The 144,179-nt window shown below is 38.4% G+C and overlaps 1 protein-coding gene across 2 annotated transcripts; it reads right to left on the reverse strand.

The window, feature by feature from the left end:
- Positions 1-3,232: 3,232 nt before the first annotated feature.
- On the reverse strand, positions 3,233-117,479 carry VPS41 (VPS41 subunit of HOPS complex). 2 transcript variants are annotated; one of them, XM_048297075.1, is made up of 29 exons: positions 117,412-117,479; positions 113,625-113,663; positions 96,234-96,341; positions 93,103-93,180; positions 70,943-71,017; positions 65,307-65,369; positions 64,090-64,155; positions 53,478-53,597; positions 49,576-49,722; positions 48,314-48,380; positions 41,820-41,917; positions 39,298-39,427; positions 37,482-37,597; positions 36,003-36,059; positions 33,752-33,813; positions 32,820-32,901; positions 27,832-27,924; positions 27,202-27,329; positions 26,145-26,289; positions 24,834-24,875; positions 24,676-24,726; positions 23,294-23,431; positions 20,378-20,432; positions 19,165-19,305; positions 17,531-17,667; positions 10,410-10,509; positions 9,573-9,617; positions 8,042-8,121; positions 3,233-6,467 (listed from the first exon to the last, which is right to left on the reverse strand). In XM_048297075.1, the coding sequence occupies exons 1-29, from the start codon at positions 117,430-117,432 to the stop codon at positions 6,387-6,389; spliced, it is 2,565 nt and encodes an 854-aa protein (XP_048153032.1). In that variant the 5' UTR covers positions 117,433-117,479; the 3' UTR covers positions 3,233-6,386. The 2 variants fall into 2 exon arrangements, with proteins under 2 accessions (XP_048153032.1, XP_048153025.1); XM_048297068.1 differs by having other exon boundaries at positions 117,403-117,447.
- Positions 117,480-144,179: the final 26,700 nt, after the last annotated feature.

Below are 144,179 nucleotides of genomic sequence, written 5' to 3' on the forward strand. Positions count from 1 at the left end.
TTTCTGAAGAGTGGAAAAAAGTAAATCTCACTCTTCAAGGCTCTAGTTCTCATTTTAACCATATCATCAGCTTTAGAGAGCAAGTAGGATCTGGAAAACCACAGGCTTGTTAGACTCAATCAATCCCTGGGAAGGTGATGGACCAACCTGGAGCAGGGGAACTGGATTAGATGATCTTGAAAGGTCCCTTCCTATCTCAATGATTCTCTTGGCACCACTGAAAATGTTGTCCTGGAAAGTTTGCCTCTGAAGGAAAATGTTTTCCGTAACTTGACACCAGGCAATGAACTCCCCCAGGAACTAAGGATGAACAAAGACCTGTATATCCCACAGGATATACAAAGTACATACTTTAACACATAAACAGCACAGTGTGTTTGCAGATAATGACCGAAAATCACTACACAATTCAAAAAAAGGCACTCACTCCACTGCACATATTCAGAGGGGAGTGGTGAGCGGAGAAGGGTAGAAGGAGAAAAGAGAGAAAAAATGATTATGAAACAATGTAAATGGAACATACTTCCCTTAGCATGTCACTGGGAAGTTTTTTGATACTGCAGAGAGAATGAAAGTCTGCATAGCATAGAACTAAGTTATGCCAGAAATGTATTCTTGGCTCAAATGTTCAGGGAAACACAGGGAAAATGCTTCCCAGCTTTGGGTTTGCTTAACTAAAGGTCTTCACGATTTTGAAGAAATTCCTGATGAAGACTCAATAGAGACACACTAGAGTTGGACACTGAAAAGTGCTTCAGTCATTCTTGTGCCAGCATGTGCGAAAATAGCTGCTACTGAATGGGTTCTACACAATAAAAACACTATTGTCATCTGCACCTTCCAATGCTACTACTTCATTGTAAACACAAAATGATAAAATGTGAGACAATTACTCATTTTTAAGAACATTCCACTTAAACAGATATTTTAAAAATCCACAACTTATTTATTGTGGCTCCCATCCATCACTCTCACCAGAAACAGATAAATCTGTATCCTATGAACACTGTTTGGAACATGTCATCCAGCTGACATCTTTCTAAATGTCACAGCTATCAGACACCAAGATATCATTACCTTGTCAACCTACCTGGACTTAAATCCTACTGGGATCTGACTAAAAGCAAGGGGAGAAAAACCCTATCAACAATTAATTGCCCTCTGCAGCTCTGGCCACTTCCTAGCCCTTAATTATACTACTACACCTCCACCTCTGGCAGCTCCTTCAGGCTGGAGGGGTATCAGCCTCCACTCAGCACATTTCTGACTCCTGCATCATGACTGGTCCTAAGCACAGTCCAGGAGCAGATGCCACTGGCAGCCTTGTCCATTCAGATGGCAGACTCCTGGGTGAATGTTGCAGTCAGAACATACCAGAACCCCTAAGATCTGCTGCATTGCAAAAGCTTATTATGATTCCCATTCATGGAAGGCTTTTAAGGCTAAATTTAGGTCATTCCCACTATGACTCATTGGCTTCTCTTAGAACTTCTCACACACTCTTCTACATTTGATGCCTCAGACACTTCAGATGTCCTGTCTTCTGCATAATTTAATATTTGATTACATTAAAAGAAAGCACACATTGTCTTGAAGAACAGAAAAAACCATCATCTTGGGATATTTCTAATGCCAAAAGTAAATTAATCTTTCACGGCCCAATAGAATAGGAAGACAGTCCCAAAAGTATGTAATTAAAGAGTCATTCTCTAAATGAGGTACTTCTTTTCTTACAAGTCTTGTTTAAATTGTTTTGAAAGTACAGCAGTTGATTTATAGCAAGTCTTTGGCAAAGATGCACTCAAGGGGGAAGCTTTCTAGAGAGGAAGAGACCCTGATGTTATGTCTAGCATTTATAAACAAGGGTAAAACTTACACTGCCTGAATAAGAGGCCAGAATTGTACAATGGAGAGGGAAAACTGGCTTCTCAGAGAGATTTTTCTCATTCAGATAATTCCCTTTGTTCAGCATTAGGTAAGAATTTTCCTGCAAGTAGTTTTCCAAACTGCTATCAAGTAAGATAGGCAGGGACCAGTGCAACCAGCCTGCAGAGATGACACTGTATTTCCAAGGTGACGAAAGACGAACAATACTTGAATGCTAAATCACAATATTTCAGAAGCAGGAAATCCACCATGACTTTTTATTTAAGAGATTATTTCCAGTTCCCTTGAACTACAGTAAGGACTCTACTCAGCAAGCAGAAAACCACTGTGGTAGTGTATTCAATAGCAAAGAGTAAAACTGTGCCTGCTTAGAAGATTCCAGCTGAATAAACATTAAGCCTAAGATGGAAAGTGATTAAATTCCCTACAATGAAAACTTGCTAGACCAACCTGTGCATTCTATACAGAATATTGAAAGTGTCTACCCAATTATCAGCCAAAATGTAGAAAAACGTGTTGCAGCATAGTCTTTTACTAAAAACACATTTTGAAACGTAACAGACAACTTGCTATTTCTTGTTAGTTGCTTTCCAGTAGTGCTTGACAAATCCTTGGCAGTAACTGTCCATGAAAACAGTTATTCCAAATATGATATGGATCCAAAATATCGTATTTTGATATGGATCCATGGAATATGATACCATATAGAATATGATACGGATCCAAAAACAGGGAAGCCAGCAACGAATTTTGTTTTTGCTCTTGCTCTGTAACACAAGACCAGTGTCAGACACTGAGCTTATTCATGTTCCAACATGTAATACCCAATGTGTTCAAGGTTTCCTGTAGTGCAGCTATAGAGAACATATCTTTGTATATAGAATGTCTTGAAGGATTAACTGACCCACTGAATCATGTCAGGGTGGGCAGCAGACTCTTGCCCAAGCACCACATACAGCTGATTGAATGTATTGCTGATCCAGTAGAACAATTAACCTCTTCTTTTGCAGAAGTCAACCTTTATCCTGACGCTGTCCACTTTACCTGAGCTCTCAGCAGGACTAAATAGCCTCATGCTCAGCAGGCACCTCTAGCTTCCCATCTCTTGGGCCCCCCAAAATCTTCAGTGTATCCCAATATTTTCACCAAGCCTATCACATAGCATTAAAGGTTTAAAATAATGAAACAAGGAGAGATGAGAAAAATCATCCAAAGACTCACTTTTAGCCTGTCACAGGATGAGTGGGAGCTTCAAACAAGCCCTGCCTTAGCCTCAGATTTTGTCAACAGTTTAAATTTAAAAAATCACTTTGGCCCGCAAGTTATAAGGATGGCAGATCAGGTCTATGTATAAAAATGAATTTTTTATTAAACAGACAAGAGATAACAGATGAAACATCTTACTCAGAATTACTTACTACACAGTATAAAAGTAAAGAACTACTAGTAGATTACAGCATAGCATATAATAACACTGCACTATATCAAGGTACCTATAGTTAAGCTAGCAAAAGAAATAGTATTGATTAGGAGTCGAATGTAACTTACCACTGAAATGACGATAATGTACACAGATTCCTTTATTTAAGCCCTGGAGAGTAACTGCAAAGCAGGCATCCCTACTCATGAGAAAAGCTCCCATACATTTTCAGGAAAATGTATAGAAGATTTCTGCTTTGTTAAAGTTTGGTGAGGTTTTCGTAGTTTGTGAGTGTCTGTCAGTCAGACAACTTACCGGGCCAGATCTCACTTCAACAGCAAGATGTTTATCGGCAGCTGGGAGATTCCAGACCAGTGTTAACCCCATGGCACCAAAATAACTCACTACAAGACAGCTTGTCTTGTTTGAGTTATCTGACAGGTTAATGAGATAAGTTCTTGTGGGGGTGAGATGTCCTGCTACAAACCAAAATAGTTTTCTGTCTTTTGGTATGACAAACCAGTATGTACTTACTTGATACATCACAAATCCTTTCAGTTGGCTTCATTGGTCAAGAACTCACACAGAACAGGATGTATCAGAGAAAAAATAGCTTTTAAGTTTATTTTAAGTTTACCTTAGAAGTACGAGAACTTTGACATCTGAAGTAAGTGCTGGTGAAACTGATTAAGTGCTACTCTACTTTTCTGAAAGGCTCTGCAACTTTACAGTTATTTCTTGGGCAAAATTATTCTTCAGAAGAAAAGCTCTTGGGTAGCTGAATATTTTAGACTCTAACATCAGTTGTTTTCTACGGTGTAAAGGCTTCTTAGGAAGAAGAGTGAATCAAAGTCAGGTCTGTACATTTCTTGCTGAATCTTAACAAGCAAATTTGGACTTCAGGAACATGAAAAGGGTAGTCCCTGAAGCCCAAATGAAAGAAGCTTTGGATTTAGAGAAGATTTTGATTAGATTTTCATTGAGTGATTTAAAATTACTTGCATAATGCAAAGAATATGCCAGGGTATAATGCAGTATTGCTGATGATGGCAGACTAGCAAACTGAGTCACAGAATGCTCAAATGCTTTAGGGAATTTAAGGCCAAGCTGAAGTAAAAAATACACCTTCTTGAAATTATCACATAACTCTAAGCTACAGGACACTTTGCCATATACATGTATAGAAGCAATTTGAGTTTTTCCTCCTGTAAGCTGACAGCTTATTGCATTCTCAGGATATAATATAGAAAAGCTGCTTAAAGCTACTGAAGAACGGGGGTTTAAAAAAGTTTTTAAACTTTTACAGGCATGGCATGCAATAACTTAAACATCATGGTGAAACAACCCTTGAGCTCACTGCAGCATTTAATTTACTAGGAATCTAAGCAGCTTTCCTGATCAGTATAGTGAAGAACGGATAAACGAACAATATACCTGAGAATGTGTACTACCTGCTGAAAACGAACAGCTGCAAAGCCAGTCACTAATTCTTATGAGTGAAGCTTGATGTGTGCAGACTATGCTCAGCACTACAAACCTCCTATCCTTACGTTATGCCACCTACTCCATGTTCATTAATAATTTGCACCATTTAAAAATTTTTCCTCAGCTGTCTGTATTAACACAACAGATTACTATACTTTTAAGAGATCTATTCTTTTAATGATTGTTTTGCCTATGTAATCATGCAGAGTAAATCCTAGCATTTCTAAACACATAAAATTTTATTCCAGTATTATACAGATCTGCACAGTGGACAACAAAAAATCATTATTCAGATTGCAAGACCAATTGCCCAGAGGATTTAAAAAGAGTATTATGAGTATACATAAACCAGAAATCCAAGTTTCCACAGTAAAAATTATTTTAAAGTGTACTTACATGGGAATAAAGTACAGAAGAAGGTACTTTATTAGAGGTACTGTATTTTCCAGTTTTACAGATAGACCGCAGTATCCCTATACCATTGTTTTAGAACTTAGTATGTTAACTTGTTTAAACTGTACAATTTGATGGCAAAACAATATATTTTTATTTTCAAACCCAAGTTATTAAAAAGCAGAAAGATAACTGGGGAGTTCTGATTCACTTTTCTTAAGGAAAAGACGCTTATATTGAATTTAGTCAGCATATATTATAAACAGATTACATTACTGTGAAGACATTCTGAAAGATCACTTCCTTTGGATCAACAAAACAGAATGCAGTTCAAATGAAAAGTATGGTCTTGTTAACATCCGATTGACTTAACTTAGCTGTTAATTTTCTAAGGCCAAAAGAAACTTCTAGAGATCTTACCTTTGAAAGGTCAGATACACTTTTCCCTTGCACTTAAATGAAATCATACACTTCAGTCACACATAAAATAAGCATAAAGACCTACTGCTGACATTTAAAAATATAGTTTCTGGATGAGTTGAACATGAGAAAAGCTCACTTTAAACTATTGCATTGTGAATATGAATTGAGAAATTAACCAGTTTCTAATGAACTATGAATGTGTAACCAAGGCAAATTGCCAATGTATGGAATTCGTGGTTAACAAATTTGTTAACTGAAGATATAAGCTGGCACACAGACAACTTCAAGTTCTGAAGCAATTCCACTGAAAGGAGTCAGACTCCTATGGGTCTCCAGGTAAACAGGTTCCTAATAGACTAAATCAGGACTGAAGTAGTCTGGTGAGCTGAATTCACGGCAATACATTTTTCTTTACAATATCTAACCATAAGTCTGATGTGGATCCAAACTGTAAAGCACATTAACTGATAGCAAACACAAATCTCTAAATTGTATGGGTTTTTTCTTCCCATTTTATTTTTTTTCTGTTCCAGTATGAAGTAACAAGCTGAGCAAAGGAACCATGACATATGAATTGCATAACAAAGACTTACCAGAGAAAGGTTTTCACATTTTCTCTTTCCCCAAAATATTCAATAAACAGGATAAATTACAGGAAGCACTTTTAAATCACAATCAAAATTACATACAGAAATGATGTCTAATGGAAAAATACAGTGGCTCTGCATGGTCCTAACAGATCTGGTGTCACTGACTGACATGGAGAACTAGGTAACTGCTATTTCTTCATCTCCAGGATTGCACTTCCTGGCCCCCGGTGTTTGGCACTACATATATTGCAGAACTGGACAGAAGATACCTAAATCAAAAAAAGAAAACAGGAAACTCTCAGAGAAATGTAGTCACATCAGAATGTGTGAAGATGAATGAAAAGTGCTAATGCCCTTCTCAAAATTACTGCTCACAGTCAGGCTGTTCCCTGTCAACATAGTCATGGACAGGTGAGGGAAGACAATATAAAAAAACATAGTAAGGCAGGCTGTTTTGGAGCCAGAGGGTACAACTCGCCACTCACTCCAAGGGCATTACCACCACCTGCCAGGAGAGTAAGGTCAAATTTCCTCCACACCAAAAATGAAAAGTACACAGTAAAAAGCATCACTGATTATCTCAATATATAAAGACGAGAGTAAAGTCACTTGGTCAGCTCCAATAACCACTGGATGCCTTAGTCACAGCTCTGTCTTTGGACAGTGCTCCACAGATTTCTGACAATTGAGATCAGGGCCCAAATACTGTCATTTGACATCAAATATGTATTTATTGTTGCTCTGTGTTTAGCTCTGTGTGTTTTGTGCATGCACTATTTTCCTTTCAGTATGTCACCAATAACCAAATATCAGTAACATGACTGATCACCTAAGATCACAAAATACAATACAACAGGAGAAATTTGGCTCTTTCACATGCAGACACCCATGTATTCATACATACTGTCTATGAATAGATATCATATAATATCAATGTAACATTTAAAAATCCCACCTAACCAGTCACTGACCCCAGAAAACTGAGAATGCTAGATAAATTTTAAATTATTTCTCACAATAAAATTTGGGATAAATATTGAAGAAATATTTACTAGTGGGCTTTCTCATACAGATGATCTAATACATTAAGCTTTTCATAACATATTTAAGTATACATGCTGTACCATATGGCTGCAAGCACTTTGTTTACTTACAGAAGAAGTGATTCACTAAAGCTATTTTTTCACTACATATAAATTTTCAGAGACAGATACAGAATCTTAAAAACTTAATTTTCTATGTGATTTTGTTACCATTTGAATGACTTCGTTCCTAAATTTAAACCCTGTTATATCTAGAAGTTATTTTTTGCTTTGTGTTAATTGAAAAAACCAACCAAGCCTCCCAAAAACTTATAAAGAAAAACATGTTTTGAGCATAAGGATGATTACAAAGATATTTAAACATTCACTCTGAAATGACTGATTTTTGTCTTCCAGGTCAGAATCATTTAATATGGTTCACTTGAGAAAATACCTTTATTCTTGTCTTTGAGTATGTTTAATTAAAGTAAAAGCTGGAATGGAAAAGAATTAATTAAAAAATTAGACAGACTGTATTCCCTGTATGTCTCAGAGCTGGATTACATATTCAGGTTGCAGAAAGTGATAAAATACTGTTCAAACAGCAGTGATTTCTTTCCACATTGGATGAACTTTAGTGGCCATGTCCTTGAATTCCCTTTCCTTAGTCACATACTACTATGTGGTATCATCTCAAGTTATTACTGTAATCATATAATTCCTCATAGACCCATGTCCTTCCCCACAGCTAAGGACAAAAGAAAATAATGTATCACTTTATCTTCAGCAAAGGTGTCAGACATATTAAGCTGATTTCTTACTGTGTTAGGTACAGGTAGGCACTCTTTGTGAAACATGTGTCTGCAGTGGAACACTACCACATTGAAGGACTTGGATGCATCTGGGAAACAGAAAAGAAATTCATTCAACAGGGCAATGAAACAAATGATTTAGTGGCTACAGCAATATATGCCCACATTCTATTATACACAGAGAAACTTCGAGTAACATCTCTCAAAATCGTTTCCAAATTATTCTGGCTCATTCACAGAAACCATGAAGAGTGATGGTTTCAGGTAATGTATACCAGTGATGGAGTTACAAAACAATTTTATTCTGTGGCTTAAATGCTGTATACCCTTCCACCAGGAATTTTTCATGTCAATAAATGCTACATGCTAAATTTGGGCAGGGACAACAGTAAACTACCACCAAATAATTCAGCTGCTTTGAAGAAAAGTTAGCAGAAAAATTCTTGCACTAGTGTGAAGAGAACCAGAATACTGAGCAGTTCTAGTGCCTGCACTGCATGGCATGATCCTGAAATTTGGCACCAGGCTGCCTAGGTGCATGATGTGGGTTTTCATTCCCACATGAATATTTAGCCAAATTAGAACTCTAAATACAACATCCACATATCTAAAGAATAACCACCTTATTCATGAACATCATTCACATTCTACTTTGGCTCTTTTTTTCCTCAACACACATACCTCAAAGCACTAGCACGTTCAACTCTGCCAGGTTTTCCTGTTCTGTATATTGCTGCACATGATCCCAGTATAGTTGTTTTTATTTATTTATTTAAGTGAAAAATAGTAGAAACCAGATAAACTGTAACTAATTCTATCAGGTTATTAACATTTAGAAAACAAACAAATGTCTGTACATATGCTTTGTCTTATATATTCTTGTTTGAACATGCCACGACAGATATACTCTTAGTAAAATTACTTCTTTTTAAGACACCCAACAGCTACATTGATATTTCTGGACTATAGTTGCCTTGCAGCACATACATCTCCAAAATAACATCCTGAATTTCTAGTTTCAAAACTAACTTTAGAAGGTGTTTTAAAGCTAGTCGGTTTTAAGATGTTTCAAACATGGCAGCCATGACTGAAGCCAAGAACTCTCCACCATTCAGACAAAAAGTACATTCCATAAAATTTTATAATCTTCGAGTTCAGTCTAAATCATCGAACAGAGGAGGACAAGATTTGGTGGCAGCAGCTTAGTTTTGTGGTTCTAATAATCTTTGAGAATACGTATGTTGATGGAATTAAAAGTTGCCTTGAATTCCATGTATTCAAAACAGAAAATAAGGAATAAGTGAATAAAAAGAGGTGAATAAAAAAAGAGTATCTGGGTTTACTGCAACAAAAAATGTCCAATTAGACTCCACTTCCATGTCACAATTCAAAAGCAAGCTTTGCATAGGAGATTGAAATTTATACAGTGATCACCAAGGGAGATTACACATTTTTATGAATAAATGCAAACTGTAGCTCCTCTTAAAATACTAATTAAAAAAATTTACAACCTCTTTTTTTTCCTAGAAAAGCATCCTACCTGAAGGAAGTATTGGAGACAGACATGATTCACAGATATTCTCCTCTGAAAAACAAAACAAAAGAAAACTAAGAACAGCTTTGTTAACAAACTCCATGTTTACTTTTTTATAAAGCAGCCATGAACATACTGCCATTACAGAAATGGAGCTTGGTCTTAAAGCATTTACTTAAGATGCCTAACAGAATCTATTAAAAATTGAAGAGCAATATTGAAGTAGCATTTCTAACAACAACATGATAAATATTTAGATCTGATGATGGCAGAAGTGCAGGACTAAGGCTGCTTAGGATCAGTGCTGTAGAGACAAAAGGCAAATTGAAAAAAAGGAGCATGGGATGGGTGGCTGTTAACTGCAGCATTTTGGAGCAGAAGCTCTGGTACTCTGTCCTGTCAGCTTTTGTCTCTTGCTATTAACACTCAGCTAGTGAGAATTACAGCGCTGCTCACATGCATCATTAGCACCTTGCAAAATATTTTCAACTGTTTCTGACAACCACCTTGTATCTTTTGCTTTGGTTGCAGATTATTATCGTCTGACTGTCCATGTTAGCACCAAACAACATTTTCGCCTTTACAGACAAACTGCAGGACACAATACATTACTGGCTTTGCAGAGATTGATCAAGAGAAACAGCTGCATGCTGGGTCTTGTAGTTTTTGAGATACAAGTAATTCCTTTGCAAAGGGGAAAAGCATCTAGTATCCTACCACACTCCACAGATAAGGTAAAAAACCTCAGGCTTTTGGGCAGCTTCCAAAGCAGACAGTCAGGGGGTAAATAAACCAAGCTATAGTCTTAAACCTTGAAAGTCATCATGTTTCCTCTGTACCCACCATCCACTAGGACACCCTTCATCTGAGTTCGATGCATTTTCTTCAATAAAGAAAGAGAATCAGCAACGAGTATCTTTTTGCAACCTTCCCGCAGCAAGATCTGTTGGTGCAAAGAACATAAAAGACAGTGGTTGTTGAACAGATGGGCATATCAACTATCTTGACAAATCACCACTGTGTTTCTCTGCTGCCACAGTGAGTGCAAGGAATGTTTAAGACTTTTCAAGGTATTACAAAGGAGGCAAAGGAGGAACCTATTGTTGCCATCACCTCTACCTAAATGAAAAGTCCACAATAAAAAAACCCAAAACCCCACAAAACAAGAACAAATGTCAGGAAATAAAATCCTTTACAAAGATACTGTTACCATAAATTATGAACATCTTTCTATGAGATGGTGTTAATAAATTACAACAGTGAGGAATTTTTACAGTGCCCTCAGAATTAATTTCCAAACCATTTCAAAACAACTTCTATGTATATCTTTCCTGTCTTCTTCAGAAAAGATATTTGATAATCATAAAACCTTCGTAAACAGAGCAATTCAAAATATATTTTGTTCCAACATATATCCTGCTGAGGTGTCATTTAATAAGCAGTATTAAATGTCCATGCAACTAATCAAAGGTCCCTAGTTCATTCCTCTTTAGCAGAAGTCTCAGCTTCCTTTTGACTTATTTGGTATTTTTCATTAGATTGACTTGTCATTGCCTGAAACTGTTTTGAAACACAGAAGAAGCAAGGGCATAGAAATTATACAGAGCCTTATTTCACAATACTTAATGAAGCAAGTTTGGAAATATGACAAACCCAAGTAAGTATTTTGGAATTTTTTCTTTCTCCTCCCAAACTGATGTTTGGAAATTTCTTTTCCAAGACAACAATTCCTTTGAAAAGTGCTTTCCAAAGATACTCACAGTCAATTATAATGTGACCAACCCTACTAAAAGAGAGGTATAAAGAAGCAATGTTCCTTCCTTTCTTCTGATCATTTGTATTACAGGAAATATTGAGCATTCTAAGATAGTGCAAGATACAGCGAATGCAAATACCTAAGAAGAAATACAATAATAGATTTTATAGCCACGTGGACACGGTCCAAAACTCTACCTTTTTACATACACACTATGCAGTAATAAGGCCACACTACTAAGAATGACATGCAGATAAGACCACAAATCTGAAGTACATTGAAAAAATTAACATTGAGTAACACTATGAGCATTTAAAATTGGGCATATCAATAGGTGAATGACAGTTTTCCAGTGTTAGAGACATTGAGCTATAAAACATTTCAGAGCACCAGCAACTGAATGCAGATCTACGAGACAAACACTTAGAAAATTAATCATTTTTATCTGTTGATAATCTCAGGAACAATCTGGCTATGTCTTTCCCCTGCTAACTTTATCCAAAGGCAACAAAGAATGTAAAATTTTGTTCTAAATAAAGAAAAATGTTGCAAGGTTTGAAAAAAACCCAAGAAACTTTTAGCAAGGACAACTGAATGAGACTGTTTCAGAAAGACAGATGAAACCCCCCCCATGCTGAAGTAAAAGGAGTAAAACAAGCATAGAGTCATAGAATATCCTGATCTGGAAGGGACCCACAAGGATCATCAAGTCCAACTCCTGGCCCTGCAGAGAAGAGCGCCAAGAATCACACCATGTGCCTGTGAACACTGTCCAAATGTTTCTAGAACTCTGACAACCTTGGTGCTTCAACCATGTTAAATGAAAGGAGCAGAACAAAGATACAGTGGGAAGATGGAAGTGTGTCTTAGCCTTTTCTAATTAAAATACAGTGTGCCAATAGGAAAATTTCATTAAAAAAGAAAAATGAAGAGGGAAACAAAAGACATCACTAGATCACTGGAAAACCTCAATACTGTTTGATGCCTGAAAACCCAGGAGTAACAGAAACACCTGATAAAATGCATCTTTTAAGAAATATGCACTTTCTGCCATTATTTAAACAACACTAAGATCTTTCCATACCACATTTAATGACTGTCAGACCTTATTTTGCTAGAAATGGAATACAGTAGGTAGCTATTATTATAAAAGGAAAAATCACAATGCATAATGTAAAATGTCAATTCTCAAGGTAATATATCTCAACACTTCTGTAGAAACTGAAAACCTCAAAGATGGATAATTTAAGAGTTACAGAAAGCAAAGGAGAAGGAATTTGGAGTCAAGAGAGAGGGAGCTTCATTAAAAGGGAGGAGAAGTAGGTAACTGTGGACTAAGATTAAGTTGAACTAGTTAAAACTGACATTGGGCATAAATCTATAATGAAATCACTTTCCAAGAAGAAACAGAATTGAGAATGAAACTGAATTTTACTTATCCTTTAAAAGCATATAATTGTGAGCACAAGCAGGACAGCATCATGCACCTACAGAAAGAAGTTTTGTGCAAAAATAATGCCTTCATGAAATTAATGAAAACTGCTAAAACCAAAACAGCTATTGCAAAAAATAGTTTGTTTTCTGGCTTTATTAGGGAAGATATTAGGCATAAACCCTTCTATTTAATTAAAACAGTCTTGATTTACAAATGCCTAACATTAAAGAAAAGCACTGCAGTATGCAGTTAATTTGAAAGGGTATATTCAAAGCTCTGGGAGTAAATTCAGGCCTTGATTCAGCTTAACCCTCAAACAAGTCCAACTTTCTCAAGGCCACTCACCAAAATTCTTTCAAACAGCATCACTACCACAATTAAAAGCACATTATTTTTAATCTTTACAGCCTTGTCCCCCTGTGCAAGCTGCCACCTGCCCCCTAGTGCCTCCAAGGTGTCTGAACAGCATTTTTAGTTACATTCAGGACCATAACCTAACAATTTTTCCAGGTGCTATTTCAAGCAGCATTCATTGGATTATCCCTGGGTTCTGCTAGTTCATAAACTCTATTATGAATGGATATATGTGGAGTCTGTGAATGGATCAATGTCTCTTACCCATCAGAGTTACTGCAGGTTCAAGCAAAGTGCAAACTAGTAAGTCAACATTTGACTAAAATGCCTAATCCACAAAATCTATAGTACTATATCTAAACAAATTGCTTCTGTATTTTAAAGCTAGGGAAAAAGTAGACTTAGAATACCAACATCTTTCAAAGTTTTATTCTTACAAATGCCACAGGGTGAAAAATGAAGCATTTCTTTATAAAACAAAGAGGTATTTAAGCGTCTTCCAATACCACAATAATTTGCTACATTTCATTCAGATACAAACCAAAGCTGAAAAGACACCTATTTTATACATTTGGAAAGCTTAGCAGGCTTATAATTAACTCACAAGTCTACAAATAAGGGGATTTTTCTCCCAGTCTTCTTTGTGAAATGTGTGATACAATGCTTTAGAAACCTGGAGAACGGTGATTTAATTGCACTTAAATAAAAAAAGCACTAGGAATGTGTAATTTCTAATAAGTAAGCAGGTTTCTCTTTAAGCCAACATGTCTAATTTATCTATAAATTTATGGTAGCAACGTAGATTTCAAAAGCAATAAAAAAGCTTCAGACTACACTTTTTTGATAAATGCTCCTATTAAAATTCAGAGAACTATAATTTTGTTCTCATTGTCTATGTCTTCATAACTTTGTTGTTTGTGAATGTTACTGTGTATAAACACTAAAATCAGTATTATTTCAGCAGTAAATAAACTTTCATCACTACAGTCAAACAGTGTCACTTGATTATGTACTATGGCTTTAATACATGAACTCAAATGTTGACAAAGAGAAAAAACCGAAATAAATCATCCTCAGGGGCGAAAAAACCAAAAAAAATCACTTCAAGTTTTAATCCCAATTCAGAAAACCACTTAAATGAGCACTTAAATATTTCCCTGCTTAGGGGAATAGTTAGGAGTGTGCTCAGTTTTAAGTTCATGGCAGAATTACATTTCCTGAAGTTGGAAAATAAAAATGGGTATTCTGGAAGGCAGGTTAATAGATCCCTACTTGTAAAGCAGAGCTGTAATGTCAGAGAAAAAAGCAAATTAGTAGCGCTTACTTGAAATAGTAATCTAAGAAAAAAATTGTACATGATCTATGTTTTGTTTTTGCCCAAAAGAATATTTAATTCTGCTTTAGTGCTATGCTTGGTTGGTTAATAGTGATCAGATTTTAAACGTTAACCACACAGCTGAGGTGAGCTTATAGTAGCATATAGAACAGTTGCAGCAGTTCATCTAGTGGGTGGCAATTTGTTAAAGTGATGCAATCAGTCTGCAGTCTGCCAATGTTAATAAAAATTATTCAAGGAAGAGTCCGTATTAAAAAAAAAAAATTACAATCAAATTTGCATTAGTAGACTTTCTTGTTGGATTCTCTAATGCATGCTGTGAGTCATACATCCTTTGGCAGCCACTCAGTTTGATTTACTTGGTTTTGCTGGGACGGAAAGAGTGGTTTTCAAAAAGACAAAGTCTGTCAAAGGCCCTGCTTCTAACTCCTACTCCTCCATATTTCAAATCACACCTAAGTACAGTTTACTGGTATGAAAAATCAAGAGCATAATAGGAAATTTGCATTTGCATGCTTACATAGGCATAAAACAGTCTTATCAGGGCTTGCAAAAGGAACCCATTAATTAAACAATATAATGGCACAGTGGTAACATTGTTTGGGAAGCCAACATTATGAAAAGACCACCACAGTTTTTGTGTTAGGCAGTGACTTGCAAGTCAAGGAGCAGGTTCTCTTTTCGCCTGTGCTCCTCCATGGATCTTAGCACAAGATTCTTTTTGCCTTTGAAAATGAGAACAATGAAACTTACATGCGTACAGATTTCAAGATCCAAAAAGATGAAGTTATAGAAAATCCTAGCCAATGAAATCTGTATTTCTGAATGAGTTCAAAATGTCTGGTAGGTTTCATGCTACGTATCAGGAGGTTTCTACCAAAAGACAGAGTTGTGCCAGGCCAGAATGAAGGCCACTGACTTCTCAGCATGAACCTACACAATGTGTAGAGGTATGACCAGGCATTATACAAACACACCAAAGACTCGTTTTAAAACAGCTAATGAGGCAGCAATAACAGTTCCACTAAGGCAGAACTGCCCTCAGCAAGGAGAGGCTGCTTAGACATTCACCTGAAGTCCCAGCCATGTCCTGGAGCACATGCCGAATGCAGAAACAGTCCCTTTATAAAATCTGAGCTTGCCAATTGGCTACTTAGGCGAGTGTGCAAGACCAGCAATAAGACCCCTAAATTTCAATGTAGATATACCATCTGTTCATAAACAGTGCACTTTACATTGCCAGTAACACTTAAAGAATACTTATTTTAAACTATAACTTACATTTCTCTAATGAAGTATTGCCTTTTATTCGGCTATACTTTTTTCTATCATACAAGCAAGCCAAGCACAAATTACATTAAGCTTCCTTAATTTCTATTATCCCTATGAAATCTAAACTTTAGCCCTAGAGCTATCCAATTCTACTTTACAATCAATTAATTTGAAATCCATTAATTATTTCAATGCTAACAGCAAATCATTTTAGGTATCATTCTCAAGGTTAAATACACCCTTTCAATTCAAAAGTAATTCTGTTAAAAGGTATTTGAAGAAAAAAATTATACATTCATCCCCAAAATATGACCAAATGATGTCATCAGCCTTGTCTGAAGCCACACAATATATTTTGTATATGTGTAAAGCTATGCTTACAGCACTTTCTCAGTCTGCCTGCAAACACAACAAATACTACATTTTGATTTGATGAGAATGCAGGAACAGGAAGATCAATGGTGGTATTGACAGCAGCAAGATTAACATGCAACTGTTGAAATGCAGCATGGTATTTAGCTAGCATCATTTTGGAAGGACACTAGCACCCAATGAAGTCAAAACCTGGAAGTAATGTTACAACATGCATTATATGCAAACATGTATCTATTTATCCGGGGAGGTTCCTTGCATATAACAAGAATTGAGAGATGAAGAAATGTAAAATGCTCCTTTGAAATAGACAAGGTTATAATCTGAAGTTCATATAAAAATAAAATAATGGAAAAGCCTTAGAAAGGCTTAAACACTGCCCTGAAGAGAGATACGGGCTTTTACTGGCCTGGCAAGACACCAGCCGTGACCTTAATGCAATCATCAAGCCCATCTATTTGCTCAAAATGTTGAAAGACTAATAGCAGATGTGGAACAAATGTTTGAGGCTCAGAAAATTGAAGTTTCAGCTGCCTACTGAGCTATGTTTTCTTGGATTCTGCATAGTCATACTGGAGGCATTCAAACTCCTCTGTAGCTTTCTTTCAGTAGAGAGATGCAGAACAGCATGACAGAGAATTCAGGTTTGGGACTCCTTTTGTAGCAGGGAGATTTAAAATATGCAATGCAATACACCCTACTGGCTACTTTCAGGGAACACTGAAGGGTATGCTTCTTGTAAGTTCTTACAAACATGTCTCAGAACCAACCATGTAGGGAACTGCACATATCTGTATAATTATCTAGGATAAGAACTCCCATAATCCAGTGAACAGTCCTTTTTTTTTATGCATAAACAGCAACACATGCATAGAATATTCTGAGTTGGAAGGAGCATTGAGTCCAACTCTTAAGTGAATGGTCCATAATACAGGGATTGAAACCACAACCTTGGCATTATTAGCACCGGGCTCTAACCAACTGATTCTGCACCATTGACATAAATTTGATTTTAGAAGTTCATCTTCCTTCAGTTAGTATGACACTTAACATATAGCTCTAACACCTGGTGAATGTTTCAGTGAGGGCATGTTGCATTCTGCCTCCATTGTGCCTCTGCATTCATGTGAGAGAATGAAAAGTAATCGTCATGAAACTGTCCAATACTGGACAGTTGGGTAGTGTAAAATCACTCAAGATGCTTCCATTTCTACTTACCCACCAGGCTTATGACAGTATGAAAGACATTTAGAAGGGCTAGAAGCCATCAAGAGATCTTGGCAAATTTCCACTGTTTCTGTCACAGCTTTGTACTGGCCCATAGTGTCCATGACTGATGACTGAACAAATCATGATAGCCATTTCTTGTGCTGTTCAGTGACAAAGAGGTTTTGCTGTCTCTGTGAAAATTAGTATCACATGAAGAATGCAACATCTACCTGCAAGTTGTAGTCCTGAAGAATTTTCACTAGTGAGTCTCTCAAATTAGGAATCTCCATGCCTTCCTTAATGCGGTGGATCAAAAGAATAGGATCAACATGGGTTCCAATATTGTTCAACAAACCAGTAATAAAAGCTGTGAAAACCAAGAGGCAAAGAAATTAAGAAAAATAATCTGGCAAAATACCTGATTAAAGGCTACTTTGGTGACAAGCTGCAGGCTTTGGCTTATTCCTTGACAGTTCTCTACTAAGTGAAAACACTAGGTCTCTTTAAGAGTCTTTGTATGTTTCTCGCAGCTGTGTTTACTTGAATACAAGCCTTTGGGAAAGAGAGGAAGATACAGTTTGGCAATTTACAGAACTTCCAGCATATTCAGCAAAGTGGTAACTGAGTCTCCAGCCCAAGCTTACAAGCAAATAATGCATTTTGATTCAATAAAAAGAGCATTCAAGCAAACAGAGTGAGAAAATTAACTACCTTTTGTGGGAATTCCATTCCCAGTTCCAGGGTTTAAAACCAAATTTTCACGCACCTAACCTGATTTCAATGTGTTTCTAAACACTGGTGAGAGTGACATGATAGAAGTCTTTTGCTTTTTGAAGAGCATCTGGCTAAAAAAACACACTAGAATGATGACTCAAGGCTGTGTTTTTTCTTTAACCCCCACAACTGAGGAATATCACTAGAGTTGCTCTGCATATAGGCAGAAACTGTAACATATAGGAACTGAGAGAATTCTGTACGTTTTGAATCCCTTTTGCTCTAAAGATGTCACTGATTGTAGCATCACTTCTAGTGATGCATTCAAGTATGGGTAATTTGAGAATGCCATTCTTCTCAAGGCTTAACAGATTCTGGTAACTTCTTCCTGTCAAAATTAGCAGCCAAGGGATGAAAAGATATATATTCTCACACTAATTCAACAAGACTTTCAATCCCCCAGAAAAGAGGTGCCAAGAGAGACTTTAAAGTCTTGATTTAAAGCCCTAGAAGAGGTTGCAAAAACTAATGGAGTAGATAGTTAGGAAAATTCTCTATTTTCTTAGTCATTTGAACTTCTTTGAACCTGCCTCCTTGACAACACTGATGCTTATGTTTCTGAGTCTATCCTTTTAACTTGGAGTAGCTGTTAATATAATGGATGAAAAGCAAAATGCACTCATTATTACCAATCTTACCTTTATAATCCAGAAACAAAATAAATTAGTTGTTTTGCTGAGGGGAAGAAAGGTGTGGGCTCTTCATTTTCAGAATCTCGAAGGGAAGAAGTTGTAGTAACACAGTACGCAACATTCTCATCATGCTTGCAGACTGTGTTTTGAGGCTGTCTAAAAATAAAGTCTCATTCTGCTAGATTAAAAGCACTACTGTCCCCTTGATTTGTCATTAAGGGCATAACTATGCAGAGCTTATTCAATGTTAAGCCTCCAAGTACTCATTGTGTAGCACACCCTCATGCTGCCTTGCTGCAAGTTTTACGGACAGTAGGACAGCTATGTTGTGCTTCACAAGCCAGACCACCTCCCTGACCATACATAAACGCCTTCTCTAACATACATGTGAATAATTCAGTCCTTTAATTGCAACAGCATTCCACACATGCAAGGCTTCCAGAAACTATCCTACTTACGTGGTTTGTCAATAGAATATAAAATAAGATCTTCCCAAAGTTCTCCATCATCTTGTTCCTTGGCAAATTCAATAGCTTTATCTACATCTTGCAATTCTTCCATTATCATCTTCAAGGCACTGCGGCTATTACCCATTCTGCCTGGAAGGAAAAATAAGTAAAAGAGATTATAAATGCTAATTGCTTATCAGTGTTCAGTGCTCCTTCAGTAAGAATTTTGTAAGTGTGAAGTTGACTCAAACTAATTCAACTAAGACCAAATCTAGTCTATTCAGATGTAGGAATGCAAATCAGTATAATCTGAACAAATGCTTGGAGCAGTTTGCTGGACTGGGACATGGAGGCTTTCTCAAGGATGTGTTGGGTCATTTGTGGGGTTCTGAACTGCAGCAACACCTAACATGAGGGGGAGTGTGTGTATGTGTATGGACATAAACTATAACATGAAATACCAGCTTCAAGGGCCCACATGGGCCCTCTTAATTTGCCTTAAGTATAGTGCAGCCTACACTCATGAAAAATAAGAGGAAACAGGTGGACGTAGGAGAAATTATGAACTGTTCTTTTAAATAAATTCATTTGTAAATCCTACTCTCCAGTGGAATGGTCCACAAAATATCTTCTTACTAAACCAGAGATTGTTTAAAAAATGCTTACTATTCTGTTCATGACTAATACATAAACATACATATAAGTCTTCCGATGCCTCTCATTCAGAGATAGAATTCTTAGTCTGCTGAAGGAGTTAATTTACAATTAATTTCAAGGGGAAAAAAGATAGAAAGCAATATAAGCAAATCTTTCACCTTAGCAAAAGATAATACTAAGCTGCTGAGATGTACTCAGAAGAAAACATTTGTTTAATTTCTCCTCTCTTGTCAAAACCAACAGTATTACTCTTCTCCTGGAGATTGTATCAAAAATACCTCCCCGCCCAAGGTGTTCCCCATAGCCTCTGCAACACTTTCAGAGCCCCAGAAGAACACCAAGTAAGAAACACAGTAACAAAATATATAAAGTTAAGACATCATATCCATCCAGTGCTTTGTTTTATTTTCTAAATCATGTTATTTGGTTGCACTGACTGCATACAAACTTTGTCTCTGTGAAAGCATGTAAAACGATACTAGACAATACATTTTAACATCATAAACTTTATTAAAAGTTTAAAAGTGGTGTAATTTATCACAGTTACTTATTCTGAGTTACTTACTCAGAAGGTAGACTGTCTCTTCTACAAAGTTCCTCTGCTGGCAGATCTCAAGAGCCTTGAATTTAAGAGAAGAGAGGAGAGAAGAGAATACAGGAAACCATGTAACATGAAATTTTATTGATCACAAATGCTGCAAGTGGCTTAAAGAGATTTTTCCACAAAGTTACATTATTCATTTTGACAGGAACACAGCTCCCGTAATAGGCATTGTCAGGTCCTCTGGCCTTAATTAAGAAGAGAAACTCCATGACTTCCAAGACTCTTTTAAAAATTCTTCTCTGAAACTGAATAAATCTGGGGACAGACAGGTATTTCAGTCTGGACTATGTCAATCTCTGCCTTTAATTCTACTGGCAACTTCTTTATTCTGCCTCCAAAAGTTGGTTAATAAAAAACATTAAGGTTATCTGCTGTCAAGACTTGCTTCCTGTGGGTGGACTTATGTGGTCCCTAGTGATGGAAGTCTGCTTGACATTCATTAACAACACAAGGCTGAAGATCTCCTCAGGGTAACCAAAATGGTTTCAGGAGAGAGAGTGCCCTCTGAATTTTGTACCAAGAAGACAATGCAAAAATAATAAATATGAAAGAATATGAAGGAAGCATTTCTTGTAAATTTGGTTTAAAGACCTGAGGGCTAAGTATCATTAGCAGCTACAGAATCTGTGTGTAGTTGGAAACCAGCACAATTACCAAAACTATCAAACTGATGACCAACAAGTTAGAAGTAAAAGGAAATCGGCAGGGCTGGTATGCCATGAACGATGCCATGTCTGTTTCCAGTTTGGAAACAGAAAACAAACTCAAGATTCATAGCATTCCTGTAAAGACAACTGTTCACCAATAAAGACTTTCACACTCAGAAATCAAAACTTTAAATACATGAAGTACAACTACAAACAAAGATGTAGGTAAGAATTAACTTTTCCTTCCAATTCTCATAATTTCAGATGGGTTACTATGAAGATTAGAGATATGAACAATGAATTTTGGGCTAGGGGTAAGTCAATTACCAACCAGATACTTCAGGTGAATAAAGGTATGAATAATACTAATAAGTTATATACACAGCTGACAGCCTTCTTTTTCCTCTCCACTTACAAGGTAAACTACAAAGCACCAGGTATTCAGTAGTTGTAGATGCTGCACATTTCCTGACTGTCATGCTCCCTCTAGAGGGAAACAGGAAACATTCCTGCTTCTCTTCCAGCTTATTTTTAAAACGTTCTCTAAACTGCGCTTGAATAAAAGTGGCTTACTTCTAGACAGCACAAATTATTTCTTCTTGATGAGTTTATAATTTCATTAGAGCAATAATGAGTGGATTTTTTCAGACAGAAATTGCTTTCTGCAATTTATACACTGTGTTGGAACTTGCTTAACAGGAACTGAAAATATTGGTAACTGGGAAATTCTTAGTCCCCTTTTCATTTTCTTAGAACAAAGATCTATATGTCACAAGAAGCATTACTATATGACATGCATGGTAAAAAGTATAATTACAGAATTATTAGTAGTATCTTTTCCTCTCTCTCTTAGCTTCTTACTGAAAGAAGTTAACATTTTAACATTAAGGTTAGAATGACACATTTTTTCTAACATCCTTCTGTCTTGACTTTGGTGATTACTGCACCACACCTTCCAGAAGCTGATGAGTCTCTGACCTGTTCTCACTCATAGCCCATATCTTCAGCAAAGCAGTGCCAGCAATGAGCATCAGTTTCACACAGCATTTTCTGCACCACCCATCACTAAAGATAGGAGGATGGATGTGCAATAACTAAAACTAATTTGCCTCAAGATTAAAAAATAATGCTGGTAAGGTTTTATACATAAAACCATGATCACATGAATAATACATAAGGCAGAAACTAAGAATCAGAAAGTTAAAAACAAGTAAGTCAATACTGTAGATGAAAGTTTCTGGCTGGAAACCTCTCAGTCTCACTGCCTAAACTAGTCAATCTCGTTTCAAGTAATGGTTTCAACAAATCCTAATTCTCCAATCCTAAGAAAGTATTTTCCAGTAGACAAAAAAAATGCAAAACGAGAGAGCTACCAGGAACAGTACTGCTTTTCTTTGGAATGTTAACCATGTAAAATACAATATTCAATATTACACCTGAAAACTACTCCACTGTGTCATCATTATAGCTGCATATGGATGAGCATCCTTTCACAAGGTCTGCTCTGCTCAGCCATTAACAGCAATAAATAAAAATAATAAAATACTGACCCATCTAAATGGGAAAACTTAGAATTTCCATTTGTTTCACAATAATTCAAGCAGGGGAAACAACTCAATATTGGCCTTACCTTTATGCATTTTGTAATTTAACAAGAAAGAGTAAGGAAGGAAAATAGAAAAAAAATATATATATTAGAAGGTGGAAACCTGGTACTCTGTAAAACCCAAAGCGTATTAGCCAGAGTACAAAGACAAAATACTTTTAGCCCTGTTAGTTCAGTGACTTATATTGTATATATTATTCAAGAGAAACTTATGACCTTAGAATAAAAAGATAGAAAAACTACAGTTACAGCTACTGATTTTTCAAGATCTAACACTGACAGCTCCGAGATTTGGCAAAATGCTTGTCAATTTCTTGTAACCATAGCCTATTGTTCAGTCAGGCTAAGCACTGATGAGTAGATATGCTGTAGCTACTCATCAAGTGTGAATTCAGAACTTCTGCATAAAAAATACCTGTCAATTCCTGCCCTGTGAGCTGAGAGAGGAAAGTCTCAGCTGTCATCAGCTCCGCAAACCAAACTGCAGGCGATGGTCACAAACTCAAAGGATCCCTCATATTGGCAGTAGAGGGCAGTACCAGACACAGCTAGAAATTCACAAGACTACAAGCTGCAGACCAGACATAAAAATCAAGGACCTGTGCTTAGATTTTTGGGGCTTACCTTCTCCAGTGGGCAGTGTGTGCTGTCTCTGAGAAATGGTAGTAAGTTTGGTCGATCATATTCAGCATAAAGGCTGATCTGTTTCTCATGATATCGTTGGCCTTTATGGTGGTCTCTTTTGAAAAGCTTGTGCAAATACTAGGAATCAAAAAAGAATCAGAATTCAAACCCACTTATTCAATATTATTAATGGAATAATAGAAACTCCTGAATTGGAAGGGAACCACATAGATAATCAAATTCCAGCTCCTGGCCCTGCAGAGGACAGCCCCAGGAATCACACCATGTGCCTGACAGCATTGTCCAAATACTTCTTGAACTCAGACAGGCTTGACACTGTGACCACTCCCCTGGAGTGGGAGCCTGTTCCAGTGGCCAGCCACTATAGTGGGCAAAGCTTTTCCTAATATCTAACCCAAACCGCCCCTGACACAGCTTCATGCTGTTTCCTTGGGTCCTGTCGCTGGTCACCAGAGAAGAGATCAGTGCCTGCTCTGACTCTTCCCTTGTGAGGAAGATGTAAATAGCTATCAGGACTCCGCTCAGTCTCCTCCAGGCTGAACAAGCCAAGTGACCTCAGCTGCTCTTTGCATGGCTTCCCCTCTAGACCATTCACCATTTTCGCTGCCTTCCTCTGTATGCATCCCTGCTGTAAACTGTCACTCTGTCTCTTGCCTTTGCAAAGCTCTTGGGCTGTGGACTGCACTTTTCATAGATCTGCTCCCCATAATCAGATCTCTAACCCATAAATCACCTCTCCACCAGATGAATACCTGAGCCCTATCTGTAATGAGCACCAAGTTAAACTTCCCTCCCTAATACAGCCCAAGCCCACAGTCACACATTATATACTCCACTGACAGCATGTTCAAACCAATGAGGGGTTTTTGGAATAGCAGTGTGGAGCCACAGCCTTACAGTGATACTGTAATTTTGCACAAACAAGAACAATCCAACAGTGTATAGAAGTTACAGCTCCAGAAAGACAAGCAATTCACTTTCTCTATGGATCAGCAAAACATATTTTAGAGCTGCACCCACCAACCAACCCCAATTTTGGGTAGGGAAAAAGGAGGAATAATAGCAAGAAGTTATTGACCAGAAAAGACAAGTGCCTACAATGCAGTAAGGAGGAATATGTTAATAAGGACGCAGTATGTTATCAAATTCTCACAGGTACACATTTTAAGATCATTTAACTACTGTAAAGATTCTATGGCCATGCTAAAGGGCAAATTGGCAGAAGTAGCTACATTGGCTCTGATGACTTATGACATTTGAGTTCAGGTGCACTTTGACAGGATAAACACACCATAAAAGAGATTTCCAGCAAAGAGTTTATTCAGCTCAACTTGACATCAGCAGAATATAGGAATACTTACCACGTGCTGTAACTCAGGCCTGTTTTCTAATTCTTCGACAACTCTGTCAATCTGAAAGAAAACAAACCTGTGATAAACATCCCATTTACAAGACTGAAAGAAGGACAGGTAATACAAGCTAGCATTGAACTGCCATGCCATGAATTTTTTATACTCACAGAAATTTTATCTTCATTATCCAAAAGCATGTCTACCGCTTTCTACAACAGAGAAAGAGAAATCAAGTAGGAAACAGGTACACACATTTTCTCACACTCTATATAGTATTATGCTTATCCACTGATGGGTGTCAGATGGATATTGCAGACCTACTCTTTTCAGCAACAGAAATTCAGAGAGCAATTTACATAACATCAGCATACCCTGAAAGTACAGCATTACAGTATTCTTCCAGAGTATTTCTCCTAAGTTTCCTCACTAATAGCAATAAATGCTGTGCACGTACACTGCAGGTGAAGTATGCCCACTGAATCATCGTCAGTCACAAAAAGCCACTGCCAAATGAGGTAGAAATACTATTTTTCCATTTCAAAAGGGAACTGCAGGGTGATGGCTATGCAAGAAACACACAGTTCAACCTGCCTTACAACTGGATTCCTCCAAACTACCTGCACAGCAATACCTTTAATCAGGAAGACAAGAGCATGTAAGCCAAGAAGCCACCAGGATTCAGGTTCTGCTTCCTCTTTCAAGAGCAAAATTTTACTTCACTTTCAAAAAATAACACAGATTCCTGATATGATTTATTCTGTGGGATTAAAAAAAATTATACTTTTTTTCTCCATGTAGTTTAGAATGGGCATACTGAAGATCATCACATACAGTAGAGATGGCTCCATATTTTAGCTCCAGTGCTTAAACAACTATTGCACTGAAAAAAGAGCAGATCTACTTGGTTATCTTCCCAGTGATCATACCAAAACTCATTTGCTTGGGTTTTATAGCCAGCTGGAAAGAAAGAAGACAGAATTCAGCACGGAATAAATACTTCCTGATTTTTGGAACTTAGGTTAATAACCTTGCAAACTTTCAGTAGCAGATTAATTGACTGTGGTGAAAGGAAAATGGCAAGTACATTTAATATATGCCTAAATAAATTCATTATCTCCTTTCTTTGACTTATTAATACTACTATTTGATTCAATATACGGAAAGAATAACATGGTCAAATGATACTCTGTGTGAAATGATATTTAATGTTGTGACTGGAGAATCACAACAATGATCTCGAATCTAGCACTTTTCTCACTGAGAGTGACAAATGGAAACGGAAAGGAAACAGAAATGGAAATACAAAGGAAAAAAATAATCCTTGGGTCAATTACTTTGCAGTCTAGGCAAACAATCTTTCTTATCTCAGAATGTATCCAGAAGCAGCAAACACACTCTCTGCCTCAACACTAGCTCATTTATTTTTAATCTGTTAAAATATATGTAGTGGAAAGTGAATATAAAATCATTAAGATCACCTCTGAATCAAAATCCATGAGCAGAACAATTTTGTCTCTGATAGAACTGAAGAGATTGTGCTTATGGATCAACTGGAAGACATCTTTGTGCCTCAGAGTTAGGTAGATTTCTAGGGCTCTGCCATAGCGCTGATCGTAAGTATACCTGATAAAAACAGATTATAATACATGTAATGTTACATACCTAAGTGTAGAAAAATCACCTATGAGAGAAAATATAAACATACTCTAGTATGTGAAACATTTTAGGATACTACTTGATTTTATAAATATCTAAATAGAGCTGTGATTCATTTTTGTTAAAGGGAAATAAACATCAGGCAACATTAATTTCACCTCCATTTATATTGGCCTTCATTTGTGTTCTGACCTGTGGTTTTCTGCATTTTTATTTTTCATTTTCAGCTCACGGGGAAGACACACAAAATGCTAGCCTTTCAATTCTTGGAAACTGATTGGAACACTCTTCAGAGCTAAAAAACATTGTTCTTTTAAAACTTTGGGGCAGATTGTAACATAGTAATAGACAGCAATTCTTCTTTCTTCAAACAAGCAGTATGAAAATAACACAGTGATCAGGCTGAGAAAATCAAAGAGCTTTATTCCTGTACAAAGTGACCTAGAACCAGATCAGTTTTGGCACATTTTCCAATCACTTATTTCCAGCCATGCAGTAAACCTAAATGTACTACTACTTAAATAGTGGGCAAAACCCCTCACCATTTTATTTTCCCGTGGGTAACTCTGAAATGCACACTTCACAGAAGAGGTTTCCTCTGACAGCATGAAGAGGAATGCTAGCTATTTACTTTGGAAAGAGGAGTAGAAAATCCAATCTCATGCTTAACAATTTGCTTTCATACTCAATGTGAACTTTAAAAAGAAGGGTAAAGAATTGCTAAGGTGTGCAATCAACAGAGTGGAGAGGAAAGAAAGCCAATACTCTGTAGACTACAGCAAAGAAGATTTCTGTTAAGAGAGCTAAGCAAATATGGATAAACTACAGCACCCTATTTTAAGTGCACTTTTTGTAACAGGAAATGAAAACTGTACTCACAATTCTGCAAGTGTTTGTAGCAAAGTCCTGTTCTGTGGATCTTTCTTCAGGTGATCCACTACAGCTTGAACTATGATTGTGTTGTTGTACAGATCTCCAGGCCACTCTTTTATTAGGGTTGCAAACCCCTAAAAATATAAGAGATTGTAACAGAAATAGAAAGAATAGCCTAAGGAGCATTTCAAAACATCAAAGCTTCAGCTAAGCCTCTGAGATGACACCTGCTGTGCTTAACCTTTAAGGAACTTTCATGTGCCCACAGACATGTACAGTGCAGAACACAGATTTTTCCTTCTTAGGGCAACGTTATTAAGATTCATGAAGCTGAGTCTCTTTCAGGTGCTGTAGGCTTTGTGCATCACCTCAACCACTTATGCTACATTAAACAAACTAAAAGTAACAGTCTAATAAATAATCAATCTCACAGTATTTTCATGCTCTGAAGAACATTCTATTTATTCTCTTAAAATTAATATTCAACTATTAAATATTTTCATTATTGTGGAACTGTCCACTGATAATCTGCTTGAATACATCTGAGAATTTGCTGTCAGAATTCTACATTGCTAAGGATATTTGGCTGGCAATAACTATTGGACACATTGATGTGAACACACCAGGCTGCAGTACCTCATAGTCACTTTCCAAAAATTCATGCAGGACCATTTCATAGATCAGAGGTTTCAAAACTGGATCTCGTCTTGGCAAGTAACGACTAATTGCCTATTGGAACAAAGAGAACAAAGTGTCAGACAGGGAATGACATGTAACATCCTGGTATACTGATAGAAAAAAAAATTGTTGTGAAACAAAAGAATAAAGCTATAAGCAAAACATGGCCCCTGGTCATCACCTGGAAGCCTTATAAACTCATACTTGTAAGCAGCAACCTGAAATGATTTACTTTAGGATTATACACATTGGAATTGTATAAATCATTTGAAAGAACTTTCATTTGAGAGACAGGTGGCAAAATACTAATTAGAATGGGAGAATCAGCCATTGTCCTTAAGAAACCAGTAGTCATTTAGAAAACAAAACCCATATAAGACCCCTCTAAATCCATCCATCCATTTCAAAATCCATTTTGTTAAGTCTTGGCCTCGTAAAAAGGTATAAGGATTCATTAGCTGAAAAATGCGTTGTAGTGGATGGACACCAGGCACCCAAAAAAGCCACTGTCTCACTTCCCTCCACAACTGGACAGAGGAGAAAAAATATAACGAAGGGTTCGTAGGTTAAGAAAAGATCCAGGAGGGATCACTCACCAAATACCATCACAGCAAAACAGACTCTCATTTGCAATAGTAACTGAATTTATTACTAACCAAATCAGAGCAGGATAATAACAAGTAAAATAAATCTCAAAAACACCTTCCCCCATCCATTCCTCCTTCTTGGGCTCTACCTCCTTCACCCCAGAAACACAGGGAGACAAGGAATGGAGACTATGGTCAGTTCATCACACGTTGCTTCTCCTGCTGCTCAGGAAGAGGGGTCCTTGCCCTTCTTCAGAGTGGGCTTCCTCCCACTAGGAGATAGTTCTCCATGAACTTCTTTAACTGAGTCCATCCCATGGGCAACAGTTCTCCACAAACTGCTTCAACGTGGGTCACTCTTCCATGGGATGCAGTCCTTCAGGCACAGCCTGCTCCAGCGTGGGCTCCTACATGGGCTGCAGAGGGATCTCTGCATCCCCTTTGTCCTCCATGGGCTGCAGGGGCACAGCTGCTTCACCATGGTCTTCACCATGGACTGCAGGGGAATCTCAGCTCTGGTGCCTAGAGCACCTCCTCCTCCTTCTCCACTGACCTTGGTGTCTGCAGAGTTGTTCCTCTCTCATATTCTCACTCCGTTCTTCTCTGGTTGCAATTACAACTGTGCAGTAACCTTTTTTCTTTCTTTTTAGATCTGTTATCACAGAGGTGTTCCTATCATTCCTGATTGGCTTGGCCTTGGCCAGCAGTGGGTCCATCCTGGAGCTGGCTGACATTGGCTCTGATGGACATTGGGGAAGCTTCTGGCAGCTTCTCACAGAAGCCACTCCTGTAGCACCCCCACTACCAGAACCTGACCATGGCAAGCACATTATATGTGTAATTGTGCATTATGACTTACTTTGGGGTCACTACATTCTATGAAGGGCTATTTTTACATACCCAATTGAAAATTAATTTGAAAGTATATCTCTCCATTGAAAGGGTGAAGACGTGATCTGTTACTGTATAGAAGGTGTTAAGGAATTGCATTCCAGCAGGCAGAAGATGAGAAGTTGCCAGAATAAATCAGCTCATACTCTAGAATTTCAGCACAGCATCTAATTAGCACTACTATTCCACGCAACTAGAGGCCAAGATTATTTCCACTCACCAAAATAAATCCTACTGCTACCAGCCGTGTCGGGATTGTAGGGTTTGTAGCTGAGGGACCAGCACCAAAGAAATTCCTCCAAATGCTCAGAGATGTTGCCTGTTCCCCACTACTGTCACATGGTACAATAGCATTTTATTACTGAAGTTGCTTGAACAAAGCAGGAGAAAAAACATCTCACTACATTTTAGACCTCTCCTCTCCCTGTGCTGTTTAGGCTTGGCCAGTTTTTGAAATGTAGTGCTGCCAACATCAGCTCCCACCAGCTGTCACAGAATTTATCAGTTAACTCAGGGCATAGTCTTGCCGGCTGCTCTGGGGAATCATATTCCTGATCCCTTCATAAAAAGTCTCTTCAGACCATAGAGAAAGCAAACTGGACATTAGCTGGAGACTCAAAGGCAGAAGACAATCTCCAATGGCAGTTTTCACTCCCACTTTCTACCTTCCTGCTACCTTCTAAATGAACAACCTCCCCCAACAGACTGTTACAACTCTTGGCTGCAGTTTGGCCACACAGTGAGCTGTGGAGAGGTGCCGTTGCCTTGTTGTGTGTGAGCCAGGCTGCTTTGTGAAGGAAATTTCTCCTGCCCCATGTCCCATTGCTTTGAAGAAAAAACATGGCCACCTCTTGCAGTTTGACCACCATGCTCAGCAAAGACTAAGCATACAAGAAGCACGTAAGAAGCATACAAGTTATTTAGTTATTTTTAAGCCTTGGCACAAAGGTGAACTAAGACCCATGCTGGAGGTTACAAACTCTTCCTGTTTTATGTTTAAGCTGCAGTTAGGGAGCAAGGTCCGACAAAAAGGCTTCTGAATCAGACTGCCTTTGTACCAATTATTGAACCATGCAGTTAAAGTAACTTTAAATAAAAAAAGGATACTATACACAAAAATATTTTCTTCCCTTGTTTCTTTTCAAGGGAAAAGAAACTGCTTTCAGACTTTCATCAATAAATGTTAGGATGAGGTATACACAAGAAAGCCCATATAAAAGTTGACATGAGATAGACTAAACCATTTCACCAATAAGCCAGAACAACAATTACTTGTTTCTCAAAGGATATCTAAGAGATGAAAGAGCCTGTCAGGCTAGTGCTGCTCTCTGCTATGCCCACTACAGTCAGGTGAAGTCTTTCAAATGTCTTCCAGCCTATGTTTTGGTTAATGCACTGCTGCTGCCAGCTGATCATCCTGCACCACTGCTGAAAGTCACTGCTATCCCAGCAAACAGAATGGAACGTATCCCTCATGCCACAACAGCCAGCACTCACACAGTTTGAAACCTTCCTTTGAATCCATCCACCTTCCTCAGCTGTTTGAGCTGAGACATTAGATTTTATACTGAAGTGCTTGAGCACAAGCATGTAACTCCCTCAAGCCACCACTGCTGGAGGAGGAGAGGAACAGATCACTGCAAGGCTCTAGAATCTTGAAACTTCCACAATGAGGTTTGCTAGATGACATTCACTGAAGACATGAGAGACATCAAGATATCAAAATGCAACCTTTGGTAGCCAAACAGGACCACTTAGTATGGAACACTCAAAAACCCACTAAAATCACATGCAAACAAAACACTCACCCCACAGACTTTGACACTGGGATATCACTAATTCCTCTGTGCAGGAAGGAAATTTTAAGCCTTTAGTTTACTGTCACCTTAGTTATTGGCAAATCACGCTAGATTCGAAACATCAGATTTCAGGGAACAACTTACATACAGTGCAAATTCTTCCAAGAAAATTCTCTTTTGAAATAAACTCTGTTTCCACATCTCAAATAGTCTCCTCATCAGGGCTTAAAGCCATTATAGGCCAGTTACAATACGGTGTTTAGTATCTGCAAATCACATAAGTAGGTAAAAATTCCCCATAAGTGATCCCAAGCATTACAAGGACCCTTTCAGTTAGATCTGGCTTAATTTAGTTCATCCTTTATGATACTCAGACATCTTCAGAAATCTGGGAAAAGCTATATGCGACTGAAATACTGAAATAAGGTGGGCATTTTCTAGAACTGCAACTTGAAGCTGAATAATGTAATGGACTGCATCTCATGTTTTTCTGAGAATTCCTGGGCCTAGGCTCTAAGAAGAAAAAAGATATTCTAAGACCTGAAAACAGCCAACTGTTTAGAAAGGCAGTAATTGAATAGAGATGCTTTTGCAACAAACCTGCAAATATTTTTATATTTTACTGTCTGCTGGATGACATAAGTGGAGACAAGACAAATATCCTTTCCAGACATTTGCAGCCAAAAACCAAAATGAACCCCAAAGGACTAAGAAGCAGAGTATCAAAAATTCACCTGTACCTGCATTCAGGTCCTTTATTGGACTGAAATAAAGAAACAGAAACATAGGTTTTCATCTTCCAAAGTAGTAAAGAATGCACCAAACCACAAAGAAGTCATACTAAAGGCAAGGCTGTTTTTGCACTGGAATGGCTCTAAAACAGAAGTCAGACATTTCTGCAGTTCTTAATGCTGAAACACTTTTGGTCTTTGAACAGAATTAAATAGCTCAAAACCAGCAAGGGACTGCATGCTGTGAGATCTTAATAATATCTCCTTTTTGGCTCATTGAGTTTGAATAGGAAGACATAAAATTCAGAAGTATATGTACATATGTTACCAAAGGAAGTGTGCATAATGTTTTCAATTGGTTTAGCAGTGACAGTACTATGGCTTTATGTCCTGGGCAATTTATTAACTGAGAATCTCACATTAAATGTGTACTGTTGCAGTAGCTGGCTTGTGACTAGGGAAAACACAAGACAGTGCAGACTGCTCCTCTTTCTTACCACCATTTCTAGCACATAGCATAGGTCTTCACTGTTGCTTTGCAATTCTTTGACACTAAAAGTTGCAAGGGACCTGGATTTGCCAGAATGACTGGCACCCACAGAGTCTATTTTCCTTAAGATTTAGGGTAGGATTTTTAGGACATACTGGAAATGAATGAAAAGTAAATGGGAAAGATGTATTTAACTGTGAGCATCTTTGCAAGTAAAAGCCTCGGGGGTGGGTCTTTTACATGGAAACTGCCAACAAGTAAAATACATAGCACTATGTCTCCAATCTTGTTTTAAGACTATACACATCAATTGGACAACTGTCTAGAAACAGAAATCTGGGGCAGAAATACCAGAACAGGGCTATTAAATGTGATGCTTTAGATACTTGGTCAAAACAGTCAGTACAGCATACAAGTTACTTGAGTGCAGACACAGAAATTAACTTACTTTAAGCTGACCTATTTCTTTGAACTTGTAAACTTCAAATTCCCAGAGTTCTGTGTTTTTGCCAAGGATTTTCTGGCACTTTCTGGAAGGAAAATGAAAGAGATGAGAACAAAAGTAGGTACAGAAAGTCATACAAATGTGACAGCATTACTATAAGGATTCCTTTCTTATTCTCCTTATCATGACACTTGCAAGAGTGACTTATTTTGGTAATCATCACTTTGAGTATGCCAGGTTCTCCTCCATTCAAGCCCTAAAATTGTGTTGCATCCAAGAGGACTAACTGCTTATTATGTATTTGGCTTTAGTGATTAGGGCCATATTAGCTTTCACAGAATCATAGAATGGTTTGGATTTGAAGGGAGTGTAAACATCATCTACTTAAAACCTATACACCATGGGCAGAGATGCCACCCTCTCCATCAGCTTTATGAGTGAAGTTTTTAAATCTCAGCTGAGAAAAACTGAACAGTTAAAAAGATATGCTTACTCTTGCACATACATGAAAACAAAAACCTTGGGTAATTTCTGATCCTTACTTTAGATTCTCATACTTGACATTTTTGTTTATACCCATGCAAACCCAAATTATTTTCTGATGGTCTTACATGCAATGACACACTAATAAATTTAGTTTATCAAAATCCAAAGAAAACCTTAGTTTTGAAAATCTAGTGTGACTTTGAAAAGTCAAGACTTACCTTCAAAATATATGTCTCAATTCCAGTTAAAGTTTACATTAACTTTTAGGTCACTACAGGCAAAACATATACAGCACTGCAATACATCTCTATGTTTTGAAACTTCAGAAACTCCAGAACACACAGAAAAACAACATCTGTAAATACTTCAGAAACAATAATTTGTTTTTGCTTTTTCCCCACACACAGACACACTTCAGCCAGCAAAGAAGATCTTTAATACTAGGTTACCGAGCAGCCAGGTCATACTCTCCTTTCTCCACTAGGTGATTTATATAGGCTAAGCCAATGTCCTAGAGGGAATAAAAATAGAGAGTTAGTTAAAAAAGTTTGTAAGTGAACTACTTGACTACTGCAAGAACTACCATAACAGCGGTGCACACAGCTGGAAAATCAAGGCTCTGAGTGTATCTCCTGATTCTCCTTTACAAGTAGGGCCCATAGAACAGTCAACACAAAATACTTCCATAGACTGCTCACAGGGCTCTTTTAAATATTTCTCATAACCTCACTGATGCTGAAAAGTCTACCACCCCTAATTATTAAGGATTTTTTGAAATGCATAGCTGATCTTGCAGTGCTTGAATTAGTTCAAGAAGAAAACCATCAGTCATTGTATAAGATGTTCTTTGTCAACACAAAGTTTGCAGAGGAGGGTAAAAAGTTGGTTGAGAATATAAATCCTAGTGCTGCTCAATAAAGTGCAGGAATTACTGAGAATTTAGCAAGATTATTAGTTGTTATTACATACTAAATTTCCCTTCTCAACAAGTCAGTTGTAAAAAGTTTCTCGTAGGCATTTAATATATATTAAAATCTTGGCATGAGCCTCCTGCTGTAATCTCAACACTCACGTCCATTTTGACACAACCCAATGTACTCACTGCATAGCTTAAGAATCACATCACTAAAAAAAGCACATTGTTTCTAGAAAGAAAAAAGAGGAAAATAGAAAAAACAAAGCTGTACAATGAAAAAGAAGTCCTTGTTTCTTACAAAAAATAAACATTGGCATCTTCTGAGGCACAACATTTTTTTGATCAATATGAAGGACAGTACTGATCCTAGTAGAATACGAACAGGGGTATGCAACAACTTCAACTGGTCAATCTACGACAAAGTTAGAAAAAAAAATGCACATACGTAAGATTTTAGGATTTCATTACACTATAGGAACTGCCTTCGTATTTTCAACTTCATCGTTCTCAAGAAAGAGACTGAGAGAAATCTTCATTCTCCTGTGGACCAGCTTCCCAGTGAGCAGAGATGTATAAGGAACGGATGTAGATCTGGTTGTTTAGGATGTCTGTGCTCTCCTCAAAGAGGTGCAGAGCAGCAGTGATAATTACTGCCATCTGAAAAACCCCCAAGGCTACCAGACTTGTCAGGTATCCTGAGTGTGGTGTCACTAGGTAGTGAGAGCATGAGTCGTTTTAAATCAGTGTACCACTAATCCTCCACTTAAGGATTGGTGTCAACATTTTGTTTCCTCAACACATTCTGTTGGCTTTTGCTTTAGAGACCAAACTCTCAAAAACGCTTGTATTTCACTGAATTTAATCATTTATTGCAGAGCAAATTTCTGCAAACCACAAGAAAAGCTGTGGGGTTTTTTGGATTTAGTTTGTTTTCTGTTTGTTTGGGTTTGTTTTCTTTCTTTCCTCCAGGACCTCCTTTAACAATTCTTTACATCTTTTGCAAGGGTCACAGAGCAGCTTTGTTAAGTGCAAACTCTGTGATAGGTATGCCATTTAAATCCTGATTCAACTTCTGGACTACACAAGAATAAAAGTTTTTTAAGACATACTGATATACAGCGTGCTTATTACATCAGTAATCTGGCCAAAGAAATTAAACACATCTTTGAACACTTTGTACAAATTTCAATTTAAAGCAGCAGCAGTATTAGTGAATTCAGACAAAAGCAAACAAACAAAAGCTAAAATCAGTGATGCTTTTGTGTCTATTACATCATTCCCCCTTTTGTTTTAAACACTGATACCCTTTGTTGCTCTGTGAAAGGAACTATAAACATGGGAAATGACTATACGTGAGAAAAGGAGCATCTCTTAAACTCTTTACAAAACCCTGTCACATGTACAGGGTATAAGTTAAGGAGAAATTTGTCACTGCTGCCTGCAATCTCTAATAGTGCAGTACTGTTGTATTGTGTGTGTTACTACAAACAACAGTAAATTTAATACAAAAGTAAAAGCAAACAAAAACCCCTATCAGCAATCAGAGAAATGGAATTATCTTCCTATCAGTGACAACAGCACCTTCATAAAATGCAGATCCTTTCATGTTTCACAGACTAACACTCCTGTTCTGCAGCTGAAACCAAGAAAAATCAGATGCTAGTTGGAGTATGCCTAGCAGTTATTGCCTGGTGTTATAAAAAACAGGGAATTTATTTGTTGCTTCTTACAGCATTCTAAAAGAAAGAAGATATTTTGTTTTGAATAGAAGTTTTGAGTCTTACCAAAATCTTGTGCTTTTTTATCGTTTTCTGACTGATCTCAGCTGCCATCAAAGCTTCCTATATTCAAAAAGGAGAGAACAGAGATACTAGTCAAATACACGAACTTTCAATACAGAAAGCTCTAGAATTGTATAAATCAACTGTTTTTCAGAGTAGGGTGTTTGAAGCACTAGAATTTTTAATGCCATGGTTGGATGAACAGCTTTGAATTCATACCCAAACAAAAGCAGTCAAGCAAAGAGAAAACTACTTTTGTTTCCATCTGGGTTCACTCTACATTATTGTATTAAGATCAAATCACAAGATTACAACAAAACACACAATGCAATCAGATTTGATCATTTTCAAATGAGACCACTTCACTACCAAAACCCGTGAAAAAAATTAACAGGAAAGGGGGCGAATGGGGGGAGGCTAACTTCCAGTTCCCCAGCCCAAATGTCTTCTCCAGTCAGAATGATTTATATTTAAGTGTCATTTGCTGTTCTACCATTTTCAAATGTACAGAAAAAAAAGCTGGTGCTTTTACAAATAAAAATGAAACCTTTAAGATACATCATAACACGCCTATCTACTAACTTGAATGGCTTTCATAAAGGCACACACAGAGCTGTCACTTGCAAATTACTGGAGTCTTCAAAGACCAAGTGCCGTGATTTACATATATTGCAAAACTGCACTCATCGTACAAGTTTGCTATTCAAATGCAAAAGCATCCACATGGATTAAAACAAATCTGCATGAGAAATATCATGATTATATTAGCAAAAGCAATACATGCTGAATGGCTTTTCCACTTCTTTTTTTTTCTTACAATGGGCACACAACAACACATAAATAAGAATTTGCAAGTTAACTTTATGCATCGTAACCAATGTTCTAAGTCAATAAACGTAGGACATTAGCATTCAGACCACTGTGTGCATGTTGATATGGTATGTAAGAATTTATTATTATTATTTTAGGCTTTTAGATATACATACTTAAACACACCAACATTTATGCAACCAAATGTTTTGTTTTTTTCCAAGAGAGCTGTATACCCTTGTCTTTTAATATTGGATCAGCTTTATTGTGAGCAACACTACTTTCAGCATGCGCAGCTACAGTTCGAGCCCATAGTATTTTACTTTTCGAAGCACAGCTCATTAATTAACTCTTCTACTGTTCTAAAGCCAAAACCCAGCTTTTATAATTTTCAGTGTCACCTAATACATATCATAACTGATGATGAGAGCAGTATTTTCAACATCTAATTCAGCTACCTCACTTGGGTGAAATTCTGATTAGTTGTTTCAGTAGTAAGACTAACACTGTAAGAGATGGAGGGATGTATAGTTAACTCCCACCCTTTACAAGCATTTAGTCAATGACTGTAGAAACAGAAACTGTCCAATCCAAATGACCTAGCAAAATCCATCATCCTACTCCAATTTCCAAACAAGGAAAGTCTGAAGGAAAGAATGATGTAAAAATTACTTCGTATTTCTTCTTTTCAAGAAGCCAGTCAATGTGGTCATCTTGGTCCCGCTCTTTAGCCACAACCACATCTCTTGGGCTGATGATATAAAAAAGTGATTCACCTTCCGAATACTCTGCAAATGCATACACAGTTTTACTATTATTATATTTTCTTTAAGTAAAGTTCTGCTTTTTAGTACACCCTCGAGGGGAATTTAAAAAGAGGAAATGCAAGGAAGACAGCAAGGCTACTCCTGCAGGACACACTTGTTTGGAAGCTGTATTCTCCAATAAATTAAAACTGGTTTAAATGGCAAAGTATCTTTCAAAAAATCACTACAGCTTATTGCAAATTCTGATTCATCCACTATGTGTAAACTTTATGATGGTTTAGAACCCATTATTATACTTTTAGAGGACTATTACACTACACAGCCTGCAATAAACTTATCCTTCCCATCAAGGTCAAGGCCATCAAAAGCATAAATGATAGATGCCATAACCCCTGGGGATACAGCACATCATTACAGCAATGCATTTGCAATGCTGCAAGTTAAGGCTGTATGTATAATGTATTTTCTTATACCATAAGCCTTTATTTTTGAGTAAACTCAAAGAAAAAGTACTAAAAGGTAAAATCAAATGCAGAAGATGACTGTTCTGAATAGTTACCATTTGGACAGAACCATGAAGAAACACCAATACTTTGTAAGTACAGAAGAGAAAACCACTCACTGTCCAGATCAGTTTCTATAAACGCATACAAATACACTCCTGAAGTGATAAGCAATTCACAAAATAATGCTTGTCTTAAAGCCATACAAAACATTTAGACTAGTCAGGTAAATTAGAATATTCATAAAGCGTAAAAATACAGCTGTGGACATAAATGTTCTGCTTTGGAAGATGTATAATGAAACCCCAATTCTATTGATAGCAGCACAGGTGTTTTTGAGGTCAGGAGGAGATACACTATATTTCTAGTGGCTTAAGGGCATATATGTACACAGAGAGGTTTGCCAAGCCTATGATTTGAAGCATGCTGCCAGAGGAGATGCTTAAAATTCAGATTCATGGATTTTAAAAGCCAGAGGAAATGCTTCTGTATAACACAGGCTACATAATTTTCACCAAGGAATTCTGCATCAGCTTTGCCACGCATTTTTCTGAACTGCAACATATAGATCAGAAAACTAAAAGATGGCGTATGTTGTGCCGGGGGTTAATGTCCCTTCCTGTTACATAATTAAACCTATCTTCTAGGTGTAACTTGCCAAAATCCAGTTCCTATTCACTCAATTTTATCAGTTTTGATGTCTGTTATATAACTGGCAGCTTTGTCAGTACAGGGAAGCTAAATATCAGTGTGCCCCTTTTAAGCTGACCCAGGTGCATCTTACTGTTGAAATGACACTTATTCAACCTTTCCCTCTAAAGCAGCTTTTCCAAACATTGTGCCACTCATTTCGTTATTCCTGAAGCCCTTTGTGTAAAAAGCTCCTGTGGATCACATGTTGAATAAATCTCCATCAAAGATATTGCCTTCCACAATAATGGACATTACGTGAGATATATACTTCTGCCTTCTCCAGTATGTCTGACCTAAGAGATGGCATTAAAAATCATGATGTTTAAATACACAAATTTGTTTTCTTTCATGTGACCAGTTCTTGTTGATTTCCACGCTACACTTTGGTGTCATAAGCAGTTACAGCTATTCAAGGAGATGACAAAAAAAGGACATAAAAATGAAAAAGGAGGCTAAGTACTCCCAAATTAAGTATTTTTTAAGCAAGGTATGAAAACAAAACAAAACAATATTGAGAATACCTACCTAGATGATAATCACGACATTCGTTTTCCTGAAATCCTCGTACTGTTAGTGCATCAGAAGAGATTTCTTCACAGGACTCAGGTAGGGGTTGTATAATATCGAGTCTAGGCCTTGCACAACACTCCACTTCCTAAGAAAACAACATCTTAGTTGCTTCCTACATTATTTACCTTAGCAATACCAACTGGTGGTCATCTACAAACAAGGCTGAAATTCAACAGCTGCAAACATTCACAAAGATCCAGTACTTTGCACTGGGTACTCAGCTGCAAATCATACAAGTTGCAAAGCTGTGCTCCACAGAGTAATTGCATCTGGAACGCAAATGAAAGTTACTCCAAGTAATCCAAGTTACTCTTGGATTGCTTCTGTTGAAGAGATCAGTGTGGAGAAGGAGGTACAGACAAGACATAGGTCTAATCCTATCCCTGAGTTTTCTCACTACTTTTCTGCTCTTGGTCACAGAAGTTTTCAGGGCTATCACAGATGATTATCAGTTGCTTCATTCAACAAGCAACAGAACAATTTAGAACCCATACCCAGTTGGGCTCATGCCCTGAAGGACAGAGCTCTGAGTCAATGATATTCTGGTATCAAGATGAATTTGTTTTTGTTTTTTTTAAACTAGCGTTTGATTTTAAGCAGACAGCAGCAGCAGGGAAAAATTAATCTGAGAATAATACAAAACCTTTGCTGTTCTGAGGAACTTAGAGTAAATGAACTTTCAAGTGCAATGTGGGTAGTTATGGTAAGATGACATCATGGATTTTCACCTTCTGTCCAAAGGAAACTGCTGTCTTCAACTAGCTGCATTTTTAATTAAGTCAAGGACCAAGACAATCCTATATTTTCTACTTCAGGCTGTGAATTATAGCAAAATACCGAATGAAAGAGCAAGGACATACAGAAAGTGAATTTAAACAGCTCTAACCTACCCATTTGGAAGTAGCACCACTTGGGTCTTTTCTCAATTTAACTGTTCCATGAAAAAAAAAACCCAGAACAAAAAAAACTTTCAAAGCAAGTTCAACTGAGATCCAATTTGTAATAAGTAGGAAGCTGTCATTTGCAAGCTGTGAAATCAAGTGTAGGAAGACCAGTGTTCCTTGTAACCAAAGGACATTTCTAGCGAGCAACAATTCTGCTGCAAGCTCAGGCAGTTTGGGCTCCACACTATCAAGACAAGTGAGCCAAGACACTAAGGAGTTCCCATCACAACAGGACAAAGATGCATCATTAGAGACAATCATACTTCTGTTCCTTCTACAGCTACTTCTCAGAGAACTGAGAAGTTAGTGAAGTACAAAATTTGGAGTTTGTTTAAAAAGCTAATTAAAAGCAAATACATGAAAAAAACTTTTTCCTATGTTCAATTACCATTATATCACCTGAAATTCCCTTTTCATCTTTCTTTCCTAAAGCAATTAAAATGACTTTAACCTTTAGCAGTCACTACCTCCTTTATACTAGCTCCTTTTTCATTAACAGTGGCTTCCCAATTTCCTTGCTCCCTTGCATTTCAATCCATCTTTTCCTCCCCCTTCTTATCCCATATGCCTGCTTTCCTTTTTTTATCACCAACTCTCCCACACTAGAGGACTACTGCACTGACTCTTTTGGGAAACACTGCTGTGACATTATTTTTGTCCTTAATATAAATAAATAAATAATAATCTGACATCCTGATGTAGAACTAGAAGCTAACCCCATTGATTTCAGAAGGTTCGAGCATTTGTTTGAACCTACAGCATTTCATTGCCTAGCAACTTGTGCACCCAGTTTCTTAAGGTTACTATGGTGATGGTTGTCTAACGAAGACATGCTTATCAAAGAGATGATCAAGAGCATCTGCCATTCTCACACCACAGCTTCAAGGATTTCCTCCACTGCCTTGCCTTTTATTTGGCAATATGAAATCAATGTTGGAGACAGACACAGCACTTATCCGCACACAGTGAAAACGACTGACATGAATTCTAATTTCTACCTATCCACGCATGGATCTGGGTGTACACAACTACAGATCTTAGAAGGGAGACAATGATGCCACTCGCTCACAATCATTCATTTTGCCCCGCAGTAACTCTTATTGCTTGACTTGATCAACTTCACTACTCTCATTTCCTTTGAGATGCAGTGTCAGCAAGCTCCTCTTATGGCTAAACAAGATTCTTCATTTCTTCTGGTGCAGAAACATCAGGAAGAAAGAGAGAAAAGGAGATAAAAAGGGGCAGGGGAGAAGAAAGGAAGGAAAAAGAAGCAAGAAGGGCTAGCTAGAGACCTTCTCTGTGTTCTGCAAGAAAAAAAGGAACCCAAACATGATTTCTGAAATGTAAGCACATTAGTCTTCAACATCACCTCCACTAACCTTGTTTTATAGATCAGAGACGTTTCAAGAACTGTTCACTACCGGCAGACTACAAATTTTTTCTCAGATAATCAGATAATTTGCATGACTAGTTTAAGGCCCAACTCACAGGGCAAATTAATGTTGTGAAGAAACTCTGAGATAAAAAATCTACCGTTTTTTCGGAGATCTCCTTTACGTATGAAAGTATAACAAGCTGGTCACAGATAGGTGCAAGTCCACTGATGTAGAATTCAGTGTCAAATTGGAAAACTGAAATACAGGAAAGAAAAACAGACTTAAAAAAATGAATGTGTCTGAACTACTATTAAGAAAAACTCACTGATTTTCAGTGACAATCAACAGCATACAGCAGCACTTCCGAGAGTTGAAGACTCAATACATATAACAAACCCACAGATTTCCCAGTTGGATCAGATGAAAATCTACATTTAACAGATTCAATTACATTAAAGCTTGCAAAAAGAAATGTTTGTGCTCCAGGATATGCTAGAGATTAAATATTTTAAATGAAGGCTCAGTCTGATTTTCAGTAATCACATTGGAAAAGGAAGCAAAACCAAAATCAAACTCAATAAAACAGGCAATAACTAGTACAACTTCATTGGTTTGCATATTCCCAGCAAGTTCATGTGGCCATAAGAGAATCGCACCTGCTACATCTATTGGTATGATATATGAAAACACAAAGATCATTATTTATTGATCATCACTTTAAACATCACAGAATAATTTATAGATATACTCATTACAAAGAAAACACAGTTCATAGTATCTTTTCTTGTTCATAAAACTGAAAACATAATTTTCTAAAATTGGTCTTGAAATCGAGATAGCTATATGAGGATTATTCAAGAAAGAGAAGAAAAAACAGAGTGCTGAACTGTATTTACAAAATGACTTACTAAATGAGACCTCTACCACAGAAACAGCTATTTATTTTTCTTTGGCTGGATTTACAAGGCACCCCTTTTTTGAGAGCTCCTCTCTCATGGGGCCCAAACCAGGAATTATCAAAGTATTTACATTAGAAAGCCTTGTAACTATAAGCTTTTAAAAAAACATCAGATACTTCATTATTTTCTTCCATAGTTTTAGGAGAATCTAAGCATTAGTAGGAAATAACATGTTTCCTTCCTTACTGTTTAGCGTATTACATTACTAATATATATCTATCTATCTACTGGAAGTTACTAATTATTTTAGCAAGGCAAACAGAAAATACAGCATAAAGACATTAAAAATAAAGCTAATTTTCTTTAACTAAGATAATAAGAAGGAACGGGAGAAATAACTGTCCTCTCACAAAGGGAGAAAAAATACAATGAAACAGAGTACATGTCTGACATCTGTCTCTCAACGAATAAGCAAGTACTGCTTTTCTTTTAATGACTGCTAACACTTTGGCATCACTGAGGGACCACACTACAACACAAGGGTAGAGCATTCAATCCATTCACAGAGAATAGGCTCACATTTGTAACCACGTATGTAATTATCTTGTTCTAGCCTACAACACCGATGAGATTACTTTGACTGTGTCACACGTTGCTCTCAGTGATGATTTAAAAAAAACCAGTTCAAAACCAACTACGTATCTTATTCTCAGTTTACAATTTAGTATTTGGCATTTTAAAATAATATGGAAGGCAAGAGGAAAAACATGGAAAAGAAAAAACAAAGTGAAATCCATAATACTATCAAAGAAACTTCAAATTCAGCTTTATAGGAGGGCCAAGAGAAGGCTCTCAAAGGCATGTAAAATACTGTGGTTTGTATTTGAAGCAGAAAACAGCATGGTGAATTATCATTAATCCCTTATAATGATTATAGAGACAGCTTTAAAATCCACGTGTGTTTCTTTGTCTTATACTAGAACTTCAGTCCCTTTGCCAGTGAACATGCTTGCAATGCCCAATGTAATGGTGTATTTAAGACCAAGCAGAAGTATTGATCTGTGAATCAAAAATAAACAAACAAAAATCACCACTTCAAGTTTTATTTTTGAATAGAGTTTAGTTTCCTTGGTTTCACTTTCAGCTTTCTCTCAGCTCATCCTTCTCAAGAGGCGTTGTTGAAACACAATGCTCTAGCTCTGCTGCTACAGCCCTGAACAAAGAAAAACTGGCGTAGACAGTGCTTCTTGACCTGATAAAAACCTTTGATGCTGTAATCAAAAAAGTCTTACCAAAAAAAGAAGATGGAAGTTATAGCTGCACAGAACAATAATAGGTTAATTTGACTTACTCTCTGGACACTGTGTTGTGATCAAGGAGGAAAAAAAATCCAAAATAAAGGCAGTGCAGATATGCTGTTAATTTGAAAAGGATCCAAAATAATTAAAACAAATGTAGTATTGAAGTAAACGGAAATGACTGAGGTATGGCCACGTGTCATACATGTTTATGCCTGTCATAAGAGAAGATAGAAGATATGCTGACAGTGGACCTACTCCATGTTCAGCATCTATGTACAGCTGTCAAACAAATTACCAGGAAGCAAAATGAAGAAACCTGTAAACCTCTTTTGCTGCTCATTAAATGAAATGTATGAAATACACCAAACTACAGAAATGAAACAACATATGCTACATTATTTACCTAAACTGTATAAAACCACGTTCTCTGGGATTTAAAGATCCACACATATGCGACACACTGAAACTAAAAGGAGTCTATTTTGTTTAGTCAAACCTCTAAAAGCAGCCCCTGCTTTACCACAGCAGATTTTAGAGAGTAATATTTTGGTTACAGTCAGAAGGTTTTACCTTTGATTTCAATGGGCACAATGTTTCAACTAAAAGCATTGGTGGTGGAGATACCATCTTGAGAACACTTAAGGGTAAGCTGCACTGTGGCCTATAACAATGAATACAAATTTTGCAGATGTTTTTAGTGTGCTAGGTAATTTATCCAAACCAAAACAATACAAAATGGCATGCTTTGATTAGCTATTATCTTATGCATGGAGTTGCACTTGATACAAAAATATAACTTTTTTTTCTTTTCTGACAGCATGTGAATTCAGTTCCAACTAGAGGACAAGAAAAGGTCCCATATAAGTATCATTTAAGCATCAAAGCTGATTTTCTGAAAAACTCTTTTTTTCCATTGAACCGAGAAAATTTTGTTAACCAACAGGGAAAATACTCAGTCTTGAAGGACTTTGGGGCTTAGAAATTCTGAGGTTTGATAACAAAGAAGTCAAAATCTTGAAGAATTTTGACTCATTTTATGAAGAAATTTATAAAGGATAGGTTTGGTTTGTGGCAAAACAGATGAACAAAAGTCTAAGTAGAATCAATTATATAACTAGGTTTGGGTTTTTTCTTAACCTTTTTTTGGCTTCTCAGAGTATAGCAGACTTGGTTCAATGAAGTGTTTGCATAAATCACCTTATGAAGTACATTTCCTGATCATCACACTCATCAATTAAGCTTTACAGTCTGTGTATATAAAGAGACATATGTTGGTACATTTCCCATTAATCTCAGTTTACAAACAAGAAGATAAATATTCCGATGTTTTCAGATTGAAATGTGCAATCTCGATGCATGATTCTCACTTGCCATGCAGGTGTGAAGCTATTCCCTCATAAAACATACAGGTGTGTTGTTACAAACATAGCCTTAAAACATGTAATTTTAAAACCAGAAATCTGCTCTGTGGGAAATTTGGTAGAATGCAAAGGGAGACAAGTATTCAAGAGACATTGCTGCTTGGCTGGTACCTGGAATTAACCTGAGATTCCTCAGATAAAATCTGGGCAAAAATAAATTGAATAGAAATTCTCTAATCAACTTGAAGTCTTTTACATATTTCTGGTGTTAATCTCTATTTTCTGCTATCATTATGAGGCAGATATAAAGTACTTCTCCATAAAAGTACGTAAAATCCTGACAAGGGCAAGGAAGACTAAACGACTTATTTTCCTTTCAAAAGGCATTATATTAACTGAAAAGTCTAATTAGTTATTTAGCAACCAGCCTTCTCATGGGTTCCAGTTGAGGAAGGGTTCCCTGTTCAGACCAGAAGCTGTGCAGCACTACAGCTTTTGTACATGCTTCAGAAGTGAGCACAGAGGTCAAGCACTCTTTAAAAAGGATCACAATGGCATTTAGTCCACGTTAAGCCTGTAATTCAATACCAATACTTTCTAATCAATACACTACTTCACAGCAGTAGCTGACAGAGCAAAACTGATAGGATCTGCTCAGCTAACATATGTTTAAACCTAAATAGAAACACTCACTGGAGTTTATCTTTGACACTGAATGAAGACTCACAGAGGCAATGAACTGTAGCAGAAACAACAGCAAGGTTACTGAAGAAAAGCACCACTAATATACTGAAAGATGTAAATAAAATCAGCAATGTCACATGGATCTCAGTGCAGGAGACCTGTATAATTAATCTATTTTCTCTTACAGGTAATCACAGCATTATCTTCTTTAAGATAAAACAGCTAGAACAGTTCTGTGGTGTAACTCTCGCACATTTTGGGGTGTCTGGTTTAGCATCACAGTAGGTACTGTAATTATTTTCCACCTTGGAGTAAGTATAGCTAGTTCTTAAGACAGAAACAGAAGATGAGGAGGTACGTTGTTAAACAGGATCCTATGCACCTAACTTGCAAAGCAGGAAATACTGTTTCCTTATTCACTGGACTGCAAAGTACTGAAGAAACATTTATTATCTACTAATGCCGTCACAGTTATCTATGACACCACCATGGAATTTAGGGGCCCTCAGAATGGCTCTAAACCAGCATAAACCTGAAACTGTTGACACATGAGAAAACACTGTTTTATCACAGACTCTATATGTATTACCATGATGACCAGAGAAGCAACTATGAAGCTTCCTGCTCCACTTCTGATTTTCTTTCCAGGTAAAAAATTGTAAAAGCAGGAAGAAAAAAATCAAAATCCCCATACCTCTAAGCATGACAAAAGTAACTCTGTGTTAAGTAAGTCTGTTGACAAGATCTTATGACTCAAAATATCTGAAGGATACTCAGTTATCCTTGCATTGAAGGATGATATTCTTGCCTTGTATAAATTCTTTATGCAAGTATATCAACTTAAGCATCCACTTTGGGTATTAGTGGTCTTGCAAAAAAACTATACTGGTTGCAGGTCTGATATAAAATCAGACCTTCCAGCTATGCCTTTGAAAAGTAAAGTTGAAATAAAATTGAAATAGATGTTATGGCATGACACACTGCTGTCAAGAAGACCTTCTATGTGACTATATGAAAGACAATTTTAATTTATACTGACATTTGAACAAACAATGTCTCTCTCTTTTCCCTCCCAATCCTCCCAAGTTCTAATGAGTACTGTGGACAGCATTTGGCAGTGCAATTTCAGTGCTTTGACCTGAAACCAGAAAATAAAATCTCAAGCACATCATTAACAGGCTAAGTGAGATAAAATACCGGTCCTCTAGAATACAGAGAAAACTACAGGCCAGAAATTTTACGACGAAAAAGTTAAATCCACAAAAATCTTTATCCTTCATGTCTGCACCTAAATAGCCCGATGACAGCTTTTTATTTTTTTTTAATCAAGTTCCAATAAACAGTCACGTAAGACTAGCACCATCCATATAAACATATTATAGCTGAAGTAGAAGTTGCCCCTGTTCACTTGCCAGTATGTGACCAAACCCATTTAATTATTTTCAGGCACCCCACCAATCTCTCAGTATCCAGAGTCCCTGCAGAGTTTAAGTCTCCTAGCTGATTTTCAGAAGCTATTTTAGAACAGTCCTTTCCTGAAATCAGAAACCAGAGCATATATACACCTATGCCATGCACCATTCCAAACGGACATGATACAGGATGTTGCTTGAACACTCTATCTACAGTCTCATGTTATTACAGTCAAGGGAGCACCAAAGCTTACAAACTGTTGCCCACTCTGGTCTGCAGAGTCAGAGGGCCTGCTTATCGTCCCAGCACTACCAGCTCCTAGATACTTCCTTTCCTCAGCACATGCTTCTGGGACAGTTGTGACTTTTTGTTTACATCCCCACTTCCCTTCCAAATTTTCTTTGAATTCCACTTTACTTAATACACACATTTTGTCATGAGCTTTTCCAATAATTAGCAATAATAAAAATTTATTCACATCACATGAGATAGAAAAATAAGAAAGCAAATGAAAATATAAAATTCAGAAGCCAAGAAAGGAAACAAAAATAAATAAAATCAATTTCCTAGCACTATACCAGAGATTTTAAGGGGAAAAAAAAGGGAAAAATGTTATAAGTAGTGTAGTCAAACAACATATAATCAAATAAAGTAGTATCTATTTTCTCTTTACTACTACACTGTAGTAGTAAATCATTTAACCAAGATGAAAACCCAAGTTCTCTAAAGGAATCTGTATGTAGGGAAAGTTAAGGCATCCATTGTTCACACAAGTATCTCTGATTTTAGATGATCCCAGAACTTAAGGCTCTCTATACAAAAACCCTCACACCTATGCAAGAGGGCATTATGACAACCTCAGCAATTAAAAATGAGGAGACACTTATGTTACAACTGCATGTTGTCTCCGAAGTGTAACAGATTTGTTATGGCTAGAATGTAAAACCAGTCATTCAAAGCTTTTTGAAAAGGAGTGCATTCACAAAACCATACCTATTTCCACATAGCGGTTTGGAAGGTCACGCATTTCACTGGCATGCCGTTCTTTTACTGAGCAAATCTGAAACAGAGATTTGTATCGTTACAATGAAGAAACTGGAATTCCTAAAACGATACTTCGCATCAGTAAGAAAAGGGATTTCTGGGAATTCTCGGACATGGATTCCTTTATTTTGAAAAACACAAGTTGTGAAACAGTATTGACGCATCACTAAAGAAAAGCACACAGGAAAGTTGTGGCTGTAGTTCACAGCCTTATAAATATGCTGGAAGAGGACCACGTAAGAGAAATGTGAAAATACCTGCCCACTATGGTTTCTTCATAGAAGCATTTATATATGAACTTGGTCTTGGTGTATTCTCACACTTTGCATCTCATTACCTTTCAAGGTACCGGATTCTTATTCAGTAAGTTTGCTATTTGGTACTCCCAGTTATAGGAGAGGAGTATATACATATAAATAAATGCAAATAACCAACTGTTGTGAAGTACATGCAAATAGAAGGGGGAAGACAGATGCCAAACTTAGGACAAACCTCCTCATTTATAAAACTCTAAGCCTAATGCTCCAAAAGCTTTTTACACGTCACCTACCTCACTTTATCCTCCCTTTCCATCTATTCCTATCAGGCACTTTTAATTTCCCACTGTGCAGTGATGCAGCAGTCTGTTATTTGAAAACAGCTAACAGGCTTGTAACAAACACATGTCAGGTGCTGGTCTGAGCAAATTATAATCAGTCTGCACCACACAAGTTTGAAATGCGAGTTTCCTGCTGAAAGATAAGAAAACCCTAAGCAGTCTGTCCTCCTACCCACCCATTTTTTTTCCCCCATGGTTGACCAAAATCATGCAGCTGTTTTAGCAGCTGCAACCTCCTCAGCCCCCAAAGCAATCCCCTCCAACAATATCTCATGGTAAGTTGTTCTTCCTTAATGTTAATCAAAAGAAATGAATTCAACAACACACTAAAAGCTTTCAGAAGACGAAATCCCTCCAAGGCACACAGGAGTGAAATGTCCCTGAGGATTACATTCACTGCATGCTCTCACACAGAGACCTATGTGACCGCTGGGTGCCTATCACTCCTCCTCCTCATGAGGGTCAGTCCAATGACATTTCTACAGCAGCAAGAGTTCTGAACACTAGTCAAACCAAATTCTATTTTTTTTGATTGTCTTTACTTTTCAGAAACAATCCTCTGTTTGTCTGTGATAACAGCAAGCATTTATTACAAAGACAGGTATAACTGCACCTTTACTGAATTTCCCCAGCCAATAATCAGCGTTAAATTATCCTTCCAGCAAAGGCTGCAGGGATACATATCTGGGCGAAGGCTTATGTCATCTCGAGGCACATTGGTAATTCTTTGCTTGGAGATCATGTCAAGTATCTTCACGCCCTGAAAGTTTAAAAACAAGAGAACTTTATTCAGTATGACAAACTCCTGCTCACCATTTTGTACGCTAAGGCGGTCAGAGCAGTTTATGGCATAAATTTCAGAGCAGAGCTGAGTGTGCCAACAGAAAAAAACTGTTGATACAAAAACCCACCTAATCTAGGAGGTGACAAAAGGAGTAAAGGGATCAGAGTAATTTAGATATTTTAAATTCACATGCCAAATAAAAAGACGTAATAAGTAAATGAGTGACAGACTAGCAATTCTAGTCATGAACCAGTTTGGCTTATTAGGCTGGTGCTACTCCTGGAGAAATAAAAAGAATCCCAGCTTTTTCACAACAGCCCCAGTAGAGACACAGAAATTTCCACCTTGGAAAAAGAAAAGCAACAGCTCATTAAGATAAATAAATTCAATCTCAAGATATGCATTTCTACTTATATTAAAACAGAAAAGCAAGCATATTTAAACAATGCTTGCTTTTGTATGCTGTGATTTTTTTACTCCCTTCTCAGGAAATCTCCTAAACTAACAGAACAAAAAGTTAAAAACCAGGAAGATTAAAGTCATTTGAGAGACGGAGGAAAAAAAGAACCAATAATTAGATCTTTTTCACGTCATTTAGACAAGGTAAGCTATAACCTTTCCAATAGCAGAATGGAAATTAATTTCATGTTAAGTAATGACTTGTTCTTGGTAATTTAAAACAAAAGTCTCTAAAATAAAACATTTTAGTAGGGACTTCTTTTCTGCTCACAGAGCTTAGAGGGTGAGTCTTCAAATCACAGAAAAGGGGATGGAGAAGACCTTGAAAGGTCAGAATCCATGATGCCATGCCATGTCAGGATTTTGTTGGGGTTCCTCCCCCCCGGCGTGGAGTCCGGGGGGAGGGGACCCTGGAGTAGAGGCACGGCCTACGGGGTCTCCCTGCTCCCTCGTCACATGTACCCTAATCCTGTTCCCCATTGGTTATTTTGTGTTCCCCTGTCCAGGAAGGACCCTGGTTGCCCCATGACTGCTCAGTTCTTCGGCAGTCCCACAGCCATGTGGCTGGAGAATAAAGATCTCTGAAACTTCTATCAAGAATCGGTCCCTATTTCTTTCCACGGGCCTCGCTGTCTGATGCATGTTGCAGAAATCCCCACTGCAACAGGATTTTCCTAGTGGCAAAACTGATTTAGAAGATTCCCCTGCCTATTTCTGTTTCCTATACTGTGAGTTTCTATGTTCCCAGCTGTACAAATACACGGACACAACTGTTTAAAAGTCATGGGTGGGGCACAGTCTAAGCCAGGTTTTGCCTTTTTTTTTTTTAAATCACAAGGAACAGTAAGAGGTATGAGGGTGGGTGAAAGGGTTTTTTTTCAGTGATTTTTGTCACTGAAGAACTGTGAGCATGGAACACACTTCTACTGGCATCTCATCAGCTAGCAGACATCAAGGTTTCAAAAACAAAAAACCAAACAACAACTCACACATAGCATCTGCAACATACAGAGCCCAGATCTCTAGGTAACATAAACAAGGTTCTTATGCTTTGTGTTTTCTAAGCTCTTCTGACAAAATTTTTAATCTTGCTTGAATTGCATTTTAATAAAGTTGCTTTTTATAAATCTTACTACTTTGTCTTCAAAGATGATTTTCAGTGACCCGTATCACACCTTCTGTTTTTCTACATGGCAGCAAATCTTATATGGGATAGACCAGCTCATGTTTAAAGTGGCTTTCAAACCAAGGATCCTCTTTGGCTGTAAGTGTTGAGAGACAGTTGTTTAATATAGTAAGTTTTACATAAGAGTAAGATATTTAGAGTTATATCATGTGATATAGTATGCTCTTTGCTTAGGTTTACTTGCTTAGCGTGAGTAGCTGAATTTTTTTGAAGTCTTAGGCTGTAAACTGTGAACTTACACCTAGATATGATTTTGGCTGGCAATTAATTATTAATTTTTCTTCTTAGTAGCTGGTACAGTGCTGAGTTATGGATTTACTGTAAGAATAGTGTTGATGACTCACTGATGTTTTAGTTGTTGCTATGTAATTTGCTCTGCCCATGAGCAGGTGCACAAGTAGTGAGCAAGGAGTCAAAAGGGGCACCTGTCAGCTCTTTGGAGCTGCCCACAGTAAAAGGACTCCAGTCCTTGCAGTTAGAGTCTGGGGTGGTGTGTATGTGACTCCTTGAATGGCGTGAGAATGCTTGGGCAGTGGCTTCTCCTCTAACAGGTATGGCATTTGCGCTATGAACTGAAGGACTTCCACAGTCAACTTCCTATCATGAAGGAGCTAAAACCTGTCCAAATGGGAGTCCAGCAGCCAAATGCCTCTAAGGATTTGGTCCTCAGATGTCTCAGTTTGTAAAACTTGTGCTATTAGCCATGCAGGAAGAAGAGAGCATAGCAGCAAATATGGGTTACCTATGCATCTGGAAAGCAGAATTAGACCTTGACTAAATATAAAAACTAGGTAACCAAGCACACACAGTAAGAAGCAAGGCTATAAAGACTTTCTCTGATTTTGAAAAAAAGAAGTGTAACACAAAACCTTGCTAGAGAACGGAGTTTAAAAAGTTAAAGGGGAAGGGAAAGGGCAATAACCAAATATATTAATCTTTCGGAGGAGGTAATTTCATTTTTCTTTGAAAGATAGGCCCTGACCATGGCTTTTTGTCTCTGACAGATGGCTCTCAATGTTTTATTAGTATTCTGTGTTCTGATTGGCACATCATCTCTAGGGATAGCTCTCATCCTATCCATCCCCCGCATATACCTAGAATATGTATTTAATTGTATGGCTCTGAAAAGAACAAAACCTTCAAAAAACCTAATGTTATATCAATCAAGCCCTCCATGAAGTTTCCATTCTAAGAGAGTTATTAAAGGGAAGCAAATAAACAAAGGTCCACCTCTAACAATTTCACATCAAACTGGTTTTGAAAGATAGAAAAGAACAATGGCTTTAAAATATTTTAATAAATGCTTCCCTTTAGGATGGAAAAACAATAGAAGAAAAAAAAAGCTAGTGTTTCAGAAGTAGAAGTACTTTCACCGTATTTTAAAAAATACTTTGGAATTTAGACATGATACACACTTAAAAACATATCCCTCACTGCTAAAAACATAGAGCCGTCAATTAGATATACAGTGATAGGTGAAATGCAACACTCAGAATGAACGCAATGGTTTCCTATAAAATTACACTTAGCACAAAAGGGGCCTATTTTCTCCAAAGTCTAACTTTTTCTAGTGGCCTAACAAAATGAGAAATTATTACTATATTTTTTTATAATCTGCAACATTGAAAGTGCATGTAATAATGTCATTTCAGTACAAATTACAAAATCCAGACAGTTTACTTTTTTTCAGGGGGTGGCAGGGAGTGGAGATACTTTATTATTTATATAAAGAAGAATTACATTGGCATTCCTTCCTTGGTTTGCTTCAATAAATTGCACTAATCAAAATTCTAATTAGCAATAGTGTGCAGTAGTGACCACCACAGTGGTATGTAGAGCTACTTTCCTAATTTCTTCAGAAGTGGCAATCATATTGGAGAACTCTGACTAACCAGCACGAAACAATGGAAGAAATTTCTACCAAGAAATGACATATAAACCACCATCCTTCAATGCCTTTTGTACCCAATTCTACAAATGCACAGTTTTTCAATTGAATATTTTGGCAATTAGCATTGAAAAATTTCAATAATCAGTGCAACACAGAGATATTTTTGATCATGTAATGGAGGTGAAAAATACTTACCATATTATTAGCCCAAGCAATTAAGTGTCCTCTCCATTTTACATTTCTTATATTTCCTTCTCCTTCATGTAAAACTGAAGGCTTCCATCTATTCATCCACCCTCTTTCATATAACAGCAACTATGAAGAAGTGCAACAATAAATATTTCTGTGACACAGTGCAGTATGCAAACATGGGAATTATTTTTTCTTCATTATTCCATACTCTGTTTGCATTTAAGGGCAATGAAAAATACACACCTATCACGAAACAAAAGCAAATACAATCAAACATTTTGATACAGTATATGTACATCAAGCATCTCGTATATTACAGAATTCCAGTTAAGTTTCAATAATATTAAGAGGAAAGCCTTTCATCAAGTTTCTCCAAAGAATAGTAATTATAATTATTTACCTTTTAAAGATAAAGAAATTAAGGTATTTCAGAACCTAAGCCTACAGCACTAGTGACAACACTTCAGAAAACTGGTAAAGAAACCAGGTCACCTCACGATCTCGAGATCCAACAATCTCGTCATAGGCTGCTTACCGCCAAAAAAACTAGGTAGTCAAAGAAAATTATCAAAGATATCCAAGCCTGTGACCTTTTTCTTGGCTCCATGCAGAACTACACAGCCTTCCATAGGGGTCTAGAGATGTTGTGTTTTAGTCCCACATCTGCAAACTGCACTGTACCACAAATGCTGCTGATTGTAAAACTTGTGTCATTGGTAATCCCAGGTTCTGCAACTAAGGAAGGTATTTTAGAATATCTAAATGCATAAGAGTTGTTATAAGATGCTTTTCAGCAGCAAAGAAAAACCCATCTACATGCAGAAAGTCTGCACAGAAAGACAGTCCAACTGGTTGGTTGGAGCATGGTGCTAATAACACCAAGGTCGCAGGTTCAATCCATTTATGGGCCATTCACTTAAGAGCTGGACTTGATGATCCTTGTGGGTCCCTTCCAAATCAGAGTATTCTGATTCTGTATGTCTCAGAAAGTTATTTAATAGGATTACATGGAATCACTCTGAGAGATGCGAAGTGCAGCACTTGGAGGGGATACCTAAGTCAGGAGCCGAAGCATCTACAGAGACCACACTCTAAGGTATCAACCCTGCTAACTTTCGCATGAGTACACCCACATATGGACATATGCACAACCTGGACCTGAGCTCACACCTCACACTGGAAGGTGTGAAATAGCTGCCTGCAAAGATTTCTACCACGCTAAAACCCAAATGGAGTACTCTGGTTGCTAATATTTCCTGTCTAAGATCCAACTGTACTCACTTTTTTATATATGGTTTCCCGCCACTTGTACTTGGATAAATACGCCAAATGTTAGGACACTAGTTCTTTAAAACTAGATCTTTTAGCAAAATACGAGATTTTAACGGCAATTATCAGACTGCCTCTCTCTCCTACTAAAGCCAGCAGATGGCACCAGAAGACAAGTATTTTCTCCAAGAGTTTAAAGCAAGCACCAGGTAGGGTAGTCTATTGAGAAGTTTTTGTGTGAAGTGCGCTGCAGACATCAAACACAAGCAAAGTGATTTTGCGTCCTTTACATAGGTCACATGAAGGCACACCTTTTAGACAGTATAGATTTTTCTTCCCACATACGAAAAAGCTACTGAGTAACTCTCACAGAACATGTTATTTTTACAGCTACGAGGGCAAGCCACTGAAAACAGGCTAACATCTATGCTCATAAGGCAGTGCCATATGGAGGGATTTCCATTAGAAGACTGGTAGGTAGATGTTAAGCACAGGAGCAGCCCTCAGCGCAAATCAATAATCTCCACTCAGATGCTAAAGATGTCATTAAAAACTAAGTGCTATGCTAATCCAGATTTGAAAATTACTTTTTTCCTAGTTTACTAACCCCTAAAGAGAAGCTGGACAGAAGAAAAACTGCTGCTTGGATGCTTCTTTCAGTGCCATCCAATAAAGACAGCAGCAAAATATATGGTATTTGCATTGTGACTTACTGGACAAAGATGCAAAACCTGATGTGGATGATATGAAAGGTTAAACCTGGCTGATGTCAATTATATTAATTGTACTTGGAATTTTTTCTGCTTGTGACTGAACCATGATTTAAATTAATTTATTATACTCAAGATCCAGAGCAAACCTGGTATGACACTTTGCATCTTTTTTGTTATTCATGGTTTGTGAACATCATGCCTTTTCATGACTCTTGAGTAACAAACTGCAAGGAAAAGTAAGTGATCTGAGAAAGAACTGGTGAAGACAGAAGATAATTTGAAAAATCCTTCAGTCTGTGCTCAACTCTAAGAACACAACTAAATTTTCAGACCAAGGCAGTAGAAGACAACAGGCTGATATTGCCTATAATAAGGATGTAAAATGAATCTGAATCACTGTAATACCCTGAATTCCCTGTTTCAGATCAGCAGCTGAAATAGGTCCAACACTGAGGCCAAAGGCCACTCCACACTGTGGCTTCAAAAAAAAAATATATTTATTCTCAAAACATGCTTAACTAATTTATCTTCAGTGCAATTATCTGTGTGCTATTGATATATATATACTGTGATTTATTTATTATTTCTTAGAGCAATGACACCTGGAAATTGAATTTGTGAACCCAGAACTTTCCTATGTGTTTTGGAATGGTTGTCTACTGAAGGCATCTCTCTCAAAATAAGCAGACGAATTTCTTTCTTAGTCTTCATCTCCACATTGAAATGTTTATCACACCAGAAAGTAATTTAAAACTTCAAAAGAAGACATGTAAGAAGAAATCCACAGTTTCTGGAGGGGGTCTTCCTACCACCTCCCTCTCTTTTTGGTAGGGGAAAAATATTTTAGGACTTTAATTGCCATAAATCCTGTACTATGGTAGTCAGCATTCACAGTACTTATATTTCAACAGCAGCCAAAATCCCACTTTCTTGCCTTCTCTGCAATAGAGTTTGTTTTCCCCATTTTTCATTTGGCTCATAAAACTTTCTAGTCCTTTGTTACATACAATACAGTTGGGCTTAGAACACACTTCCAGTGTATCTTGCATGCACGCAATTTGATAATACAGATAAAATAAAATAACCTTTAACTTCAAGGTCCCCACCCACAGTGCTTCATAGTACATCGCAATCTTCTGCTAGCTCACTAATTATTTTGCGAGTCTTCTTAACTGCTTATGATTGTCCACCAGATCATCAAGAAAAATGACACACGGAAATGTATGAGACAAGAAGATGGAGCAGGACACTTTTTGGTTCTAAATTCTCTCACCAATCTCTTGGATTAGTGAATACATCTCTTCATATCTTTCACTAACAGGAGATTAGTCTCCACCTAAAATAGCTCAAAACTCTGTTTTAGAGTGCATCTGCTAAAGAGAATAGAGGGCTTGGATTTAATGCAGCCTGTCATGCAATTAGCATTAACACTAATTACACGTAATCCCGGTCTTATACTATGTACAGGAATTCCCAATCCTCTGAACAAAGAGGTGAATGATTGCAGCTTTGGTAGTATCAACATGGTGAAGTAATTCAATTTAATGTATTCTCACTACCAATTACTAGCTTCAATATACTGAAATAAAAGATGTCTGTTCTCACAGAAATTTCAAAGGAAACACACTTTTACCGATGCCTAGCATCACTACTTTGTTTCAACATAGCCTTGTTGGAGGTTAGGGTTTTCCCTTTTGTTTTTCTTTCCCTTAAGGAATTTCTGCCCATTTTGGTGCTACGGAACTATAACGACCAGGTACTTAAGAAACAAAAGAAGTTGCCAAACTCACGGGAGGAGGGCATCTGGCTGCACTTCTGTTATCTGAGGGTTTCTCTCTGAGGGGCAGAGATACTCGAGAACTGGGCTGGGGAAAAGAGGGCTGGGGCAGCTATTACTTTTCTTGCCTCTTGGCTTCTGAGGAGGACGGTGGGAACTGCTGCTTGGGGGAGGGAATTCGCTGCCATCGCCAGAGCCCAGCCCGGTCCTGCTTGGGCTGTGGGGTGAGCCTTTGCTCGTGACAGCAGCCACTGAACTGAGACCTTATCAACACCCTACCTCACCAAACAAAGGACCCTTCACCATCTGCTCAGGTGCCTCAAGGGAAACCCTGGGATCCCCGAGCCCCCTCCCCTCCAAGGGAGCCTCTCCTGGCTGTGTTTGGGAGCCGGGCTGCCGCTGCCCAGCCCTGCCGTTTCTCTGCCACTGCTCCGGGTTTTTTGCCACACTATAGCCATGCACCCCCGGCCAGCCGGGACACCCCGCGGCTCCTGCCACAGCTGCCGAGTGTCTGATATATCTCGTCTACCATTCTGAGACTTTGCTCATCCCTGCCTTCCCAGCTTGCTACTCTGAGGTTCCTGCTACAGCTCCTTTTGCTGTCCAGAGGGGGCACGAGGATCAGCTTCCCTTGTGACTTCCTAAAGGAAGCCTCTTTTCCCTCCCTCTCGCCACCCGAGCCGCCATTACCCGTGTGGAGAGGTGGCTGAGCTCGCGCCACAGCGCCCCCTGCAGCCGCGGGGGAATCACCGCACCTGCCCTGCCCGGCCGGGAGCCACCAGCGCCCCTGCCGGCTGTGGCCGTGACTGCAGCAAAGGGGAAAGGGCCTGACAGCCGAGAGAAGGCTGGTACTGGGTTTCTGGTTCCGTTTGTTGTTGCTGCCATCGTTGTTGTTTGTCTTGTTATACATACTAGTAAAGAACAGTTATTCCTTTTCCCATATCTTTGCCTGAAAGCCCCTTAATTTCAAAATTATAATAATTTGGAGGGAAGGGGGTAATATTTTCCATTCCAAGGGAGGCTTCTGCCTTCCTTAGCAGACACCTGTCTTTCAAACCAAGACACGCCTTCTATGTAAAGATTTGAAGAAGTTTTAGTGAAGTGAAGAAAAAAAGGCTTAAACTGCAATTTGTAACTGAAGAGCCACTTTTCACTTCCTTACTGCAGAACTGTTGGATTAGTTTTTATTTCACAAAATTAAAATTAGGAAAAAAGTCCCTTTTAAGGGACAAGTAATTTCCTTGTCCTATTCTTTGTCTAAGTGTGAAGATAAGCCTACCTGTGGCATTTGTCCCGTGTTTTGGCACCTCTGTCACCACTTTCACCTCAGCTAGGCAAGACCACAAAACCTAAGATGCTATTTCCATGGTTACAAGTGATCACTAGAGCTAGTTATTGTTTTCAGCATAAAACCAGTATTTACCGACACAGCCAAGATTAACAGATACCAGAGAGTAGCACAGAACAGCATGCTGCATGAAGACTTACTGTTTAATAGTTCCTCCCTAGGAAAACATATAGCAGCAATAAAAAATTACACTTTCTATTTGAAACAGACGATGGACTGGATGAGCTCAAACAAGGCAGAGAATAATGTAAGCCTCAAGCTTTCAGCTGAAGATGAGCTTTCAAGATTTCGTCACAAAATGTTGTCTAAGCAGCTGGGGTGTGAACAGAGAGGAGGGCAGTGAGTGCAGTCAAGGGAAATCAAGCAAGGAGGCAGAGGCAGACAGCAGCATCGGGAGGTTATGCGATGGCAACAGTGAGAGATGAAACAGGAGCTACTGCTGTAGTTCATGGACAGAGAAGCTAGAAATTTTGAGATACTTAATACAAACAAATGCCATTGGACTTTTATTAGGCTTCACTTTTAATAACTCAACTGCCACATTCCAGCTGTTGCCTATTCACAAAGAGCTACAGAATTAACACCTTGAAAAGCAAATCCTGCAGTCTTGCAGGCAGAGACATACATTTCATATACTTAGATCCTCTTTGCTTGCCACCTCAGGCAATGAAAAAAAGGGTTCTACGCAGACATTTGCAAAATACACAACTATGGATTACATGCACATAGGACTATGATCCATTCACTTTACACAAACCAAATTTATTACAGCACAAGGAGAATTTTTGTTTCAGTGGTAAAGAAGAAGTGCATATCCAAATACCCACAAAGAAGAAATGTAAGCAAAAAAAAATATGCTTATTAAGCAAACAGGACATACTACATATCAAAGTCTCATCTGCTCAATAATATGGGATACATCTGGGCATTATACATTGCAGCAAGGACATTGCAGACCGGTATTATTGTGGTTTGCTTGCTGCTACAGTTTGTTTCCTACTTATGATAAATTATCCAATGCATGGACAGAAATTGCCATAGTATTTACTCCTTTTTCACTTAAATCAGACCTTTGAGTATTTACTGACTGACATTTTGTAGCTTACAAAGCAATCTGCCTTTCTTGTCTGGTACTCTTCTACCCAACATAATGCCAAACAGCTGACTATCTGCTTTCTAAAAATGGACTGTGCTGCAAACAGCATCCTGACAATTTAATAATTAGTCGAAGTAGTTCAGTTATTATGAAGTACATGTCAGAGGGTTCAGAGGTAAGGTCATCTACTTACTCACCACGCAAAGTGCATCTGCTGACACTAAAAAGCAACAATTAAAAAAAAAATCTGAGATACTCCTTGGCAGACTTGACTTTAACATACAAATTCCACTACCCCTAACAGCAGTCACAGATCCCCAAGAATGCTGTTTCTCTTCCCATTTGTGCACCGTTTGCAATCACCATCCTTTCTCTGTGTATGTTGTTGCTCCATCTGGAGTGGAAAGAAATTTAGACTGTCTTGTTTTGCATCTCAGGTAGAAGGTACCATGGGTCCAGGCCAGGATTCTGACACTGAAATAGTTTTTTTTTTTTCTTTTTAAAATGAGAAATTTGCCCCAGGTAACACTAAGTTCTCCCTGCTTTTATAAAAGACAAAGAAAAAAAGAGTCTTACATTTAAACACCAGCACTGATATGTTTAAATGTTAATCCTGGGAGGATAAGTGGGACAAACATGATCAGACACACCTGTATTCAAAAACCAGTTCTTATAATGTATCTTCTCCAGCAATAGAAACACATACAATATTAAAAAATGTTTTTAAATATATATATATATTTCCTATATATATATATATATATATACACAAACACACACATATATATATGTATTAAAAACCCCATGAATATATTATATAGATACAGACACAGATAGATATATAGAGATGAGACTGTTGACAGTCACAGGGTAAATCTGCAGTTTTATTTTGGTTCTCTAGCCCTTAAAATGGTTCAGATTGGATATGCAAATCAATACTTATTATACAAATCATATGTCCTAGGCAAATGAGGAGACCCATTCCTTTTGAATATTCCGTATCCTTTATGATACGCAATACTCTACTCCTATAATTCAGAATACATTTGCTTAATTTGTGCTGGGTCCCCACTACCATGCTAGGCAGAGAAGCCTCAAGAAACTGCTTCATTAGCACACATTCAGCAGAGTGATTCAATCATTTCAGAGAACTCACTCTCCTAAGAATTTCACTACAAAAACCTTCGTGTCTAGTTAGTGACATTAATAGGGACGATGTCTCTGCCGAGAGAGTAATCTCAACTTGTCCTGCTCGCCTAAGTTATCGTTACATAAGACACAGTAACTGATACCTTGACTTTGGAACTGAAATAATCTTCAGTCTTCTTTCTTTGTTAGTTCTGTCTTTTTAACCCTCACAACATAATGAGTACTTGAACTTCACAATAACATTCATTTAGTTGATGTATTGGGAAAGACCAGCACTCTAACAGTTAAATCAAGAACACCTTGTTTTCAGCTTTACCACCCTCATTTAGTTGGCTTTTACCCTGTTATTTTTTGAGATTAGACCCTTTTTTAAAAGGTAGAAGGTTATGGCCTTCAATCGCACAGTATTTGTCTTTTCCCTTGCTTTGAAGCTCTATTGTCTGCTTTGGACAGAAATGCCCTGTTATTTACAATATACAGTATCATCATTTCAGGGTTACTATCATCTGCCAAATCTGCACAATGGAGCTATGGTTAATTGCAGAGATCAGGAGGGGGATAGGGAAGCACCTTCTTTTAGTACGGTACCTAATGCTTCTCACTGCAATAGTGTCAATTTCCACAGTACCTGTCTTATTTCTAGGCACATATAATATTCATTCACTAAAAAAATGTGTGAAATAGGCTTTTCCAACCCAAAACAGAAGGCAATGATATTATCTCAAGCTTAATAGAAGTTATTTTCTTTTAAAAACTAGTGTTCTAGTAAGCAAACAATTTAAATAGGTTAATTAGTTCGTAATACATTTTAGAGAAAAGCTTCTCTACATGCCTACTTAAGCAAAGTTAAGCAACCATATAAACATATGCACAGTAGAGTTAAGCTTACAACAATTCACAATGATTACCCCAGTTACCCCAGGGAGCACTGCTCTGAAGTCAGCTTTAGGTCAGGCTGAGCCTCTAAGACGTAGCAAACCCCAGTATTACACAGCCAATTCACCCAAGTTCCAGACATCCACCTGTGTAGAGAACTGAGGACCTGCACTGTGCATCCCTGAAGCATGTCGCTAGGGTTTTTTTCCCCCTTCTGTCTCTAGAACATTTCCAGGATGCCCTGCAGAGGATTTTGGAATGGAAAAGTATATTTTTTACACATTTTATATTGTTATGAAGAATATTTTTCTAAAAAAATAAAGGAGAAGCAAACAAAAAACCCCACTAAACTTTAAAAATGCTTATATATATTATGTCACTATTCCCAGAAACCAAAAACAAAGATAGACCCAGCAAGCCTTGGGATTAAGAGTTCACATGATATACACTATGTTTTTTTAATGCACCTCAGGCAAGGAGCATAGCATGAGAGAGCTTTAAGCAAAGCTTTTCTCTTACGTTTGATCCAAAATGAGGATACTCTTACTGTTACCCTTACTTTGGTGTGGATGAGGACAAAGGCAACATGCCTCCCACCACTACCAGCTATCAGGGATGAAGTCACTGTATACATGCAAAGGCTAAAAGTGCACAGACCTCAGGAGCCACAGGAGGACCTGTCCCCCTCCCTGAAGGAGCTCCCCCAACTGCACAATCTCCAGACACAGGGAGAGAGAGGTGAGGTCCACAGCCTGAGGCTGTATGCTTCAGCCTGCTTCTCCTCACTCTTGTGTTCAGCTCCCCGTTGCCTGCTGCCTCCATACTACTCTTCGACTTTATAGTTAAGGAGAGGTGTAAATGTTCAGGAAAAAAAAAAAAGAAGAAGTAGCTATATTAGCAGGTGGAATTTAGCTTCCTGAATTTTCAAAAAGCATTTTGTTGTTGTTTTTATAAAAAAAGTACGTATGCTCCTCTTGGAGGAAAGGAGAGAAGGGGAAAGGTTTCTACCACAAGGCTAGAGGTTTTATTTGTTGGTTTTGTGTACCAATAAAATCAAATTACAGATGTCAAGGGACATTTGTTTCAATGCTAAATACCTTATGTTAAGATGTCAATTAAAGGTTTTCTAAGGAGGAAAGTTCCTCAGCAAAGCACGAATGTATTAAGAATGAGTATACCATTCCCCAGAGGACAGAATATAAAACAACCTGTCAAGTAATCAAAGATAACCAAAGAGAATGTGTTAACTCCCTGATGTTTTTTTCTGTTTGGCATCAGGTGAATGCAAGATCTTTTACCACCTGACGGAGCCCCGTTCTATTAATTCCTTGCTTCTCTCTTTTCATGCCCCTTTTATCAGCACTAAAAAGCTTCACAAACTGGTGGCTGACACAGAGACACACTGACTGTGCATTATTTTAAGGACAACACCAACTTCTACCAGACAGAAAAAGATGTCAAGCACACACGCCACTTAAATAAATAAAGCACAGTTATGCTTTGAAACATATTGAACTGTTAATGAAAATTAAGATGTATTCAGCACTAGAAGTCTGTAGTTCTTACATGCTGGTAAGAGAGAGCAATGGCATTTAGTTTGATGCATCTATGAGGATTGTTCATCCTAAATTCGTAACAGAAGGCAACAGAAAATTCCATGAATTCAAGAAACTGTTCCAAATAAAACTTTTCATATTTTGACTGAAAATATGCAATGTGATGTGATATAAGGTACTTGTAGGACCTGGAAACAGCTGCAATTTGGAAGCCAGAATTGTATCCTACACTAATAAGACACTTAATGCACATTTAAAACACCAACTGATCCAAATAGAAGACTACCTATCTGTATAGAGATATAAGTGCTTAGAATGGGGTGAGCTCTACTATACCAAGAACTCCCCTTAGTTCATTTGAAAAAAAACCAACAAAACTGTTCACCATGGACAAGAGTCGATGAAGATACTTGGGTTTATTTCCTTAAAATAAAACTCCCAACAAACAAACAAAACCCCACCCCAAAAAATCACCCACAGGTAACCCAAGATCAACATGCTTTGTAAAAGATCAGTATTAAGGTCTAACTTCTGCTCCCACTTCAACAAATTAAAACAGAGAAAATCTGGCCTAGGAAATATAAATGACTTTTTTTCAGGCTATGTAGACAGAATGGTATTTCTACTCTGAATCTCAACTTGTTGCAACATGTTTTTAACATAAAAAGTGCACTTTCTCTCCCCCTGAAATCACTTTTAATTAACAATGCTTTAGAATACAATGCTCAAAGAGAAGGAAAAAGCAGAAGTCTTTGTTCTAGGTATTAAAAGCCTTCTGAGCTATTTCAAAAGGCTATTTAAAGGTAGCCAAAGTTCATTATGACTGCTTACCTTTTTTCCTCCTGTTACAAATTGCTTGAAGTGGGATCTTACAAAATGAGGATGAACAGCAACAATCTGGGGGTGGTGGGGGAAGGGGGAAAGAGAAGATTGTGGCTTAAATAAGAGTTTACATTAAGCACCACATCACTTTTTACACTACATAACCCTTTGTCAATTATCAAGTATTACAGCTGAGTTCTTTCTCTGAAGTAAAGCCTAGTTGTTTCAGACAACTGTTTGTTTGTTTTTCCTAGAAGAGAAGAAAATTCTTCATATTATATGCTGTATGACAAGCGTGACATTGAGGGCCATGTTACACTGAATAGCTACTTTTCTGTATAGCAGGCAGCAGAATTAGGACCAAACAGAACAGGACTGTTGTGAGCAAGAGTTACCCCAATTAAATCTGGTCTGGGCCTGCCTGCACACATACCTCAACCCTGTCAGAGGACAACACTGTGTAGTATCTTACACAGTCTCTTTGCCTTATGTGTTACATGTCAAGTGTGGAGATCCAGCTGTACGAGCAGTGAAGGCACTAGGAGGCAAGCGAGTCGCATCTGGCATGCGTGAAATGTTAATGATCTCATTCCTTTACCCCCCCCCCCCCCCCCGCCCCGCTCTAAAGAGCAGCTGCAACATTGAAGACACCAAGTAGCAAAACGCAAACATTTACGCGCATCACCTTTTCTCCTGCAAGAAATGTTTCTTGTTAAAAAGTACTAGATTTTCCCATAGACCTACTAGAGGTCCTTTTTTCAACAGCCAGGCAGACAAACTTCTCTAAAGCCGAGTTAAACTCAAGTTTTCCCTTCAGATAGGATACATCAATATCACTGCCCATTGCCTTATTTTGAGGCAGGTTTAATGGATATGAACTGGTTCCAAAATATTGACCTCACATTTAGCAGAACCCTCAGAATTTGTATCACAAATCTACAAAGAAATATATTGGGATGGGTAATGCCTGAAACAGGACAATTTCTCTTTAACTGTCCCTTTTGTATTTGAAAAAGTCAATAATACTTTTTTACAAAACCAAGATTGGCTTTCTTTCCACCTAACCAGATCAAAAGCTTTTATATTGAGATAGAAAACTATTTTCTAGTGACTTAAATAACATTGTAAGGAAGTGGTATTCCTCTTTCTCATTTAGATTGAATGTGACCTTTCTGTTATTAAAGACACCACCACCACAATTACTAAAGATTAAAACAAGCACTTACTTTAATAGGACAGTCAAACGTTTCATGAAACTCTTCTGCTGAATATAATCCAAACACTTGCACCTGAAAAAGTGTATTGAAAACCAAATGTATTTACCTAATTTACACTGAACAATTAACACTGAAAGTAAAAACCTAACAACTAGAAGATTAATTTGAATGCTAACAGTGACATCTTTTTTCCTAAAGGAAGACACAATTAACAATTCAGAGCTATTTGATACAGCTTGGTCTTCTACTGTGACATATCTCTAATATTTGCAGCAGTACAAAAGTACTTTTGTGAATATTTTCCCTCACCATTTGTTACAATCACAGTAAAAACTGTAAGTTCCTTTTGCTTTAGGCTGATGAAATCTGTTTAACAGATAGCAACCTAACTATGGTAAGAACAACAGAATAACATTCAGGAGAAAATAAATTAAAAATTCTTCCTTTCTGAGAAAGAATGGTAGGATTCTTTTCCCTCCAAGCAATACATGGTTTACAGAAGAAAAGAAATTTGTGACAATAAAGCAAAACCACCCTGAAATCCAAGTCCCATATATTTCTAGGCATCCTCTTCTCCTCCCAAGCACATACAGTGCTATTTTGTTTTATTCCATGATCACTGGAAATGTCTTTCTCTGAAGAATCCTCCCTTCTCATTTATGTCATTTATATGGTATCAGTACATTTAACAGTCAGCAATGGAGTCGCAACCGTAGGCAATCAGAATATCTATCAGAATTAATCCATCTGAAGAAGTGTCAACATTGAATTTAAAAAAAAAGTTTCTACTGTCAAGAGAATTAACAGATTTCTAAAATGTTTCCTTGCCTTTAGTTCTGAACAAGTACAGAGATATCAGGTGTTTATGAAATATTATTAGACTCATATTATATGACTACAGAATAAGGTCTCTCATGATTATTTTAAGTACAACCCTCTTTTGGACTCATTTCTCTTCATTTAAAAAACAATATTCCCTTTCCTAATTCTCAGATGAGACAGTTGACAATCCAGTTCCTGCAGAATTTAGGAATAAAACGGGGCTGAAGACTTATGGCCAGGAATTAGTAACTGATTTACTAACTATGATTTCCAGAAAGAATAATAACTGGTTTGCTTTTTCATTATGTTTTTAAGACGTTTCCACCCGCTGTCAGAAGTCGTTGAAAACTCATCCCAGAAGGAATGAACACCTCTGGAAGAAGGGAGAAAAGAAGAGCATCCCATGGAGCGATCAGTGAGGAAATGTATCTGACAGCAAATCTACTTAAGAAGGCTCTCAGACAGGCTCTCATTATTTTCTGGAAAATTTTCTGGAGAAGGTAATCCCTTCAGTAACTCTGCTCTGCATGTTCAGCATTGGACTCTTAAGTTCTAAAAGACCCTTTAACCTTATTTCTTTCTTCTCATCATGATTCCTTCAGGAGGGAAAATAAAAAAATATTAGTAACAAAAAAATATAAATCCCTTTTGAGAAAGACCTGAAGAATGAAGTCAGTAAATACCAGTAAAGGGCTGCAACAAGTGAGACTTAATAGCTCTAAAAAGATCAATTCAGGGGACAAGAACCCCCAAAATTCCTGCAGACAGTCAAGAAGAGAGAGTAAAAATATTAAACTTCACGGAAACTACAAGAGGAACTAAGCCATCAGCAAGGAACTAGGACATCCTTAGAGTAGCTCAAAGTTCAGCAGCCTCAGTGAAGTTAAAAACATCTAAAACCACCTCATTTCCCTCTCAAGCTTGTCTCCTGGATACATCTCCTAAGCAGCATTATCAGCTCAGTCCATTACTCATTAGTGAATATACTGCCTCTAACAACAGGCTTTAAAAATACTTCTGCATGCACTTTGTAGGGCTGAGCTACTGCTCCAAAGGATTAGAAAAATCAATATTTGGAGACTGAGATGTATCACAAAGCTGTGATTATGTAAGCCAGCCAAAGGGTTGTATTTGAATTGGACCTGGCTGTGAGCCTAGAAAACCTTTGGGCTGATGTCTAGAGGATTTTGCTTTCTGGGTTTTTGTTTCCATCAGTTGGCATATCATATTCAATACAACAGCCTACACAAAATAAGAATCAGGAAAGAGAAAACAAGACAGAGAAAAGAAAGGAAAAAGAAAAAAACCGAAAATACATGGTTAAAACATAACACTGCAAATTCTGCGAAAACAGAATCCTCAAAAATTACAAAACAGTCCTCTCAAATTAAAAGTAATTAATCAAAATCAGCAACAGTACCTTCAACATTTTCCTAATATATCACTGCATATGGCAATATGATATTTCTTTTCAAGTACGAAAACAAAATGGAGTGAACTAAGAGGAAAAAACAACTCTGCAAAAAATACATGTTACCATGTTTACTCTAGGGACATCATCTAACAGTTATTACTTCTTAATGTCTCATATTCTTCAGAAAGAAAGTGATTCTTTTGCTATTACAAAACTATATTGGATTTATCTATTTCTACTTTCCATGCCCACTCTGTTCGTGATGCTCTTAGGCAGCTGGAAAAAGGATTTTATGATTCCACTATATGTTGCTAGTCCTGTCTGGTTTTAAATATCCAGAACCCATCACTCCAGTGAATCCAGACTTAGTTGCTTCTTTACTTCCACGTGTGGAAGAAATAACCAACCTTGAGTGATCAAAAGGCAGAAAAACAAGTCACATTTCTTGAAAAATTATCAGTGTAATACTTCATGGATATTCTTAACATTAATGCTGCTACAGGCATTAGAGATGACACTAAAATACGCAAACACATGGGGTTTCAATATAATTTATATTTCTTCATATAAAAAAAGTTACAAGCCAGAATAAGGGTGCCAATTACATTGCTCTTTTGTAATGACATGAGAGCTTTAGCAAAATCAGGAGTCAAATCCAGGTTTTTCAAGAGAATGTACAATTAACTACAGACAAAACTAACACAAAAACCTAATCTAAAAATCTCCACAATTCTGAAGATGCAAGTCTGCTTCCTGTTCTATTTATTTGAGCACCAAAATTCTTTTACACCCTGACTTTTCAATACCCAGCAGCTAAACTAGAGGGCTGGTGTTGGTTATGATTTCTGCTCCTTTCCATGCCAGTGGTGATCAGCTGTAGCTGAGCTCATTAGAAAGGAAGGTTTTTAAAGAACCAAATGTGCAGTACAGAAGAGCTGCAGTGGCTCCCAAGGCATTTGTTGGACATGTATGACATACATGTGACAGGTTTTGACATTAGGTCTGGATGTTGACTGTCAAGAAGAGGGTCTGTACTGTGAAGAGAATTGTACTGTGCTTCTCTGCTCCCCCCCCAGTCCATATGGCTAGATCAAATCTAGTTTGAGAGTCAGAAAAAAAAAAGTAGTAAACTAAAATATATCAGACAGCAGAACGGATGTGAGGAGGAGGTTCTCATCATAAGGCCTTCCCAAATAGTTTCCACCTCTATCATATTGGATCCACTTTGATACGTGAAAATGCACTCTGCTTATCGCAAAAGAGAACATATCTTCATTAATTGGTAGAACATACTTGCATCAATCCAGCTGACTCAAAATTCCCAGGCCTCTTCATTACATCTGCATTTTTATTTAAAACTGATTTAAGAAAATGAAGCTGTTTTACAGGTCTTTTCCCATGTTTGTTTTTTTTTTAAGGATTTCACCACTTTCATGTATTTGATCAAGCTAATAAAGACTTTGAAACTACTTGTACAAGTGTTTTAGCTTCTTACAATATCAACACTCCTACTGTAGTAAGGAAAGGGCTATAAGGAATGTAAATTTACACTTTTGTTATGACCAGAACCTTGAAGTGCTACATTATCTGGCCAGGAATCTGCCATTTTCTGATACAGTAGCACAACATACAAGTATGTATTTTAATCAGTTTTAAGAGTGGATTATTTCAGAGACATAAGCCTTTCTGGATCATGTGGAAACTCTAACTTCTAAAATACCCACATCTTTCAAATCTCCAGATGAGTTTTTCACAAGTGTAGAATATGGTGAAGCACCAGTGTCCCTGGACTCTATGAATGCAAATATGCTGAATATTGTACTTGTGATACTCCATCCCTGTGGCTGTGGAACTACATTTTTGACTGCCTTGTATAGTATGTAATGTCACACACTGGACCCACAATAGCTATTTCACTAAATGAAGACAGAGTCACCATTTAAAGTATTGAAGTCTTTTCAAACAGAGCCACACCAGAGTAGGTATTATGGATTTTTCAGTATTTCTGAAATTAAATAAGTATATTTAATATTAGTATACAAAAAAATGTATATGGCTTGTAGTCTCCCTGCAGCACAGGTATTTTGAGTCAGTAATCCACAGTCACATCTGAGGAGCCCTTACAGCAACAGCAAGTGCTTGTTTCCCAAAACTATATGAAAACCTAAACCAGCAATGCTAGCTCAACATTTTTACTAGCCTGCACAATTACTGACCCTTGCCTTATCTTGCTTAGACAAATAGGATACTCTTTTGTTTCACACAGGATGTAAAATTCTACAACCACTTTGATAGGCACTAGTATCCCAATTACTGTGTCAAGACATCAAGATACCTCTCAGAACTAAAAGGCCTGGATACACAAACTGGCTGCCTGCCTGTTGAGGGGAAAAAAACCCTATTTGGAATGAAAAAACCCAAATGCATACAGTCTAAAGGGGCTGTTTCCCCATTTTTCCTACTGCAAAATCCAATTGTATTTTAATTTAAAGAACTTCTACTGAATGCAACATTAGGATTACCAACACTCCTCCTCCCCCAAGTCTACCGTATAAGCAATGTTCTCCTGAGTAAGTTGGATATTGAGAAATTGTTTAAATGATTTTTAATGCACTGCGTTTGTATATGGGCATTATATTCGAAAAGAAGCTTAAATACACTCTGTGCATTAGAATTTTATCATTGAAACCAACATTAGAAAATATTGTCGCTGACTGAAAAAACAAAAAGACATTCTTATAAGTGGAAAATCAATCACCAAAACCACTAAATGTCACAGCTCAACATTCCAGAGAAGCACTGATAATTGTTAGTTATACACTACACAAATGATATATGTCCTCAGTCAAGGAAGTAGGTGCCAGTTTTTTAGGAAACTGTACATATATTGATTTTACATTTATTTAATGTGGCTGTTGTAAGACACTTTATTCTTCTGATAAACTATGATTGTTTATCAAAAGATTCTATAATTCAAGAGAAACATTCATAAAGTGTGTGAAAATGAAAACCACCAACCCACAGAAATCAAGCCCACAAAATCCAATTTTGTGGATTTATAGCAGAAAGGCATTAAACTACTGTCTTGCAGGAACAGCAGAATAGTCACTGAAGTAGAACTGGGACAGCAGTAATGATTAAGTTGACATGTCCTCTTGTCACAGCTGTTAATCAGCTTAATAGCAGTTACATTATTGACATTCTTGTAATTACTTTTCCTACAGCATATTTGTGCAAAATATATTTGACTTTAATTTTGAGTATTCAAAGGTGAGCTCAGTTCTCAACATGTATGGCCAAAGTAGTGGTGCTAAATGCAGGAATACACTCCACAGGTTATCACAATTATTCTAGTGTAAAACCAGGACTACCTGTTACCTCAGCAAATATATAAATAGATTTGTTGTACCTTGCCATCTTCTGAGCAAACACCCATGTGCTCTCCACTTTCATCCAGGCTGATCTGATTTATCTTTACTGGGCTCTAGATAAAGAAAATAAAGAAAAAATACTTTTAAAGTTACATCACCAATGACATGCTTTAACATTCCTTGCACTTTGAAAGATTTACATGTTAACAGCTGAACAATGCTTAGTTGCACGAATCAAAAAGCCCTCACAGAGTGGGTATTTCTGTGACAAAGCCAAAAGACAGCCTTCTTTCCAGCCTTTTGCCTAACCCCAAAATTTTGACTTTTTGCAGTTACCTGCCTCAGGGCTCTGGAACTCTCATGAAGTCTCAGGCTCCCAGACCTTAAGCATCTGTGCCTGCATACCACAGCTATTAATTCCCACTATCAAAACTTTGGATAAAATGGGGGTGACCACACAGGCATCAGGGCAACTGAAAACTTTTCTAGTTTGGCCTGATGGCTATGCTGGTAATTATTTATTTATTCAAATTCCTTCTCTTACTTTCATTTTTGGCTTTAATACTATTCTCAGATGTATTAGAAGGTATTGAAGTGCAACATGGGTTTACTCATTCTTAGACAAATACGGAGAAAAGCCTGAAAACTGCCCCAATTTAAGAAATTTTCCCTTCCCTATCCAAACATACTTTTGGTTCTTACCTATGAAGTTAGACAGTATCTGCTACTGTTTACTTAGCTTAAACAGCTATTCATAACTAAGGTACGGCAGACTAACTTATAATTTGAATAACCTGATGCATATCCTCTTAGATACAAAACTGTAGTGGGTTGAACCTGAGTTGATGGACAGTCTTTTAGACTAATGACGCTTCTCACAATTTACATACTTAAACCGCATGGAAAGGCAGGAATTGCCTTTTGTGCTAGCTCGCCTGCTGGAAGGTGGGGGGGCTCCGAGCCTCCAGGCCCTGCCGGGGCCACTGCCCCTTTCCCCCTTTCCCAACGCTGCGGCACAGACTCTGGGTCGCTGGGGGGGGACTGTCCCAGAGCCGCAGGCAGCTAAAACCAGCCATGGACTGCCACAGCTAAACCCATCCAGCGCGGCTCCTGGGGACAGGCGGGTCCCTCTCCTCTCCATGCGGAGCCGGCGGAGTCAACGGGAGCCGGCAGAGCCTCCTGTCTGCAGCCAGCACACTTCGTGCTGAACTGAAGAAGACACCACAAAGCCAGTAAAGGGAGTGAGGCTTTCTCTACCATAAAGCCTGAACAAGAACACTCTTCAACATGGCAGCTTTAGAGTCAGAGAGAAAGAGAAAGTGAGTCACGTGAGACGAAGCTGAAAATGGCGATGGGAGAAAAGAGGGCGGTGCCGTGTTTCTCCCACGTAGCTTAAAAACCTTCTTGCATGCTGTGGTAAGAAACTGTAATACCACAAACTGTTTGTCTCTTTAATCCATTTGAAGTACATGGGGGGATGGAGAATTCACGTGTGGCCTGTGAAGATTGTGAAGAGTGCCTATGCCAGGCTATATAGAAGCAGTGAGAGGCTTTTAGAGACTTGTGGCGAAGAAAGCCTTTGTGTGCAGGCCAAAATAACTCATCCTTAAAAAGATTAATAACCCCATGTGATGGCCCATGTCTTGCAGTGTGAAGGAACTGTGAGATTTTTCATGGGAGAGATGTTTTACACCACAGCAGGTTGATTGTTTCCAGGTGGGTCTGCTGTTGGTGGCAGTTTGAGAACCACGTGCAACTGAAGAAAACCCTTTTTTCCTTAAGCATAAGAGAGAGACTTTCCAAGAACTGCAACACTGACTAATATCCCATGTTCTGTTATCCTTTGTGCGAATTGCGTAAAAGGAGAGAAGTGCTGGAAGGGGGGGGGGGGGGGGGGGGCGGGGGGGAGGTTTGCTTTAATTTCTTGTTATTTCTCTTTACTTTTAATTCTATTAGTAATAAAACTCTTTCATTGTACTGCAACTGTTTAAGGTTTTTGCCTGCTTTACTTTCTCCTAATTCTTATCTCACAGAAGGAAAATAAGTAAGTAATTAATATTTTGAACCAAAACCACTACCCTTAATTGGTGTTTCCGTCCAGGAACGAACTCAACTCACTACAAAAACTCAATCCAATTATATTCAAGTACCAAGAAACTTCTTATGCATCATGATGCTGATTTCCTCTGTAACAAATAGCTCATTTCAAGAATCACTGAAGGATCTTCACACAGATAAGTCTCTCACACTTTTAAGAACAACTTTTCTTATGCTCATAAAACATTGAATGGATTAAACCACAAATTAGATCACTCCTGTGGTTCTGAGCATGATGAAAGAAATCCATCATATGTTTGTGTAAAAATAAAGTGTCACCGGAAGAGCACTGGAGTTGTGGGATCACATTAGATACTACACAACTGTGTCTGAAGTATCGCAGGTCCTTATATATGCTATGGCAGTTGGAATTGCATTAAAAGTACATAATAAGCATATTAAAACACACTGTCCACATGGGCTATCTACAGGAGATAAACAGAGGTGTTCTCACACTCTTTGGAAAGTTTTCCCCCCCATAATCTTTCACACACACAACAAATTCTAACTTAGAGAAAGGAAGCTTTCCTCTCGTCCACCTTGAAAATAATATATGCCCAAATCATATTTTCTAGAAGCTTCTTTATAATAAAGATTGAACAACTGAACACTGCACTGCCATAGTTGCCTGATGAGTTGGGAAAATTACACTGCCCTTTTGCTTTCCTGCTTTCTTGTGTGCAGAATACATAATTCTTGGTCTCACCACAAAATGGCACCTGGAAATATTGCAATTACTGCCTATCACAAAGTGGTCTTTCAACTGTGTGTTGTTTGCAAAGAAGTTCACTGGCAAGGAGGAATTTAAACCAGTTTTCCTCGACTTATGTGCTCCAGAAGTATTTTTGTTGGCCACAGAATGGTTATGCTGAGTTGCTACATTTCAAGATCAGAGGCAAGTGCATGACTAGCAATGCAGGCAGCTGGTGCACATTCCACAGCTGTGCTCCTCCTGTCACATTTAGGGGGGTATCAGCAGAGGAGTACTCAAGCCCATCAACCTGATGGTGTGGCCAACATCCTTGTAAAAGCTCTGTTCTCAGATGTTACACACAGATTGGCTAATTCTAAGACTGAAGGATGCTGAGTAAGGCAAGATACATCAGTTGGCAGTCTGACTTTCTAGAAGCTTCATAACCAGCATGTCCTTTTATTCCTGCCTTGCCTTGAAAAATGCCTTTCTAAATTTCTGTTTTGCTCATCAAGGTGCAAGAGAAGACTTTGCCTCCATCTAGGGGTGGGCATGGGGAAAAAGCCAGCACATCTGCACCGTTCCCTCTACAACCAGGAACACCTCCGGCCCTCTGAAAGAACAAGTATAGAAAGCTTAACTGAGTTTATCATGGAAGTGGCATGGGTTTTTTGTTCTGGGCTGCATCTAAGTTGCCATTGCCACAACTTTCTCGCTAAGTTTCTTCTCTTCTTTTGTTACTTTTCAATTGCAAAGACAAAACATCTGTCTTCAATAGTCCAGTCTTGGCACAAGGTCGTGCACTAAGGTACAGCATTCAACTGGTCATGTTCCTCTCATTAGTCGAGCACCTACATCCACCATCAGGCTGACATTACAGCAACAGCAGATCTGGCAGCACTCCAGTGTGATGGGCCTTGTTGGAGACACTACTGCAACAAAACCCAAGACAAAAAGACACAAAACAGGAACCACCAAAAGAGCTGACAGCTCAATACTACAGTCCACACTGTTCCTATTTTCCTGTCAAATGACTTTGATAAAGTTTGACTCTGAAAAAATGAAGTGTAGAAACCAGGCAAAGTGGACTATGTAAGCTATCTTCCCATAAAAATTGAAAACGAGGATCAGGATGATGGAATTTATCTGCTGTGCTGTGGTTTGAAAGCCATAGGGCAATACTTTGGAGATTAAATGTGTGATTGTACTCAGATAATTAACAGTGCCCACAAGGCAAAACCCCTCCTGCAGGATACTAAGGATAACAGGAAGGACTTCTGTAGGTATGTAGCACACAGAAGAAAGACCAGGGATAATGTGGAATAACAGGATAATATCTTGAAAAAAATGGGAGACCTGGCTACCCTGGACAAAGAGAAGGCTGAGGTTCTCAATGACTTCGGTGCCTCTGTCTTCAATGGCAAGTGCTTCAGCCATGCCACCCAAGTCGAGAAAGGCAGATCCAGGAACTGTGAGGATAAAGATCCTGAGCCTCCTGTAGGAGAGGATCAGATTCGAGACCATCTAAGGAACCTGAATGTGCACAAGTCCATGGGACCCAATGAGGTTCATCTGTGGGTCCTGAGGGAGCTGGCAGACAAAGTTGCTGAGCCACGATCCATCATTTTGAAAAATCATGGCAGTCAGGTGAAGTCTCTGATGACCAGAAAAAGGGAAATGTAACCCCATTTTTATAAAGGAGAAAGTGGAAGTCCCAGGGAACTACGGACCAGTCAGTCTCACCTCTGTGCCAGGCAAGGTCACTGAGCAGATTCTACTGGAAAGCATGCTAAGGCACCTGGCTAACAAAGAGGTGGCTGGTAACAGCCAAAATGGTTTTACAAGCGGACAATCATGCCTGACAAATCTGGTGTCCTTCTGTGACACAGCTACAGTGTTGGCGGACAGGGGCAGAGCAACTGACATTGTCTACCTGGACGTAATGCAAAGTGTTTCACACTCCTGCACGACATCCTTGTCTCCAGATTGGAGAGACAGAGATTTGATGGGTGGACCACTCACTCAGTGGATACAGAACTCACTGGATAGCCACACACACAGAGTTTTGGTCAACTGCTCATTGTCCATGTGGAGACCAGTGATGAGCGGTGTCCTGCAGTAATGCAGTTCTGTGCTCGCTGCACGAGCTCTGGCGTGCCCCAGGTCAGAGAGAGTCCAGCTGCGCTACTTCTGCCCGTCGCAGAAGTGACTCTGGCATCAGGAAAAGGGCTGCTGGCTGAGCTAGCTAGCTGGCTTCTTTGCAGAGGGAATACGGCAGGAGCTGATGGTATCGGCTCACGTTAGCTCAGAGACAAAGGAAGAGAGAGGCTGTTCAGGTCTGGCTTCTAACAGGTTTATTGTTAGAAGTTTCGCAACCTGAACAAGCTCTGAAGGGATGGAATGCGATGGGATCCTTCCCCGAGGCTTGTCCTCAGTTTTATAGGGAATTTGAAAACCGTGGTGAAAGGGGAAAACAACCAATGAGTTACAAGCCAGGGGGAGGATACAATTTAACAAGAACCACTGGGGGAAACCGAGAGGCGGGGTTATAATAGAGAACCAATGAACAACTGAGTAACCGAGAATTTTCCCGACCCAGGGGAGGCAGCTTGTACGCAGGTGCCGCCCAGGGAGGGTGCATCTTAGGCTTCTGAGCCGCCCCTCAACCCACCCTCTGAATCTGCCTCTTTGGGAAACTCGATCCAGGGGAGGGGCTGAGATTGATTGGCATCTCACTGCCCCAGCCCCACAGTGGGCTGGGTCATAGCAACACTTCAGGGGTCCATACTGGGGCCGATACTGTTCAACATCTTTGTTGGTGACATGGACAGTGGGACCAACTGCACCCTCAGCAAGTTCATTGATAACACCAGACTGTGTGGTGCAATTGGCAAGATGGAGGGAAGAGATAATGGCATCCAGAGGGACCTTGACAGGCTTGAGATGTGGACTGAAGCAAACCTCGTGTAGTTCAACAAAGCAAAGCGCAAGGTCCTACATCCGGGTCACGGCAATCCCAGACACACCAATGGGTTGGGCAGAGAAGTGATTGAGAGCAGCCCTGAGGAGAAAGACTTGGAGTTGACAAGTGATGAAAAACTCGACATGAGCCAGCTGTGTGTGCTCACAGCCCAGAAAGCCAATCAAATCCTGGGCTGCATCACAAGGAGTGTGGCCATCAGGTCAAAGAAGGTGATTCTGCCCCTCTACTCTGCTCACATGAGATCCCACCTGGAGTACTGTGCACAGTTCTGGTGTCCCCAACATAAGAAAGACCTGGAACTGTTGGAGCAAGTCCAGAGGAGGGCCATGAAGTTTGTAAGAGGATTGGAGCACCTTCCCTATGAACACAGGCTGAGAAAGCCAAGGCTGTTCAGCCTGGAGAAGAGAAGGTTGCATGGAGACCTCATGGCAAACTTCCAGTATGTGAAAGTGACCTACAGGGGAGCTGGAGAGGGACTTCTTCATCAGGAACTGCAAAGATAGGACAAGGAGTAGTAAGTACAAATTGAAAAAGGGGAAGTTTAGCTTAGACATTAAGAAGAAATTATATACTGTGAGTGTGGTGAGACACTAAACAGTTTGTCCAGAGAAGTTGTGGATGTCCTTGCCCTGACAGTGTTCAAAGCCAGGCTGAGTAAGGCCTTGAGCAACTTGGTCTAGGGGGAGGTGCCCCTGCCCATGGCAGGGGGGATTAGGACTACATAATCTTTACACTCTAACCACTTAACATTCTATGATTCTAAGATTCTAGAATGTTGTCAGTGTGTTTGCATTTTTCCCACATTCAAAATTGTGCACAATACTTCCAAACTTGTTCTATTGTTAAACAGAAATTTGATGATACAGTATTTCATAACAGCATATATAACTAGCACTTTGTTACAAGCTTTCTGCATGCCCAACACCTCTATCAGTTGCTATTAACTTTTTCTTTCTCCTATGACTTTTTTCCTTTTTGTCTACACCATACACAGATGACAATCAGGGAAAACAACTAAATTCAACTAAAAGAGACCTGCTCATTTACACTAATCTCCTGCTAAGTTTCAATAGGAAATGACATACACAAGGCGAAGCAAACACAGAGTAAATTTTTTTCAGCACTCAAGTCAAACTAGCACAAACTAGACTATTAGCCTGCTCATTGACTTTACAATTCAGAACTTTCTGTGGAGCTCAGAAAGTGATGATAGACCATGAACAGTCCAGGCTGAATATTACATGCATTTAAAAATGAAGTTTCAGGAAGAACTGCTAATGCCAGAATCTTCTTGTTCAGAGTTAAATAACAGTCAAGCCTATGACTCCAGAGCTATGTTCTACTGGAAAGCTGTTTGAGAACTCTTTAAGATCTCAAACTATCCCGGAGATGAGAAAGAAAAGACCAGAGATAAAATTGGTACATATATTATCTAAACCAAAGTGTTTCTTCTAGAATCAGCTCCAATTCTTTTCATAATCATCATCTGTTTAAATACACTTCTGTGCCAGTCAGCAAAGCTACTTACCATTTCAGAATTAATTTGCATTTATACCTTATCAATACTCCGTGGATAATTCTGAAATTTCAGAAAGGAGGAACACGAATAATATTGTGGGTCACCCCCCTCACCCTGCTTTTGTTTTTCATTTTTTTATTAAATGTTAAAAAATCGGGCACAGAGTTTCAACTGCCTTTCCCTTGTAGTTTTTTTAAAGCTTTTTCCAGCTAACCCACTGAAAAGTTTATTTGCCTGACAAAAGGAAACAGGCTTTGGATTTTGCAGTAAAGGAATAAATGCCCCTCCTGCAAGATCTACCTTTACATGTCTACAGAAGACAAAGAATCACTCAAGATTAGAGAAGACACAGGTAGTCACTAACTCATCATAATTTGAAGGACTGATTATTTAATACAGTTGGAACGATGATATGCACTGGAGTTTGGTCAGTTGACTGTTTTAAAGGTATTTCAAATGGGTGTTGAAAAAACCTGTAAAATGTACAAGAATCTAAAATTTAGAACATATAATCCATGTTAATATCACTCAGTTAAGAGATTATCTAATCTTAAACCTCATGTCATAAAACCAGAGGAAGCTGTATATAAAACGTTGAAAAGGCTATTTGTTATTTTACTAGCACTATATCGGGTAATCTTTTTTTTACCTAATCAGGACCCCTAGCATTAGGCCAATCAAGTAAAAACGCACAACTACTTTGTGATCAGAATGATACTTCCAGTACTGTATAAATGATAATAATACACATTGTATTTCTCAAGCAACATAATTCAAATCGGGCAAGAAGGAGGATCCTGTTAGTTAGGAATGGAAATACACTTAAGTGATTTACCTGAGAACAGCTTCAGAATTTAACACACTGTAGAAGTACCAGCAAAGAAGGAAGAAATACCTTCCACTGAATTTCCATTATCTGCAGTTTTCTTTCTGATGGAGACATGTTTGGAATTCTGGACAACGTAAGTAAGTTTGACTGTTCAAAATCAATAATGTCAAGCTGACACTATAGAACAAAAAAAATGTTACCTTAATGGATGAAAAAGAAGGTTAGGGAGCAGGAGAGAAAGCTAGCAGACACCTTGCACATAGAGATCTAAATACATGGTTTTGCAAAATCCTGAATTTAAAGGAAAGAAAAATCAAATATCTAGCAGCAAATGTACTTCATGTGATAATCAATCACCTAATGTAAAATTCTTGAAATAAATGCTCTTACTATGGATTAAGTCAGCTCTTCAATTAGGAGTAAATTCACGGCCACTCAGAAAGCTTCTTTTAATTGTGTTCTTTGTGGCAACTCCTCCTCTCCTGACACTTATCATCAACCCACCTTATACAATCAGTCCCCCAATGGTGAACCTGAGAAATCAATCTGCTAATGTATAATTTGTAAAGCTCCACAGACTAACAAATGGATAATTGATTCTTTCACAAATGCTGCATCCCAATGGATACGAAGTGGATGAACATGAAACATAAGACTGGATTTCACTCCAATTCTGTGAGAAATGCAGTATTTACAAGCTAGGAATCTAAACGTTTTAATAGTTGTCTGTGACTTCATGCCTTTTAGCCATGGTTACGAGGCAAGCCACATGCACATGAGGAGTGTGAAAAGCAAAGCAGTGTTCAATCATACTTACAGCAAAGCTCATTTTACTTCAAGAGGTTCCCATCACTCTAAAACCCCCTTAATCAGTGCTTTCATCCACTCTTTTTCAAGAATTTTCAGAAACTTTTCCTAAATGAATTTAAGCATTATTATTTATCTGTGTGTGAGGAGCCAATTTAGTTTTGATTTGTCTCAACACTGATTGTCAGAAGCACATGGGGGAGGGGTTGCACATGTGCCACGTGCAGGAGGCAGCTAGAAGAAGCCTTGTCTCTGAGAGGACTTCACCAAGCAACACCTCACATGGGCCAGGCAGTCAGCAGCAGACACTGAACTCCCCAGAGGGCCTTCTCCAATCGGATGGCGAAAGGTCTCTACCAATGGATGCAGTGGGACATTGGACTGCGCCAATGGTCTCCTGCCAGCAGCCAGACTCTGGGAGGAGCCAGAAGGCATAAAAGGTAACTCCACTACATGCTCTGGGGGGATTTGGAGATGGTGGTTTTTGCTTTTGGGGGCTTTTTGCGGCTTTTTGGAGACTTGTCTTTTGGCCGGGACTTGTTTTTTTGCTTTGGCTTCAGCCTGCTGAGGGACTTGCCACTGTTCCCTGGGACTTGCTGCTGCTTGTCGCTGTGCCTGCCTTTTGGCTGTCCTGCCCTCGCTGGCTCTTGCTCGACCTCGCGCCTGTCCTGCCTCCCTGTGTCCCTGACCGCCGCCCTGCCGCTTCCCCCCCGCGTCCTTGCCTGGGCTGCCTGCATCCAACCCTGCCGCGCTGATCCAGCCCACCCCGCCGCCTGACCGTGACCCTGTCCAGGGTCCCGGACCTCCGATCCGAGAGCCTACTCACAGCGTGTCCGGGCGCCCGTCGCAACTCCTTTTTCTTTTTGTTTTTTCGTTACCAATAAACGGTTCTCAGATACAACATTTGCCTCGTTCGGCTTAATTTCGTTCCTGACCACCCATTTCTAAAACAACTCCTCGCAGTTTCCCTCAGTGGAATGCAACACTGTGCATACACACACACATCCATACTCACAGCAGACAAACATCTAAACATCTTTTCTGCTACATGAGTATCAATCTGGATCTGCATAATGATTAAGTAGCTGTTCCCCATACTAAGGCAGATTGTATGTACACAGTTGAATTGTAATTAAAAAACTGTCTCCTACAAGTGCCTCTTTTTCATTTATTCATGTTTCATCTGCATGCCATTCACATAAACAAGCATGTAAAGCTCCAATGATTAATCAACCCACGGTTTTATATGTTAGTCTACTGGAGTATGGACCACCATTTTTATATTTGTATTATTTCCACCATGGTGGAGGTATCCAAGTGTAAAGTACTGATTTTCAAACAGAAACCACCTCAGTTACTGCCATAATTAAGCTAAGATCCTCACAAAATACAAGCCTTGCTCTAGGTAGGATGAGGAACTTGCTTTGAAAAGCTCCCCAAATCCTCAGCAATAGCTAAGCACAAGTGTATTACATGTTGTGTGTCCCATCTGTTTTGACTTCAAAACACTCATACCCGAAGATCTCTTGTATTGAGGAATTATCTTTAAAAAGAAACTGAACCCATGCATTTTTCTTGCACCAATTACTGTAGTGTCACACTGACTTACATGTATTTTGCATATTTGTAGAATTTTATTGATACAGCAGAAGCAAAAGCAACTCAAAACACGAATTCTGATGCTGTATCATATTTACCTATAAAAAGACAGAAGTATACACATACCTATGTGTTTACTCATAGCTGAGAAACAAAGCACAATTACACAAAGGTTTAAATTGAAAAGGCAGCTGTAGAAGTTACAGAAAAAGATGTTCATCACTGCCTGCAATGAAGTAGTATACGCTGAATTCACAACACTTAGAAGTTTCATTTGCTGAAAGTTTACTAATATCCACGCCAAAGAGGTTTAGTTGAACAATACTAGTAATTCTGGTAAGTGAGAATTCTTGCTCCATTGCATTTCCTATAACACTCTCGAATCTGTCATTCTCCAAATGAAAAATGGGAGATTATGTTGGTTAGAAGAAAAGGGTGGGGGGAGGACTCGGGAGAGTGACAAGGTCTGGGACACAGAACAATAACAACATTAACTTTTATTTTGTCTGCAGGAAGGCAGACCTTGCCTACAAAAAACAAAGATCTCAAAAGCTTGTCAAAAACTAAGGGAATATGAGGACAAGAAATCTCTCATAGTCTAAGACAGTGAGAAAGAACAAAAAGCCTACAGTGATTTCAGTATTTTCCACATCAGTGAATCCCTTAACCTTGTTTGTCAACTGCAGGGACTAAGATGAAAAAAAATATCCAAGGAAAAAAAAATATTAACAAGGGATTTCCCTAAATCTCTAGTAGTTACTAGATAATCAGAATGCTTGTTTAGGAATGATGGAACTATTACCAAAACCAAATCTATATTTGAAAACCTAGACTGCTTCCTAGCAGAATTGAACTGTTAGCTAATTCCTGGTGGATCCAAAGAAGAATCTCTCTTTGAAAATGCCTGTAGGGTTTTCCTCCTTCAGTCCTATAAAACTTACATTCATATTTTATTTTCTATTCTCTGCATTCTACGCCTTTGTTTTTCACAGGCATCATTATATAACAAAGAAATATAAGTTTTCTTATTTAGTATTTTTCCTCTTCAGTAAAAAAATAAGACAAAATAGGGAGAAGAAAGGGGGTTTTATTTACTTTGGGTTTAGGCCAGAACATGTTTTTCTGGCCTTTTGCTTGCAGGCTGCACCTTAAGGAAGTAACAGGATTGCCTTGTTCCTTTTCTTCATGTTTTCATTGTAAGGTGTTCCTCAAGTTCCTAAGCCTTCCCCTACTTCTTTGTTGGTATCTGTGTATTAAAGCCATCTGAGAATATGAAGCAATATTCCCCATCACACACCCATGGGGAAGGCTGAAGTACATAGGGGAAGGGCTGAGGAAGGTCTGCTGGTGATAAATATACCTTCCTTGGAAAACCCAACACCCCTTGGGGAGAAAAACTATTCCAGGCAATGTGGAGGTTCACCTCACCCATTTCTCTAACTGCTTTCTTTTCAGAATAGTTTGCCAAACACAATGAACTTGTGAGAATTCATCTTTAAATACAAACATTCAAGAGAGGCTACTGAATTATTAAAATGGGATTTAAAGAACAATCCCCAAAGCACATCTAAAACTCTGAGGATGTAACTTAAGGGGCACTTTCACTGCTTGTTTCTAACAGAATACCACCACCACTGTCATTAATGTATTTAATAGAATTTTGTAGAATTCCATCCTTGAAGTGGAAAGTATGAAATTTTACTCCATTTCTTGATAAGCCACCTTTCCACATAAGCCATAGAGACATTAATAATGAAAAAGGCCAAGCAGGTCATACAGTGTAAGTTCTTGTCAGGAGAGGTTTTCTTTTTAGAGATTATTTTATTGGTGCTTCCATCAAACAACTTTTAAAGAAGCAAAGGGGCTGTTAACTATTCTGCTCAGGGCTCATGCACTGTTGTGCCAATATAATTTCCAGAAAGGTTTTCTAAACAGCCATGATGCTCATCCCACTCTCTGACCTAACAAAAGATAGAGGACATCACCACATGGAGCCTAGAAACCCTGTTTCTCCACACATTCCACATATGGCCATTATTTTCTTCATAGTTCTCTTTTTTCTATAAACGAAAAACTGCAGTAAGTACTTTCCCCAGTTATTTTAGCTTGTCAACCACTCCACTACAGACAATGATCCAAACTCAGTGGCTACTGAAATCAGTGAAAAGATCTCCACTGATGGAATCGGACAGATGCAGAAGTATTATAAGGGAATGAACTCCCTTTCCTGGCTGAGAACAACATAAGTAATCATATTCCTGGCATAGTTAAATATTACACTGGGTGATCAATGTTCAAGTTCAGCCAACACCTACACCTAGAGTGTCATTTTCCCTTGTAAACTTTGAGTTATCAACACTGATACAGACTGGCATAAGTCAAAGCTATATGCAATAATAAACACATTTTCTGATTACTGAAAGCACTGTATTCTCTTTGGACACCAACTCTGGAACCTTCTTTATTTGCAATTATAAACATCTGGGAAAGTCTCACAAGTCCACCAGAGATACTCAGCAACAGTCAGTGGTGGGTATCTGATTCTTGACAGGATCCTAAAAACATATGCAAACCAAAAAGATGGAGATAGAGAGTACTCACACAAGTAGAAACTGTGTATTATGAAGTGCACGGTAACTTACTGTAAGCAGTATACTGTATGCCATACCCTCATTGTGACAGTAAGATAGGGAAAGCTAAATATGAAGATGAATTGATCCTGTGCAAGTTCCTCAATGCATTTACATACAAAGAGGCTCTATTTCAGTACCAGTGAAGTGTAGACTCGATTGCATATAATAAACTTTATTTAAAGTGGATCAAAAAAGCAAACAGATTCATTCACTCCATCTTTACACTGCTCACATTTCAAAGCTCCTTTTCATAAAACTGCCAAGACCTGCCACAACTAGACTTCATTTAGCAGCCAGTTTAGGATTACAGTGGTGAACCTTCCACCTCTGTGTCAGAGGACACTGAGTGAAACTAACTTCTTCAGCAGCACCTCAGTGGAGATGGCCAGCTTGACAGTAGATAGTTTTCTCAGCAGCCACTCTGAGGGTATTAACACCAGATACTGGTCAAATTTGGACTGTACATGTTTAGTATTCCATCATGAGTGTAATAAACAAAGTGCTGTACACATTGACACGTCTTTTAAAACAAATAAGTCTCATCCTTCAGACAGGAATATTTGTTAGAATTTTTAAATTGATCAATAATATCCTCCCCCATGGGAAAAACTACTTGGTTTTGCCTTCATGTTTTGTTCATCATATATGCCCTGTTATGTCATTATGTATTTTTAATAGTACTGTATTTTTATTGTTAATGGAAACAAAGGTCTGTAGCTCTATCATTAATGTCAACTAGTATAAAAAACATTGTCCTCCAGAACTCAGTCTTTCTAACTAGGAAAACATTTTCTGATGTAAATAATATTTTATTAATGCCTGAACTCTTAATAATTCTGACAGGCAAACTACTATTATTCTATATATGCACATAAGTGCCTGCGTTCCCTGTGGACAAAAATGCCATCCAGGTATATAATACCCCGTTTGAAAGAAAAACAGCCCTAGAAATCAGCAATACAGTAGCTTCTTACAAATCAAACCTCTCCAAATCCTCCCTATGCTTTTAAGTGTTACTAGGTTTTAGAAAACGCACATCTGAGTTAGCAATCTTCTATGAAAATACTTACTCAGTGCTACCTGAAACTAGCTGTTTCATTGGTGCCAATAAAACTCTAGAGCAATTTGGCACAGTGGTCCACTTTCTAAATAATCATGAGATATGATACACATTCAAACAGGAAATGTTACTAGACCAGGATGGTGAAAGAGTTAGAACAAAAAAAAAATTGTTTTGATGATTTTGATGTATCTCAGTAGTATTACAAATAATTTTGTTCAAAACTGTTTGAAAGTGACACATGTAAATTCACTTAGCAGGATTACAGTAAGGTCCTCTATTTGATCCTCCACAAAAATAAGAGGCAACAAGATCTGGTGAATAAAGAAAAAAAATTAAACTTTGCCCTTTCATTGATCAACAATGCTGTATTAAATACTCAAGTAATAATGTCCTTAATGTCCTTCATGTTTAGCATTCTCGCCTTTTGAAATATCTTCCCCCTAGAATATTCAATGCTTCAATTCTTTTTGAAAAAACATGCAGAATATGATAGCACCCTACCAAGTAAAGAGAAAGTGAACTATTTTCTGTGTCTAGATGCTTGTGATGGAACAGTATTCAATCACAGTCCTTTACCTCATTAAATGGTAATGTAACAGATTTCTACTGAAATCAGTGACATTAAAGAGGGCTGCTAAGGTACCTTAAATGTAATACATTTAGAGTTGATCATGAAATGCAACTGACAAACAATACGATACCCACTCTGAAGAAAAGTGATTGATGATGCAGAACAAAAAAGGAGACTTCTTCCTATGCTTCTGTCTCGGTTTTGGAGACAAAACTTCAGGAGGAAACGCTCCGGAATGAGTGTCTCCTCCGAAGGGAAAGGACCTCCCCTTTCCTCCTCCAATGAGGCAAATTGATAACAGCAGGTGAGCGTGGAAAAATGAACTGTTTATTAACACAGAACAAAACAGAGTAGAACAGGAAAAAAACCTCAAAATACAACAAATGCCTGGAGAAGGAACAAACACACGGGCTGGCAACTGGGCTCCCCCAATCTCTGGGAAGGGAAGGGGAAGGAGAGGTCCACGCAGCAGCCCAGAGTAGGGCAGATGAAAAGAAAAACCCTGTTGACTCTCGGGTGCCGGTCCTCCTCCCCACAGGAGGCAAAATGGTTTGGTGTTCCTCAGGGCCCGGGCCAGCTGGGGCCACCCCGCAGGCTCCCCAGACTAGAGATAAGGGAAGGAAGGCAGTGAGGCAAGGGGGAGGGAAGGGAAAAGTTACCCAACACAACCTTTTTCCAGCTAGCGGCAACAAAAAAAGAAACCCAAAGAGCAGCACAGCGCTCCCGGCGCACTCCCTCCCGAGCCCTGCCAAGCCCCACAACCCCCGAGCCGTTGGGCTGAGCCATTGAACCGACCCGCACCCCGCGGCCCACGGCCCCAGCCCCCGGGTCCATCTTAAAGGCACGGCATCTTTAAGCAGATAGTTAAGGAATAAAAAACCCCAAAAACCTTGTAACATCACCCCAGGACAGCTTCTATGTTAAAAAAAAAAGGAGGAAAACAATATGCATTTGAAGGGTAATAAAGTTGTAGAAGGACCAGTTGGTCTAAAGATGAGGCTGTAATCCTTCCAAAAAAAGGTACATGGGCAACATAGTTGCTAGTCAATAGTTCAAAAGAGATGGCAGAAACAATTGCTATCCCAGAAACAGCTGATAAAGTACTTAAGCTTCATACTTTAATTGAAACAAATTAGATCTACAGCATACATGGTACTGTTTGCTGCAGTACAAGCACACATTAGACTTGTATGAGCTAACAACATTCAAGAAATAAATGACTGGACCATACAAGAACTCATACTTCCAGCTGCACTTCTGACATTATTCTGCACCAAGCAACAGTTACTGAAACTACAAGCTTGAAAGAATAATTGAATGAAATGGTCACACTTGCCTCAGTTTTGATCTATAAAAATTAAACATAAGTGATTCTAAAATTGTTTTGAACTCCCACATTTCATCCAAGCAACACTTCTAGTAATAACAAATGCCTTCCATATCCCTTTGATCTTTTTGGTTAACTAAAAATTTAAACAATACTCCTTTCAAAGGAAAGTCAGATACAATGGTACAAAGATGATGTGCAAAATATGTACAAAAGTTTGGGTTTTTCTTGTTTCAGTTTTGTCAGACAAGAAATGTTTCTATATCTATGGAATAATGGTCATGGCACCACAATTTCTGCCAGTCTAGGCAAGCTACCACAGGTACACCATGATTCCTGCCAAAGATGGTTCCTAATCTTCAACAGTTCCATAGTTCCCACTGGAAACACTCCAGGTCACAAGCAACCTAATAAGCACAGTACCACAATAAACATATAAAACATACTTTCCAAGCCTTTATATCAAAAAGCCAGACTCAAAAGGCCATCTGAGTTATTCCCACAACTACTGTAAAATCCTTTGGATTTCCAAATCATCTGCAATTAAAATGGAAAGACAGACAGAAGCAGAAATGATATTAAATTGGACGTAGACACTGAAGTCTTAAAACAAAAATCCCCAAAAATGACACTTTTATCCATTTTTTTTCATTTGAAAGAGCTAGGGGCTAGCATAAAGCATTTAAGACATAAGAATGCAACATCCATTTGGGTGGGAGGTCCCAGGGTGGAGAAGGAAACCTGTCCCTTGCATAGACGCTTGCTTCTATCAAAACCTTCATTTTTATTTTAGTTTTTGGAACTATCACTTAAAGTAGCATGCTTGGTTTTGTAAAAAACACAAGATTTCAGCTTCAAATTTAACAGGCACAGTGACACCGTGCAAATACTAACACAGAGCTACCACATATTTAAATTCTGTTGCTTCACTTCACTTCCTAAGTTTTCTTACATAGTCTGATACTGACAACCTAAAATGACGTAGTTAAAAGTAATAAACAGGGAATTTTAAATAGCCTGTCAAAGTAAGTGACATTTATATCATCTTAGTCTCAAATTCTCATGCAAAGTTCCACCCAAAGCAATTTCATCATGAAAAGCTGAAAGTTACCTTCCCCATTGAAAGGTGTTGCATAATCTCCCACAGCAGTTAGTAAGTTTTGCATTATCACTAGCAACAGCACTCAGTGCTTAAGAACAGGTGTTTCTTTGTTAGAAATGGTTTTGTCTATTTGACAATTAAACTCTTGCCAAGAAATGTCAAGTCAACTGAAATCTCTGACATTTTCTTTGCAACCTGCTGAGTTATCAGCAAAACTAACAGGCCACAGACTGACCTTCAAGCAAGGTCTTGCTCCGGAGCTTGGCAAGTGCTGTAACTTCAGTATACCCAAGGGCAATAATACCACCACAGAAGGAACTCCCTTTCAAGTTTTCAAGGTAGCAGAGATGACCTAGTGATTTTGGATTACTATCATTCCAACTAAAAAACCCACAATTAGTTAGTGCTACACAGTGTGAGACAATCACAAAAAAATCCCACGACGCAAGGAAAGAAATACATTGTAAAAAGAGATGCTGTGAGGAGGTTTCTTTCTGAAAGTCTAGCAGTCTCGAATAGCTCACAAATGTTGCATGCTAAAAGGACTTCAATTTCTTTGTACTAAGACAAGCCTTAAAACACTATTTACATCATTTTCTAGACTCATGTATCACCTCTGAAACACCTTCAAAGCATTAAACTTTTAAATCCCCATTACTTACAAAATAGGCAGTCTTTCCCCTTCTAACAGACTGGCACCATCCAAGACTTCTTACCACTTTTCCTTTAAGTTTGATGTTTACTAGGAGACCAGAATGGGGACAGGTTTTCTTGCCCTTTGAAAGCTTTTTGATTTGTTATGTAACTAAACATGTTTGTACAGCTTTCTTCGTGTCTACAAATCCTTAATCCACAGGATGTCAGTTCAGGCAATAATTATATTAATAAATTGTAGACAGTCTAAGAAGGAAAGAAAGATGGAGAGACATTTGGAATTAACGTGCTGTGAATCAGTCCTGCATCATCCTTTGTCAGTGGAATTAGCAGGCTTTTCTTCCCTCTTCTTGTTGCATTTTAGTAATAATTTTCAGTGCATTTGACACATTTCATCTCACTCAATGCACTGAACCCTAATACAAGGGAACACCAGTTTGTCAAACATATGTTATTGAGGATGCATACCAGTTAATCTTAGGCAGCTGACATTGTCAAAGACAAGCCACACTAGCAAGAGCTACAGAAATGCTAGGCAAAGAGGAGAGAGGGATCACAAGAGCACAAGCATGACTGCTGAGATACCAAGCAACACAAAAGGCCAAAGCTTCCCACCTCCTGTCCCAGTTCTCCCCAAACCAGAAAATCTCTCACAACAGTTTCAAAGTATGCAACAGTTTCAAAGCACACATCTCCACTGCTGCTGACAAGAGGAGCTGCAAACCTGAAAAAGACTAGTCGTCCACTTGGCATAGGATTCAGCATCAGATACTTGAAGAGCTGGATGAGAGCAAGACTTTATTCTGAAAATAATTTAGTTTTTTACAGGAGTTTCACAGAAGCGTCTGTGAATATTTATGGGTCAAAGTAGAGCAGACACTACAGTATTTGTAATCCAGGATAACCACATTGATTTGCTGCTATGGACATTATGAAGTGCAGTCCTAAAAGGTTTTTTAAACAATAAACAAAAAAGTGTGTTACAACAGCAGAACTTCTAGGGATGCCAAGCTTTATATTTTAGTGTTTCTTACAGCTGTTTTTAGCTCAAATTAAAATGATAAATGCATTCAGCCTTCAACAGGAATGCTGTCATTCAAAACTTGGCCATTCTGGAAATAATGCTGGTGAATTTTCACATACTGAAATTTGGGTGAATTTTCTCCCTCATTTTGCTGCAAATCCTCCAATATCTTTTTTATACAATTTGGCTCAAATGCAGATGTGAGTCAATATAGAAAATAAAGAATTTATTATAAAAGCAAAACTCTTATTTCTTCAATTTCCAAGCCCATTTATATTTTTGAACATGGCTTCCTGAAATTAGGAAAGAAAGACAGAAATCAAGAGGACTATGAGTGCAGTAATGGAATTTTTGAAGTGTATTTAATATGAACTTACCATTAAAATGAATTTAAAAAATGGTTAAAAAAAACCCGCTCTTGCTTCATTCTGGTTTATTTTACAGACTAACAATATTTCAGATCTATTAGCTTTTAAAGTTCCCCATGTATGGTTTGGTTTTGATAATTACACATTTAACAGATGTATAGAAGACTAATTAATTTTTTCATTTCCCAACTTTTCTTTAAAAAATACCCAAAACCAAAACAATCCCCTGAAAAGTAGAGATAAAGACTCAAATGAAAAACAGTTCCTTGAATTACGTAACTGATTTCATTTGTACAAAGGGTATCATATTGCTATTCTTACCATTAATTTCTGCAATGTCACAAGACACAAAACATCTGCTGAAAAGATCCTTTAAAAAAAAATACATAAAAGACACTCCCCAGGCACACTGTTTACTGCAAACAATTAAAATATTTTAGTGGTAATACTGCTATTTTACTCAGAAAAAATTCTATACAAAGCTAATTTCCAATATTCAGTAACAACAGATACTTCCCCTATTAACAACTTCAAGATAGAACTGTATATGCCATTCCTCCAATGAAGAAGGTTCTGAGAAGGAATTTGTTCTTTTTGGATTAGAGAAAAAGAACCAGAAAAAATACCACTCGTGAAAACAGTCTGTGCCAGCACATTTACACGAAATGCTTTGTCCCTGTATGACTTCAGGAAGTAATTGCCTTTCTTGTCAAGAAAGGGCTAGGTTTTATTTGGGATTTACAACATGACAATACTTTAATGCAAATTTCCCAGGAAAGACAATAAAGAGGCACTGGTAGGAGAGAACTGAAGGAAGATCTCACCGAATGTTTGGATAGTGATGCCTCTAGTCTGAAATCCAACATCTTGAGAAGTTCAGGTTAGAAGGAAAATATTTTGACATACAGCCCCCATTTCAGAATAAACTGTCTATGGGTTCAGCAGCTGACAATATTAATTTAGAAAACTTATCAGTTTAAGCAGCCATATACATCATGGAGCTGCTTTCTTCTCACATAGGCAGCCTGTTCTGTTCTACAACAGTTAGTCATTCCTTGAAAAACTTTTCTTTTAAAGACAAGTGGTGCTAGACAAAAATCATTCTTCTTCAAACTAGAAAAAAAGAGGAACAAAAAGAAAAAAGAAGCACCATTTCCACCTAAGCCATGATATAATCTGTTGCACTGGAGACATGTACATTACAAAAAGAGACATAAACATTAAGAATAGAATCCAAGAAACATTTCTTTTTCCTATTCTCCAGCTCAAAAAGCAGGTTGTACTCAAACAATAGTTTCGAAAAACATCATTGCCATCTTTATAAGGAGACACAGCACAAAAATCATCCTGAAGCATGCTAAGTTTGGAAAAGTAAACATCTTTGAGCAGAAAATAATTATATAGTCCAACACTAAATTCATCATAAGAAACTACCTCCCAGCAGGCACTGGTAGGACTTTTTAGTAAAGAAAAGCAAAGGAAATAACAGCAGATTTGGGAGGGTGGGTATAAAGAGAATTCAGGGATTTTGTTTTATAGAGTTTAGCATATAGCAGGTCCTATTGTTCTTTGCTCTACACCTAGGCAGTCCCCTAAGTCTTTACAGAGGAGGATTTCATCTCTTGGAACCAGTGTGAGAGAACAAGGCATTGGTGGTGGACAGAAGAAGATTGTTCTACAAATAAAATTTTCCAAGCCCCTTACACTGAATGGAACAAATACAAGTTTACGACAGTTAATGCCAGACTCAGTACAAAATCTCCACTTCACTGGAGTGAGTCTCTGACTCTCTTTTCTACTGCAGCAATGGAAGAGAATAATTCAGGTACACTTTAATCTGACCTGCCCCAAACAGAGCAGCATGCATGTAAAGTAATCAGAACTGCAAGGGAGACACCAAAAGCTTTTCCTCTTTTGAAATGCAGTCAGCATTCTCATCTGCAGGGCTGATGCACGTACAAAATTAAAAGAAATAGAAGTACATAATTAGCTTGACTTTAATCAATCCCTAGTAAAGTCATTGTCAGTCTGACTAAAATTAAATCTAAAAATTTCTTCAAAAGCTGTGCCTAGAAGTTTATACTCCCCTACTCCCTCGCACAATGCGTAACTACGTTTTTAAAAAATATAAACAAAGCTTTCCATCCCTTCCATGCAGCTGTGTCAGCTTTAGAACATATATTCTCTTTGCAAACATGTCCACATCCTGTGATGGTTTCTATAGCTAGTGCTTACACTGCTATGAAAAACCAATGCTTGGCTACAAGAATTTTTGACAACCTGAGGAGAAAAAAAATTGCTAATTCTCTTCCTGCCACTCCCCAAGAAAGACAGGAAATTTGAAACGAATGAACTCATATCCACAATAAAAAGGAACATTTAATACTCTAGAACAGAGCTTTAAATTTAGCATTTTATTCCTCTGATACCATGAAGCGCAATAAGGAAAAAGGCTTCTTCTTTTCCTTCAATCAATACAATCCCTTAATAATTCAAACTTCAAAACATTTACATAAAATATTAGCATTATATATTTGTAATTGATAAACTGAGCCAGCAAGGTAATCAATCAATTTTCAATTACTTGTGGCAACTAGATACGATGATAGTGCACAAACTAATAACTGACAACAGTCACCTAATGAACAGGCTCATGCCTTATGGAAGTAACGAGCTTCTGGGTTCCATTTTTAATAGCCACTTGAAATCATAAATATGTATTTCCTCTTCTGCTTCATGAAAACGTTTATTACAGATAAATTGAGAAGTGCTCACCACAAAACCATCCAGCATAACTTCTTTTTGTAAGGACCATACACTGCTTTTTATGTTATGGAATGCATTAGTGTAATTGCAGTGTTAACTGACTTACTGGTACATCGCAGCATTTTTACATCACTGTAAATGGGTTCTGAATAATGTCATACTTACAACATCAAACTTCTGTGTAATGTTCCCCTGGACATCAAGTAAATAAACTTTGCCATAATGTGTTCCCAGTGCCAAAAACTGTGAAAGAAAGAGATTGATTACATAAACACAAAGACACCACAAGAAATAGTACAGCAATACTAAATGAACTCCAGGATTAGTAACACTGGGGAAAAGAAAAAAGCCCACCATTTTCTATAGAGAAAGGCTATTTTAACTGTACCCAAAGCATAAAACAGGGCTTCAAGCCCATATTACTGTGATAGTGTGAGTTAGCTGTCAGAATGAGTCATGAGGACCCTCATCCACTGACAACTAATGGTGCGTCTGCAGTCTGTACACACCAGCTGATGGACTGTGGCAGCAAATTAAAAATGCAGCGTGAGAGCAAGAACCAACAGAGATCTGAAGTAGTTCCTAGATCCTTTCTGCAGCTTTGTTTCAATCCTAATGTTTCCTCTGAGTTTTATTTTTAATTCTCCTTCATTATTAAAATAAAAACAAAGTGTTCAAACATAGCAAAAGGCCAGCTGTAAGCCACTGGTAAAATACAGCTGAATTAAGGAAAGTCTCAGACAGTGCATTTAAGCACACACCTGGGTTTGCTTTCCTTCACGTAGTAACATTCCTAAATAGAATACTCCCAAGACAAATACACTTACTTGGAAATCTCAGGAGTTTCTTTCTAAAATATAGTAGCAAAATAAAGAAATCTCCACATAAATCCATACTATCACAGACTTATTTTGATACAAACAAGAAGGAAATTGATTCTGAGAGATCTGCTGCTAATCAAACCATGTGAACTACACCTAAACAGAAAAGGCAGAATTTCAGTACTACTTGATTTATGACAAGAGATTTCTTTTATTTGCCCCCTCCCCCACCCCCCCACTTTCAGCATCACTGAAATAGTCTAGGCTACTCAATTCTCTGTATTTCACTGCATGTGAGCATGCTTCATTGCAACCTATAATGAAATGCTCAAATTTACAGGCACTGCTAAGCGTGTCAGTCAGGCAGCACAATCTTTAAAAAATAACCTTACAGAAAGTCAAGGTTTAAAAGGATTTATCAAAATGGAATTGCTTAAAATGAAATTTCAGTTCAGGCACTTAAAATATGAAGCTACATTAAAAGGAGTCAAGAAAGGGAAAGAAGGGGCTCATTAGAAATTCATTCCCTGCAATGCCTTTCACTCCTGCAAGGTTGCCTTTTTTCAGGAAGAAAAAAGTCCCCTGGGTAAAAAAATCAATACTGGTTAATAAAACATCAGGTGTGCAGACATAACTAGGTATGACTATTCCACTGCACAGGCCTGCTTGAATGCACCAGGTGCCATGACGATTAGTCATCCAGTGCAGACAGCAAGCCTGGTGAAAATATGATGCTTTAGCAGCAAAAAAGAAAAAAAAAAAATTCGGGGGGGGAATTAGTCTGAATGCAGAAGCCAGATCTCAGGATTCCCAGCAAAGTTAAACTGCTTTAGTCAGAGTCATATTTTACATATTAGTGTATAATTTTTCTAAAGATAGCATTTAGCAGGGCTTTTCCTGTTCATTTAGGGGGAAAAATCCCCAAAGCCCAACTAGAATGAAACAGAAACACCCTTGCTAAACCTATAACCCAGCTTCATTTTTAAGCTCTCTGTTGTAGGAGACCTATTCCTAAAAGACTGCAGTACCTGGCTTCTAACAATATTGATCTTTCTCATAAATAGTGTATCTAGTTTGCTGGAAAACTGAAAGTGCTGGGATACTTCAACAATTTTCCTGTATTGTCACTCTTTGTGACACTATAGTAAAAGCTGTATCTGTGCACATCCTTATAGAAAAATCGTGTTAAATTCTTGGCTTTCAAAATTTACCTGAGACTCAGGACTAAAAGGTAACAGAAACAGGCCATAGACAAGGAGGAAATGCTTGCCAATTTTCCAAATATCTGTGTAATTCTAAGTTGTCAAAAACATTTTAAAAAGACTTATTGTTTTCATTCACACAGTTAAAATACAAGCTTCATCTTAAAAGCCTCTTGAGCCATAGCAACAGTTCTCTGAGGAAAAGAAACACAGCACAAGTCAATCTAAAAATATAGACAAATAATAAAGATAGATCCCTCAACAATAACTGTTAAGGAGATATTACTGGCTAAAAATTATACATTCAGAAAATAGCTACTATGTTTTACATACTAATAGTTGACAAATCATTAACTCATACTTTCAGGTGCTCTTCAGCATGACTCAGTATTTTAAAATGATTTTCAATACTTATAAAAGAGAAGAAAACTCATAAAATACAAAAGCAATTCTTTAAATCACTAAAGAAACATATGAAGTTTATTCCTTTTAAGAAAAAAACAATAATTTTTCTTAAAATTTCTTTAGTTTGCAATATCTATTACTCTATCCCTATCATTTTCTGGTACTTCAAAAACCTTAGCATGTGCATTTCCTCTCCTTGTTTTTAGCATACTGAATCAGGGAAGGGGAACAGGGAAGTCTTAGTACACCACCACCCAAAAGAAAAACCTAAGCAAACAAAAAAACCCTGTAATTTCTTTCTTCTACACTGTATTAACATATATATAACATATATATAACACAGCGGAATATATGCTAAGCTCCTGGCATGATAAAGTTGGTCTTCACTGATACAGGCTGCGCACATAAGCACAGTATATACCATCTTTCTTTCTGAATAAAGAAAAGTTAGGACTGTATTCTGATTGCAGTTCATAATATTGTTCATAATTAAAATGGAGTGAACATTTTTCTAGTAGCTTTCTAGTACATCTTATCTAACAAATCATTGCATCTTGAATTCTCACCTCATTTCCTCATTGAGAAAATGTGTTTCTCACTGAAAAAATGTTTGATACAAACAAGAAGGGAATTGATTCTGAGAGATCTGCTGTTAATTGAACCATGTGAACTACTCATTTTATCACTGAGAAAATGTGGATTGTTCAATACAGGTTAATGGTGAATTTTGTTTATGTTACTGTTGTCTTGCACTGCAACTCTAGATTTGGCATCACTTCTACACAGAAATACGCTGATGCATTATAAGCACAGATAAATATATAAAACCAAGCAGAAGTGCTATCTCAGCCACAAAGTCACATAATACCTTTTCATGCACTGTCATGCAGCTGGCTGCATCCTTCTGGAGAATTTCTGTCATTCCATTAGAAAGCCGTTCATACTTGAGCTTAGGCTCTTCTTCACTCTCATCTTCCTAAATTTTCAGGAGTGTAAGAAAAAGGGAGCAAGAGAGGAAAAACAACAAAAATATTTAGAAGTTTATTTAAGATAAAAATAAGTTAAAAGATATCCCAAAACTATCACACAGCAACAGGTGAAGATGGATCACTGCGATCTCTTCACAACGGCCATTACAATCAAAAGCCAAACTTTCACAGTTTAATCATCTGAAGGGGTTTGGGCTGTGCTTTTTTGTTACTGGTTTTTCTTTTTACTCCAAAGTTCTGGGTGCAAAGACTGTAGAGCAGCATGTCAATTCAGCTGTAAGAGGCACTTATTTGATATCTAAAAAGCAGGAAAAAATGTCCATGTGTACTTTGTTACATAAAGTTAGTTATTTCCAATTTAGAAGTAAAATACAAAAAGGATGGATATGATAATGAATGATGATAAAATAAAGTGTGCCACTGTAGCCACAATGAACTGAAAGCTGAAGCATGCATGTTGCAAGAAACTTCATGACCTTTACAAGATGCTGCACCTCTGTAGGAAGGATAGAGGCAAAATGCTGTGAACAGAAATAAGAAGAATCCACTAGGAATAAGTTAATTGTCTAAAACCCACCAATGGGCTTATGGTTAAAAAAAAAAAATAGTATAAATATGTTTTCTGGGAGAAGGATCTGGACACTGTATATTCCTATGAATCACCTTTACCATTCGCATGTTAGGATTTTTTCTGGTAAATACTGAAGCTTTCCTCTCTTTCTTTTCAAGTATGTTAGGTATTATCACCCAATCACTACTTAAATGCAAGGAAAGATCATGGGGCAAAGAGTGAAGAAAAAGGAAACCAAGCTAAAAAAAACCCCAAGCAGCAAATTTATTGATCAAAGAAGACCCAACACGTTTATCTCTTAGGAAAAGAAAATCCAAGTTGCAAAATAGCTCTTTGGTCATAGGCATCTATCTGTAACAGATGGTCTATGGAAGTACAATGCCAGAAAGATTCCACAGGCTTCAGTAAGACTCAGTTAATCTTATATATGCACAGACATACACAAACCCTTATATATCCCTTGGTCCTCACTGGGAAACAGTATACCTGCAATAATATTCTCCTACAATCGCTATTGACTGTAATGAATATATCAACACTGTGTATGTTTCCCACATAAAACACATCTTTCATTCCGAAGCAACCAGAATATACCAGTGCAGTGCTCTACTTAAAGGAGTGCCTTGACTTCCCACCAACCACTGCCTTCCAATTTCTAAAAATGCAGTGTCAGCCTATGGCAGAACTGTATTTGTGCAACACTTTCTTGTAGTCAATGATGCAAAAAATAAATTTGGAAGAGACATGTTAACCGGTTAATAAAACATATTTTGTTTAAATTGCCTTTGGAATACTAAAGCCAGTCTTTCCCAAGTTAAATAGTACAGCCATTTACTATGTGTGCTACCATCATATATGGTAACGTATATAACCTCATAAAAAACACAAAAAAGCCATACATACCTATGGAAACACCCAATATTTAGCCCCATGTTTATAGAAACATGCTGCAAAGAGAGTCTGTTTTAAAATGTTATGTGAGAGTTTTATGACAGAATACAAATTAGATTAATACAGGGATGTCAGCAGCGCATGACGTAGGAGTATGAAGTGAGGTGTCAAAATGTCCACCAAGAAACAATTTTATTCAGTAAATCTAACACTGAACAAAGTTGTTACTAGACAGAATGACAATGTCAAATTACAGGTTGGTATATAAATCAGTCAAATTCCTCATGCCTACAGATCCTTAATAAATGGCTATGAGGTGGAGGGAGGAGGTAAAGTCAAAGTAAAAAGCATACATGTGATGGAAGGAGGGCGTAAGAAAGTATGTGTCCATTTTATACCAATTAATACATTACTCCATTTTATACATTGCTTACAAAGATTACACTTGAAATGCATGGGCAATCATTGAATAAATTCATAAAAGTAAAAATTGAACTCCAGTCATCTAGTTTTTATAAGATCCCACATGTTGCTGGGGTCTGGACATCCAATGTGCAACCAACATGAAAAGTTAATTCTAATCTCTTGAGTAGTTTGCATAAAATCATTCATCCGTGGACCATTAGATAAAGTTACTGTAAATAAGTTTCGCCTGTCTTATTTATGAGTGAAAACTAAGTAATTTTTTCTGCACATGAATATATAAAAAATATATACTTTCAAAAGTCAGTGCACCAAAGCGTTCTGCCAGGCTTCAAAGTAAGTAAATAAAATGAAAACTCCCAAATATTAGGCATGATGATGTACCTATTTCACGCTTTCTTGACAGGTATCTTCTATGTTAAATAAAAGTCAAGCTAAAAGGTAAATTGAAATGAGGTTGGGGCACTTTACTGTAAACAAAACGAAATTAAAAAGGTGATTTGCAAAAATTCAAGATTTCTCTACTGCTTCAGACTCTGATATATTAAATGCATTTGACGATCTCTTATTTAGAGTATCAGAATTTAAAAAATTTAAAGGTATTTTTGTATCAAGAAAAGCTTTTATGCAGTTTGAACTTCTAAAGTAAACACAAACCCATGTTAATAAAAGTAAATCAATAATTTTTGTAAATTTTAATAATCTTGCAAACCCACAAATTAAACCATGAGCAGTCTGAGTTGAGATGTCAGTTAGCTGCGTTTCTATGACAACCTAAAGGAATAGTACAAGTCCTGACTTGCAGCAGAGCTAAGATATAAACAGAGTGACATTTACCCTATACAAGAGAACTCACAGCTGTCCTTTTTAAAGGGAAATAATAATAAAAAAATCAATTGCTGAACTTACATGGATTTTTACTAAGTGTATGATACTTTTAATTAAACCATCCTAGAGGATTCTAAAAATTTGAAAATAAATTTTGTTAACACTGCTTTTTGTACCACCACTTAATACTACTTCAATATTTAATGCCTAAAACTATCTGAAACAACAATACTGAATTTTGAGATTCTTGACAAATGTTTTGAGAGAAAAAGAAATAAATACTGCACAAAATGTGTAAAGCACTCTACACATAGCAGCCTTAAATTCTGAAAGGGAAGTAGACCCACAGAGCTGACAGGAGGAAGATACCTTTGTGATGTTGTAAAATAAACAATGACCATTTTTCCACAACAAGAATGCTAACTTGAAACTCATAATCCATTTGATTTTCTACTTGCCTTTTAATGCTAAAGCTGGCAGTTACATTGCTAAAAATATGCTGTAAAGAACAGGTATCCATAAACATTTCCCATTGAAAGCACATTTCCAACTGAATGAAATACTCTAATTAGCCCCTAAGACTAACACAAACCCGTTCCTACTAAGAGCTCTTCCAGTTGTCATTGCTGAACACACCTGAACTGAAAACAAATTCCTTTTCATACACCCAGCACCTACTCGCTTACCAACTCTTCTTCTGGAATGGATTTACAAAACTAACAAGAGCCACAAATTGTGCAATATACTCTCAACAGGCAAGTGTCACTTTGAGGGATGCTCACCGGCCTTTCTGAACACAGGTTCACAACCTTCTTCAGATATTCTGCCCCATCTTTACTAGCTTTGCCTACAGGAACTATTGTGTAGGAATCATGAGTAGGAAAAAAAAATAAATCTGAAATCAGTCCTCTTGAAGAAAATTTCCAGAAGGAACCTGTGGGCAGTTCCCAGTTATTCCATTAGCCCACATTTGCTCCTGCAGCAGAGGATCTGCCAACAGGACTGTCTGTCACATGAACTACATGCTCTATTGATTACAGATACTCTAATTATGTTACAGGCACTGACAGCAAAGTGTCATCCCTCCCACACATGGCTTGCCCTCAAAGTTTTTCAAAGCCTTTATGGAAGTAAACATTGTATACATTATAAGGCAAGTGTCCTTCCCCTTTGCTGCACATCTTCTGTCCAGTCCCAGCTAGAATTCCAATTACTCCATTCCAGCCTTGTTTATGCCTGCAAGTTTTGATCCTGAAAAGCATTTAAACTCCAATACAAAGACAGCTGAGGTCCATCACTGAAGCAATTTCAAAGAAGACACACTCACACCCTACTCCAACAAGGCCTCAGTATCATAGGCCTTCTTAAAGGGCTATGTCTGAAAAAAAAAAAAAGACAAATAAAACCCCTACACTTAATTTTCTTTTTTTCCATGCTTTCTTTCAAGTTTACCTTGATTTCAGACATTATAAGCAAAATGTTAAATGACCTCATTTCCTCCTGGCCAGGACAGGGTTAATTTTTGCAGTAGCCAGGAGAGGCATGGCTAGGGCACAGAGGCTATTCTACACTACCTCATGTCATTGCCAGGTGTGGGGAGGGAAGGGGACCCTTCCCTGAAGAGAAGGGGTTCCTTCTGGTTGAGCAAAGGACAGGTTTCATAATGCTGGTTCCAAGCTAGAGTGCTGTGAGTATTTTTGCACGTGAATCACTCTCTCTCTTTTGTACACTTTTGTTATTAGTACTGTGGCAGCTACTGTTAATTTTCTTATCTCACTGCTGTTTTCAGTAAATTGTTCTTACCTCAACCGGTGAGCTTTCCCTTTTGTACCTCCTACTCTCCTCTCCAGCCCACTGCAGGGGAAGGGGAAGAGGGGAGCAAACAAGCAGCAGGTAGTTTGTAGAGTCTCAGTGGGAGCACTAAAGTGGGGAGTACCATTCCTAAATCACAATACCCCCTGGCTTACTGGGTCATTCAAAGTGCTCTGCCTCTGTTTATCTGAGTACTTAATGTTTAAGACACATTATAAAATCCCATTAAAAAAAACCCAAACCAAAACCAAACCAAAGAACCCCATTCTGCTGCAAAAAGTGCAAACACAACATTACTTCAAAAAAGTGAGAAGAGACTACTTGGCAATTTATGAGAGTAACTCTTCCTGACATTTAATACAGGTCAGGCCTTTAGAAACCCTAGTAGGAAATCAGATTTTTTATTTATTTAAATAGTCATCACTATCACACAGAACAAAAAAATTAAACCAAGTAGTTAGAGCTCCAGAATTACTAGTTTGCACACCAGATGAAGATCTCCAGTAGAACCAAAGAAACCAACTCAAATTATTTTTGAGTTTAAATAAAGGTCCACAGAATGTTTTCAGTTATGCAAAAATGAATAAACACACCCTTCCTTAGTGCTCTGCTGGGGGCAGCTTCACTTCTTATAGAAACTCAATGACAAATATAAAAAGAAACCAACATAAAAAGACCTCAAGCCCCAAAATGAAGTCTCCAGGGATAGTTACTTATTTCTCTTATATATGTGCAGAAGCACAAAGTGCAGCAAAATACCCAGCAGAACTGAGTTGCCAACATAATTTATTACCTTTCTTGGTTTTGACATCTCGACTTGATCCAAGGTATAGCCATCTCCAACTCTTGATTTTTTTAATGGAAATAATGTCTTAATCAGGGTGTTGACTGACTGTCTCAGCTTTAGTTTTGAGGGCCTGTGAGACTGGCTGGAAAGGATCTTTCATCTATAAAGCCCCTATCTGACAGGGGAGCAAAGAGTACTTATCCAAGTGGCTGGTGCCCTGCTGAGAAGCTAAATGGATGACTTCTAAACAGACTGCTATGAAAGGCACATCATCAGTGGGGTTTTACATCATCATCTGACCCCCCAGCTGTCTGCAAGCCCTTCATATCACCAGCATTGCTTGGAAGGGCAGGATTGCACCTAGGACGGCTGTGCAAACCTTTCTTTGGACAAGGGATCCCAACAAGCACCTTTCAAACTTAAGGCTAACTGCCACCAGATTTCCAAGAGGAGACAAGTACTACCCGACAAAAGATACAGATAAAACTTTTTATTTAAACCCTCACATCATTTCTACACCTGGGAATTGTACCACATGGGTCATAATGCCTCCTTTGGCCCAATAAAGAAATTATGACTATTTTTGGTCTTTATCTTTCCAGTTCAGCTCTCAGACCTTTGGTAGCACCCAACTATCTCCATTCATTCAAGGTAAAGAGATACTGATTTATAAATGAACCTGATTTTACATTTACTGAATCCCATTCCCCAAAATCTACAGGGCAAATATCTAACACCAAGTGCCTCAGATAAGCAGGTTCACTTATCTGTCATCTCTAGTTTTCTCTACCCACGTCATATTTAGGCTAAATGTGGCTCAGATAATCTGGTAATCCAGATAATCAGACAGAAGCCTCTATATTCGCAGTATCACCCCAGGAATATCTATGTGCATTGTTTCTCACTTCCTTCTTTACTGTATTTCACACCAAATAATTTTCTAATAGCTGTATGCTAAAACATTGAGACTTAGCATACTTTTCTTGTACTTAATGGCAGAAATTAAGCTTGACAAACCGTACAGTTTGTTCACCCCAGAAATAAGACTTCAGTTTAGACACCCGTGCTCAGCTAGGAGCAAGCAAATTCTTCAACCTTGCTGATTCCGACAGCAAGGCAAGATGAAGGCAGAGCAACTCTCTACTGCAGCTCTGCAGGACTAGGTCTGCTGGCAGGGTTACTCTCAGTTTTGGGACATGAATGGAAAAGGAAAACAGTGACTCTGCCCGCCACAATATTATGAAGGTTAAAGGATTGAAGGACTGCCTTCCAAGCACCAGTCAATCCCGCCTGTAATCCAATTATCTAAAACACATAAAGGGGCTGGCTCCCACTTAACACTTAACCTCCACTTTTAAGACTGCAGAGTCGTGAAGGCTCAGAAGTCTTCTCCTAGCCTCCCTCTTACAAATCTCCTCTGCTCCATCCCCTTGTAACCCTCAGATGGACCTTTGCTCTCACCCCAACTCCCCTCAAACACTTTATCAAGCCCTCTCAGCCTAGACTCCAAGTCCAATTTCAACACTTTTCAGTGTGCCTGCCAGGAACCCCATCTTCTTCCTCTTCAAAACTACCATGTCCTCAGTTGGAAGCTCACTTCAGCTAGGCAACCCTCATGGCATACCTTTCCTAGACATAGTTTTTAATGACTGCTTATAGCCTGACATGAAACAGCTGTTCACAGACACCAGAATCCACCATGAACAGCTCACCAAGTATACTACAGGTGGTTCTTGGAAAAGGCAGACCACAGCTCCCACGTCAGCTGCACACCCACACCAGCTCAGAGACATTCAGAGGACAAAGATCTAGACAGACTAAGCAAATGGATTTGGCAATGCAGACAATTACCATCCTGTATTTCCATGACCTCTTTCCATGTCTTAAAAGCACAGATGTTCTTATAATACATGGAAGGAAAAAGGAATTTTATTTACTAATTTAGGGTTGACATATGCAAATGAACACACTTCCCATTTGCAATACTTGGGAATATGGCAAATAAATAAAAAAATCTAGCAAAAAAACCTACTGCAAGTGAAAATATCACATGGGAGCAACACAGGACTTAGCACATGCAGGAGGGTTAATAATCTTAAAGTAGAAAATATTAAGCAGCAAACTGTAACAAATTGCTAACATCTGTTGATGAATTTAAGGAAGTAACATCATCATGTCACAACACAGTTGGGAGATCCCTTTGACTTCCACCCCAGATCAAGTCAAAGGCCCTGTACTATTTGGTAAAAACAATGAATAGGTTTTTTTGTTTGTTTTTTGAGAACATGAAAATGAAGAAAAACTCCCAATCTTTACCTACTAAATGGCTTACCCTGCTCACAACTTTAAGTACAATAACAACTGGGTTATACCTGTGATGAGATAAATTTGCCTTCTCCCCCTCTTCCTTGTTATATTACCATTTCACAGTCACAAAATAGTCTTTATAAATCCTACTATTGCCTTATGACTGCAGGCATCAGAATATCACTTGTACTTTAAGGATGAGGGGTATAAGTTTTGAACCCTACAAATTAAATTGGTGTATTATCTATTTGATATAAGAAGGAACCCAGGAATACTTCTGGACATTTGTCTGTTTCCTTCTACCCTAAAAGCAAATATGTTCTTCACAGCAACTTCAAGTAATTGGACCCACTATTAATTGCATTAAGTGTGCATACCAGCAGTGTCTTATTCTTCCTCAGCACCACCAGGAAAAAATTATTTAAAGATGATGACTGTTGGGATTTAGGAATTCTTCTTTAGTTTCTTTCTCTTACGGAATTTTCCTCCATATGTGTTGCTAGGAGACAATAACGACCAGATACTTAAAGAGACAAGTGGCCACATCTCAGGGGAGGTCCAGCAGGCTACTCTTGCTTTTTACCTGGAGGTTTCCCGTGGAGGGCAGAGATACCGTAAGAATTGGGCTGGGGGAAGGGGCTGGGTGCAGCTCTGAGCTCTCCCTTGCTCTCTCGGCATTCGGACGGGAAGGAGGCTGCAGTTGCTGTGGCAAGAATTCACCACCAGTGCAGGGTTCTGTCTTCTGCTGCCTTCTGTGGTGAGAGGAGTTCTGCTCATGGGAGCAGCCATTGCACTGGAACCTTGTTAACACCCTACCTCACTTAAAGAGGGACTCTGTTGGAGTGTCCCAGGGGAAAACCCTGGGATCGCCAGCCCTCTCACCCTCCCAGGGAGCGTCTCTCTGGGAGCTGGGCTGTCGCTGCCCCGCCCTGCCATTTTTTTTACCACTGCTCTGAGTTTTTGCTACACTGTAACTCACAGCCCCTGGCCTGCTTGGAAGATCGGCGGTTTCAGCTACAGCTGCCGAGTGTCTGATACATCTCATATACCACTCCGGGAGTTTGCTCATCCCTGCTACAGCTTCTTTTGCTATCCAGAGAGGGCACCGGGATCGGGTGCCCCTGGGGTTTGTAAAGGAAGCCCCGTTTCCATCCCTTCTGCCGAGCCCGTCCCCCCTTGTCCACGTGGAGAGAGATGGCCAGACCCGTGCCCTGCGCCCCCTGCAGCCGCGGGGGAATCATCGCACCTGCCCTGCCCAGCCGGGAGCCACCAGCGCCCCTGCCGGCTGTGGCCGTGACTGCAGCAAAGGGGAAAGGGCTTAAAGAGCGGGAAGAGACTGTTTATTGGGTTTTCTGTTCTTGTTTGATGTTGTTACCATTGTTGCTATTTGTTTGCCTTGTTATGCATACACATACTAGTAAAGAACTGTTATTCTTTTTCTCATATCTTTGCCTAAAAGCCCCTTACTTTCAAAATTATAACAATTCAGAGGGGAGGGGATGATATTTTCCATACCAAGGGAGGCTCCTGCCTTTCAAACACCTGTCTTTCAAACTGAGACAATGACCAAATCTGGTCAGAATGGGGGTAGGAGGAAGGTTTGTCTTTGGAAAGTTTTAGAAGTCAGAATTGTAAAAAAGATGCAAATTACTGAGGTGGGCAGTGAGGACATAATGCTATTATTGTAAAGGAGGCAGCTATTTACTCAAAGTTCTTCCACTGTAACATCAAGCTTCTTTGGTGTTTGCCTCTGGTGCTGCCACTTTTGAAAGAAACTGCACACAAGACAACCCATTGCCTGCCATTCTGACATGGAAGTCAGAAAAAACACCTAGCCCAAGTCCTGCTTCTTCTCACACCAACTGGAACCCAGGTTATAGTTTAGAAATAATTTAAATAATCATAATTTCTGAAAAAATACCTGGAAATTCACAACAAAAATTTAAAATTTACATTTTCATTGTTGCAAAACCTCTAGAAGATTGTTACTCTGTACAATCAAGAAACATATAAAGTATAATTTAGAAGCTAATTCGGTCCTTAAAAAGATAGCACCTCAAACTCATTTTCTAAAGCTCCTCAAGTAGATGTCCCCATATTTGTTATTTAAAAATACTTCTGTGTTCCAAAGTGATGCAAACACACCTTCCCTGATGGCCATTTCTAGGTCTTACCCAGCCTTCCTTCAAAAGAAAAAAAATCCAGAAGCAAGCAGAAGAAAGCACTCCATCCCCCACTGTTCTGGATTATATACCCACTTGTGCTGAAGAATCAAGTGCCACAGAGCAAACAAGAATTACTGTAGTAGGATGTGTAATTATTACAAAGTGCAGCTTCACCATTACCATTTCTCCATCCCTAGAATATGGTTTCCAGACTTCTGCTCTTACCTCAGTGATGATCCTGACTCAATTCCTCTCAATGCAATCAAATCTCTAACACTAACAGAATGCCAAGAAAAACTCAGACTAAGGCCTTTAACCAGGCTGCTTGATAATACCAAAACTGGAATACAATTTTACTGCACGTTGTTGTTTTATGTACTGTGTTGAATTTAAATCCTGAGCACTTTACCAGACCCTTTGGAAGCTCACTGAGAGAGCATAAACTTCTTTTCCTCCATTACTTTCATAAAAAAGTTGTTCCTACAGAAAAATTTTAACAAAGCAGAAAAAAAACCTGGTTTAAGAATGAGAATAGCAAAGAGCATTTCATCTTGAAGTCACTGGTTCAAAAGCAGGTAGAGCAATAGTGAATAAAAGCTAGAAACCCATTAAAGTTTCCAACTTGCACAAGAATTCATTTCAATTCTGCAACTACTGATACACAAGAAAACAAAAAGCACAAAGACTGAAATTTCTAAACTATAACAGCATGCTTGTGACTTATGCTGCTAAAAATATTTTCCCATAATTCTATGGTGAAAATACTGTAATGTTAGTTCAGTGAAAAATGTGAATAACCTCTGATCTTGCTCCTTTACAACTGTTCATAAGGCAAATCACCAATGCTTTTCCAGTACCTAGCTGTAAAATTGGTAAATATGGATTAGGATGGTAAAATTTCACACAACAGAAATTTCTGTTCTCCCCATGCATTTTCCACAGGGATTTATTTAATACCCTGGGAAAATGCAGATACACACCAGAAGCACGGAATTAAGATTATATGGCTGCCTGTGAATATGTCTCAAAATGGGCTGCATTTACAGTATGAAATGACACACAGACGAAAGACAAAATACAGAGCATTTTATTTCTTCGCAAAACTGTTGTGGCATACAGAATATTAAACTATATTTGCACAACACCAATTGAAGATTTACTCCTACGGGTTTGAAGGAGCTGGGCACCAGCCAAGTTTTGAAGCGTAAGTAACACAGAGATGACATACTGCACATGAGCAATCCTCATAAATGGCGTGTTTAAAAAGAGCAGTGAAAAGTCCATATAATACAATTTGGTTTCATTTCAATTTCCATCAATTTATTTTACTGGTAGTTTTGTGCATAACAAAGAACACCAGAAACTTCCAAATCCACTTCATTGTTCAAAACCATAGGATCAGTCCATCCACACCAAGTGCGCCATACAGAGGCAGCACAGGATAGGCTGTTTTATCTTCCACGTCCAAATCCAATTCCAGCACAGAAAAATCCAAACACAGTTCAAATCTCAATGAAGCTACACATTTCTACTTTTATTGTCCTTTTGCTGAGTAAGGAACTTGGGCAAACATTTGTTTCCCCTGTGAACACTACTCAAGCAACCCAGTTGCCACCTTGTGATCTACTGCATATGAAAAGCTGACAGGGCAGTTTTGGGAATAGCAGTTTTTGAAGCTCACCTACCCACCACTGGGGAAGAGCTGAATTTCACTGTTACTTCCTTTTTGCAGCCAAGAGTGTTATTCCATGCAGAAAAATACATTTAGTGTTTTGCAAAAGCCACATCTGCATACTCTGCTAACACAGTAGCTTTGCAATTGCATTTAATTCACGTAGGAAGCAGAGCAGCATTTTTACTTTCTCTGTATTCCACAACATACAGATAGAACAGGCACTTCTGGTTAATATTAATAGCTCATTAAATGAAGTATCTAATTTTCACTCAAAATCAGAACATCCTAAAAGAATATAGTAATAATCCATTTTTTCCTGCAAGTCAATCCTCTAATGATGTTTATTATAATGATAGTTACTAGTCACTGCAAACTTGTTTTTCAAATTAATGTATGAAAAGATTCCATTTAAACTTCAATAAATAATTTACTATGCTCATCCTACTGACTCAAATTGATAAATTATTTGCATGATACATTTCTTCATCAATAAGGAGAACTTTGTACTTGGAATTTATGTAACTTTTCCTTCCATTCTCCCCAAAAGGCCAATTTAATTTAAAGCCCTGCAGAGGGAAGCAATCTCTCCTCAGACTGCCCAGATACGTGAAACAGAATACACTTTTTGAGCATTTTTCTCCCATTTTACATTTAAAAAAAATAACCTAATGTACAGCTATTCAATAATAAGGAAAAGAGGCATGATTAAAAGAAGTACTTTGGAAAAGGTCAGGTAGGAGACAAAAAAAAAGCAAATCGGACTAAGGTACAGTAGCCAAATCTACTTTTCAACCATCCATTTTTCTTACAATGGTGATGCCCCTTCAAATGTTACTATCCACAGAAGAGCTTATCTCTTCCAGCCCTATGCTCCACACTCCATGTTAAGAGAACATTTTGATGGAAACACAGTATGACAAGGAGCCTTTTTCACCAGATGCTTTATTTACTTGAAATGATTTAATTGCTTTGACCTAATCCAGACCCAACCTACAAGACTAAAATTTGGAGTGCACTGAAAAGAGAAAGGAAATATCAAGGCTTTTTAGTTGCCTCTTTTTAAGGCTTACATTTTTCCTGTGTTCCTGCTCTGATCAGTTTTCAAAACCTTAAAGAACAAAAGCACTACTAATTTCAGTGGTGGAAGTGCATCAGAGAGGGGTATTTCTAAACCACCAGAAATAGTTTGAGCACTGGATTAACCAGAATTTCTACAACACCATTCTGTCTACAAACTCATAGAATTTATTAATATAGTGTTTAAATAACTAAACAAGAAACTAAATGAACAAACCCTTTCACAGGGTAACAGTGATCAAAACAGAAAAAAAAAAGTTAAGAAGGGCACATATAAAAATAGAAGTGCTAGAATGAAAATATGTGCAATAATGATGACTAACACATTCATGTCTCTAACAAAAAAACAGGAATACAGATATCAATGCACCTTTTTTAAAAAAATACTATTCTAATACCTCTTTGCAGAACTTTAATATCTGCACCAACATGGCTTTCTTTTGTAGTTTAACAAGCAAACAATTGCAAACCAAAACATTTCTGCTGTAGTGCAGCATCAAAAAAAAAAAACCAACAAACCATCAGTGACATGCCTTACATAATCAAGGATTATTTCTTGAGACATAGCATTCATTTATAATTCCAGGGACATTTGTTCTTGAAAGGGTGCTTCCTGTAAAAAAGTCACATGCTGGATCAGCACAATCTGCTCATAACCCCTGCAGTAAATTAGAAAGGAGGAGAAAAATTTAAGCCTTTTATTCCTTGCTAATTAACTGGCAAAACATAACTACCTGTCTGACAGAAAACAGCTCAATTGAGAAAAGCAAGATTTTACAGAAACAGACACATTGCAAGGAGGAAGAATAATTTGAAAATAAATTCAGATTCAGGCTGTACATAATTTATGGAGTTTTTTTTTTTCCCTCCACAGTTGACAAACAGCCAAAAGTCAGATTACTTTGTTATCTACTTTTTAGATCTCATCAAATGTGACAGTCCAAACACTTAGCTTCAGGTGCTATAAAATAAAACTAAATAAGCCAATGAAACCACATTGTACTATGACTTTTCAGCCAAACCAACCTGCTCAGATCCAGCCTCAAATCTGGCTGCATATTTGATGATTGGACAAGTTTGGGATAAGTCATGCAAATACACTCCAGAAAAACAATTAAAAAACCCTAACAAAAACCCTTCAAAAAACACTAAAACCAAATGTCTAAAGCCAAAGGTACAAAAAGAAAATACTTGTGCTTCAAGACTGCAGTAAAATTACTTCACGAAACAATTAGGTTTTCTCCAAAGAATTAGAGGAGTATTAGATATACAGCTTCCTCATTATACCATGGCATAATATATAGCAGCCTGTCTACAGGAAAAGAAAAAGCTTGTAATATCCCAAATCATATATAAGAACATGATACTAAAATGTCAACTGTACTGTAGTTACCAGGAAAGATCTATTACATTTCTACAAGTGCTACAAGGTCTACGAATTTTACAAGTAACTACAGCTATCTCTGTATTGAAAGAAAGGTCTGCTTAACATCTGAACAAATTCACCATCTTTGCTAGTTGATACCTTTGCATTTTACACATTCTGACTTCAACAGCTGAGAAGTATTTTACACTGGGGCAGTTTTAGGAACTCAATTTCCTGTGTAGCCATCACTGGAACCAAACTTACACTTATGAGGTTTTAGATGACGTACATTCAAAACAGTCAATTTTTGCAGACTCCCACATTTGAGGCCTACTATTAAGCACTACCACCAAGTCTGTGCAAATAAGCATCCTGGCAATTGTTAAAGAGTCTGTTGTTCAAAACAAACCAAGCAGGTAGCAAAATAGCATTAGAATTTTATTTGCTAGAAGATGCTAAAGGAATGATAGTTAAGAGAGTTGCTGCATGAGACAGAATTAATGTATATTTGATTCTTTGCTAAGATAATAGCACAGAAGTGTAAAAACATCAGGGGGAAAAAAAAAAATCCATATTTTGTTTAGACATCCAGTTCGGACAGGGGCATAGTTTACACAAAATCAGAAATTTTATTATTGCATTCTTCCATAATACAAAACATATCTGTGATCGAAGTTGGATATGTGTCATGTGCCCTCTGGAATCATTAGTAACAATATGTTGTGGTGAGCCATGGCTCTTGCCAGGGTGTCCCAGGCCCCATTGGACAAAAGGTCCAGTGGTTTAATTCTCATCAGGTCCAGGTATCCTAAGATAGCTGCCCGCCACAACATAGACACCCTCAGGCTGTCTGGCAAGAAAGTTCGTTGGCCAAGGCGGGAAAGATGTGACACCCTGCACGTTTGCAATGACCACGCTCTCCCCTTCCTTGGTTTCCACATCACTCTGTCATTGGCCCATGCTCACCCTCTCCGCCTACCTCTCTCCCCATTGGTAGGTATCCCCGCCTATGTAACTCCCCTTGTCTGTTCTGTTATTGGATGTTTTATGATTGCTCTGCCCTGAGCAGTGGGGTAGAAAACCCCCTGTCAGAGACTTTTCTTTGCGCTTCTCGACCCTTCTCTCCCGGGCTTCAATAAACCCGTTCCTGTCCCCCTGAGAAGAGTCCCTCATTGCTTCGTCTCTCCTTGCGCCTTTTTCATCGGTGGCTAAAGCGAGCCTTGCTTGGACCTCGCTTAAACTCCCACTCTCGCTCGGCACCCGTCCTCTGCTGCTGTGGCAGGCAAGGCTATTGCCTGGTTCTCGGCCCACGAGCTAGCCACCTGGCCAGCATCGCGGCAACAATATTCAATTTTATATGAAAAATTTAAATTTAATTAATTGCAAGAGTAATTGTATGTGTAAAAAATTTTAGTACTATGGTAAGATGTCTATGAAGACCATGCCATAAATACAATATTTTTTAATGGCTAAAACTAAACACAGGCTGAAAGAATTAAGAGTCTGATTCTAGAACCACCACCATAAAATCCATCCCTGATTATTCAAACTATAGGCCACCCAAAAGAAATAATTATAATTTTATGATCACAAGAGCTAGGAGTGAAGCCATCAGTTTGATCTTAGTTCTGACCATACTTAATATAAGCAAGCACTCAGAACATTTACACTTTGTGCTTTTACCATTTTGGTTTTATCTAAACAATCATTAGAAATAGTCTAATCAGTTTAATTCTATTAACTATTTACTGATCAAGATACTACAGACTAGACTTAATACTCAAAGACGACTAATGCAAAGCATTTTCACAGACATTAGAATGACAGTTGTTCTTTAGACCAAACGTCTTCATTCTTAATACATAAATTTCCTTTTCACTTCTCTCTGCATGTGAAATTAACATTAAAAACAGACATCAACTTTAACGTAAGTCTAGTTGAAATTTTAGGACTTTCAATTCTGTGAAAGATACATGATGCCTATTTTTCCTCAAGGTAAAAAACAGTAAACCCCCACCAACCTGGCAACCTGATTAATTCTGCTGTAAATACTGATTTACTACCAGCTGAAATCTTGAAAGGCCATTAAAAGTGCCAGTTTTTCATTGCAATAGGCTTGAAGAAAAAAAAAATCACCTCAGTAGGTAAGTATCTGTGTTCACTATCCTGTGAATGTCAAGCCTTGAGAGGATTACTATTCTACTAAGTACTGAGTCGTTGCCCAGTGATTGTTTATCTGCACTTCACATCACAAAGCACTATTCAGAATGAAAGCATTTCACACTGGGCAAAAAAAGTCTGGTCCCGGTAGCTGTTCCACAGAGCAATGTTAAAGGGCCAAAAAAACCCCTGCTTCTCACCAGTATTGTCGTTCAGTGCCACTGAAGACAATCACTCAATGGAAGAAAGAGAACAATTATCTCACAAGAAGCAAAGCCACCTTCCACTGCAAAAAGATTTTTTCAGAATCCACCACTACAGTCTCTGCAGTATCTACTGTCACAGAAATTGGGATTTCTGTCTGCTTAATGCTTAAACCCAGATCTCAAGCATGGAGATTTGTCCCTAGGTAAAAACCAGAAAATCTTCCTAATAGCAAGTCTATTAAAGTTTTATAAGTCTATGAGCTATTCTGACTTAGATACATAATGGGTGAAAACACTCAAGGTAATAACCTTCTCTGTGTCCTCTGTTCTTGCTGGTGGGCCACAACTGAAGTTGCTCAGACACCTCTATTTCTTCCTTCCTGTAGCTATCCTAGACCACCCTGATGTCAATTGGGTCTTTCAGATCTTTTATGGTTCCTCCAGTGATGACAGGTTTGGAGTTAGTACATTACTGTTCAGGGACAAACTCTTGAACTCTCTCTAGCTCCCTTCCTCTCTTCACCCCCAGCCCCCTTTTCCCATCACCTACAGCAGTGTAGGCAGACCTCTCCAGAACAGGAGACGATTAGTGACAAATCATCTCAAGAACAGAGAGTCTATGGGACATGATTAAGTCTAGACTGTGAAGCTATTAAAATACCAAAGTAATTACTTGAATGTAGTATTACTGCTTATATAATTAGACTCACATTTTCATTTTATTGAAACAGAAGCACATATACTTGAATTTGTCTCTCAACATAATTCATTTTACTATAATGGGGTGATTGTGGGGCTTTTTTAAATATAAAGAAGCTTCTAATAGCAATTCACAGCTTCTTTTTAATAATTTAAACGCAGATTAACAATCCTTGCTACATAATACTGGCCAAACTTCTAAAAACAACCAGTGAAGTAGTATTTTTCACTCCATATTGACAAAAAACTAGCACTGACCGCACTGACACAGATTCGAGTGTGAAACATTTTAAGAAGGGTTACCTCAGATTCATCTGTTGATTCCTCATTAGACCTGGTTTCCTGAAAAGGACACAACAAACAAAGGAGTAAATAACTAAGTACATACACAACTGAGCAGTATTTCCCTTTAAAAAGTACTTTTAAACCCTTATTAAGAAATGAAAGACAAAGCAGAAGCACCTCAGACTCATGACAATCTTCGCCATTCATACCCGATTTGTGCTTGCACTTGCATTTGAGTGCCACACTGATACTCAGGAGCAGCAGGGACACTGTTGTCAGTTACCCTAAAAGAGAGTGACTGGATCATCTGAGAATCTGTCCCTGTGATAGCTTCCCCTCTTCCAGAAGCAGTAGCAAATTTTCCAAAGAAACTGCCCAGATCTTGACTTCCATGGCAGAACAGCATTCTCCAGTTATCCACAAACCAGCTTTACTATTCAACTATTTAGCTGTTAATAGGCTTATTTTAAACTTATATAATTTCAAACCATTTTCCATAGAAATCCAGCATTCAATGACTTTCTCCTCCTCATCCCATGTTAACACAAGATGTGGCTTTCTCCTGCCTTTCAAACAACTGTACCTTTAAAACATCTCTCTCTGGCAAGATAATGATTCTTTCTACCCTACAAAAAAAATTTTGTAAGTCAACTCCTGCTCATCTCTCGTCTGTCCACTGAGAAAATCTGCTGATGCAATGCCTCCTCAAAGAAGTCAGCAAAACGAAGATTTACTTAACGTATTTATCTTTATCAATAGCAATAAAGGATTACAACTAATACACTGGCAGTGAATGTAAGCATTTTAACAATAAAATATGATATAAACAAAGAACAAGCAAGAGAGAAGCCAGAATTTCAAATCTTATGGAGTATTTGAAGAGTAAGATAAATAGGTACAGAATTCCACCAGAGAAGACAAAAAAAAAAAAAAATTACACCCTTACCAACAGCTTAGAGAAAAATGGAAAAGGAAAAAAAATTAATGCACTGACAACCAGTGTAATTTTTTCTCACATTTATTTATTTTCCATGCTTTTATAAAATGCACTTATTGTGACCTGTTCACCAAAAGCAAAGGCTTCCTTTTCATTTGTGGAGGCTCACATTGATGCCCATAATGACCATCACAGCAGATGGGAGAGAAGCAAAGCAGCACTTCTACCTGCTACTGGAAGCTTAGTGCAAGGTGTTACCACAATTACTGTCATGTGTTTCTTCCATTTTACTCACTACAGATAGGCCACCTCTAAAACACACATCCCATAGAAGGGTTATCATTGTAGTCTGTACTTGTGACATGAGTTGGGAAACTGCAAGTAGAAAGTACATGGGAATCAAGGGAAGATGGAGTAAAATCCTGGCATCCTTTGAAGTTTAGGTTTGACTTTGCAAGCACAACTGTTTGTCTGTCAGTCTCCCAGTCTCTAATCACAAGCTGCTGTAACTTTTCAGGAAATTACAGTTTGTTACATAGAATCTTTGTGCATCTTAAACTCTACTTAACAACAACCAAGTGAGAACAGAACTAAAACATTGTGGTGTAATATTGCCAGTTGATTGGATGAGCTAGAACAACACACAAAGTCCAATGCAAAGTATCATCAAATTCCTAATAAAAACCTTATTTTCTCTCCTGAATACCAAAAGCTACCTACTCAACTCCTTACTAAATCAAAATTAATAGCACTACCGTTATGATATTTTGATATAATTCACATAGTTTGGAAAAAAAAGCTCTCCCAAACAAAGGAATTAAAGCAAGTGACATTTCTGCTGGTATACATGAGACTTTCTAGTGCAGCTATACCACCTACATCTGCCCCTCATGGTCCAATATCTTTGGCTGTCTAGAACAGGAAGTTACTTTCAGGATGAGCTCACTATCTAACACTATGCAGACAGACAGACACACGTGCAGGGTGGAGTTAACAGCTCACTTACTGAGACAGCAGCCGGTCCTCACACCCACCTGAGCCACTTAACTGAGCTCCATGTGCAAAGGCATCCCTACTGACATACAAAATTAAGGCATGCCAGAAGTTGATTCCAATAATCAGGCCATGTGAACTAAGAAAATATCGATCTATTTTTATTTACGACATCTACCCTGGCCCTGTATTCACAAGGCACCGCAACCCCAGATACTAAATTTCACAAATGGCATACAAACACAAACGCTTCATGGCGTTTATGTTTTACTGCAGAAAATAACATGCAAAAATTCAGAGGGAGCCTTGGCTTAGGAAACCAATACAGAAACTGTATTTGTTCCCTGACAAGAACTTAGCTGAAGGTGCTCAGAATTGATAGTTACCTAATAACTCACTTTGCTAGCAGCTTACTATGAAAAGCTTTTTGCCTGAGTTTTCCCACTTGCTTAGGCAAACTGGAACAGTAAACTGTAGTTATGATTGCCCTGGGTTTTGTTAGGTTCCTTTCCCTTCCCTCCAAATGCATGAACTGAGAGGATTATCCTCCACATCCACTTTTTAGGAGCCTTGTAACTGTGGAAAGGAAATCCCTAAAGAGGGATTTGTAGACAAGTAGAATCCAAAATCGTGTAGGAATAGCAGTCACTGCTGGGTCTCAGACTTTAGGGGAAAATCAGCAGTATACTTCAGCCAGCTGACAAATGCTGTTGCTTAAGTAGCCAAAGAATGCAGGAAGGGAACACAGATGAGGAAACTATAGAAATGTGAAGTAATCTCTCACCATTATAATCTTTCACTTAACAGATCCAACATAACTTCTCAAAAAATTCTTAAGCAGGCTTTCCAGTTTGGTGGGTATGGGGTTTTCCCTTCCTTTGCTTTTACAAACATCAAATGTAATATAGTACATGTTTAGGCCCATAACTTAAACCTGACAGAAGGTGAAAGCCACAAAACTTGAGTTTTAAAGAAACACATGCACAACACACAGATCTCTTTCAGTAGAGGTGTGCATGCTGCCCACAGGAAATAGACTGAAATGAGTAAGGTAACTCTCCTATCGTAGTCCAAAGAGAGCAAAACACAGGCTGTCAGAGTTTGTTTTATCCTTCCAAAGGCTGCCACAGTTACAAACTCACCAATCCTGGGAAAAAAAGCCTCCCCCAAGGAAGCCAAGCCCTCCCAACAAACCTCTGTCAGCAGGGAAGGTGGAAACCAGATGCCAATCTCTAACTTTTGCCAGTTACCTTGAAGTAATTCTAAGACTCTCCCACTTCTAGGCATGCAAGACAGAGAAAGATCGCATAGCTCAGCTGTCTGTCCAAATGCTGGTTCAGCAAAGAAACACTTAGAAAGTACCTGAAAGGGCCAGGAAGTGCATTTTTGCTTTATTATTTTTTTTCTTGGGAAGGAGCAACCTAGGGACGGGCAGCTATAGGAGAACATCCAATTTAGGGAACAACAGCAAGAAACTCCTCAAGTTTTGTCTCAGAAAAAAATCCCCTTGTTGAGATGAACTTGGTCACGTCTCCTATGTCCCTCCGTAGAGAGAACCTCCAGCTCTTTAATCCTGGCTCCACAGAGGTGCCATATGCACTTCTAAACCCACCCTCCCGGCCAGACCCAGGTTCCCCTGCCTCCATCTTCCCTCCTCCGCCCCGGCGCAGCGAGACTGTCCCGAAGGCTGTCCCGAGGCTGTCGCCGCCGGCCCCGCACCCCGCAGGGCTGGCTGCCGGTCTCTTCCCCCTGGCATAGGCACTGTCCCTCCGCCCCTCCACTCCCATGTGCCCCCAGCCCGGCCCCACGCTTCGGCCGTCCCGCTCTAAGCCCCGCTCCTCGGCGCTGCGGCCACAGTGCACTGACACTCTCTACCTTCTCCTCGGCTTCCGCCATGGCGCGGACAGGCAGCTGTCATGTGAGAGGCAGGAAGCCGGCGAGGCACTCTGGGAAATGTAGTTTCGGAGGGAAAGGATTTCGCCGCCCCCCCCTTTTTTTTTTCCCGTTCTCAGCCCGGCTGAGGTACGGTGACGATGCCGTACAAAACGGAGGGCAGACGCAAGTTGCCTCTCCGCCCTCCTTAGCTGCGAGATGCTTTTTAAAGCTGAAATCCATGATTCTTTTAGGGAGATCAGCATGATCTCCCAGCTCCATGGTACGCCCAGCTGTGATAAGGCTGAAGGTAGCCACTGCAGTGCTTGGTGAGCTACCCCTAATTAGCGAGGGTTCGGGTGTAGCTGAAGCCCAGAGCCACTGGCAGCCTGCCTGCTGCTACTGTTGTGCACAGCACTGCCAGTGCTCCCGGATTGTTGCAGTGGGGATCCTGCAACACGCATATATCAAACCAGGAGTCCCGTGGAAAGGAAATATATATGGACAGACAGATTCTTGATAGCTGTTTCAGAGATGTTTATTTCTCCAGCCGCATGGCCGGGGCTCTGCTGAGGAACTGTTCCAGTCACGGGACCAAGGGTCCTTCTGCCCGCGCAGGGAACACAAACCAACCAATGGGAACGAGGCTGAGCAGGGACAGGGAAGCCCCGTGTCTGTGCCCTCAGGGCCCCTCTCTCAGGGCTACACGGCAGGGGAGGGACCCCAACACCGGATCAGGCCTTTTTACTGTCATCCATCTGAGCAGCACCTGGTCGAGCACAGCTCCAGTTTCCATTAGATCCTACATGTAGCAGCTTCTGTCCTCTTTGTCCTTTTTCCTTAATCATCAATATTGAAATGGCCCACACTAGTGTCAGGAGAAGGATTTCAGAAAGCCTAAATGTCTTCTACAATTCTAGAAGCTGCTGCATTTTGACTTTTAAAAGCCTAAAATAAGACTTGAATGTCTTGCTTGCACACAAATTACTTTCTTTATATGTTGAAAACATAATCAAAGCTAAAAAGCAATAGGCAGAACATTTTACCATTTGGGTTTTGCCTTTGGAGCTATTTAAAATCTAAGGTGGAGCTACAGTGTTATGTGTCCTTGAGTTCCAAGCCACAAATTAAAAAATGTGCAGTGCAGATCACCTTTGGCAATAAAAGAGGAATTGCATAATACCACACTGGAAAACCTTAAGGCCATACAGTTAATTGCAAAGAGTATCACCTTGGCTATGAAAATAATGTATATCATTGCCAAACCTTTAGAAATTGCCAGAATTTTAACTGAGAAGAGCTAGAGCTGTCCTTTAAAATCACACTGAAAGCTGTACACAGGGGTGAGAGAGAAATCTACAAAAGTTACCAGTTTCAGTGTCAGAACATATGGAAATAGCTATCCTGAATAAATTTAATTTGCAAATGATATAAGAAAGTATCTTTTTTATGGTTTGTTATGGACTATCAAGGTGCCATGGTGGAGAAGTGTGTAAATGTCATCCTGGCCATATAAGCCATGGGATATCTACAGAGAAAGAGATGTTTGGCTGCCGTTGTACAAAATATTGTTGAGACCACACCTAGATATAATTGTAAATTTGGAGTCACCTTTGTTACAAAAAAAAAAAAAATTAGTTGAAACTGGAAGGGGCCAAAGAACCACTTTTAGGGTCTGATCTGTTGGAGAAGACTGATAAAAAGAAGGGCTCAGCAACTTCAGTCTAACAATAAAAGACATCTGAAGAGGAAGAAGAACTATTAAAGTAAAAGGTATGAGATCAAATAAGTATCAGCTATTTTCAGTGCATTTAGGCTGGAAATGAGAAGTAGATGCCCATGTGCCAGGCATGCTTGGTCCTCAGAAGAATCTTGCTGGCAAGAAATTAAACTGATTTCAAGATGAAAATAAACTTAAGTAAGAGACTGTAAGAGGTGTTTGCTGACAGCTGCATGGCTTACCCAGAATGCTGTTCATTATAGGCCCATTCAGTCCTTCTTGAATCTTAGTTCTGTTCAGATCAATGAAAAAATGTACCATTGCTGTCGATGGAGCCAGGATTTGTCCTTTAAGATGTAATGCACAAGCTATATTTTCTGTTACTTCTAACGGTGTATATCTTGTGAAAGGAAATTTTTCCAGTGAAGTCTTTTCTCCTGCTTTCGGGGAACAAAAAACCTTGATAGAGGATTTGGGCTACAGGGTTTGTTTTCTTCCTTTCTTTTTTTTTTCTTTTTTTCTTTCCTTTTTTTTTCTTTCCTTTCCTTTTTTTTTTCTTTTTCTTTTTTTTCTTTTCTTCTTTTTCCCCCCCTTTTTTTTTGACATCAACAGATATTTTGTGTCACTTTTTAAACTGGAAAGAACATTAATAACTGACTTTTTAGGTGCCAAGAAAAACAGAGTTTAAGGGAAAGGATGGCAGATCTTATAAACTTTGCTGTTATAACAGCTAACAGTGCACATTTGTTCATTTTTCACAAACAGCTGTCAAGGAACAGATGTTCTTGTTTACATTGCACACAGAATAAGTTGTATAAACAATGTGATTTACTTATAGTGTGCTGCTTATTTCAGGCAGAATGGTGCAAAACTAATTCTTTTGTTGCTTAGACTTAAGGTATGAATTTGATCTGCCATGAATATAGTTTTTTGTTGTGTCAGGAAAATTTAATATGTTGGCATCTGATTCTGCCACCCGTTCCACACCCACCTTCCAGAAAACCTGAAAGTCATCTAGAAGCAATGACATTAATAGGTTTTAAAATCTTTCAGTCCCTCTCACAAAGTACTCAGCATCCTACAAATTTGGGCCTGAGACATCCCATCAACCTTTGGAGAAAAAAAGCTTAAGCACTGCCTAGGGGAAGTAAATGTTCTGTCCTAACCTTAAAACCCTCTCTTTCACTGTCTGCCAGCACATAGAACTGAACTCTGGGTTAAATTAGTTGTACAAGAGGTAGAGATTTGGGATCTCTGGTGAGATTATGGATGCTTTGAAGTGTTGGTAGAGCATTTTGGCTCAGATTCATCTCACGTGATAGGTGGCTGTGCTTTATCACTTAGTTTTAACTTGGTTCACCAAAAATAGCACACTTCATAAGTCTTTAAATAAATATTTTAGCCATACCATAATGCCTTTAATGTTCTTAATGCCTATTTTAATGCAGAGCTTCCAGCTGATGGGAATTCTGCAGGGCATTTCTAACAGGATGCTGACATACCAGCCAGTTTGAATTTTAAAGATTTAAGTCTGTCAGGAATTTCTGATTTTTTTTTTTTTTTTTTGACACAGAAATCAGAATTAGCATTGAAACTTGGACCTTGACCAACATTCAGAGTTCAAATAGTGTTAAAATTTTTCTCTCTTGCTTTAACACACTTTCTCTCTGACTACTGTGAAACATAACAAGTATCCTTTGGTATATTACTGTATTTCAGTCTCCAAGAGCTCTCAGTTGCTTTCAAGTAGGACTGATTAATCCAACAAAATATTCAGCTGGATTATCTCTCACCACCACTTCTTCAGTTAAAAAAAAAAAATAGGTGGTGGTGTCTGTACGTTAATAGTGTTTAAAACCACTCTGCTCTATGAAACATGGATAATGTTGTCAGTAGAATGGAAGTTCAAAGATTTTCCTCTTTCTGTTTGTAGAAATAAATTTGCAAAGACTTTTCTTTTTTTATCATTGCAATCAAATAATTATTTCTATAAGACACTTTCAATTTGTACCACGGCTTACATAATTATAATCTTGAATATGTTCAGGAACTTTGCACTTTAGTAACAATCCTGTTTGACTTGCTAGCATTATATTGTTTTGCAGTTGCTTAGTTTTTTTCTTCTTAATCCATATCTAAAATATATTTAGAACATTTCTTCCTGAAATACGTATCAGAACAATGACTATAAAAAAATTCAATTATCAATGTAAAACATAGTAGTACCATATGGGCATCACAGTAACTGCCTTCTTCAATTGGCACTGAAGATAACCCCTATGTGATTTACAATATCATCAAAAAGGCAAGGTAAGAAATGGAAGTATGCATTACCACTATGTTCCACCACTGCAGTGTATTTAAATTAAGTTTAAATGATCAGCTATTTTTATAAAAATGAGAGTGGTAACAATAGCAGAAAGATTATTACAAATTTGTTAAAATAGTTGATCTTTATTCCCTGACGTTTAAAGACTTTCTCAAATTACAGTGAATTATTTTCAAATCTTTCAGGAATAACATTCTCCTCAGTCTTTTCTTTCTTCCTCTGACCCTCCCTCCCTATCTGTCTTTCTTCTGCTCACTTTCTTTGTCTTCGCTCTCAGGCAGTCTTTATTAAAAATACCTACTTGTGCTGTGTAGGACAGACAAAGAAGATGAAAAAACGTGAAGCACAGTAAACAACTAACGCGGCGTTTGGTGCTCGAGGCACCAACCCTGGCGTGCCCCAGGTCAGAGAGAGTCCAGCTGCGCTACTTCTGCCCGTCGCAGAAGTGACTTCGGCATCAGGAAAAGGGCTGCTGGCTGAGCTAGCTAGCTGGCTTCTTTGCAGAGGGAACATGGCAGGAGCCGATGGTATCGGCTCACGTTAGCTCGGAGACAAAGGAAGAGAGAGGCTGTTCAGGTCTGCCTTCGAACAGGTTTATTGTTAGAAGTGTCGCAACCCGAACAAGCTCGGAAGGCTGGAATCCGATGTGATGATATGCAATGGGATTGTGATGGGATAGCTCCTCGGAGCCTTGTCCTCAGTTTTATAGGGAATTTGAAAACCCCGGTGACAGGGGAAAACAACCAATGAATTACAAGCCAGGGGGAGGATACAGTGTAACAAGAACCACTGAGTGGGGGGCGGGGGGAACAGAGAGGCAGGAGTTATAACAGAACCAATGAACAACCGAGTAACCGAGAATTTTCCCGACCTGGGGGAGGCGGCTTGTACCTGGGCACCGCCGAGGGGGGTGCGGCTTAGGCTTCGGAGCTGCCCATCGACCTCTGAGTCTGCCTCTTCGGGGAACTCGATCCAGGGGAGGGGCTGGTATTGATTGGCATCATGGAACCCCAGCCCCGCAGTGGGCTGGGTCACCCCAACAAACAGCATAAAGCCATTTATTAAAGATAAACAAGGGCTATTATAAAGGGAGAGGTAGTAAGGGATCCTCCTAAAAACCTTATAGTTAAATATAAAAAGGATCTTGTAGAGAAGGAGAAAGTCTGAAATTGAAAAATTGTTATGTTATGAGAACATGTCATAGATCTGTAGATTATGAAGCCATATGGGAATAGTGCTGTGATTCAATCTGAACTCCTCCCTAACATGGGCCATGAGATTTACCTGAATTAATTCTTCTTTGTACCATTTTTCAAAAAAGAAAACATACTTTGACATAACATTTCCAACTACACAAAACTCCCTGCACTTCTGATAAGTCATTTCAAGAGCAGTTATACTCACTGCTAGAAAAATCAAGAATACAAAAGAAATAGAACAGTGGTCCATCTAGCTTAGTGCTTGGTCTTCCACAGTGATAGGATGCAATCTGGGGAGAGCACATACCTCTGAGCTTCACTCCCTTGTCTTATCCTAGCATCTATTGGCATGGAATAAGGGATGTTAGAAGACATGTCCCTCACTGCTCCTTCTGGCATCTGTTAACAAACCTGCTATTGATGAATTTGTCTCTTTTTGACTTGTTAACACTATGTACCTCCAAAATCTCTTGAGAAAATTAAATCCAAAAGCTGTCTGCCTTCCACTTAAAGAAATTCTTTCTTTTTTTCCTGTTTTAAACTGCTCTGCTATGGTTCTCTACCAGTTTTGATAAGCAAGCTTTCAGTCTAATAATGCAGGACTTGGTACATACTGTTATTTTCTTATCCCTATGGCAAACTAAAATTTTTCTTATCTCAGCTTTGAATCCCTCCATTATGTCCACCATGGAATCATGTCAGCAACTTGCGAAAGTTCTGTATTCAAGGATTTCTGTTCCCCATGTAACTACTTGTAGTCTAACATGAAATAGTTTCTTAGTTATTTGTTAAGGTAAATAGAAAGATGCATTGATTGTTTCACAAAAGATGTTTTACATCCTACAAATAATTTTTTGTGACTGTTGTTTGCTATACCTCAAATTTGTTACCATCTCTGTTAACTTGCTTGGTGGGACGTGCCTCAATTTAAACTAATGAAACCTACTCACTCCTTTTATGTTTCTGTTATTGTTGTGAACAACTCTACCATTTTCAACTGGCATTCCACTTAGGGGATTCCTTCTCCTTCCTAATAATCAAAATACTCCTTGTCTTTAATTCTTCTAACATTGACTTATTTTCTTTTTTGTGCTCCATCTGTTTTTTCTTGTGTTCCTGGGTTTTCATTCCCAAATTTCCAAATTTAAGTTACTGCCACTGATTTTTTTCTCTTTGAAATAAAATATAAAGATGAAAGTCTATAGGTATATATAAACCTAAAATGGATGGTTGCATGTTTTCCTCAAGGATATTTTATGTTTTGTTGTCTTGTTGTAGAGTCCCTGTTATTCTTTTAAGAGTTCCCACTTCCCATTTATATGCTACTCTAAGCTGGTATTCCTTAGTTTCTTTCTTTTAAAGCAGCAGTAGCATTTGTTTTCAGTTAGAGTCACATTCCATTGTCAAACATAAACATAAGTTAAGTAATTAGCATTCTCATCAAAGAAAGCACTCCGATTTGATCTAATTTAAAATTGACACATAATGATTAGAACAACTTTAGTATAGTATTTGGTCGAAGAGTCTCAAGAGCAATCTTAAATTTAATCTCCATGTTCATATCAAGTTTTGTTGGTTTTTAGCAATTTTACTTCCTTCCTATCTATTGAGAACTGCTGTCTATAAGTGAGACCAGTTCTTAAAAGAAAAGAGATATTAGGTAGGACCCCAAATCTTGACTCTAGGATTTTATAGTTTTATCAAAATTTCTGCAATTTGAAATTGAAAATCCAGTATCCTAAGTTCTAGAACTTCAGTCTAGGTTTAGATAATTCTTACACATTATCTGTCTTATGATGGGATCTCAATAGAACTGTTTTTCATGGTCATTAAGATCAACTGGCATAATGGAGTCCTTTTCATTACTGAATTGTCAAAACATTTCTATCTATATTCTTGTTACAGGTTGCACCACCAAGAGAATCCCCATTCCCAAGGTGGTTGCTATAGATTGTCTTGAGGTATTGCCTTCTTCTGAATTTACAGGTTTAAGTAACTGAAATGATGCAAAGATAGTTGTTCTGTCTGTCTGGTGGGTGTTTTGCATTATGCTGAGATTTTTCATGTCCAGGAAGGAGACAAAAAGAAGCATGCAAAGGCACAAAGCCTTCTGGGGTAGTACCGGAGGCCTCTGTCTGGTGATGTATTAGCATATTTCAGCAAATTTAGATGTCCCATGAATTAATTATGTTGTCCAAAGGCTGTGGATTTAAAAAATGCTGTACAATCCACCAACCTGTTACATGGAAACAAAATATGAATTTTAGCAGTCCTGCTAAAGTCCCTACTAAACAAGTGATTCACTTCCAGAAGTCTTAAAATATTATTTCATAAAAAATAGGCCACATAGCTTTTAACAGTGTTCCTACACAGCATTCTTACACCATGTGGTTATAGTATAGAAATGTTAATAAGATAATCACTCTCAACAATGGATATGGGTAAGTACATCTGACATATGGCAATAATTGGATATCCTTCCAAAAAGCCATTGTTTTTTAATTTGAAATAAGTTTTTTGTTATTCTTCTCATACTTCAGCTGCCAAGGAGATATTTTGTGGGTAATAACACTTTCATGTGCTGTTGGGTTGGATATCAAAGGGCTCTCTACGCATCGCACGCTAAACCTGCATTGCAGCAGCAGAATTGCATTCCTCACCTTCCCACTTCATTTAAGTAGATTTTTATAGTACAGTGCTATGAAGTAGCCTCAGTTTCATCTGTGTCTGGATTGCTGTCAGTAGTGATAGTGATAGGTCACCAGCAACACTGTTCTCCATAGTGTTCACTGACAAGCCAGGAAATGCCCATAGTGCTTGAAAACTGTTACCTGTTTTGTTCATGGAGCATCCATGATGACCAAATTCACATTTTTCAAGGGAAAAAACTGAGGAAATTTAAGCAATTTAAAAAGAAAATATCTGTCTCCTGATTCCCAGCATTATGCTTTTGTTACAGGACAGCTTTTCCACCTTTGATGGCCTGCTTCAAGTATAGCCTTTTTTTCATTAAGCAAATACTGATTTTTTTCTTCTGCTTGCAAGAAGACTAGAGTTAACTTGTCTCTTTTTGGTTGCTTCATTGTTTGTGAATAGCATTTATTATTATTATTAACAGTATTTATTATTGTTTGAGAATAGCATTTATTAATTAACTGCTGTTGCTTATCTAATGGCCACTCACAAGCATCTTTTTCTCATGGCATGTGTTAAACAGCAGCTATTAAGAATGTTCCTCCATGACAAAGTGTCAGGCTTTCCCTTTAACTACTTAATATCATGCAGACAGTCCAGCCCCCAGCATTTAAACCAGATTATATGATTTAGAAGAAACAGGACAGGAGCACTCATAACTCTTGTTATTTATTTTATAAGCATCCAGCTCTTTATTATAATTAGTCATTTATATTATGGTGGACAGCATACTACTTATTTTTGAACATAGTTGAGAAGATACAATTTCTATCTGAAAAACCAGACTTCTAAATCAACACGAGATCTCATTTGAATTCTGTCTAACCCTTGAAGTAGCTGATATTAGTAAAAGATGAGGAGGATCAAAGGGTTGTAGGAAAAGATGCAAGTGAACTGCCATGATGAGAATTGGTGGTGGCAGGTACAGCACACTGGGATTTTGGAGGTTTGCTAATACATCTAGCAGTAGTTCTGAAGGATCAGTATACAGATCTCCTCTGTCAAGTGATACATAACATCTTAATTCAGCCTTTAGTCATTTGGGGAGCAGAATTACTGCAGTAACAAGCCTAACTATTATTTTCTAAGGTCATGTCTGCGAGAAGATTTGATTGAGATGGCAGAATGGGAAAGTAATGGGAGCTGACTGTTACCCTGTGATGTGCCACAGAGTCACTAAATGATAGGAAGAGAATTGTTTCACTGTTTACACATCAGTTTCCCCATCAATGAAATAGAAGTAATGAAATGTACTGATTGTTGTGAAGTATTTTGATATCTATGATGAAATGTCCTAAAAACTTGAGGCTCTTTCCAAAGCCCTTTGAAGTCCTCAGAAGGCCCTTGATTCAGCTATCTTAATTTGCATTTGCCTTAGTCTGCAAGTCACCCACCAGACTCCTGAAATTTGGAAATGTACCACTGAATGCATTTCTCAAAGATGGAAAAATATATTCTCAAGTAATCATTATCTTTGACTATTTGACTATTCAGTTTGAATTTAGAAAACAGCAGAATGATATATGCATTTGGATTATTTGTAATATTTTACAAGATCAAGGTGAAAACTTAGAAGACAGAGAAGGAAAAGCCCCAGCATGTTTCCCTGACACCAAAGAACGAACTCTGACAGAAACAAGCTCTGGGGTTTTTTTAATCTTCCTTTTCTGAAGGTAGATGAAAAAGATCAGGAGAAACTATGTCTCATTAGAAGTGAATAAGTCTGTGGTAATCCATACTAAATTTACCAGGTCATATCTTCTAAGAAGGTATTAGACACCAAAGGGCAGGTAGTTACATTGCAAAAAAAAAAAAAAAAGAAAAAAAAGAAAAAAAGTATTAAAAAGTTGATATTTAATTTTTTTTCCACTTAATAAATGAAATGGCACAGACTTTACAGAAGAATTTAAAATCTTTTAGTGTGATAGGTAAGGTGAGAGAAGGTTGTAAGATGAATGCTCATTATTCAACAAAGCTCACAACAAATGAAATGTGTGCTGTAAGAACATACTTACATGTTTTCTTTTTTTTCTGGAGAATAAACTCTTTTTGCTAAAACAGAAATACTATGTTTATGAAGAAAACATTTTTTCCTAATCAATATTTTTTTTAACCTCTGGGTTATTACTTCCTCAAATATATTTTTTTCTTCAAGATTGGTCTATGTACTTTAATGAAAAATCTGCAGAACAGACACATGCTATTGTTCACATTAAAACTTTCAAAGGTTATTAGCTGTGATAGGGCATTACTTGTCTTCAGTACATTTTTTTTGTGATGTATCAGGTTCTTGGGATGTATGTGTGTGTGTATATATATATATATATAAAACTGGGAGTGAAAAGAATTAGCTGTTGGCAAAGCAGGAATATCCACGCTCTGCTTAAAGATCGGGAAGCACACATTCTGTTCTTGCTATGCCATATGTTTTATATCTTGTATATGCCACTTGGCTTCTTGAAATTTCAGTTCAGGTATCTGATAAATGAGATTGATATGATAGGGACATTTATCTATCTTTCTTGACCACTTCAGAAGCCTGGTGATTGCTGGAAACTTTAAAATTTATTTTTATTAAACTCCATGTGATGTCAAATAATTTAACTTTTCCATTTTCTTATTTTCTTCATTTTTAGAATAGAAAAGATGCAAATAACATAAAAAGTGATTTATATCTAAAAACCCTTATGCCAGCTAGTAATTCTCCAGAAGACTTTTCTCTGCCAGATCATTATTTTGTATTACAAAACAGCTTAAATTCTCAGGAGTCCAAAACTCTCGTTTGTCTCCATCAGGACATTGACTGTTGGGTATCTGTTGGAATTAGCTCAATGCTACTTTTTTTGGAGTCCAGATCTAATAAGAGTCAACAGGTTTGAATGTATACCTTCTAACTAGATGTAGACCGTACATCAAAATAGAGCCTTAGATACTTTATTGTTTCTTGAGCTCTGGCCAGAACAGGATGATGAGCACTGTGTTTGAAACTGCTGATGCTGTTGAAAAACCCTGCAATAAAATACCTGCTGCTATCTTTTTCCCTTGATTACCAAGCTGAAAGCAAGATTTAATAATAAATGGCAAATCATGATTGCTTCCTTTTCTATGTCTGTCACCCATCTTATTTGGAGAAACTTGGACAACTCTTGCCTGATTATTGGGCTCAATTCCAGTATGCTTGTAAAATTTCAGTGTTCTCTCTCATCCTGCTTCCACATTATCAAAAGTTCTCTGTGAACTCTGCCTTGTCCCACATGAGTTTGGGTGCACAATTTTAGTTGAGCCTGTATCACAAACTTACAACTCATGTAAAAGTAGAAAGAAGCCCTCTCCCCATCTCATTCATAAGTACTTTTAAATAAGAGTCATGTTCTTAACTTCACTGGACCCATTTATAATTAGCGATTAAGCTAAATCCAGAAAACTGGTTGTAGTACAATAAAGATGAATAAATAAGTAGGAATACATGATATAGTAGTATATCATGAGACTGGACTTGATCCTATGTGTCCTTTCCTAGCATAACTACTATTTTTCTCCTGTTTAATTTTTTAAAATTTATTTTATGAATTTGGGAACTTCTCCAAACTGAACAATCTTGCTTTAAAATATATGCATAATTGATATAAGGATACATTCTTTTTTGTGAGATCTGAGTTGATGGGGGAAGTTGCTGGCACTGCAGGGAAGAATTTGACATTCCAACTTTCTATCTATAAACTCCTGTACAAGTTCAGGCTGTTCAGACTAAGGACTAACCCTGTCTACTTCAAGTTCTTGTTTCAAAATTGCTCTTATTTAAGATTTTGGCACTTTTTCCTATGTTTAAGAACATTATCCAATACTGTTAAAAGTACTAGAAACATTCCCATCAATTTCAACCAATGTTGCATCAGAACAAAAGAGAATACAATGTTCAGTGAATTAATTTTTCATTCTACAGGTCCTTAAAGTTACTTAATTTTTTAGAGCTTGAATAAGTAATCTGGGAGGAAGAAAGTATCTCTAGTGTTAATGTCAGGGGCAGAATAACTTCGTTATCTAAATGTACAGTATGATTCTTGTTCATGGTGTGTTGAACACTTCATTGGATTGAACAGAAGAAAACTGATAATGACAGATCTTGTTTCCTAAATATATAATTAAATCTCTAGTGGAATAGGTTCTTCCAGGCAGGTAAAGGGATGACAAAACATTTCATGTGATGTCAACAGATGTCTTAGTGAACCTTATCCTCCTGAAATTTACAAAACAATGTTTATTTCAGTATCCTTCTTATAATGCTTTGCATGTCACATGCCAGATTCACTTCTCTGCAATAATGACAACACATACTATGCACATCATGGTTAATGGCTCAAAAATTAGGTTTCTGATCTTGTAATAAACATGGGTTGGGTAATGCGGTGGAAGTCTCTTAGCATTAGGAAGGTTTAAGGCTCCCAGGGCACTGTGCAGCACTACCCCAGCAACCCCTGGCTTGTAATTATCTGTTACACACTTTTCCACTTGTACTGCATCTGCTGAATACACATGGTTATGTTAGTCAGGTGAGCACTGGTTCCATTATAGCTATAGTCATGATGATTAACAGATAACTTAAAGATTTTTTTTTCCTGTTTTTCTGTTGCATCCTTCTTGCTGCTATTTCTAGTATCAAACTGATCACAACAATGCATAATAAACACCAGTATGATCTTTTGAAAGTTTTATTAAAAGCACAAAATCATGTCTGCTAGTGAATGAATACCTAAGATACAAGCTTACTGAGATTAGCATCTGTTTTCTTCTAAGACCTTTCTTTCAAGCAAACAATGTACAAAGTACCTTCCAAGGTCAAGTTTAATAGCAGGAAATCTCCAGATAACAGAGGTGTTTAGGATAACTGATACAGGCACATGCTGAAGAATGAGAATCTGCAATGAGTGAACATCCACCTGCAGCTTTTTCCTCTGAAGCATTAATACAGGACCACAGGAAGCTTCTGTTCTTTCAGCTTCTCAGAAATTATAGGCAGTTTCTGGGTCTTGGTTGTACATTAACCAGAGACTGAGCAATGCAGACGCATATGAAGAGCCTCCTTTTGACATGCTGAGCAGTTAAGGAACATTGCCACCTCACAGAGTCAGGATTCACAGGGAGACATCCTTATGGTTTTTCTAAATTTAGCTATTTTCTGAAATAGAGTAGCTATTCTAAAAAGCTCTATACTGATACATCCTTTTGTCGCCAGAAGAAAATTGTGTATGCAAAGGAGGTTGAGGAGAGGGGATGGGGAGGCTTTCTAGCCCAAGAAAATCTTTGTGCTATAACCAAATCTTCTTCAGTATTTATGTTCTGGTTTAAACATCCCAAGAATATATAGACAAATCCACAGGTTAGTAGAGCTTCCAGATATGTTTGTCTTTGCCTTGCTCAGAGCTGAAGGCAGAAAGCTCCTCCATCTACTGGCTGTCTGGGGCACTCAGTCTGCCTCTTTCTCACCTGAACTTCTGACACTTTGGACCCCTTCCCTCCACCCACTTCTAACTAAGGTCTGGTAAGTGCAGGAAGGACTAGGCTCCAGAGTGAAATGCACCAGATGTCTATCCTGGAGCACAGAGAAAGTCAGATGCAAAAGTCTGGGAGGGTTTGTGCTTTTGTTGATCAAGGACCAGAACTTCTACCCTATTTCTATATCATGCTGTAGTATTATTTTTTCTACTTGTTAGTCAAGTAGGACTGGCACGATGGGTCTTTTCTTTGGGTCTGATTTAAAGTCTATTGAAGTCAATAGAAAAAATTCCTATCTAGTTTCACTCTGACTAATGTTTTACCTCATTAGGTTTTTAACCTAAGTAAAATAAACTCTGAAAACAGTTAAATTGTAATTAATTTTCTTCATTTGTGTGACTCCCTTCTACTGTTCTTCCACTCAAAAATTCCAAATGCAATGGGATTAGGTAGATCTTGAGAATTAAATTTTAAAATTGCATTCTTTCTCCACCATTACAAAATGCAATTTAAGCTTTCATGCATAGAAGTAGTAATATGGTTTAAAGAAACACACTTTTGAAATGCATGCCTCATTAGTTAATTTATAATAAAATTTTTTCTGGTGCCTCATCACTTTGGTCTTTTGATATTTTAGATTGGATAGAAGGAACAGCTCTGCAGCAATACTGAGTAGCAGAGAGTCTAGAGGCACTTCTACAGAACTCTTTACCCACAGATCTCAGCAATTTATAGATAGATTCCTAAACTGAGGACTCTGTTTTATTGTTCAGTCACAACAAAAGGAGACCACAGTCCTGGCAGATGTAGGCAGCAGTCTGTGCTCCATCTGTTGTGCTCTACATCAAGCCAGCTCTGTTGGCTTTTGTCAGCAGGTGAGATGATGGCATCATATGTGGAATAAAGTATGCTTTGCTGAAGCATAAGCCCATACCACATTGCTCAGGAAGCAGAAGGACTGTGGGGAAACAGTGTTCCCATAAACCAGAGAAATGCTTTCTCTTCTTTTCAGAGGAGCAGGAGATCCATGTTCTTTCCTTGCAAGAATTTCTCAGCAAGCTTCATGAAACACAGGAACAAGGAGACCACATTAGAGTGAAAAAAAAGAGTAAAGCCAAATTTCTGATTTTGAAAATGAGAAGTCATTAAATCAAATTCACTATTAGTATGTTATGGAAGCAACCTTGGTAGCCACTGAAACTAAGACATTTTTAGAATTAAAACATGGTTATTTTCAAAGGATGGAAAAGATCATGATTAATTCTCTGAAGTGGCAATAGAAAATATTGAACCTTTGTCAATTTGACTTCAGGAATCCATTTTATAATCTTTTTTTCACCTTGGAACCCTCAATATTAATTGCAGAACTGGAGCAGTGCTGATAATGGTGTTTTCTGCGACTTCTAGATTCCAGAATGATTCTAGAATGTGTAAAAAACTAAACTAAATCTGAAAGTTCCTGTTAAACTGTTACAGAGATAAGAAGCAATTATATGAGATAGTTGTTCTGCCTGGAAAAAGTGGATATTTAAATTTTCCTTCTGCCATTTACCTTTTTCTTGATAAAAATAATTACTTTATCTTGCAAACATAGAAGCTTGTCTTATAGATTGCAAAAAAAATTCACTTAAAAATAAAAAAATGTACAGCAAATAAATGCATTAAAATAGATTTTACACTCAGCAAAGTTAAAATCTTGCAATTGAAAATGAATATATTTCACTAATGCTAGTAAGAATTAGAAAACAAAAGTTCTAGTGTTTTCACTTTAAGATTTTAATTTCATTAATGCTTTTGGGTTTTGTATTGTTACTTTAGCTGACTTTTTGCTAATGCTTAAATACTGCAGATGAAAGCAATATAAATTCAAAAGACATATTTTACTGTCTTTGTTCTGCTGTGCTTTTGTACTAGCAAAATCTTCTCCAAACAACTGACATGATTAGATTCAAAGCTTTTAACTGGTTCAACACTGACTGTGATCACAAATACTGCTTTTCAGTCCAGGTGTCTTGGACTGCATAGATGCATAGATGCAATTTCTTTTAACCCTTCTGTGACGACAGTACTGGAACAGTAAATTTAGACAAGATCATCCATGTATTCTCCTTTATTTACTACAATATCAAAGGTTGGGATACTTTTTTTTAGTTACCCTTAAAATTGTTTGAATGTGGGCCACAGCTTGTTCTTGCTTATGTGATGCCAATGCTGTCTTCTTTGTCTTCCAAAGCATTAAATAATGCAAACAAAAAACCATGCAGCGTACCCCAGTCAACAATTTTTCTGAGCCAGAGCTGTTCATTTCTGCTCCAGGAGAAGCTGAAGTGCTTGAAAATCTGTCATTAGTAGCCCACCTTTCAGAGGGCTAATATTAGCAGTGCTGTCAACACAGGTTACAGAACCTGTTAAGGAAAGAGATTCCTCTCCCTGCCCCTCGGCCTATGTGTGAGTCCACCAGACCATTACAAGTTCTAAATGAACAGTTCTGTGCTTCTGTTCTAACCCTGAATATCTGTGTTTTTCTTGGCTTTCTATAAGATTGTTGGTCTTCAAGGTACACAGTAACATGAGGATGGTTATACACAAGGCTCTTAGTGAAGAGATCCTAGACCAGACTTTCATAGAACTTGCAAGCATTCTGTGAATTCAACTGCACTTACTTGAAGATCTGAAAGAAAAGGTGAAATATTTTATATAACTAGTTGTTAGAAATATGTTTTATATTTTTTTCTGATGATGTTCTGCTTAGCAATGTATTTATTGTACTGGTAAGTCTGAAGCATAAACAAAACTACAGCTCCTAACAGTGTTCAAAATCATGAGCCAGGACTATAAGACTGGCTTAAATTAAAGAAATGATATGTCTATATGATTGCTTTCTCTCATTTTTTTCAGTCCATACGGAAAAGTAAGGTCATACTTTCTAGCTTTCTCTTCACATACCAGTATTTGAAGTTTAATTTTTAAATGAAATTTTAGTTTTTCCATGCAATAAAGTATCAGGGAACTGAAATTATGAAGGGAAACCAATGACTGCAAGACTTCACAATTACATTTGTCTGTAGGCCATTCTGCCTTCCTGAAGAATATAATAAATGCTTGTCTTGGTTCGAAAGACATGTGTCTGCTAAGGAAGGCAGGAGCCTCCCTTGGAATGGCAGATGCATCCCCCCTTCCCTCTGAGTTACTATAATTTTGAAATTAAGGGGCTTTTAGGCAAAGATATGGGAAATAGGAATAACAGTTCTTTACTATTATATATCTATATGTGTATAACAAGGCAAACAAACAATAACTATGGCAGTAACAGCAAACAATCACAAACCCAGTCCCAGCCTTCTTGACAGTCAGGCCCTTTTCCCTCGGGTGCAGTTCCGGTTGCAGCCGGCAGGGGCGCTGGCGGCTCCTGGTGAGCAGGGCAGGTGCGATGGTTCCCCCGCGGCTGCAGGGGGCGCAGCAATGGTGGCCTGGGATCCCAGGGAGGGATGGGACATAGGCTTCACAAACCGCTGGGCAGCCGATCCTGGTGTCCGGCTGGACCCTTAGGAACAGCAAGCCGGAATGGCAGGCTGGAACAGCAGGGACGAGCACAAATCCCGGGTGGCAGACGAGAGGTATCCAAATTGGGAACCCCCCAGAGGTCTGGGCAGGCAGGGCGAGCACGACTACAACCTAGCGAAGGCTCGAAGCAACGGCAGGGGCAGGGCAGCCACGGCCCAGCTCCCAGCAGGGTAGGGAAGGCGGGCTTGGGATCCCGGGGTTTCTCTGGCAGAAGGAAAAGTAGCTGACAAAACAGCCTCCCTCTCCGTCCAAAACTCCAGGGATCGACTGACCGCACACCCAGGTGAAACAAAAGAGTAGCCAGATGCACCTCACCTCCAGTGGCTAGGTCTTTGTTTTTCTTAAGTACCCAGCAATTTGTCCCCCTAGCAACCCGTATGGGAAAAATTCCTTTAACAGAAAAAAAACCCAGGAGAGCTCCTAAAACCCCAACAATGCTGTATTAGTTCACATCACAAGTGTTTTCAGAAGTGGTTGCTCCTGGGTGTTTAGCAAACTAAAATGAAATAAGGTAAACGTAAAGTGATGCTCTTGACTTCGTACAATGAAGAACTTGGTTAGGCTTTGCAACCAGGACCACGGTGTTGCATATGTATTAACTTTTACCTTTGGCTTTCATAAAATTCTGTGATAGCAACTTCCATAATTTAATTACATGGTCTTTTTTAAAATAGAACTTAGTTTTGTACTATGTTACTGGATCATACCACTTGCTTTTCTTCAACTCATTTTGTAAGCAACAAGATTACCACCACTCTCTGTTCAAGTTGTCCCCATTATGCATGGTTTTGGTCTTCCCTTCTTAGTTTTGACAGGCCTAACTCATACCTTCTGTTTTAACTCATACCTCTGGAATCTGATCCTTGAGACTGCCTTACTCCATGAAAGCATTAATGTTTATTGCTAGTCAGTTGTATCCAGCGTAATTCTTCAAAAATCAATCACCCCAAAAGCACAGGTGTTGCAGCTTCAATCCCTCGTAAAGAATGTGATGAGTTGTGAAGTTCTGATAGCCAGAAAACTATTTGTTCACCACAGTATTTTTGGGGGGACTGGAAAATAGCTGCAGTTGCCTGCACATAGATTCTGAAGTGACCGTATTCTGTTATTTTTATACTCCCTCTTTTCCTCGTCCTCCAAAAATAGTTGGAAATAGTGTCAGCTACCAAGGCAGTAGAAAACATCAATAACTACTTTACCTATCTCCTTGTCTCAGTGACTTGTAACAGAGGACTTGGGAGCCACTTAGTCGATACCCTAATGGAGATGCCTGTTAAAAATACAGTGTTATCTGGTTGGTAGATAAAGAAGATAAAAGAGGAAGGTCCAGTGGAAAATGTTACAGAAATCAAAATGCCTCAAAGAATACACATGAACTGAGGCAATAAGGGATGAAACCGAAAGTTTTCAGTAAGTCCCAGGCAGTTAGAGACTTGAATGCTTGACTGCAGTGCTGGTGCCACAGTTCTTCCAATTTTTTCTCTGTTTTCATTCAGCTTGCAAATGAACTTATGATGGTATTCTTCCCCTCATTCATATCTTTTTTTAGACTGGAAAAAATATATATAAAAATCGGGTAAAGGAGCAGTTAATTCTGCTAGTTTTGAACATGACATTTTAAGGGAGATCTACATTATGCAGGCAGAGATAGTAGGGAGGTGATGTTATTGTTATACTAGTCAGGGTCTCCAGAGTGTCCCAAAAAGCTTGGAGTATTATTTTGAGGAAATAATATAAGGGAAATTAGCTCCATTCCTATCCTGAGTATCTACCATTCAGTTTTCAAGAGTAAGGCCGTTGTGTTCCTTGCTGGTCCTCTTGTCCAAACCGGGCGCACACAGACATAAGATCTAGCAGACTCATTACTCTCAACACAGAAGTTCTGAAAGAAACCAAGGAGTTTTCTTGAGATGATCATCTGTTAGCTCTGAAAACTGGACATTCTCTCTCAGTCTCCAAGCTTTCGTCTTCTATTGCCAGTGATGACTGTTGTCCCTTTTCTTCCTGTTCAACTTCCATTCCTTTAATTGTTCAGCTGCCCATCTCCTATTTCTTTGCTTTCCTGCTTTTTACATGCCATTCTGCCAAAGTTTATATTTCATTTTTTCTTCTTCCTCCCCTCAGTTTCCTATTTCCCTCTTATGTTGCTTCTGAAACTTTCATTTAAATAGCCTTTAAAGACACTTTAAATGAAATACGTTATAAACTAAATAAAATTTCAGTAGATCCAACAAATAGGATATTCTCACAGCTGCCTCAGTTTAATTTGGATTAATGTCTTCTTTTTCCACTGTTTAGTTAAATAGTGATCAATCTGGATCTGAAGTTCTGTCTCAGAATTTCAGTCTGATAATGAAGTCAGTGATATAATGAGGTCAAAGTTCAAAATGGTGTGCAGTGCTGATATACATGATCTTAAAATTCAAGATTCCTGTAGATTCTGTATGGGTTTATTGTGTCAAAAGTGCTATGCTTCTGCAGTTCTGCATGAGGCTTCCAGCACAACTAGGGGTCTGGCTGAATCCAGGGTAATGTCAGCTATGTGGCAGTGCAGTTACATATCTGTAGCTGCTGCCTTTACATTTGGGTACCTCATTTTTATTAGATGTGGTTGAAAAATGGAACATTTTCTCAAGGGATTTATTTTACTTTTTTTACAATTTCATTTTTTAGATGTTGAAGTTCTAGAAGTAAGAATTTGAGAGAAAAGAAAGTTGAGCAGTTCTCTGAGAAATTGAATGAAGGATTAATGCACAGTTTTTCAGATCTTGCCACATGAGAAAGGTTTGCAGTCTTGCCTATTTTTAGGGTAGCTGCAATAGTGGCCAGCAACAAGTGCACAAGAGATCTTGACTTTGTAGGAAAAATCTGTTCAAGTATACAAATTGGTTCAGACATGGTATGATATTATTAGCAAAACATTTTAAAGTTATTTTTATTTTGCTTTTTTTTCTAATTATGGGCACTTTTTTAGTTACTGAACAAATGAAGCTGCATACAAAAAATCAGCTTGGTCTAATTTTGCTGATGTGATGCACATTTTACAGCTATATTTCTTGACTACAGCAAAACTGATACACATATTGTAGGAGTCTCTATTTGATTACCAAATCCCAGTCAGGCAGAGTCAGCTCGCAAACCTCCAATGGACAGATATGTGTGAGTTTTTCAATCAAATCTGATAGAAATTAATTTGAGGCTAACATTTCCCTTTGAGATGCTTTCTGTGTATGCTTGTGCACACAATACAAGCATTTTCATGCTGGAAGCTCTTGAAGAGTACCTTGATTTTAAGGGAGTAGCTTTTCCCCTGCTGAATAGTAATAGGATTTGATATTATATAGGACAAGATCTTTGAAACTTTGATTATCCCACCAGAGAAAATACTTTCATGTAAACAGGTTAAAGCCACAACATTCTTTTTTTCTGACTTTGAAGACATTTATCTTGTAACTTTATCCTGCTTCAGATATTTAATTTTAGTTCTGTAGCATCGAATGCTAGCATTATTCAGTTGCTATCGTTTTCTTTGATGTCTTGATAATAGGTGCTTATTGGATTGGGGCAAAACGGAAATAAAGGCACATGCGGGTGGATGGGTGAGGCTTTGGGAATAGATAGGCGATTACACAAGAGTGATATTCCAGTGCCAGGGAAGTATCTAGGTTCAAAATATGGACATGCTCTACACTTACGTATCATCCAGGCCCCTTTCTGTGCTGCCCATCAGAGTTGTGGCCCATGCTTTCTCTTTCCTCTCTCAAGAGCAAGGATGATGCTAATAGAAGGAGTTTTCCATTTTAGCAAAATAAAAGGAGAGAACCATGACTTCATTTTCTTCCTACTACTACGTCTTTTCCATTATGGTAAACAAAGATCCCAACTTGGAGCAGAATGTGTGATAGCAAAGAATTGTGCATCCCAGAAAGGAGGAGCTTTAAGGAGTAGAGAGGTCATCTATCTTACATGAAAAAAGGTAAGGAGACACAATTTCCTTCACAAAATGGAATACCTTGGAAAAGTAGTTGAAAGAATGACTCTGCTGGATAAAAATAGCTATACCCTTAAACAAACAGGATTGATAGTATAAATGTCACCCTGTCATGCAGCTCCTTCATGAAGTGCTATGTCAAAGGGGAAAGATCTTATCCTCTGACAAGGTGAGATTGGCTGGAAGCAAAGGTCCCCCATCACAGTCTCCCAGCTCCCATCAACCTGTTGCCCATCAGAACATCTGGTGGCTCTATGTTTTCTTATTCATTATTGTGAAACAGACTAATGACACTGATCACTTATAATTTCATTTGGCTACATGCAAAAAAAATGCAGCAGTCCAAAGGCTAGCATGCTGATGAATCAGAGGCTGGTAGTGATGAATCCTAGTAGTTTCTGAATTTCTAGATTCCTTTCAGCTGCTTATCACTTCTTCTACAATGCGTGAACAAAGGATAATAATATCCCAGGAGATCAATAAAAGAACAGTGTACAATGCTTTTAATGACAGGACTTGAATTTTCCAAATCTTATTCTAAACAAACTGCCTGTCATTTGCTGTGATCCACTGCAGGAACTGGAAAGGTACCAAGGTAAATCCCTCCTTTCTTTTACTCAACCAAGCTTCATAATGCTTGGGCCATATGAGCTGGACAAGAAGGAACTGACGGAGGGCAGGTACTGATCAAGGGCAAGGCTGTGAGTGCTTAGCATGTGGTACTGCTAAGGGAACGGCCCTGCAAATGAGTGAGATGGCAGCCTCTCTATTAAAAAGTGTGGCACAGGAGATGGCTCTGTGAAACCTGAGAGCAGAGCACTTTATCCCATCTACAGAGATTCCTAGAGGGTGGAGCCTGTGGCATCTCTTTTCAGCTCTACAAAGAGTTCTCTACCAGAACCTAGAGAAACACTAGATATTTTCAATGTGAGGAGTGGAAGGGGAATGGGGAAAGGACATCCCAGACACAACCTGCAAGGAATTTAAGTGAATAATTTTGTACATTTTTAACTGCAAGGGTGTAAAATCTGGTCTTAGACTCAAGTTGTTGCATATGGAATAAATACTAGCTTAATATGTATTCAGTCAGTGTCTGAAATTGTCCCAAATGATCTTCCCTTTGAAGGCTTATAATGCTTTTACCATGGCCCAGAGAAGCATTTCTAACAATCAGTAAAATCTTCCTGAAATAAACACAGAGGGCTGTTAATGCTAGCTGAGGGAATCTACACTCTTAAAGTGATCTGCTGCCCTTGATCTGTGACGGAAGTTTTATTGATATTAAGGGCCATTGGAAAAATTGCAATTCCTGTAAGACTGCTGAGAGGTAGTTTAGATCCTGAATGTTTGGAAAGGGAATGAATGCATGATATTCATATATCACAAGTATTTTATATTCTTATAAACCCTAATGATTTTAGGTAATGGTAATTCCATGGTGTGAATTCTTATAATTCTTCTTTTAGTATTTTCATGTCAAGTACTGAAGCATTGTGCATTAAAATTGGCACAAAAAAACTTATTGAAAATAAGAGTAGTGTGTCTTCAAAATCATAGTCTATAAACTGGAAGCAAAAAAATAAAAAAGACAACTAGTCTGAATTTTTGGAGTCTCCCAATTTTACTATTGCTGTGGCTAGCAGCATCAACTGCTTATACTTTTTCGTTTACACGCAAATACATCTCTTGTGTTCCTAGAACCCCATTTTTCAGAAATAGTTCTATTTTGTGTATAAAGCAGCTTGAGGGAATAAGTTACAGAGCAAAGCCATAAAGGTCTTCCAGGAGTAGGAACATGTGAAGATAGAACTCATTAAAATCACAGCATGATATGACTTATACAAGTCACACAAATAAATAATCAAGAAGTGTATGGACTTTATGTGTGTTTTACTTTACCTTGAAAACCAATGTAGTTTAAGCACCCAGGGACACCGTGGGCATTTGCTCCACTAAAGATGCTGAAAGCACTAAGCAAGTACTGGCCTGCACAAAACCATTTACATTTGATACATTGATATAGCCTGTGGCATACAATATTAATAATAGTTCTCATTTTTACACTCTGTCCAACTTAATCCAGATAATTTGAAACTAAAAATGGTGATCCAAAATGCTTTGCGCATGTACATGTCCCATGAACATGGGACTTAGTCTGTTTCTTTGTGGTCTCAGGAGATGTAAGTCAACATAGCTTTGTATAATTTAAGAATGATTTTCTGATTCACCCTAGTTCAGGATTTTGTTGAAAATTACTTCATTTTACTCTATATTCAGTTTTAAATGCTTTCTATAGCTTCATAGAGCCTATGTTGATACAATGCACTTTCATCCTGGTCCATTGTTTTCAGAAGTGGCTGGATTTTGTCATAATTTCCCTCTTCTTAAAGGTTTTTACCCATTCATTGGTTAAATCGTCATCCTTGAATAATAACAGAGTAGTGTTCTGCCCTATCCAGAAGACTACACTCTCCACGTCTTCATTACTGGACTGTATTTTACCATTATCTTGGCTTGTTCTCTTTGTGGCTGCTGCCACCTATTTTATTTGATGCAGTGAATCTCTCATTATAGGCTTATTAGCATCCATGTCAAGACAATGTGAAAAGTCCTCCTCTTTCAAGACTGATGAATACAAACAAGCAGAGAATAGAACCCATGAGCAATCTTTATTGTTTCACTGCCACATTAATACCTCTAACTCTAATTGACAGGGTAATTAAACCCCAAAGATATCCCAAGAAAGCAGTCTGGGTAGCTGTGATCATGCCATGTGAGTGACATAGAACACATTCTGTGAAATAGGATCAAAATGGTTTCTGCGCATTTTGTGTCACCAAAGCAGCTGTCCTGATGATTCGCATCCTATTAAATCCTATTTAATGTGCTTTGAGCATGTCATAATCAATTAAAAATAGTTGTCATTTCAGATAACAGTTTTGGGATTTTGAAACTGGGAATAGCTTCCTTTGGACAAAGACTCCTAAGGACTCTCCTCTGTAGGACCTCTGTCATTCACTCACCTCCCAGTCCTCAGGTTTGTAACAGTTCAGGGTCAGGCCTCCATGAGAGATCTCTATAGTAGAAACAATTTTATTTTTCGACTCTCTCCCAAGTCTTCACCCATTGTTTTTCCCAGAATTGACACCTGTCTCTAGTTTCTCTGCAGTTGCTACCACATCGTTCTCACTCTTCATCCTCTTTCTAGCTCCTGTTTTTATTAACCACCTCTTATTTCACTTGGGTTGCCTGTTCTTCTGAGCATTCCAACTACAGGAACAGTGATTTTTCCATTTGTGGACAGTGAAATTGTAAGGGGACAGATGTATCAGTTGACTTCTTACACTAGACTAGACTAGAATATTTCATCTGGAATAGATCTAAAATGATTGTCCAATGATAGTCCAACTGCCTGTTCCATTCAAGGCTATCAAAAGCTAAAGCATGGTATTAAGGGCATTGTCCAAATGCCTCTTCAGCAGCCTCTTCAGCACTGACAGACACGGGGGGACCTCTTCAGGAAGCCTGTTTCCAGGGTTTGACCACTCTGGGTAAAGAAATATTTCCTAATGTCAGGTCCATTGGGCCTGGCGGGATTAATTCATAGTAGTGAAGGAGCTAGCAGGTATCACAGAGGGACACCTCTCATTTACCTACACGAGGGTCCTGGGAGTCTGGGGAGATCCCCACTCACTGATACCTAACAAACACTATTCCAATTTACAAGTCTTGCCAGGATCCTGGGGGTGCTCACAGGCCTCAGTGGCTGGGACTGGCCTCTCCCCACTCCTGCCATCTCCTGCCAAGGGCCCAGGGGAGGTGTCCCAGCTCTGCCTGGGACCTTCAGTCCCTGCCTGAGCCCTGCTGTAGGTGTGCCCATCTCTGTCCCTGTCTCCTGGGTGGGCCTGGGACCTGCACTGCAGAGCTGCTCTCCGGGGTGGAGCCCTCAGACCTGGGTCGAACCTTGTCATGCAGAGCTCTGGCTTTAACGTGGCATAACTGTTCTATTTCCTGTGCTCATCATGAGTCAAGTAACAATGATCATTATTTTCCAGAAATATCAGGGGCTTTTCAGCTCCAAAGACACTTTCAAGGTCACAAACACACAGGTTATAACTGGAAGCAGGATATTATTTTAATTTTTATTTTTCTCCATCTGTTTTGGAACTGATGCTCACAACCATTACCACAATGTGCATGTGTAGCCAGGAGCAGGCTGATGTGTTCTTCAGTTTAGCTTTAAAACCCATCCTTTGTAGTCTGGAAAAGGCAAGTGACAGAGCTACAGAATGCAGCAGCAGGAATACAGGCCCAGCAGGTTCTGTTTCCTGAAGGGTAAGAACATGAAGAATGAGGATCTGTACCAACCTCACACAAAAAAGAAGGATGTGTGGTACCACAAGGTATTTTACAAATTATGACACATATCAATGACAAGCATAATTTTTGCCTTCCAAGATTTGCTTTGTTGCTGTGCCTCCTGGCCAGGGATGCATGCCCTGTGTTTGTGTAGCCCTGTGCCTGTCCTGTGCTTGTGTAGCCCTGTGCCTGTCCTGTGCTTGTGTTGCAGGCAGGAGAACTGAAAAATGTCAGCTCTGGATTGATGCAAGACCTCCATGGGAAATGGGAGCCAAGGGAAGAGCAGAGCTCAGCCCCACTCCAAACTTGCAGTGGGCAAGAGAGCCAGAGAGAGCCAGGGCATGACTGGCGCCTTGGAGGTGTGAGGGCAGCAGGCAAGAACGGAGCCGCAGGGGCCCAGAGGAGCCCTGACAAGGGGCTGTGCCCAGTGCTATGGAGGACAAGAAGCAACCCCCAGGCCACCCTTGGGGCCCACCCTGGGAGTCTAGAAAACTTCCTTTCCTCAGGTGAGGGTCATGAGGAACACCTTCAAGGAGCAAGAGCAGCCGGCACCTGGCCAAAATGGCCTGAACGAGCCCTGGCAAGAAGTTGTCCTCAGTGTGGCAGAGGAAAGCAAAAAAACCCCAGGGACACTTGCAGCCCACTGTGTGGTAAAAAAAAGCCTTCCTCCCCCAAGATGCAGGGCATGACAGGCCATCTTCATCATCTTCACGAGCAGCAGAGACTGCCAAAGACACCAAACATGTACAAAAAGGGGAACTGAGGAGCTCTCAGCAGTGATCATGCTCAATGCTTCAGAGGAATGCAAAACTGCCTCGGAGGAAGATTCCTCCCTGACCCCAGCACTGGCCATCAGCTATTCTCAGAGAACGTGAGAAAGACCTGTCTACTCCTCTCATAGGCTGGCCCTGCCTTCCACAAGATGCCCAAACCCTATTCTGCCCCCTGGAGCCATCTCAGGGGCTTCTGGGAGTCACCCATGTCACCAATCTAAACAACTTCAGGGGCACAAATCATTCCTGTGCCTGGCAGGGCGTCAGTGGGTATTCCAAAGCACTGGTATCCTGCCAACATCTCTGCATCTCATTTCTTATGGCTGCTGCCCCTGGCTTCACAGGGGATGAAGACAGAGTGCTCTGCAGTGCTCCTGAAGTGTTCCTCCAGAAGGCATTTCCTTGGTTTTACCACTTGGCTTGTTGCCATCTCCTGAGCGGCTGGCATCTGTCCCCTGAAGTCTGAAGCAGGATTTCCATCTATCCAATGGGCTTTGAGCATGGCCCCACTAGGAGCTGGCCTTGCAGCAGAGAACCTTCAGCAACCTCATCCAGCCCCCCTCAGCCCCCACCAAGCAATTACAGTGGCTCCTTAAGGACTTTCTCTTGGATGTCTTCAAGCTGACCCTGGGCCAGCTCTGTGAGTGGG

The sequence above is a fragment of the Corvus hawaiiensis genome, chromosome 1 (genome assembly GCF_020740725.1).
Source record: "Corvus hawaiiensis isolate bCorHaw1 chromosome 1, bCorHaw1.pri.cur, whole genome shotgun sequence".
NCBI classification, from domain to species: domain Eukaryota; kingdom Metazoa; phylum Chordata; class Aves; order Passeriformes; family Corvidae; genus Corvus; species Corvus hawaiiensis.

Excerpts from the sequence above, each read along its gene's own strand:
- VPS41 (XM_048297068.1), bottom strand. The coding sequence starts at position 117,432 with ATGGCGGAAGCCGAGGAGAAGGTAGAGAGT. Across the intron at positions 48,381-49,575 it reads GCTGGGGAAATTCAGTAAAG|ATTTGCTCAGTAAAAGAACG; the intron begins GTGCAGTTATAC and ends TCTCTGTTTCAG. Across the intron at positions 26,290-27,201 it reads CTACAAACACTTGCAGAATT|GTATACTTACGATCAGCGCT; the intron begins GTGAGTACAGTT and ends TGTTTTTATCAG.